General features: G+C 44.6%; 2 protein-coding genes and 6 non-coding genes across 11 annotated transcripts; 7 read left to right on the top strand and 1 right to left on the bottom strand.

Moving 5' to 3' along the window:
- Nucleotides 1-38,120: 38,120 nt before the first annotated feature.
- Nucleotides 38,121-38,192, top strand: TRNAA-CGC (transfer RNA alanine (anticodon CGC)). The gene has a single exon. It is a non-coding gene; the product is annotated as a tRNA-Ala (tRNA).
- A 269-nt stretch (nt 38,193-38,461) lies between these two features.
- TRNAS-GCU (transfer RNA serine (anticodon GCU)) lies at nt 38,462-38,543 on the top strand. Its single transcript has one exon. It is a non-coding gene; the product is annotated as a tRNA-Ser (tRNA).
- A 4,093-nt stretch (nt 38,544-42,636) lies between these two features.
- On the top strand, nt 42,637-42,708 carry TRNAW-CCA (transfer RNA tryptophan (anticodon CCA)). The gene has a single exon. It is a non-coding gene; the product is annotated as a tRNA-Trp (tRNA).
- Nucleotides 42,709-43,192: 484 nt separating this feature from the next.
- On the top strand, nt 43,193-43,264 carry TRNAQ-UUG (transfer RNA glutamine (anticodon UUG)). The gene has a single exon. It is a non-coding gene; the product is annotated as a tRNA-Gln (tRNA).
- Nucleotides 43,265-45,111: 1,847 nt separating this feature from the next.
- TRNAT-UGU (transfer RNA threonine (anticodon UGU)) lies at nt 45,112-45,184 on the top strand. Its single transcript has one exon. It is a non-coding gene; the product is annotated as a tRNA-Thr (tRNA).
- A 2,659-nt stretch (nt 45,185-47,843) lies between these two features.
- TRNAT-AGU (transfer RNA threonine (anticodon AGU)) lies at nt 47,844-47,917 on the bottom strand. The gene has a single exon. It is a non-coding gene; the product is annotated as a tRNA-Thr (tRNA).
- Nucleotides 47,918-48,581: 664 nt separating this feature from the next.
- LOC138788039 (synaptotagmin-1-like) lies at nt 48,582-104,508 on the top strand. 4 transcript variants are annotated; one of them, XM_069965495.1, is made up of 9 exons: nt 48,582-48,629; nt 80,339-80,430; nt 89,833-89,910; nt 91,423-91,590; nt 93,858-93,970; nt 94,897-95,286; nt 96,053-96,172; nt 103,019-103,130; nt 103,827-104,508. In XM_069965495.1, exons 3-9 carry the CDS (start codon nt 89,895-89,897, stop codon nt 104,126-104,128), a joined length of 1,221 nt encoding a protein of 406 aa, XP_069821596.1. In that variant the 5' UTR covers nt 48,582-48,629; nt 80,339-80,430; nt 89,833-89,894; the 3' UTR covers nt 104,129-104,508. The 4 variants fall into 4 exon arrangements, with proteins under 4 accessions (XP_069821596.1, XP_069821597.1, XP_069821598.1 ...); XM_069965496.1 differs by lacking the exon at nt 48,582-48,629 and adding an exon at nt 48,647-48,663; XM_069965497.1 differs by lacking the exon at nt 48,582-48,629 and adding an exon at nt 69,914-69,930.
- A 24,213-nt stretch (nt 104,509-128,721) lies between these two features.
- On the top strand, nt 128,722-135,634 carry LOC138789569 (4-galactosyl-N-acetylglucosaminide 3-alpha-L-fucosyltransferase FUT6-like). The gene is made up of 2 exons (XM_069968285.1): nt 128,722-128,765; nt 132,753-135,634. Exon 2 carries the CDS (start codon nt 132,847-132,849, stop codon nt 133,921-133,923), a length of 1,077 nt encoding a protein of 358 aa, XP_069824386.1. The 5' UTR covers nt 128,722-128,765; nt 132,753-132,846; the 3' UTR covers nt 133,924-135,634.
- The last annotated feature ends 6,812 nt before the right edge of the window (nt 135,635-142,446 follow it).

Genomic DNA, 142,446 nt, shown 5'->3' with positions numbered 1-142,446 from the left:
TACATGAGAGAAAGCAGTGGAACATGAGGGGAGGACAATAGTACAGTACATGAGGGGGAGACAGTGTAACAGTACAGTGGGGGACAGTGGCACAGTAAATGGGAAAACAGTGACACAGTACATGAGGGGCATTGGCATATTATATAAGAGGGAGATGGTGTCACAGTATATGAGGGAGAGACTGTGGCACAGGGGAGCAGTGGCACAATACATGAGGGGAGGGGAGTGGTACAATACATGAGGGGAGGGGAGTGGCACTATTAAATAATGTGAGGGGCACAGTTTCTTCAGTACACTATCCTCACCTGTTTTATCCTCACCATGTCCAGTGTTACCACCCTGGTCCTCCATGCCAACTTTGTTTACTTGCCTGCAGATTATCTGCCCAATCAGTGGTTTCAGGGATCTTGTGTCATCAGTAGACTATTCACTTTATCACTATATGAGTGAAGCAGTAGTTTTGTGTGCATACTTGTGTATGCATACCCTAAGGAGCACTCAGGACCCAAGATCAGTCGGGGTCACAGTGGTTAGACCCCTACCAATCACTTCAGAAAACAGGATTACCAACAGCATCCGCAGTGAAGGCCAGTAGGCCGAAACGTTGCATTTTTTTGTACCCTGATGTGTGAATAAAACACACGTACTTCACTGCGGATGCTGTTGGTAATCCTTTTTTCTGAAGTTGGAAGCTCACACCTAGGATTGTGAGCACACCTGCGTGCATCCTACACCCTCTACTATAGCCATCACTGGAGTATCTCCAAGGTGCTGTTGGACTTTTGTTTTTTGCCCTACCAATCACTTGTCCTGTGGAAATGTCAGAAATTGTAGCCTTGGAAAAAGTCTGTAAAAAAAACCCTAACTTTGATTTAGTGTCACCATACTCTGACAGCGATGGTTTTTATTGGTACCATTATGAGGCTATATTTTGATAATTTTTTTTATTTTTTTTTTATTACATTTTTTGGGCCTCATGAAAAACTAATAGTAATTCTGACATTGTTTTTATCTTTTGGCATTCGTGGTGAGTTATAATTGACAATTTTAGAGTTACGGTGATACCCAAGCTATTTAGTTATTTTTGTTGATATTTCTTTTTCCACTAGGCTGTATCCATGTTTTCCCAGACTTCCTAAGGCTACATCCAGCTACTTCAGCCACTGGTATTCAAATGCTGAGCGATCGGTTGTGCTCATCTCTACTTGAGAGCTCAACCTGTAAAGGCAAAGTATGCATGAAATCAGACTGGGAAGCCTATACAACCATGAAAAACAAAAACAAATGAAAGAAAGCTTTTCATGACATAAATCCTCTACTATGAATGGAACAACATGATCAATACAACACTCTCACCTTTGGTGGTTGTGCAACGCTAAAGGCACAACTCTCCACAGTGCGTAGGTGAGAGATGGGACACGTAGCCTCTCATATGGAATCCACACCGGGACTAGTATCAGACATAAAACCTCCCCTACAGGCCACAGAGGTCGTGAAGGGTCACTGGAAGGATGGTGTCATGTGACAGGTAAGTGTCAGATAATCAGTAGTGATGAGCAAATACTGTTCGATCGAATAGTAAGGTATTCGATAGTATCGAATATTATCGAATAGTACGCCGAGTATTCGATATATATTCGATAAGCGTTCAAATTCCCCTTCCCTGTTTTTTTTAGCCAATCAACATGCAGGGAGTCTGCCACAGCCCCTTGGTGTTTGTAGCATCGCAAGAAACGAGAATAACAATGATTGGATGGCATAGTCACATGACCCACTAACATATATACACAGCCCCTGTTGTTATGCCCTCAGATGCGATTTGGTAGTGAGGGAGAGAACTTAACCCCTTAAGGTCAAAGCCAATTTTCGTTTTTGCGCTTTTGCTTTTTCCATTTTATGTTTAAAAGTCCATAGCGCTTGCATTTTTTCACCTAGAGACTTATATGAGCACTTATTTTTTGCGAAACCAATTGTACTTTGCAATGACAGGCATTATTTTTCCATAAAATATGCTGCGAAACCGGAAAAAAAATCATTTGCGCTGTCAAATTGAAAAAAAAAACAAATTTGTTTTGATTTCGGGGAGTTTTGCATTTACGCCGTTCACCCTATGGTAAAACTGACTTATGCAGTGTTATGCATGTTCCTCAAGTTGTTACGTTTACAACGATATGTAACATGTATAACTGTTATATTATGTGATGGCCTGTAAAAAATTCAAACCATTGTTAACAAATATGTTTCTTAAAATTGCTCTATTCCCAGGCTTATAGCGCTTTTATCCTTGGGTCTATGGGGCTGTCTCAGGTGTCATTTTTTGCGCCATGATGTGTTCTTTCTACCGGTACCTTGATTGCGCAAATACGACTTTTTGATCGCTTTTTATTACATTTTTTCTGGATTTGATGCGACCAAAAATGTGCAATTTTGCACTTTGGAATTTTTTTGCGCTGACGCCGTTTACCGTACGAGTTCCGGAATGTGATTAATTAATAGTTCAGGCGATTACGTGCGCGGCGATACCAAATATGTTTATTTATTTGTTTATTTATTAATTTATATTTATAAAATGGGAAAAGGGGGGTGATTTGGACTTTTATTAGGGGAGGGGATTTTTTATTAATAAAAACACATTTTTACTTTTTTTTTTTTACATAAACTAGAAGCCTCCCTGGGGGACTTGTATATAGACAGCACTGATCTCTCATAGATATCAATGCTGTGTATATACACAGCAAAGGTCATTGTAATCGGTGATAGATTGCTATGGCCAGGGCCGGCGTTAGGGGGGGGCAAGCAGGGCAAATGCCCAGGGCCCCCATCCCCCAGGGGCCCCCTACCGCAGTTCCAGTGGAGAGGAGAGCACAGACAGCGTCCTCCAGCGTCTGGAGTGATCCCTGGCTGCTGCTATCAGGGGTCACGCAGAGGCTGCAGGACGCTGGGCTCGGTGTCTGCTCCCCCTCCCCCTCCCTCCAGCTCCTCTCACTGCACGTGACTTCCTGCTCTGGTGTGGAGCTGTCGGGACGATGGAGGAGAGGGCTGCCGGGTGAGGATGACAGCCTGCTGCAGGGAACATGAGGGAGATGCACCACTACACCCAGCATGCTAGAGGGAGTAAGTATTCTGTACATGTAGTGTGTAATGTGTATGAATGTAGGTGTATAATGCATGAATGTAGTGTGTGTTACATGTCCTGTGTATAGTGTGTGGACTGGATGGTTTGTATCTGTATAATGTGTTTTCATGGGTGTGTGAGTGTGTGTGTGTGTATATATATATATATATATATATATATATATATATATATAATTAGTGTGTGAGTTAGCACTGCTGACTCCAAGTGTTGAGGTGAATAGACTGTATATAGGAGCTGCAGCCATTCTCCGGCCTCATCAGTCCTATGTAATAGCTGCAGCTCCTATGTATAGTGTATGATGACATCACTAAGGCAATACGGTGTATTTTATTGAGAAAAAAATAAGGTGGTATTCAGTCACTGGTGGTGGTCACTGTATGGGGGTAATATTGGTCTGTATATAGTGTCATTATGCAGTGGTCACTCAATGGCGGTATTATTGGTCTGTATATAGTGTCATTATGCAGTGGTCACTCTTTGGCATTAATATTGGTCTGTATATAGCGTATATATATACACTCATTACTGCCATAGATTGACTACCACATAATGACACTATATACAGACCAATATTACCGCCATACAGTGACCGCCACATAATGACTCTATATACACACTATATACAGACCAATAGTACAACCATAGAGTGATCGCCCACATAATATTGGTCTGTATATAGTGTGTATATAGAGTCATTATACAGGGGTCAGTCTATGGCAGTAATTTTGGTCTGTATATAGAGTCATTATGCAGTGGTCACTCTATGGCGGTAATATTGGTCTGTATATAGAGTCATTATGCAGTGGTCACTCTATGGCGGTAATATTGGTCTGTATATAGTGTCATTATGCAGTGGTCACTCTTTGGCATTAATATTGGTCTGTATATAGCGTATATATAGAGTCATTTTTGCCATAGATTGACTACCACATAATGACACTATATACAGTACAGCCACAGTACAGTATATATAGTACAGCCATAGAGTGATCGCCAAATAATATTGGTCTGCATACAGTGTATATAGAGTCATTACTGCCATAGATTGACTGCCACATAATGACTCTATATATACACTATATACACCAATAGTACAGCCATAGGGTGACAGCCACACAATATTGGTCTGTATACAGTGTATATACAGTCATTTATTATACAGTGGTCAGTCTATAGCGGTAATATTGGTCTGTATATAGTGTATATAGAGTCATTATGCGGTGGTCACTCTATGGCGGTAATATTGGTCTGTATATAGTGTATATAGAGTCATTATGGGGCGGTCACTTTTATGGTGGTAATATTGGCCTATATATAGTGTGTTTTCTTCAATAACGGTATGGAGGTAATATTTGGTCCTGATTATAGTGATTTTTTTAAATTTATTTTTTTAAAGCAATTCATATAAATAGTTCTTGTATTTACACCACTACCGGCAGTCCTGACATTTAGCGGCAGTCCTGGCATGTAGGGGCAGTCCTGGCATTTAGCGGCATTCCTGGCATTTAGCGGCAGTCCTGGCATGTAGTGGCAGTCCCAGAATGTAGCGGCGGTCCTGACATGTAGTGGCAGTCCCATAATGTAGCGGCGGTCCTGACATGTAGGGGCAGTCCCAGATTGTAGCGGCGGTCCTGACATGTAGGGGCAGTCCCGACATGTAGGGGCGGTCCCGACATGTAGGGGCGGTCCCGACATGTAGGGGCGGTCCCGACATGTAGGGGCGGTCCCGACATGTAGGGGCGGTCCCGACATGTAGGGGCGGTCCCGACATGTAGGGGCGGTCCCGACATGTAGAGGCGGTCCCGACATGTAGGGGCGTTCCCGACATGTAGGGGCGGTCCCGACATGTAGGGGCGGTCCCGACATGTAGGGGCGGTCCCGACATGTAGAGGCGGTCCCGACATGTAGGGGCGGTCCCGACATGTAGGGGCGGTCCCGACATGTAGCGACATGTAGGGGCGGTCCCGACATGTAGCTGCGGTCCCGGCATGTAGCTGTAGTCCTGACATGTAGCGGCATGTAAACTTCTGAACTGAGTAAGGGCCCTAATACATGGAGCGAAAATTGTCCGAATCAGGACGCTATCGCTCTGTGAGGACACCGGGGAACATGATCAGGTAGTATATATCACAGACATGGCCTGAGGACACCGGGGAACATGATCAGGTAGTATATATCACAGACATGGCCTGAGGACACCGGGGAACGTGATCAGGTAGTATATATCACAGACATGGCCTGAGGACACCGGGGAACACGATCAGGTAGTATAAATCACAGACACGGCCTGAGGACACCGGGGAACGTGATCAGGTAGTATATATCTTTATTGTTTACTATATACAGCAAGGATTGCACACACATCACTAATGATATACTGTATATATACACATAGGGGGAGATTTATCAAACATGGTGTAAAGTGAAACTGGCTCAGTTGCCCCTAGCAACCAATCAGATTCCACCTTTCATTACTGAGATTCTAAGTAGGTGGAATCTGATTGGTTGCTAGGGGCAACTGAGCCAGTTCTTCTTTACACCAGTTTGATAAATCTCCTCCATAGCTTTTGCTGTAGGAGGCTCTCTAAGCGAGCTCCAGTCTACCAGATTGGCGCTCACTTCTGCAGAATATCAGGCCGTGTAATACGGCCTTAAAAGTGGCCGTATGCTTCCAATAACTGCTGGCTGAACATTCCTTCAGCTGACAATTATCTCTCCCATCTGGTCCCGTCCTCCCCATACACAGAAATTTGGCACATGTGAGCTTTCCTGTGTTTTCTATGAGAGGGTAAAGCCATAGCCATACAGATCTGATGGCGGCTTATCTCTCTTAGAACAAAGAGGTTGGGCATTGATTTTCCATCAAGCTTGATCCCCTATGTCCACTGATATCATCTGTCAGAGGACTGTCCAGAGAGCCCCATACACCTTACACTGATGGTTGAACCCACCAGGAGCAACAGGTACCACCAACAAAAGAGTAAAATGTATGGGGACCTTAAATTGTTGCTAAAATATTTCAGCATTTGGGGCCCCACCTTTAACTTTGCCCAGGGCCACATCTAGTCTAAAACCGGCCCTGGCTATGGCCTGCTGCAGGCCATAGCAATCTATTGCCGAGTCGGGATCAGCGTCATTCCGACGCTGAGGCCCGGCACGGGCAGAAGAATGGATCTCCCCCCGCGATCGCATCGTGGGGGGTAGATCCGACCCACTAGACACCAGGGACGTGCAGTACAAAGCACTTCAATGCAGCTGTCAGGTTTGACAGCTGCATTGAAGTGCTTAATTAGCCGACCCGGCAACGGGATCCGCGTCGGCTAATAGAGGCACTGCCCGGCTGCAGATTGCAACCGGGATCGGTGCCGCTCAGAGCGTGGTCCCCGCGGGACCCCGCTCTGAACAACCCCCGCGGCACCATGACGTACCAGGTACGTCATGGGACGCTAAGGGGTTAAAGAGATAGTGATTAGCTTTTGGTTAGGCAGGAGTTAATTAACCCACAACAGTCTTTTTCAGGGCTCATCAAACAGGTCAGTTCAGCAGTCTACTAAGGGCTAAAGGATTAATATTAAAGGGGTTATCCAGCACTACAAAAACATGGCCACTTTCCCCCTACTGTTGTCTCCAGATTGGGTGGGGTTTTGAAACTCAGTTCCATTAAAGTAAATGGAGCTTAATTGCAAACCACACCTGAACTGGAGACAACAGTAGGGGGAAAAGTGGCCATGTTTTTGTAAGGGCCCTATTCCACCTGACGATTATCGTTCAGATTATCGTTAAATCGTTCGAATCTAAACTATAATCGTTCAGTTGAAATGCAGTTAACGATTAACGAGTGAACGAGAAATTGTTGATCGCTTTATAAGACCTGGACCTATTTTTATCGTTGCTCGTTCGCAAAACATTCGCAAATCGTTCACATTGAATAAGACGTCATTCGGTCGCTCGCAGTAGATACGAACGCAATAGCGAAGAAATAGCGAAGAAAAAACTATCGCAAATACGATCATAAGTAACGATTATCGTTCCATGGAAATGAGTGAACGTTTTCAGGTCTTTGGCAATAGCGGTTGTTTGAGATCGTTAATCGTTAACGATTATGCGAACGATAATCGTCCGGTGGAATAGGGCCCTAACGCTGGATAACCCCTTTAAAGAGTAGTGCAGGCAGATTGCTGTGCTACTGTAAGGCACTCTGTACACCAAGTGCTTTGTGCTCCTGATATTTGCTAGAGTGCTAGATCTAAAAAAAAGAGAGTAGTACGTGTGTTCATCCAGTGCTATGTGCTGCTACATCATACATAAATACAAAGGGTAGTGCAAGCACTCTGCTCACCAAGTGTTTTGTGCTGCTAATACGTGCTAGACTGCTAGATCTAAAATAAAGAGTAGTACGTGTGTTCATCCAGTGCTGTGTGCTGCTACGTCATACATAAATACAATAGCAGGCTGCTGTGCTACTATAAGGCACTCTGCTCACCAAGTGCTTTGTGCTACTGATACGTGCTAAAGTGCTAGATCTAAAAAAAAGAGTAGTACGTGTGTTCCTCCAGTGCTACGTGCTGCTACATCATACATAAATACACTGGGTGGTACAAGCAGGCTTCTGTGCTTCTATAAGGCACTCTGTTTACCAAGTGGTACGTGCTACAAAATACAGCCATCCAGCTGTACCTATAAAATATTCATACACCCTTTAATAACCAGGTAATTCACCTGTATGCACCTACATGCAATTTTTTGGGGGGCTCACTGCGATTTTGGGGTGTTAGATGCTTCCTCTGCTCTCCCAGTTGCATTCCAGTGGTGTTGGCACCATTTCCTGAGGTGTCATTGTGGACTTGGTGACCTCCAAGTGGTCGAATAGATGTTTTTCAATAATCGAATACTAGTTCCCATAGACTTTAATGGGTCCGAATATTCGATCAAATAGTCGAATATCAGGGAGATATTTGTACGAATATCGAATATTCGAATATTTCACTATTCGCTCATCACTAATAATCAGATAAAAACTTCTTTTATTCTGTTTTTATTGGAATGATTACATAATGATAAAGTCATTGAACAAAAGCATACATAAAGAACAACCAAAGTTAGCAAGGGGCAGGGGCACAAGGGAAGGGAGGGAGCAACAGTCGTGATGTATGAAGGGGAAGGTGAGGAGAGGGAAAAAGGATAACGTGCGGCGTCTGGTATCATGCATAGTTTTGGAACGTCCAATTGAGTGTTGAATGAAGCAAAGTGTTGCAAAAGTCCTCTAAAAGCTCCAGCAGAGAGTTGAAAGTAGGGAGTTGGTAGCGCAACGAAGTTCAACACAGAGCTGCATGGCAGGCTAAGCATGTTCCTATGGCAGTGTCTTAAATGCGAACAGAGTACCACTCAGAGCTAAATAACTATGTCCAAGATGTAAGAAGTAAAGACCAGCATAAATGTTGGTATCAGGTAAGCCTATTGACCAATGAACCAACAGTGGGTGGCGTGAGGGTCAGAACAGGGGAGTAACAGCCTTATAGAAATAGTCATGTAAGAAGACCAAACCATCAAAAACACATTCAGACACATTTATCAAATGTGGCCCTGGTGTATGCCACAGAAAAGTTGCATTCCCAGTTGCATTCCAGACACCTTTCCTGTGGAGTACGTCCCCCTTGCCTAATGGCGTAGTGGCCTCCTCCCACACCTGGAAACAGATGGGGTGAATGAGGGCAGGGCCTAATTTAATTAGGGTATGTTCACACACGCATGCCTCAGTGTGACACTGTTTCTCTATGGGAGGGCTCACGCGCCTCCGCGGCTCTCTGAGCAGAGAGCGACGGAAGCAGAGCTGCACAAGCCCTCCCATAGGGAAACAGTGTCACACTGAGGCATTTGCTCAGTGTGAACATACCCTTAGGGTCCTATTACACGGGCTGATGGGAACCCGATCATAACTGTAAACGAGCGCCGATCTGCTAGATTGGCGCTCGTTTGCTGGGCCTATTACACGGCCCGATAATCATTTAACAAGGGCTGCAAGGACATAGTTACCAATGTACTTGCAGCCCTTGCTTAAACTCTATACATTACCTATCCACGCTCCAGGGCTCCTTTTGCAGTCTTCTTCTCCTTGGGTGCCGCACTGCTGCTTCAGAGCGGCCTGTAAGCTCAGAGGGATATGAAGACCGCAAAAGGAGCCCTGGAGCGTGGATAGGTAATGTATACACTTTGCAAATAATCAGCCGATTATAGGTCCAAACCGAAATCAAAGATCAGCTGATCAGCCGATCGTTGTCATCAGCTGATTGTTGTGTTTATTACAAGGAGTGATAATCGTCAGATAGGGCCAATTCGGATGATTATCGTTCCGTGTAATAGGGCCCTTAGTCTAAGTAAATGTCCACCATATAGTCTGCAGTCAGCGCAACTGGATAGATCTTCAAGTCTACATATCTGATTTAGCTTATCATACCATTGATGAATTTTGTGGCCAAAGACAGTTAAGAGGGTTTAAAATTTAAGGAAGGGAGAGCCAGCACAGTAATCTGCAGGGAAAGTGTAATTGGAGGCAGGTCCCCACACACTTTATACTTTTGTTGGCGGTACCCGTTGCTTGCGATGGGTTTGGCCATCCATATAAGGTGTATGGGGCTCTCCAGTCAGCCCTCTATAAATGATGTTGACAGAAATGAAGGTTGGACATAATGGAAATTCACTGCCTGACCTCTTTTTTCTCTGAGAGATCAGCCGCCATTAGATCTGTCTAGCTGCGGCTTATCCCCATAGACAGTGTCGGACTGGGGTACCTGGGGCCCACCCAGGGCCGCTTTAACCAGAGGGCACATGGTGCACGTGCAGCGGGCCCACTGGTTAAAGGGGCCCCCCCGAGCAGGCCGGCCGTTGCTATGTGCGACCAGTGCGGTCGCACAGGGCCCCGGCCACCAGCCTGTCCGGGGGGAGCGCCATGGATGGGTAATCTAGTTACCCCTCCATGGCGCCTCCTGCAGGGCCCCCCGTCCGCCGCTGCCCCCACCCGCACGCTGCTGCTGCGGCACTTCAGCGGCAGCGATACTGACAGAGAGAGAGAGCCATTGGCTCCCTCCCTGTCAGTCACTCTTGTGCCCGCACTTCCTGCGGTCACAAGAGGCCGCACTCTCCCTCTAGCGCCCGACGTCACTGGAGCGTCGGCGCGAGGGTAAGGGGAGTGCAGCCTCTTGTGACCGCAGGAAGGGAAGAGGGAAGAGAAGAGGAACGTGTGGACCTAGGTGAGTAAAAGTGTTTTTTTTTTTCAATGTTATATGGGAGGGGGAGCGCATATACTATTGGGGAGCACAGGGGGCTATATACTATGGGGGAGCACAGGGGGCTATATACTATGGGGGAGCACGGGAGCTATATACTATGGGGGAGCACAGGGGAGCTATATACTATGGGTTAGCACAGGGGGCTATATACTATGGGGGAGCACAGGGAAGCTATATACTATGGGGGAGCACAGGGGGCTATATACTATGGGGGAGCACAGGGGGGCTATATACTATGGGGGAACACAGGGGGCTATATACAATGGGGAAGCACAGGGGGCTATATACTATGGGGAAGCACAGGGGAGCTATATACTATGGGGAAGCACAGGGGGCTATATACTATGGGGGAGCACAGGGGAGCTATATACTATGGGGGAGCACAGGGGGCTATATACTATGGGGGAGCACAGGGGGCTATATACTATGGGGGAGCACAGGGGGCTATATACTATGGGGGAGCACAGGGGGGGCTACATACTATGGGGGAGCAGAGGGGGCTATATACTATGGGGGAGCACAGGGAAGCTATATACTATGGGGGAGCACAGGGGGGCTTTATACTATGGGGGAGCACAGGGGAGCTATATACTATGGGGGAGCACAGGGGGCTATATACTATGGGGGAGAACAGGGGAGCTATATACTATGGGGAAGCACAGGGGGCTATATACTATGGGGGAGCACAGGGGGCTATATACTATGGGGGAGCACAGGGGGGCTATATACTATCGGGGAGCACAGGGGAGCTATATACTATGGGGGAGCACAGGGGGCTATATACTATGGGGGAGCACAGGGGAGCTATATACTATGGGGGAGCACAGGGGGCTATATACTATGGGGGAGCACAGGGGGCTATATACTATGGGGGAGCACAGGGGGCTATATACTATGGGGGAGCACAGGGGAGCTATATACTACTGGGGAGCACAGGGGGCTATATACTATGGGGGAGCACAGGAGAGCTATATACTATGGGGAGCACAGGGGAGCTATATACTATGGGGGAGCACAGGGGAGCTATATACTATTAGGGAGCACAGGGGAGCTATATACTATGGGGGAGCACAGGGGGCCATATACTATGGGGGAGCACAGGGGGCTATATACTATGGGGGAGCACAGGGGGCTATACACTATGGGGGAGCACAGGGGAGCTATATACTATGGGGGAGCACAGGGGGCTATATACTATGGGGGAGCACAGGAGAGCTATATACTATGGGGAGCACAGGGGAGCTATATACTATGGGGGAGCACAGGGGGCTATATACTATTGGGGAGCACTGGGAGCTATATACTACTGGGGAGCACAGGGGGACATATACTATTGGGGAACACAGGGGGCTATATACTATGGGGGAGCACAGGGGAGCTATATACTATTGGGGAGCACAGAGAAGCCATATACTACTGGGGAGCACAGGGGGCTATATACTATGGGGGAGCACAGGGGGCTATATACTATGGGGGAGCACAGGGGAGCTATATACTATGGGGGAGCACAGGGGGCTATATACTATGGGGGAGCACAGGGGAGCTATATACTATGGGGGAGCACAGGGGAGCTATATACTATGGGGGAGCACAGGGGAGCTATATACTATGGGGGAGCACAGGGGAGCTATATACTATGGGGGCGCACAGGGGGCTATATACTATGGGGGAGCACAGGGGGCTATATACTATGGGGGAGCACAGGGGGGCTACATACTATGGGGGAGCTATATACTATGGGGGAGCCCAGGGGGCTATATACTATGGGGGAGCCCAGGGGGCTATATACTACTGGGGAGCACAGGGTAGCTATATACTATGGGTGAGCTATATACTACTGGGGAGCACAGGGGGCTATATACTATTGGCGAGCAGAGGGGGCTATATACTATGGGGGAGCACAGGGGGCTATATACTATGGGGGAGCACAGGGGAGCTATATACTACTGGGGAGCACAGGGGGCTATATACTATGGGGGAGCACAGGGGAGCTATAAACTACTGCAGAGCACAGGGGGCTATATACTATGGGGGAGCACAGGGGAGCTATATACTATGGGGGAGCACAGGGGAGCTATATACTATGGGGGAGCACAGGGGAGCTATATACTATGGAGAAGCACAGGGGGCACAGGGGGCTATATACCATGGAGAAGCACAGGGGCTATATACTATGGGGGAGCACAGGGGAGCTATATACTATGGGGAAGCACAGGGGGCTATATACTATGGGGGAGCACAGGGGAGCTATATACTATGGGGGAGCACAGGGGGCTATATACTATGGGGGAGCACAGGGGGCTATATACTATGGGGGAGCACAGGGGGCTATATACTATGGGGGAGCACAGGGGGGGCTACATACTATGGGGGAGCAGAGGGGGCTATATACTATGGGGGAGCACAGGGAAGCTATATACTATGGGGGAGCACAGGGGGGCTTTATACTATGGGGGAGCACAGGGGGCTATATACTATGGGGGAGAATAGGGGAGCTATATACTATGGGGGAGCACAGGGGGCTATATACTATGGGGAAGCACAGGGGGCTATATACTATGGGGGAGCACAGGGGGGCTATATACTATCGGGGAGCACAGGGGAGCTATATACTATGGGGGAGCACAGGGGGCTATATACTATGGGGGAGCACAGGGGAGCTATATACTATGGGGGAGCACAGGGGGCTATATACTATGGGGGAGCACAGGGGGCTATATACTATGGGGGAGCACAGGGGGCTATATACTATGGGGGAGCACAGGGGAGCTATATACTACTGGGGAGCACAGGGGGCTATATACTATGGGGGAGCACAGGAGAGCTATATACTATGGGGAGCACAGGGGAGCTATATACTATGGGGGAGCACAGGGGAGCTATATACTATTAGGGAGCACAGGGGAGCTATATACTATGGGGGAGCACAGGGGGCCATATACTATGGGGGAGCACAGGGGGCTATATACTATGGGGGAGCACAGGGGGCTATACACTATGGGGGAGCACAGGGGAGCTATATACTATGGGGGAGCACAGGGGGCTATATACTATGGGGGAGCACAGGAGAGCTATATACTATGGGGAGCACAGGGGAGCTATATACTATGGGGGAGCACAGGGGGCTATATACTATTGGGGAGCACAGGGGAGCTATATACTACTGGGGAGCACAGGGGGACATATACTATTGGGGAACACAGGGGGCTATATACTATGGGGGAGCACAGGGGAGCTATATACTATTGGGGAGCACAGAGAAGCCATATACTACTGGGGAGCACAGGGGGCTATATACTATGGGGGAGCACAGGGGCTATATACTATGGGGGAGCACAGGGGAGCTATATACTATGGGGGAGCACAGGGGGCTATATACTATGGGGGAGCACAGGGGAGCTATATACTATGGGGGAGCACAGGGGAGCTATATACTATGGGGGAGCACAGGGGAGCTATATACTATGGGGGAGCACAGGGGAGCTATATACTATGGGGGAGCACAGGGGAGCTATATACTATGGGGGAGCACAGGGGGCTATATACTATGGGGGAGCACAGGGGGCTATATACTATGGGGGAGCACAGGGGGGCTACATACTATGGGGGAGCTATATACTATGGGGGAGCCCAGGGGGCTATATACTATGGGGGAGCCCAGGGGACTATATACTACTGGGGAGCACAGGGTAACTATATACTATGTGTGAGCTATATACTACTGGGGAGCACAGGGGGCTATATACTATTGGGGAGCAGAGGGGGCTATATACTATGGGGGAGCACAGGGGGCTATATACTATTGGGGAGCATAGGGGGCTATATACTATGGGGGAGCACAGGGGAGCTATATACTACTGGGGAGCACAGGGGGCTAAATACTATTGGGGAGCACAGGGGGCTATGTACTATTGGGGAGCACAGGGGAGCTATATACTATTGGGGAGCACAGGTGAGCTATATATTATTGGGGAGCACAGGGGAGCTATATACTATTGGGAAGCACAAGGGAGCTATATACTATGGGGGAGCACAGGGGAGCTATATACTATTGGGGAGCTATATACTATTGGGGAGCACAGGGGAGCTATATACTTTTGGGGAGCACAGAGGTCTATATACTATTGGGGAGCACAGGGGGCTATTTTCTATTGGGGAGCACAGGGGTCTATATACTATGGGGGAGAGCACAGGGGGGCTATATACTATAGGGGAGAGCACAGGGGGGCTATATACTATTGTGGGAGAGCATAGGGGGGCTATATACTATTGTGGGAGAGCACAGGGGAGCTATATACTATTCTGGGAGAGCATAGGGGGCTATATACTATTGGAGAGCACAGGGGGCTATATACTATTGTGGGAGAGCACAGGGGGGCTATATACTACTGGGGAGAGTGCACAGGAGGGCTATATACTAATGGGGGAGCACACAGGAGGGCTGTATATAACTGCAGGAGCACATGAGGGTCTATATACTACAGGGAAACCTTAAAACTATGGAGGCACCCCTTATGCACTTGTCCTAAAGTTCTCACTCAGGTTAAACAAGTGGTGGATGAGGTATTTTAAATTTTCACACTAGGTGTCAGTATTTCTTATATGTATTACTACTATTGCATAGCTGACGGAAGGTAATGGGTTATGTGTACCATGTATGCTGATCTATCTAAGGCACTTCTTCTTTATACTTTCTATTGCCCATGCTTATCCCCACCACTCACAGGAGGGTGCATGAGCACCCCTATAGGAGGAGTTGCACTGGTGGAGAAAGTGAGTGAGTTCTTGTCAGGTTTTTAGTGAGAGAGGACACACAAAACCAAGTTCCTGCTGTAGTTAAGGGCCCTATTCCACCGGACGATTATCGTTCAGATTATCGTTAAATCGTTCGAATCTAAACGATAATCGTTCGGTTGAAATGCAGTTAACGATTAACGACCAAACGAGAAATCGTTGATCGCTTTATAAGACCTGGACCTATTTTTATCGTTGCTCGTTCGCAAATCGTTCACATTGAATAAGACATCGTTCGGTCGTTCGCAATAGATACGAACGCAATAGCGAATAAATACGGAAGAAGAAACGATCGCAATTACGATCATAAGTAACGATTATCGTTCCATGGAAATGAGTGAACGTTTTCAGGTCTTTCGCAATAGCGGTCGTTTGAGATCGTTAATCGTTAACAGTTATGCTAACGATAATCGTCCGGTGGAATAGGGCCCTTAACTCTGGGCCATCAAATCTGCTGCAGATCCTGTACGTGTGAACGCACCCTTAGAGCATATCCAAAGGGCCCTTAAAGTTAGACAAATTCCTAATGTACATTAATTATGGGAAATACACATATACTGCTATTTCCCTTCAAAAACAGTGACATCACGAATCAGCTGTAATTGTATATGCAACTGTATGTAATGTATCACAGGGACGCAGGACAGAGAGGGACCAGGCTCACACCGGCAAAGAGGGAGATAGATGGCACCGTGCAGGGAGGGAGAGAAGTGCCCGTATGTCTCCCACACACCCAGCAGGGAAGGAGGGGGTTAGGTAGTTAAGATGTACGGGCACCTCTCTCCCTCCCTGCTCGGTGCCATCTATCTCCCTCTCTCTCGGTGTGAGCCTGGTCCCTCTCTGTCCTGCGTCCTTGTAATACATTACATACAGTTGCATATACAATACAGTTCCATAGACATCTACATATAGAGTGCCACCTGCTGGACACTTTATAGGAATTACAACTGATTCATGATGTCATAGTTTTTTACAGAATCTGAACCCTGCCCGATCGACTAAATTAAGGCAAATAGTAGTATATGTGAATTCCCTATAATTAATGTACATTAGGAATTTGTCTAACTTTCCATAAGTAATAACATATTAAAAAATACTTTTGGCCGGACTTCTCCTTTAACAGTAGTGAAGAGCAGCCACCAAGGAATACCCTAGCCCACGCCAAGAACGTGTCTAAAAAGTTCAGGACAGACTCCTGAAACAAGAGGAGCAGATCCCAGTAGGAGAAAGCTTCAAAAGCCACCACATACAGACGTCTGCAGGACATGGGCTACAAGTGTTGCATTCCATGGGTCAAGCCACTCCTGACCAAGAAACAACCCCAGAAGCGTCTTATCTGGGCCAAGGAAAAGCAGAACTGGACTGTTGATCAGTGGTCCAAGGTGCTGTTTTCAGATGAAATAAAATTTAGCAATTCATTTGGAAATCAAGGTCCCAGAGTCTGGAGGAAGAGTGGAGAGGCACAATCCAAGCTGCTTGAGGTCTAGTGTGAAGTTTCCTCAATCAGTGATGGTTTGGGGAGCCATGTCATCTGCTGGTGTAGGTTCACTGTGTTTCATCAACACCAAAGTCATTGCTGCCGTCTACCAGGAAATTTTAGAGCTCTTCATGCTTCCCTGTGCTGAAAAGATTTTTGGAGATGTAATTTTCATCAGGATTTGGCACCTGTCCACACTGCCAAAAGTACCAATACCTGGTTTACTAACCACAGCATCTCTGTGCTTGATCGGCCAGCAAACTCACCAGACCTTAACCCCATAGTGAATTTATGGGGTATTGTCAAGAGGAAGATGAAAGACACCAGATCCAACAATGCAGACGAGCTGAAGGCCGCTATCATAGCAACCTGGGCTTCAATAACACCTCTGCAGTGCCATCAGCCGATCGCCTCCATGCCACATTGCCCCATTGTTGCCGTCATTTATGCAAAAGGTGCCCTGACCAAGTATTGAGGGCATTTACTGTACAGACTTTTCATTTGGTCGACATTTCTGTGTTAAAAACATTTTTTTTTTCAGTTGGTTTTATATAATATTGTAATTTTCTGAAATACTGTCTTTTGAGTTTTAATTGGCTGTAATCCATAATCATTAACTTTAACTGAAATAAACGCTTGAAAAAGTTCACTCTGTATGTAATGACTCTATAGAGTATATGAGGTCACTTTTTGAATTGAATTACTGGGGAAAAAAAAATTGTTGATATTCTATTTTATTGTAAATCACTGTATTACGTACACACAGTGTTACATGTCTCCACACTGTTACAGAAGAAATGCACTATACAAAGACCAATAATACCACTACGCCATGACCTTATGATTCCTGAATAAAATACTAAAATACTATCTAATATACAGAACAATATAACCACTGTAGTGTGACCATATAATGGTAGATACCAGAATTATGTAAGTAGCTCTGCAGTACAGTTCAGTTACATTCAGCGACTATAGCGGGCGGCTTTTCTGATCAATTCCTTTTTCCACGTTCTTTTGTCAGAAGTATACCCACCTTATCATTTGTGGGAACCAGGTACAGTGGTGCCTTGGATTACGAGCATAATTTGTTCCGGGACTGCGCTTGTAATCCAAATCCACTCTTAAACCAAAGCAAATTTTACCATAAGAAATCATAGAAATGCAGACAATTGGTTCCACACCCCAAAAATAATGATTTATTATTCTGAATAACATGTAAAACAGATGAAACAAACAGAAACAGAAGAATATGTGATATTATAAGTTACTGTGGAGTAATGGAGAGGATGGGAAACACAAGGGCGGACAGAGACTGCAGGAAGCATGAAGGAATGAGCAGGGCAGATGTGGGCACATACATGCAGCGCTCTCTGTCTAGGGAGAGAGGGGTTACAGCTATGGAGAGATTACCTCCACAGTTCTGTCCCCTGATGTAAGCCCCAGCCTGAAGTGGATCTGCTATGATTTGGAAGGTGAGGGTCAGAGTACAGGGCTGTAGACCCCGCTATGCAGACCATGCCCCTCCCCCACTTGCGCTCCCACCCAGCACAGGGAGCTCTTATACCCTTAGTGACCACCGCACGTATTTTAACAGCAGCCACTAATGGGCTTTATTCGCCTTTTAACGGCGGACGTATCGGGATAAATTACCGCCCGGCGGCGGCAGCAGAGCGGGGAATCAGCCATACAGAGGTATGGCCGAGCAGATGCCTATACATATTTGGTATCGCTACGTCCGTAACGACCCAATCTATAAAACTATATCAATAATTATACCGCACGTCATACGCTGTAAAAAATGTTTTTAAAAGCAGTACCAGAATAGCTGTATTTTATCAATCCACTTTAGAAAATACGTCATAAGGCTGGGTTCACACTACGTATATTTCAGTCAGTATTGTGGTCCTCATATTGCAACCAAAACCAGGCGTGGATTAAAAACACAGAAAGGATCTGTTCATACAGTGTTGAAATTGAGTGGATGGCCGCCATATAATGGCAAATATTTGCTGTTATTTTAAAACAACGGCCGTTATATTGAAATAATGGCCGTTATTAACTGTTATATGGCGGCCATCCACTTAATTTCAACATTGTGTGAACAGATCCTTTCTGTGTTTTTAATCCACTCCTGGTTTTGGTTGCAATATGAGGACAACAATACTGACTGAAATATACGTAGTGTGAACCCAGCCTTTAAAAGAGATCAAAAAGTCATATACATATAAAACTTGGTATCAATAGAAACTACAGATCTTCCCGCAAAACATAAGCCCAAAACCAGCTCTGTCGCGCAAAAGATAAGAACGCTATGGATCTTGCAATGTGGCGACAGTTTTTGTGGGTTTTTGCTAGGAAGATAGTTTCTATAGCGCTAAAGTGGTAATAGTTAAAAAAAAATCTATACAAATGTGGTATCGCCGTAACCGTAGTGACCCAGAGAATACATGTATTATGTTATTAGTGACCGCCGATACGGATTTTTACGGCTATCACTAATGGGCTCTATTCTGCTGCCATCAGCTCTTTATGGCGATGGTGCAGAATAGTGCAGCGGCGCTTGTAAGGTAGGTAGGTAGCTGAGGGGTTGGGGCAGAATGTGGGCTCAGTCCTTGCCAGTCCCCTCACTGGTGGTCGCCGTTATTACCAGTATAACGGCAGCCATTGGTAACGGGCATTGCCAGCGCAGCTGAACGCTTTCATCTCTTCTCACTGTGAATCCACGGTGAGAGGAGATGAAAACATGTCCCCCCTGTCCCCAGAATTAACCCTAGTGACCTGGTCACTGACCCTCCCCCTCCCTGGGCGGCCATCTGATCCAAGATGGCCGCCACCATCACTGTGAACAGACTCTGTTCACAGTGATGGATTCCTAAAAATAATCAAAGCTTCATTCTCTCCACCACCGGAGGTGGCGGAGAGCGTGGGGCAATGATCGGGGACCACCCGGTGTGGTCCCAGTACAAGCAATCAGTGGTATATACTATATACCGTTGATCGCTTGTTCCAAATGGTGCCAGCACTTTTTTACCGGTCACCAAAGTCAAGTGCCCCGGATTACCTGTAACCACCCCAAATTACTCATAACCACCCCAGATTACCTGTAACCACCCCAGTTTACCCATCAGCACCCCAGATTGCCCGTCACCACCCCAGATTGCCTGTCACTACCCCAGATTGGCCGTAATCTCCCCAAGTTGCCCATATTCTCCCCAAATTGCCCGTAACGACCCCAGATTGCCTGTAACCCCCCCAGATAGCCCGTAACCACCCCAGATATCCCGTAACCATCCCAGACAGCCCGTAACACCACAGATTGCCACAGACTGCCTGTAACCACCCCAAATTGCCTGTAACCACCCCAAATTGCTCGCAACCACCCCAGATTGCTGTCACCTTTTCCAGATTGCCCGTCACCTCCCCAGATTGTCCGTCTCATCCCCAGATTGTCCGTCTCATCCCCAGATTGCCAGTCACCACCCCAGATTGCCAGTCACCACCCCAGATTGTCCGTCACCACCCCAGATTGCCCGTCACCACCCCAGATTGCCCGTCACCACCCCAGATTGCCCATCACCTCCCCAGATTGCCCGTCACCTCCCCAGATTGCCCGTCACCTCCCCAGATTGCCCGTCACCTCCCCAGATTGCCCGTCACCTCCCCAGATTGCCCGTCACCTCCCCAGATTGCCAGGCACCACCCCAGATTGCCAGTCACCACCCCAGATTGCCCGTCACCACCCCAGATTGTCCGTTGCAACCCCAGATAGCCAGTGAACATCACCAGATTGCCCGTCACCACCCCAGATAGCCAGTGAACACCCCAAGGGGAGTAGGCCACTTATTGTCTTGGCTTATAGTGTAGCCCACACTAAGGTCCAGGTTCAGTAATAAAATGGGCCTGTAGTTTGAGCTAGATGAGGCATCCCAACCTTGTTTAGGAAGGACTACTATATGAGCTTCCAATGTGTGTAGGCAGAAAGCCTCCTTGTAAAAGCTACAGATTAGCGTTAAGTGGTAAAGAAGTAAGTCACAGAATTGCCTACAATAAGCTACGGAGAGTCCATCTGAACCTGGGCTCATCCCTTTGGGAAAGGAAAAAAGGATGTCCCTGACTTCTTGGGTTGAGCATGGGTATGGTAAGGTATCTGTGTCTCCCTCTGAGAGCTGAGGAAGAAGAAAAGCTTTGGGAAAGAAGATAATTTCAGATTAACTTGGTATATTGGAACTTAGGGGCAAGGAGACAATATAATGCTTTATAAAAATCTCAGAAAGCGTTTGCTGTATCTTTACACGAATGTATAGAAATGTATGTATAGAATGTATAGAAATGTTAAAGTATGATCTAGTCATAGAAATTTTCTCCCAGGACTGGATCTAGCTTTTCCCAGCACCCAGAGCGGAATGGCAGTGAGCTAAAAGGCAGCAGGCTGATGAGTGGATTGCAGAGATAAAACCGCAATTTACAGTATTATGCTATGTTTACAACAACGATGTGCAACAACAGCCGTGATTAATACACAACTTACGTGCACTGCATTCTAAAGGAATCCCGGCTGGATGCATACACATAGTATGGCTGGGATCGATAGCAGCCGTACAAAAAACTGACATGTCATTGAATAGTGGCCGCACATGCCTGACAGGTCACACAATGGAGTGTGCGGCTCCGGCCGCACTCTCAATTGTGTTCAATGTTTAACTGGGATGTGGCCGCACAGGGATGCATTCGCATGCCAATTCAGCACAAATGAAGATCATTTGACAGGTACTGCAGTATCAGTGGGGATAATCTTCAGTAACACCGGTCATTCTGTGACCCGGCTTGGTCACAGAACAGCAGATGTTTCACGATATGTGAACATGGCTTTCATTCACACATACATGGGTGCAGGGCCGCTTTAACCAGAGGGCACATGGTGCACGTGCATCGGGCCCACTGGTTAAAGGGGCCCCCCGAGCAGGCCGGCCGTTGCTATGTGCGACGTCACTGGAGCGTCGGCGCAAGGGTAAGGGGAGTACAGCCTCTTCTGACCGCAGGAAGTGCGGCCACAAGAGGGAAGAGAAGAGGAACGCGTGGACCTAGGTGAGTAACAGTGTTTGTTTTTTTCAATGTTATATAGCAGCTATATACTATTGGGGAGCACAGGGGGCTATATACTATGGGGGAGAACAGGGGGGCTATATACTATTGGGGAGAACAGGGGGGCTATATACTATTGGGGAGCACAGGGGGCTATATACTATTGGGGAGCACAGGGGGCTATATACTATTGGGGAGCACAGGGGGCTATATACTATTGGGGAGCACAGGGGGCTATATACTATGGGGGAGCACAGGGGGCTATATACTATGGGAGAACGGGGGCTATATACTATGGGGGAGCACAGGGGGCTATATACTATGGGGGAGAACGAGGGCTATATACTATTGGGGAGCACAGGGGGGCTATATACTATGGGGGAGAACGGGGGCTATATACTATTGGGGAGCACAGGGGGCTATATACTATGGGGGAGCACAGGGGGCTATATACTATGGGGGAGCACAGGGGAGCTATATACTATGGGGGAGCACAGGGGGCTATATACTATGGGGGAGCACAGGGGAGCTATATACTATTGGGGAGCACAGGGGAGCTATATACTATTGGGAAGCACAGGGGGCTATATACTATGGGGGAGCACAGGGGAGCTATATACTATGGGGGAGCACAGGGGGAGCTATATACTATGGGGGAGCACAGGGGAGCTATATACTATGGGGGAGCACAGGGGGCTATATACTATGGGGGAGCACAGGGGGCTATATACTATAGGGAACACAGGGGAGCTATATACTATGGGGGAGCACGGGGGGCTATATACAATGGGGGAGCACAGGGGAGCTATATACTATGGGGGAGCACAGGGGAGCTATATACTATGGGGGAGCACAGGGGAGCTATATACTATGGGGGAGCACAGGGGGCTATATACTATGGGGGAGCACAGGGGAGCTATATACTATGGGGGAGCACAGGGGAGCTATATACTATGGGGAGCACATGGGGCTATATACTACTGGGGAGCACAGGGGGCTATATACTATGGGGGAGCACAGGGGGCTATATACTATGGGGGAGCACAGGGGGTTATATACTATTGGGGAGCACAGGTTAGCTATATACTATTGGGGAGCACAGGGGGGCTATATACTATTGGGGAGCACAGGGGAGCTATATACTTTTGGGGAGCACAGGGGTCTATATACTATGGGGAAGAGCACAGGGGGCTATATATTATGGAGAGCACAGGGGGGCTATTTACTATTGGGGAGAGCACAGGGGGCCTATATACTATTGAGGGGGAGCACAGGGGGGCTATATACTATTGGGGGAGAGCACAGGGGGGCTATATACTATTGGGGGAGAGCACAGGGGGGCTATATACTATTGGGGGAGAGCACAGGGGGGCTATATACTATTGGGGGAGAGCACAGGGGGCTATATACTATTGTGGGAGAGCACAGGGGGGCTATATACTATTGTGGGAGAGCACAGGGGGGCTATATACTATTGTGGGAGAGCACAGGGGGGCTATATACTACTGGGGAGAGTGCACAGGGGGGGGCTATATACTAATGGGGGAGCGCACAGGAGGGCTGTATATAACTGGAGGAGCACATGAGGGTCTATATACTACAGGGACACCTTAAAACTATGGAGGCACAGAGGAGTGTAACTATGTAGGAGTACAGAGGGGTGTAACTACTGTATAGGGGTACAAGGGACCTAACTACTGTATGTGTTGGAGCCTAAAATATTTGTCTGGCAGATTCTGGAGAGAAGATTCACAGCCAGGAGAAGACTTCAAGGTGGCCCAGGCTGGATGGAGAGAAAAAGAAAAGGTGACAGACTCTGATCGGAGAAGATGCCCCCGGTGAGTCACTGGATGTAAGTGCACTCTGCAGGGCCGCCATAAGAAATTTCGGGGCCCCATACAGCCGGAGTGTCTGGGCCCCCCATTAACAAAAAAACATGGGACGTATTTTTGTGGTGGCTTTGGGATAATTCTGGAAAGCTGGGTCTCTTTGGATACATCCCACGCCAGCCAACTTCCGTGCACTATTAATTAAAATACAAACTATGGAACCCAAGGGCCAGGGCCGGTTTTAGGTCAAATGTGGCCCTGGGCACAATTTAAAAGTGGGGCCCCAAGTGCTTAGACATTAAGCCACTACACAGTCATAGTTAAATAAAGAAGGTGGTCTGAGAGGAGTGTTGCTAGGGTCTTAAAAGATCAGGGATCAGGGATGGGGGTTAGACAGGGTGCAGCGATCAGGGATGGGGGTTAGACAGGGTGCAGGGATCAGGGATGGGGGGGCAGACAGGGTGCAGGGATCAGGGATGGGGGGGCAGACAGGGTGCAGGGATCAGGGATGTGGGGTTAGACAGGGTGCAGGGATCAGGGATGTGGGGTTAGACAGGGTGCAGGGATCAGGGATGGGGGGTTAGACAGGGTGCAGGGATCAGGGATGGGGGGTTAGACAGGGTGCAGGGATCAGGGATGGGGAGTTAGACAGGGTGCAGGGATCAGGGATGGGGGGTTAGACAGGGTGCAGGGATCAGGGATGGGGGGTTAGACAGGGTGCAGGGATCAGGGATGGGGGGTTAGATAGGGTGCAGGGATCAGGGATGGGGGGGCTAAACAGGGTGCAGGGATCAGGGATGGGGGGTTAGACAGGGTGCAGGGATCAGGGATGGGGGGTTAGACAGGGTGCAGGGATCAGGGATGGGGGGGCTAGACAGGGTGCAGGGATCAGGGATGGGGGGTTAGACAGGGTGCAGGGATCAGGGATGGGGGGTTAGACAGGGTGCAGGGATCAGGGATGGGGGGGTTAGACAGGGTGCAGGGATCAGGGATGGGGGTTAGACAGGGTGCAGGGATCAGGGATGTGGGGGCAAACAGAGCGCTGACAGAGTGCAAGGAGGTTGGGGCTGACAGGGTGCAGGGATCAGGGATTGCATCCCCCCCAGCACACATCAACCCCCCCAGCACACATCATCCCCCCCAGCACACATGCACACATCATCCCCCCCAGCACACATCATCCCCCCCAGCACACATGCACACATCATCCCCCCCAGCACACATGCACACATCATCCCCCCCAGCACACATCATCCCCCCAGCACACATGCACACATCATCCCCCCCAGCACACATCATCCCTGCCAGCACACATGCACACGTCATCCCCCCCAGCACACATCATCCCCCCAGCACACATCATCCCCCCCAGCACACATCATCCCCCCCAGCACACATGCACACATCATCCCCCCCAGCACACATGCACACATCATCCCCCCCAGCACACATCATCCCCCCAGCACACATCATCCCCCCCAGCACACATGCACACATCATCCCCCCCAGCACACATCATCCCCCCCAGCACACATCATCCCCCCAGCACACATGCACACATCATCCCCCCCAGCACACATGCACACATCATCCCCCCCAGCACACATCATCCCCCCAGCACACATGCACACATCATCCCCCCCAGCACACATCATCCCTGCCAGCACACATGCACACTTCATCCCCCCCAGCACACATCATCCCCCCAGCACACATCATCCCCCCCAGCACACATCATCCCCCCCAGCACACATCATCCCCCCCAGCACACATCATCCCCCCCAGCACACATGCACACATCATCCCCCCAGCACACATCATCCCCCCAGCACACATCATCCCCCCAGCACACATCATCCCCCCCAGCACACATGCACACATCATCCCCCCCAGCACACATCATCCCCCCAGCACACATCATCCCACCCAGCACACATGCACACGTCATCCCCCCAGCACACATCATCCCCCCAGCACACATCATCCCCCCCAGCACACATGCACACGTCATCCCCCCCAGCACACATCATCCCCCCAGCACACATCATCCCCCAGCACACATCATCCCCCTCAGCACACATGCACACATCATCCCCCCCAGCACACATGCACACATCATCCCCCCAGCACACATCATCCCCCCAGCACACATCATCCCCCCCAGCACACATGCACACATCATCCCCCCAGCACACATCACCCCCCCCAGCACACATGCACACATCATCCCCCCCAGCACACATCACCCCCCCAGCACACATCATCCCCCCCAGCACACATGCACACATCATCCCCCCCAGCACACATCAACCTCCCCCCAGCACACATCATCCCCCCCCCCCAGCACACATCATCCCCCCCCCAGCACACATCATCCCCCCCCCCCAGCACACATCATCCCCCCCCCAGCACACATCATCCCCCCCCCCAGCACACATCATCCCCCCCCCCAGCACACATCATCCCCCCCCCAGCACACATCATCCCCCCCCCCCCAGCACACATCATCCCCCCCCCCCCAGCACACATCATCCCCCCCCCCCAGCACACATCATCCCCCCCCCCAGCACACATCATCCCCCCAGCACACATGCACACATCATCCCCCCCAGCACACATGCACACATCATCCCCCCCAGCACACATCATCCCCCCAGCACACATGCACACATCATCCCCCCCAGCACACATCATCCCTGCCAGCACACATGCACACGTCATCCCCCCCAGCACACATCATCCCCCAGCACACATCATCCCCCCCAGCACACATCATCCCCCCCAGCACACATCATCCCCCCCAGCACACATCATCCCCCCCAGCACACATGCACACATCATCCCCCCAGCACACATCATCCCCCCAGCACACATCATCCCCCCCAGCACACATGCACACATCATCCCCCCCAGCACACATCATCCCCCAGCACACATCATCCCCCCAGCACACATGCACACGTCATCCCCCCCAGCACACATCATCCCCCCAGCACACATCATCCCCCCCAGCACACATGCACACGTCATCCCCCCCAGCACACATCATCCCCCCAGCACACATCATCCCCCAGCACACATCATCCCCCTCAGCACACATGCACACATCATCCCCCCCAGCACACATGCACACATCATCCCCCCAGCACACATCATCCCCCCAGCACACATCATCCCCCCCAGCACACATGCACACATCATCCCCCCAGCACACATCACCCCCCCCAGCACACATGCACACATCATCCCCCCCAGCACACATCACCCCCCAGCACACATCATCCCCCCCAGCACACATGCACACATCATCCCCCCCAGCACACATCAACCTCCCCCCAGCACACATCATCCCCCCCCCCAGCACACATCATCCCCCCCCCCCCCAGCACACATCATCCCTCCCCCCAGCACACATCACCCCCCCCAGCACACATGCACACATCATCCCCCCCAGCACACATCATCCCCCCCCCAGCACACATCACCCCCCCCAGCACACATGCACACATCATCCCCCCCAGCACACATCACCCCCCCAGCACACATCATCCCCCCCAGCACACATGCACACATCATCCCCCCCAGCACACATCAACCTCCCCCCCAGCACACATCATCCCCTCCCCCAGCACACATCATCCCCCCCCTCCCCCAGCACACATCATCCCCCCCCCCCCCCAGCACACATCATCCCCCCCCCCCCCCAGCACACATCATCCCCCCCCCCCCCCCAGCACACATCATCCCCCCCCCCCCAGCACACATCATCCCCCCCCCCCCCCCCCAGCACACATCATCCCCCCCCAGCACACATCATCCCCCCCCCCCCCCCCAGCACACATCATCCCCCCCCCCCCCCCAGCACACATCATCCCCCCCCCCCCCCCCAGCACACATCATCCCCCCCCCCCCCCCAGCACACATCATCCCCCCCCCCCCCCCCCCCAGCACACATCATCCCCCCCCCCCCCCCAGCACACATCATCCCCCCCCCCCCCCCCCAGCACACATCATCCCCCCCCCCCCCCCCCAGCACACATCATCCCCCCCCCCCCCCCCCCCAGCACACATCATCCCCCCCAGCACACATCATCCCCCCCCCCCCCAGCACACATCATCCCCCCCCCCCCAGCACACATGATTACACACACATCTACACTTACTTGCTGGGAAGCTCCAGGACCCATGTGCTTCCTGTTTTCCTCCTGCTCCTCACACAGCGGCTCCCCCTTCTCCTCCGACATCGCAGCACAGGAGAAAGCTGCCAGAGAAGGTTGTGTGGGACGGGGGAGGGGCCCCCGGGGAGTGAGGAAGAGGAGGGGGCCCTGGGAGAGTGAGGAGGAGGCCCTGTGTCTTCCTGCCTGTGCGGTACAGCTGTCAGGAGCTTACACACAGGTAGGCTGGGCTGCCGGGCCCCCCTGGATGCTAGTTTTAGCCCGGGCCCCTGACAGCTGTACCACCAATACTGCCCTGATGGCGGCCCTGGCACTCTGTTATAGGCTTGTACTGATAGGGGTCATGGTGTGGCGGTATTATGTAATGGTATCAATGGTGATATCTTTCTGTTTTGTTTAGTGCAGTTTTTATGTAATATGTAATCACTGAATGGTGGAAATAGTGTTATAAGGTAACTACTTTATGTATTGGGGCTCTTGATACAGTGTGGGGGCAAATTCAGTACATTATACAATGTGCCGAAAGGTAAGGGGGGGCCCACTCTTGAGGCTGTGCACTGGGCCCACCAATGTATTAAAACAGCCCTGCATGGGTGCATTCACATACAGGATCCACAGAAGAGTTGATATCAGTGTAACTGAACACTGTAAATTTGCTCATCTCTACTTATGAACTGAGACATTTTTTATTTTACTTGCTGTAGTTTTATATATATATATTTCTGTAGATCTGCATTTTGATGTTGTAGTCAGCAGCAATAGATGGCCATTAGGCCCCAGCAAGATTTGAACACACGACCCCCTGGTTTACAAGACCAGTGCTCTAACCCCTGAGCTATGGAGCCTCTGTTGTGTAGTACCGAGTGGGCACATATCCTCCTGTTGGTACACATAGGCTCTTTTGACTTTACTCAAATTAAAATATCTGCACACAAAATGAAAAAAAATTTTCTTCAATTTAGGGTGCTTATACATGATCCAATATGGGGCTATTCAAGGATGCAGGAGAGCAGCAGCATTCAGCAAGACTGGCGTTCCTTTACAGTACCTTCAGAAGGTATGAGCAGTCACACTGCAGGGCCGCATGAATGATCCCTGAATCACTGTTTGTTAATCAGAGCAGTAAGATATTCCATTCTTCTGACCTCTACAGTTTTACGCAGTAAGGCTCCATAACTGGGGAAAGCCATGTTTTTTCAATTAGATGTTATGGAACACTTGGCAGGTCACCAAACATTTCAGGGGGGTAGAGCCAACCATAACCTAAAAGCAGGTGTGCTGAACCAGCACTAGCGTCACAACAGTACCATAACTGGCTGAGCTGTATCACAACCACCAGTACAACATCGTCCGGTGGTCACACCACACTCTCATCTAGACCTATATCCAAACTTAAGGAGTGGATTCTCGGGTAACCGAGATACAAGGTCGTAGATTGCCGTAATAAGGCAACTTGTAGAAACATTTAGCTATAACAGCCATTCAAAGGACAACGGTTTAGAAAACAGTTCATCTCTATAGAGGTCCACAGCATAGAGTTTAACTCTCAGAAAAATTATTGGGGAGATTTATCAAACTGGTGTAAAGTAGAATTGTCTAAGTTGCCCCTAGCAACCAATCAGATTCCACCTTTCATTTTTCAAAGAATCAGTGAGTAATGAAATCTGGAATCTGATTGGTTGCTAGGGGCAACTAAGACAATTCTACTTTACACCAGTTTGATAAATCTCCCCCTATGTGCCCTAGTGGGTAGTTTAAATCTCTCCTGCAGCTTTGCGAAAGGTAAAACAGTACTCTTAAAATGGTCTACCATATCCGCATAGTGAAATAACTTAGCTTGCAGCCAAGGAGCAGCCCCCCCACACCCACCCCATCAAAATCTCTGGTATTGAGGGGTTGTACAAAAATAAAGACAGAGGCGAATGGAGCAACTTAAATTGGGCATTATCCTGTGCCTCCAACCAAATTTTCCTAGTTAGCTTTATCGGTCCAAACTAATGTTCCTTCACATTATCCCTGTAGGGACAGATATCAAGGTGTTTGGGTGATATGGAGCCAGCCAGAGCCCATTTAGAGTATGACATAACTGATGTACGCAAAGGGACTCTCCAAAGATGGATGGCCAGACAGTACTTGTGGAGGTCCGGTACCCCCAAGTGGTTTTTGCCAGCATCACTTGGAGAAGAATCCGGTGCGTCCCCCTCCCTAAACAAACTTCATGAGGGTCTTTTGAGATGTTCTAAGAAAAGTCTTAGTAATAAGATTTGGTAACATTTCTAACTTCGGCAGTATAGACCTCATGAGAGCTGCCACTCGTCTCAGGAGGAAGAGGAAGAGTAGCCTATCTAGTAAAGAGAGCCATAGTCTCTTTGTGAAGAGGGGGGAAGTTGTTTTTAAATAAAGATACGAAAGCGTAATATTGGTTCCCAAGTATCTGATACGGGTCATTTTCCACTTGTGGGTAGGAGGGTAGGAGACCTTCAATGTGTCCACCAGGGAGGGTGACGATGGGAAGAGCCTCTGTCTTATTCATATTAATCTTATACCCAGAAATTGTGCCTTAGAGTCACTGTCGTTAATTTTTTTTTTGCAGAAATCAATAGTCCAGGCAATTTTAAGAAACTTTGTAATTGGGTTTATTAGCCAAATCTGCCATTATCTGCATGTAAAAAGCCTTTTCCCAGGTCCTGCCCTCCTCTCCTTTCTGTCATCCACTCAGAATCAGGAAATCTCGACAGTTTTTTCATCAGTCGGATCTGTCTGGTCTATGAAGAGGGGAGGGAGGAGGGAGCGAGATTAGTGGGCAGCTGAGAGATGAGAACAAAGGATTGCTCAGTGGGGGAGCTATTCAGAGCCCTAATTAGAAGTCAGAGAGGTCCATGGTGCCTGTCACAGGAGAGAGCCCAGGATGTGAATGTAAATTAACTCTTTGTTGTCCTGTTTTGCTGCTTTTACTTTCTCTCTCCATAGGAAAACCATGAAGACAGGGGGGAGAACTTCAAACAGCTTTTTCATGATAAAAATAAATTTTTCGGCTAATAAACCCAATTACAAAGTTTCTTAAAATCGCCTGGACTATTGATTTCTGCAATAAAAATTTTAACAACAGTGACACTTTAACCCTTTGAGGACCAGGCCCAAAATGACCCAGTGGACCGCGCAAATTTTGATCTTAGTGTTTTCGTTTTACCCTCCTCCCCTTCTAAGAGCTCTAGCACTTTCAGTTTTCTATCTACAAGCCATGTAAGTGCTTGTTTTTTTACAGGAATAGTTGTACTGTGTAATGGCGTCTTTCATTTTACCATAACATGTATGACGGAATCCCAAATATATTATTGATGAAGATATAAATAGGTGAAATCGCAAAAAAGAATGCAATATGGTAACGTTTGGGGGGTTCCCCAAATGCACTATATGGTAAAAGCAACATAATACCATTAATCTATAGGTCAGCCCGAACACAACCACATGCAGGTTTACACAGATTCTCTAATGTTATATATTTTTTTTTAAATGAAATCCTTTTTTTTGGCAATTAATTATAAATAAAATGGGCCTATTGTGACGCTTAAAACAGTTTTTTTTTTTCACCTACAGGGCTGTATGGGGTGTAATTTTTTCCGCCATCATCTCTAGTTTTTATTAATACCTTATTTGTGAAGATCGGAAGTTTTGATCACTTTTTTATTAATTTTTTTAATATATAATGTAACATAAAATCGGTAATCTGCGCACTTTTTTCCCTCTTTTCGTCTACGGTGTTTACCGTTCGCAATGACGCTTGTTATATTTTAATAGATTGGACAATTACGCACACTACGGTATATAATATGTTTATTTGTTTATTTATTTTTATATGTTTTATTTATATAATGGGAAAGGGGGGTGATTTCAACTTTTATTGGGGGAGGGGTTTTGGGGTAGTGTGTTAGTGTTTTTAACTTTTTTTTTTTTTTACACATTTGAAGTCCCTTTTACATCCAGTACTTTGATTTTTACACTGATCATTGCTATGCCATAGGCATAGCATTGATCAGTGTTATCGGCGATCTGCTCATTGAGCCTGCCTGGGCAGGCTCAGTGTAGCAGATCGCCGATCGGACCGCAGGGAGACAGGTAAGAGACCTCCGGCGGTCCGTTTTACCGATCGGGACCCCCGGAGTCACACTGCGGGGGTCCCGATCGGTAAGTGACAGGGGACTTAAGGAGTTAATGACACGCGGCAGCGCGATCGCTGCAGCGTGTCATTACCGGTGAGGTCCCGGCTGCTGATTGCAGTCGGCCCCCACCTGCTATGAAGTGCGCTCCGCTCCGGAGCACGCTTCATAGCCGGAGAAACACCCAGGGCGTACAGTTACGCCCTAGGTCATCTGGGGACAGACTTCCATGGCGTAACTATACGCCCTGGGTCGTCTAAGGGTTAATGGTATGTTTACACTGAGCAAATTAAGCAAATTCGAATTGACATGACGGAGGAGGAGGAGACACGCAAGCCCTACCATCGAGACACCGTTTGACACAGAGGCAGGTGGGACTCCGCGGTGGAGAGGTCCACCACAGAATTCTATTTAATCTGCTCAGTGGGAACATACCCTAAGGGTCCAAGAGGACAACCCTGGGGACAACCCTGCCGAGTCCCATTTCAGATCAGATATTGAAGTTGCAGCTCCGCGGAGGGTGTAGAGTACAGCAACATTATGGCCTGAAAGAAGGGTCCCTCTATCCTTAACGCTGACAGCGTGGCTTTCAAAAAAGGGCAGCTCAGCCTATCAAAGGCCTTCTCAGCATCTAAGCTGGCAAACGAGTCTTATTATTATTCAATTAAATCTATTGTTCTCCTTGTGTTATCACCCACGTGTCTATTTAGTACAAAACCCACTTGATTCCTGTCTAGTCAGCATCTGTGGGGATAGTATGTCTATAAAGGTTTTATAGTATAAATAGGGCAGGCTGTGTGGTCCCGGGGACTGACCATTAGGAAACTTCTACTTCTGTCAGTTCTTTCAGAGAGAATGGCTCATTATAGTTATTGAGGTCCGCTACTTGGGTTAGGGCAGCTTACAAGAGTCCAAATAGGTCTGCAGAATACAGGTACTCTCCAGCGGATGGTTCGGGAGTTGGGAAGGGAGGTAGTATAATTTGGAATAATAGTCTGCAAATAGCCTAGCTATACTGTCTGGGACGTGCGTCAGACCCCCTTCCCCCTTCCTTAAAGGAGAAGTCTGGCGAAAATTATTTTTTTATATGTTATTACTTATGGAAAGTTATACAATTTTCTAATGTACATTAATTATGGGAAATGCTCATATACTGCTATTTCCCTTAATTTAGTGTATCAGGAAGTGTTAGAATTATCTCTGAAGCAGTGACGTCACGACGAAAGGTGTAATTCCTATGGAGTGTCCAGCAGGGGGCGCTCTATATATAGAAGTCAATGAGTACCATTGACTTCTATATATAGTGCGCCCCTGCTGGACACTCCATAGGAATTACAGTGTATGTAATGTAATGTAATGTAATGCACTGTACTGTTGTGACTTTATGAATACATTTATGGAATACTTTGGGGAGCAAGTGTCCTTGCTCCCCAAAGTATCCCATAAATGTATTCAATGAAAACATTTGCAGGGCACCGAGCAGGGAGGGAGAGAGGTGCTATCTACCTCCCTCCTCCTTGCTCGGTGCTGGGAACATATACAAAGCACTACTCCCCCATTATCTGCAGATAATGGGGGAGTAGTACCTTTTGCTATCCCTATCACCGCCCGCGCCGCCGCCCACACAGGGGCTGCTATTCATCGCACCGCTGATTCCCCGCCGCCCGCGCCGCTCCTAACTACCCGCCCGCTCGCTCGCCCCCCCCCCCCGTTCCTGGCCGCCGCTCTCTGCTCATGCCGGCCGCGTCAGCCCGCCCCCATCCCGGCCGGGGACACCAGGTAGCGCCGTGCTCCCGGCCGGGATGGGGGTGGGCTGACACGGCCGGCATGAGCAGAGAGCGGCGGCCAGGAACAGGGGGGGGGGGGGGCGATCGAGCGGGCGGGTAGTTAGGAGCGGCGCGGGCGGCAGGGAATCAGCGGCGCGATCGTAAGTTTGATGCCGGGAGGAGGGGGAGCGGCGGGGGGCATGAATAGCAGCCCCTGTGTGAGCGGCGGCGGCGCGGGCGGTGATAGGGATAGCACAGGTACTACTCCCCCATTATCTGTAGAAAATGGGGGAGTAGTACTTTGTATATGTTCCCAGCACCGAGCAGGGAGGGGGGGAGGTAGATAGCACCTCTCTCCCTCCCTGCTCGGTGCCCTGCAAATGTTTTCATTGAATACATTTATGGGATACTTTGGGGAGCAAGGACCCTTGCTCCCCAAAGTATTCCATAAATGTATTCATAAAGTCACAACAGTACAGTGCATTACATTACATTACATTACATACACTGTAATTCCTATGGAGTGTCCAGCAGGGGCGCACTATATATAGAAGTCAATGGTACTCATTGACTTCTATATATAGAGCGCCCCCTGTTGGACACTCCATAGGAATTACACCTTTCGTCGTGACGTCACTGCTTCAGAGATAATTCTAACACTTCCTGATACACTAAATTAAGGGAAATAGCAGTATATGAGCATTTCCCATAATTAATGTACATTAGAAAATTGTATAACTTTCCATAAGTAATAACATATAAAAAAATAATTTTCGCCGGACTTCTCCTTTAATTGCAAAAGGAGTTGTCGCTGCCGCATTGTTCCATATTTGTGTAGCCAGAGGAGAGTGAGCCCTGTTGGCCTTTTCATAGTAGGTGAAATTGAAAGACACGGCCTGATTTCTGGGACATCCTGTCCACTGGAGGGGAAAAGGGAATGTTAAAATCTCCTATAAACAGAAGGGCTGCATTTGCATCAAAGTAGAGATATTATTAAATACCTAGAAACCTAGTGGGGATATTCTGCACATATTTGCTTAGAGGGTGATCAAGAGGCCCTTCAGTTTCATCCATTTCTGAGCCTAAGGATTGTGTTACCCATATGGCTGGTGACTGCTGTGGGGCCAGTTTAGCATGTTTCTCCATGTAAGGACCATCCCCAGAGTCAATAACCCCTTCCCTCAAAAGTCAGTAAATGTACTGACCTGCTTCAGATGTTCACTGTTTACACATACAGTGACCGGGAGCTGCAACTAAACTTTCAGCTGATAGCTGAGAGTTTAGTGTAATTGCCACTGGACTCCCAAAGGGGGTCCAGCATTGCCAATTGCCGGCATTGGTGGATCAGTAACGGTAATTGGTGTTGTAAAAAAAACACATAGGATTACATTGGAATCTCTGGAAAGCAAATTTTAACTTTTCACTCTTACTTTGCAGTTATTCCTATGAAATGCCCAAAGGGTTAAATAACTGCATGAATGTAAATTTAAATATTTGAAAGGGTGAAGATTTCAAAATGGGTTGAATTCTGGGGGGGTTTAGTATACAGGCCTCTAAAATATACTCCAAAACTCCAAAACTGAACTGGTGCCTAAAGAATTTCTGAGTTTGAAATTTTCACAAACATTTTGAAAATTGCTACTAAACATTTACTGCCTCTAACATCCTAAATAAGTAAAATCATGTTCACCAAATGCTTCTAAAATATAGTAAACATGTTATAGATATGAATTAATAAATAATGAATGTAGTATTACTATTTTCCTTCAAATGTAGAGAAATGCACTTTTTTTACATTTTTAACATTATTTTGGAGTTATTGACAAAAAAATTCTAAAGCTATCAACTCAAATTTATCACTAACATAAAGTAGAATATGTCACAAAAAACAATCTTGGAATCAGAAGGATTGGTAAAAGCATTCCCAAATTACTGATGAATAAAGTGACACAGGTTATAATTATAAAATTTGCCTTGGTCCTTAAAGCGACTCCGTACCCACAATCTGACGCCCCCAAACCACTTGTACCTTCAGATAGCTGCTTTTAATCCAAGATCTGTCCTGGGGTCCGTTCGGGAGGTGATGCAGTTATTGTCCTAAAAAACAACTTTTAATCCGGCAGCGCTGTATCTAACGTCCAGGGCTTACATTTGTATATGCATTATGCTACATTTACACGGGCAATAATTGGGCCGATCGCATGATTAATGATGTCAGAGTAACATTTTTTTTTAAATAATGATCAGCGTTTAGACGGTACGATACATCGGCCCCCGCCCACAGCCTGGCCCCCTGCTCATCAGCCGCCCGGCCCCCCGCGCCGGCTCGATCACCACCCCTGCCGGCCCGATCGCCACCCCGCCGCTCCGATCGCCCCCACCGCCGCTCCGATCGCCCCCACCGCCGCTCCGATCGCTGCCGCCGCGGTGGCCAGTGCTGCCGTGCATTGATTGGCTGAAGAGGGTAGCCGGGAATTTCAAAAGGCTCCTCTTCAGCCAATCAGTGCTGCCGTGCATTGATTGGCTGAAGAGGGGAGCCGGGAATTTCAAACGGCTCCTCTTCAGCCAATCGGTGCTGAAGAGGAGCACTGATTGGCTGAAAAGGAGCCGTTTGAAATTCCCGACTCCCCTCTTCAGCCACTCAATGCACTGAAGAGGGGATCCGGGAATTTCGAACACCCACTTTGCCGAGCAGGTAAGGTATGCTCGTGACCGCGACGGCGGGGGCGATCGGAGCGGCGGCGGGGGCGATCGGAGCGGTGGCGGGGACAAATGGAGCGGTGGGGGTGGCGATCGGGGCGGCGGGGGTGGCGATCGAGCTGACGCAGGGGGCAGGCTGCGGGCGGGGGGCCGGGCAGATATTCGCGACGACCATTTACACGGAAGATGGGGGATTTTTTTGTGAACGATCAAAATGAACGATTTCTCGTTCGTCGTTTGATCGTTCGCTGCGTTTACACGTCCGATTATCGTTCGAATTCGCACGATAATCGTTTCGTGTAAACGCACCATTAGGCTGGCACAACCTCTCTGTCCTTCCTCCCCACCCTCCTGTGGCAGCCCGACACATGGGCTGGATCGTTAATACATTTGTGCAAAGCTCAAACAGCAGTAAATGTTCCTGGATCATTCCTAATAATGAGGAGGGTGGGGAGGAAGGACAGAGAGGGTGTGCCAGCCTAATGCATATACAAATGTAAGCCCCGGCCGTTAGACACAGCGCTGCCGGATTGAAAGTTGTTTTTATGACAATAACTGCATCCCCTGCTGAACGGACCCCAGGACAGATCTTGGATTAAAAGCAGCTATCCGAAGGTACAAGTGGTTTGGGGGGGTCAGATTGTGGGTACGGAGTCGCTTTAAGGGTTAAGGAACCAGGCAGGGAGATGGATAGGGGTCTGGCTGGATGAAGTACCAGGGGCTTTTTCCCCTGTTTAGCTTGCCTAGGCGGCAGGGTTGCAGGTGTTAGTGTGCCCAAATCTCAGTACCTGTGGCTCCTGGGGTGTCTGTGGCTGTGGGCAGTGAAGACCATTCAAAGATGGTGGACGCCATGTGTGTGGTGCAGCAAGAGGCCTCTGTGCGCTTTCCTCTTGCGCGCACTAAAAATGCCTAGGGCAGCATAAAATACAGCTCTTCCCCTTGGGGGCCAGTAGAGAAAGAACACTTGACAAGTGACTTCATTAGGTGTGTAGTCAGCATTTTGACCCCACACCCACAGGAAGCACCGGTTTTGCCTGCTCATTATTAGGCCCTGTACAGATCACATGGCCTCCCTCGTCTCCTTTACTGAAGGCCTGAAGCAGGAGGCCTCCTCCAAGTCACCAGGAGCACTTGGGACAGAGGAAACAGTAGAACAGTGAGGGAGTAAGACGCTGGGGGAGTGTGTATGTGCTGCCAGCAGTGTATGTATGTCTGGTGTCAGGCAGCATAGTGAGTGCAGAAAGGTAGTGTGTTTTTTTTGTGTACCTAAAAAAAATTAATGTTTTTATCTGTGTTTATATTTTTCAGTGTTAGTCAGTGGGAAATGGATTCAGCAAAATGATATACAGCAGCATCCATTTTTGCATCTGTTTTCCCTTTTAACGTGTATGCATGTTACCATGTGTTGTAAATTAGTGTGAAAAAAAGAGAAGGACACACTTATTATTTAAATTTATTTTTATCTGTAGAAAAGACTAGTTTGATAACCTATAAAACATTATAGTCTTTTAGCAGACACGATTTCTGGTTATACAATACTGCCACCTTGTGTATGAAACATGTATTTAAGGTTGTCTCATATTGCAAATGTTACTGTATCTACTATCTACTGTGTGTGTCCTTGTAGCAGAAAGTGCAATATACTGTTTGGAAAATGCATAAATTGCCCTGATGGAGTATGCATTTTTTTTCTGAAAAGAGCCAATGGAACATATGGGGATGTAGCTCAGTGGTAGAGCGCACGCTTCGCATGTGTGAGGCCCCGGGTTCAATCCCCGGCATCTCCACTTTTTAGTTTGTAAAAAAAAAAAAATTAGTTTGTACAAAAGAATCTTGTTTCATTTGCTGTGCTACAAAGTAGTACTGCAGATGGTGATATATGAAAAAAATTACTGTCTATGAGATGGTACTTTATTTGGTGCAGAAAAACCCAGTTGAAAATTGATAGCGCTAAATGGATTGCAAAAAAAGTATACAAATGATGTAGGTAATTTCTTGTGCAGAACTGTCTACCTGGAGTTACACGAGAACGCACATTCAGGTGGGCCCCTACTTAGACGAGGTGGCCGAGTGGTTAAGGCGATGGACTGCTAATCCATTGTGCTCTGCACGCGTGGGTTCGAATCCCATCCTCGTCGGTGGATAGTTTAATTTTGTAGAGTCACTCCATTTTGTTGAGAGGTAAGGGTAGTTTTACACTGCGCTTTTGCATCCGTATCACTGTACCCATTTTTAAATATTTCATTTTAATGTACGGAAAGCTGTAGTCAACCACGTTTTTGTGTATGCAAAAATAAAAAATGGCATTTAACTGCATCTGTTTTTACTATCTGTTTTGGCATCCCTTTTTTTTCCATATAATGGAAATGTTACACGGACATTAAAAAGACTATGTGAACCTAGCTTAAAGGACAACTCCGGACAAAAGTATTTTTAAATATGTTATTAATTATGGAAAGTTAGACATAAGCAGATGATGGGGGAGTAGTATCAGGGCCATGCCCATCACCAATCTGGCCCACCCGCTGCCGCCACATATGCTCTGTACTACTTCCCCATCATCTGCTCATACTATGAGCAGATGATGGGGAAGTAGTACCAGGGCTATCCCCATCACCGCCGCCGCCGCCGATGCCGAGCCTGCTACTGATCCTGAGCAGCATTCCGGAGCTCCAGATCACTATTCCCGGGGCCTACTTCTTTCCTGAGACCGGGGCCTCAATTACAGCAGCGGACCCGTTCGGCACGCTGGAGCTGCGACCTGGGGAGGTATGCAGCGTGAGTGACAGCAGGGGCAGGCATCAGCGGCGGCGCGGGGGGTCTGGGCAGATCCGGTGCTGTAATTGAGGCCCCGGTCTAATGGAGGAAGTAGGCCCCGGGAATAGTGATGCGGAGCTCCGGAGTGCTGCTCCAGGATCATTGGCAGGCTCGGCATCGGCGGTGATGGGCATAGCCTTGGTACTACTTCCCCATCATCTGCTCATAGTATGAGCAGATGATGGGGAAGTAGTACAGAGCATATGTGGCGGCAGCGGGGGGGGGCAAATTGGTGATGGGCATGGCCCTGGTACTACTCCCCCATTATCTGCTACTCCCCCATCATTGATTTAATAGAGTGTCTATCAGGGGCGCAGTATATATATAGAAGTCAATAGTACTCATTGAATTCTATATATAGTGCGCCGCCGGCTGGACACTCCATTGGAATTACACCTGATTCGTGACGTCACGGTATTTCAGAGAATTTGAAGTCTCCATGATCTACTAAATTAAGGTAAATTGCAGTATATGTGCATTTCCCATAATTAATGTACATTAGGAATTTGTCTAACTTTCTATAAGTAATAACATATTAAAATACTTTTGCCAAACTTCTCCTTTAAAGTGAAAAAACTCTATTTCTTAACGTGGCCATACACCTTTAATAAAAGATGGCCAAACAGTTCAGTTATCTCTCCCATCTTTCCTGCACACAAGAACTTTGGCCATAGTAAAGTGATCCTCTGTTCTCTATGTGGAGGCAGTGGCGTAGCTATAGGGGTCGCTGGGGTCGCCATGGCGACCGGGCCCCTACGCTAGGGGGGCCCGCACGGCCCCCCTTGCCACTTGTGACACCTCTGAGGGCACTATTAGCTCATGGGGGCACCTCTGGGGGCATTATTATTGTATGGGGGCACCTCTGGGGGCATTATTAGTTCATGGGGGCACCTCTGGGGGCATTATTAGTTCTTTGGGGGCACCTCTGGGGGCACTATTAGCTCATGGGGGCACCTCTGGGGGCATCATTATTGTATGGGGGCACCTCTGGGGGCATTATTAGTTCATGGGGGCACCTCTGGGGGCATTATTAGTTCATAGGGGGCAACTCTGTGGGCGTTATTAGTTCATGGGGGCCACCTCTGGGGCATTATTAACTCATGGGGGCACCTCTAGGGGCATTATTAGCTCATGGGGGCCACCTCTGGGGCATTATTAACTCATGGGGGCACCTCTAGGGGCATTATTAGCTCATGGGGGCCACCTCTGGGGGCATTATTAGCTCATCGGGGCACCTCTGGGGGCATTATTAGTTGATGGGGGCAACTCTGGGGGCATTATTAGCTCATGGGGGCACCTCTGGGGGCATTAGTTCATGGGGACACCTCTGGGGGCACTATTAGCTCATGGGGGCACCTCTGGGGGCACTATTAGCTCATGGGGGCACCTCTGGGGGCATTATTAGTTCATAGGGGGCAACTCTGGGGGCGTTATTAGTTCATGGCGGCACCTCTGAAGGCATTATTAGCTCATGGGGGCACTTCTGGGGGCATTATTAGTTGATGGGGGCAACTCTGGGGGCATTATTAGCTCATGGGGGCACCTCTGGAGGCATTATTAGCTCATGGGGGCACCTCTGGGGGCATTATTAGTTGATGGGGGCAACTCTGGGGGGATTATTAGCTCATGGGGGCACCTCTGGGGGCATTATTAGTTCATGGGGGCACCTCTGGGGGCACTATTAGCTCATGGGGGCACCTCTGGGGGCACTATTAGCTCATGGGGGCACCTCTGGGGGCATTATTAGTTCATAGGGGGCAACTCTGGGGGCGTTATTAGTTCATGGGGGCACCTCTGGAGGCATTATTAGTTCATGGGGGCACCTCTGGAGGCATTATTAGTTCATGGGGGCACCTCTGGGGGCATTATTAGCTCATGGGGGCCACCTCTGGGGGCATTATTAGCTCATGGGGGCACCTCTGGGGGCATTATTAGTTCATGGGGGCACCTCTGGGGGCATTATTATTGTATGGGGGCACCTCTGGGGCCATTATTAGCTCATGGGGGCACAGCAGGGAATCCTACATACAGGGGGCATCCCACATTCCTACTCACTTTACTGCACATTACACCAAACAGCGCAGTTACTATGGGAGCCTACAGAAGGGGGAGGAAGGGAAGGAAGTTGCTAGAAATGTGCGGAGCCTAAATTGTTTGTCTCGCAGGTTCTAAGGGGATGAAACGTATCTGGAAGGAATCATCATGGAGGACTGGGCCGGGTGGAGAGGAAAAGGGAAAGTGACGCCTCAGATCAAAGAAGACGTCACCTGTGAGTCACTGTATGACGGTTTTCTTATTTTGTAGAACATCATTTAGTAGGGGTGCCCCGAGGTGGAAAAGGTTGGGAAGCACTGCGCTAATCTGTCCCGCTGCGCCCGCGTCATCTGATTGGGCCTCTTACCTAATCAGATGACAGCAAGTACCAGCGCCCCCTCCTCCAGACATCTGCCTTGGCGGCCCAAGCTGTGTCCTATGGCCGTATCTTTACCGCGTTGAGCTCCAGCTTGTGCTGCATCTACATTATCTGTACTCAGAGATATCACTGTGTTATCTGTGCTGTTACATAGGACTGCAGGGGACATCTACTACATGATCTGTACTCAGAGATATCACTGTGTTATCTGTGGTGTTACATAGGACTGCAGGTGACATCTACTACATTATCTGTACTCAGAGATATCACTGTGTTATCTGTAGTGTTACATAGGACTGCAGGAGACATCTACTACATTATCTGTACTCAGAGATATCACTGCATTATCTGTGGTGTTACATAGGACTGCAGATGACTACTACATTATCTGTACTCAGAGAGATATCACTGTTATCTGTGGTGTTACATAGGACTGCAGGTGACTACTACATTATCTGTACTCAGAGGGATATCACTGTTATCTGTGGTTTTACATAGGACTGCAGGTGATATCAGGTGACTTCTCCAGGTTGCAGAAGTTCAAACTTCATCGTGCCCTGCTGACAGTTTATAATGGGAGTTGTAGTTTTGCAGCATATGGCTCTTCAGGTTGCAGCACTACAACCCCCATCGTTTCCAACTGGCAGTTCATGATGAGAGTTGTAGTTTTTCAGCTGTAGAGTCAAAGATTGGAATACAATGATTAGACAATGACACAGTACAGTCCATTATCTATAGGGGGCAGTAGTGCAGTACATGAGGTGGAGGCAGTGACAGGGCATTAGAACATGGTGGCACATTAGAGTAATTGGATATAACGTTAGATATGACTTTGCCTGATCGGGGGGAGATGGGGGGGCCCCAAGCTAAAATTTTGCACCAGGGCCCATCAGCCTTTAGCTACGCCCCTGTGTGGAGGGGATGGTTAAGCAGCTGCCAGAGAAATCTGGCTGTGACTTCTCTCTCCCGGAGATAATATTAATGCACTTACTGTAACAGCTGACCTCGTGGCGCAACGGTAGCGCGTCTGACTCCAGATCAGAAGGTTGCGTGTTCAAATCACGTCGGGGTCAATCTTTTGCCACCCTCAGTAGTTGTTTTTTTTTTTACTATATATTTTAAAATACATTTTTTGAATGTCTTTTAATAATTTTTTTTTAAATATGTGTATGTTTTTTGAAAGATAATTACTTTAAAGATTTAGCGTCTGTGTATCCCTCTGGGGACATCAGTGGTGGTAGTGGTGGTTACAGCTTTGTAGAAACCGCTTGATTAGAATTTTAAATGTATAATTTGCACTTAAAGGAATTCGGATGAATAATGCATTTTAATGTAAATTTGTATTTACAAAGGAAAAAGCTGTTGAATTTCTTAAGCCTCTTTTTGAAAATTTTAAATCTAAAAAGGCAGTGGTTAATATATATATTTTTTTTGTTTTATAATTTATGTAGATCAATTTATGACAATGCATACTGAACTGAAATGGACTGGGAAAACTAGATTGTGTGATAGACTATGAATTTTATCTACAAGCCAGTCAGGATACAGTAAGCCAGGGGTTCCATGGTGTAATGGTTAGCACTCTGGACTTTGAATCCAGCGATCCGAGTTCAAATCTCGGTGGAACCTAAGGCTTCTTATTATTTTGTCTCCTGTTCTAGTGCTAAAACGCTCAAATGCTTTTGTTTTGTCAATTAAAAAATCATCATCTTCAATATAAAGCCATATCTCTTTACTCAATGCAGTTAAGGGAAGCATTACTAATCTACGAAAAGTGTGATGTCTTCATGTCTATTCATTCCTTGAACACCACATGACATAACAAATTATTTTAGCTCTGAACGATATTAGGGGGGGAGGGGGGTTTGGGCAGGGGTGTCGGCGGTGGAGTGAGCACCGACCTTTCAGGGCTCATTTCCCCCTTGTTCCCCACTCACTGCCTGTGCTATTGCGCAGAGCGTGAGCGGGGAGCGGTGGGAGAGGTCTGCTGCCGCTTCTATTGCTCAGAGCGACAAGCAACAGACTGTCGCTGACATCATCGTGTAATATCAACATGTTCAAAGACCACAATCAGCTGACATTGTACATGTCCTATTACACCAAACGATTATCTGCCGGAACGATTATTGGGCCAAGTATAGCCGATAATTTTCGTGTAATAGGACCTTTAAGGTGCGATCACGCATAATGGATCCGCAGCGGATTTCGTGTTGAGAAAGATAGTGGGAAAACTAAGACTAGAGATGTTGAAAAAAAATTCAAAAAACAAATGCTAGGAGCCAGGTAACCCATAGATCTTGAGTTATGGTGCTAACATCTTGTTTTTTTTCTTTTGAGGTCTATGGAATTTTTTTATTGTCTAATACAGCATTTCCCAACCCTTTTCCCTCATGACACCCCTTGGAAAAAGGGTATATGCTTACATTGCTTTTATTTCAACACTATGGGTGGCTTCATACTGAGGAATTCTGGCGGATAATGTCGGCGAATTCCGCTGTCTGTCCGCGCGCACGGCCGCACGCATTTCTGCCGGCTCCATAAACACAATTCTATGGGCCGGCGTACTCCTTTCAGGCAATCAGCACAAGTGATGTGCAACTTAGCCAGAATCCTTCTCAGCCAGCAGGATAAAACCAGACAATGTAACATATCAAAAATAAAAAATGATTTTTGTTTAAATGAAAAGTTTCGGCCTCTCAATAATATGAAGCTTTTCTCAAGCATACAATCATCTAATACACCAGTAGCTTTTAAATGTAAGGGTCCTACCCCCTTCTGGGCCCACCCACTGATTAACATAATGCACACGTAAATAAATAAATGATTGTATTATTAAGCATCTTTTAAAACAATAAAAGATGATGTAAAACAGATTATCAAAAGAATATAAAAAGCCTACTTATAGCCAGTACAATCATACTTGCCAAATGCCATCAGATAACATACACCAGCTTACTCTTTTATTGCTGTCTGTGATGGGCCAAAGCCAAAGGCTGGATTCAAAGGTCTGTGGTTTATACTGGTTGTATATCACAAACTGAACACTATTTCTAATGGAACTCCCTGCATCATAATTCATTATGATGCAGTGAGCTCCTGAATGCCTACAGCAGTACACTACTAAACTGACACGGCTTTGCTAGTTTCGTAGCGTAGAGCTTTGGCTGTTCCAGAGTAGAGCTTTGGCAGCTCACTGAACCATAATGGATTATGATGCAGGGAGTCCTGTTAAAGTGTTCAGTCCATTGTATACAATGTCTTTTTCCATAGTTTTCATGTCTTCAATATGAATCTATGATGTAGAAAAAAAAATCTATCTCACTATAACTTGAACTGCATAATAAAGTCTTTGCGGTAGTGGTCCCTGGTCCCATTATTATGTCTTTTGTGTGTTTGGGTTTTGACTAGAGGCAGATTCTTGCACTGTTTTAATTGAATGCAAAAGTAAAAAGTACTACCTGGAAAGCAGTATATATGGCTCCATAGCTCAGGGGTTAGAGCACTGGTCTTGTAAACCAGGGGTCGCGAGTTCAAATCTCGCTGGGGCCTTCCCAAATTTTGGGTACATTTTCACATCTTCAGGCGGCACTGTAGGTCGGTATGTGCTATATGAACGTAGGTCACACTTATAAACTCCAGTTTGGAGCACTGTTTGATATATGCAATGCAAATATAATCTCAGTCTCTTTAAAACAAACATTCTGATACTGGAATTCTCACCTTATTATGGGCAAATTCTGAACCTTTTTGGTGTTCAGGATAGTCAAATAGCTATAGGAGTCACAGAGGGTGCAGCTGCAACTGGGCCCATAAATCAGGGGGGCCCCCTTCACCTCTTTAAGGTTGACCGCTTATGTCTGACCTGCTAAAATTCAGCCCTGAGGCAGTGTAGAGGTCTGTGTGGTCTGACAGAAGTAAGACAGGAGGTGCCACACAGGTTAGAGGCCAAAGAAGTCATAAAACAAGAAACTGCACTGACAGGAGCAGTGGAGTTAAGAAAGGTGTGTTAACCCCTTCCTCTCAATTAGTTATCTGTCTTTGCTGTTCACCAACAAGGGTTAAAACTGAAGGATTTTTAACTTATTATTAGAGATAAGCGAACCTCGAGCATGCTCAAGTCCATCCGAACCCGATCGTTCAGCATTAGAGATGAGCGAACCGGGTTCGGGTTCGAGTCGATCTGAACCCGAACGTTCGGTATTTGATTAGCGGTGGCTGCTGAAGTTGGATAAAGCCCTAAGGCTATGTAGAAAACATGGATATAGTCATTGGCTGTATCCATGTTTTCAAGACAACCTTAGAGCTTTATCCAACTTCAGCAGCCACCACTAATCAAATGCCGAACGATCGGGTTCGGATCAACTCGAGCATGCTCGAGGTTCGCTCATCTCTACTTATTATATAGATTGCTTTTGCTAATCATAGCTATGGCCAGGGCGAGCTACACAGTTACATACGTCTACAGGGGCTTGCACCTCTTACCTCTTGTGGCAGCTTATCTTACCATAAGCAAAAGTATTAGAGATGAGCGAACCTGGAGCATAGTTAATAGTTACATAGTTACATAGTTAATACGGTTGAAAAAAGACACATGTCCATCAAGTTCAACCAAGGAGGGGATGGATACAGGGAAGGGGGAGGGGCGATAGGTTCTATACATATGCATTTATATTATTTTGCTCTAAGAACTTGTCTAGGCCGGTTTTGAAGCCCTCTACTGTTTTTGCTTTGACCAGATCCTGTGGTAGACTGTTCCACAGATTCACAGTTCTCATGGTAAAGAAGACTTGTCGCCTCCGGAGATTGAACCTTTTTTTCTCCAGGCGGAGGCAGTGCCCCCTTGTCCTTTGAGGGGGTTTTACCTGGAACATCTTTTCCCCATATCTCTTGTAGGGGCCATTTATATATTAAAATAAGTTAATCATATCTCCCCTTAAACGTCTCTTCTCCAGACTAAACAAATGTAATTCTTTTAATCTCTCCTCATAACTAAGATGCTCCATTCCCCTTATTAGTTTAGTTGCCCGTCTTTGTACCCTCTCCAGCTCTAGAACATCCTTTTTATGAATCGGGTTCCAAAACTGGACAGCATACTCCAGATGGGGCCGCACCAAAGCTTTATAAAGCGGTAATATTATATCCCTGTCCCGAGAGTCCATGCCTGTTTTAATGCATGACAATATCCTGCTGGCCTTAGAAGCAGCTGACTGACATTGTGTGCTGTTCTGTAGTCTATTATCTACAAGTACACCCAGATCCTTCTCCATCAGCGACTCTCCCAGAGTAACTCCCCCTAGGACATATGATGCATGCGGGTTATTAGTACCCAGGTGCATAACTTTACATTTATCCACATTGAACCTCATTTGCCAAGTGGACGCCCAAACACTCAGTGTGTCTAAGTCATCCTGTAACATCTGCACATCCTCCATAGACTGTACTGTACTACAAAGCTCGGTGTCATCTGCAAAGATAGAAACATTGCTGTTAATTCCATTCTCAATATCATTAATAAACAAGTTAAACAGAAGAGGGCCCAGTACTGACCCTTGGGGTACACCACTTATTACCGGGGACCATTCGGAGTAGGAATCATTGACCACCACTCTCTGGGTACGATTATGCTCGAGTCCATCCGAACCCGATTGTTCGGCATTTGACTAGTGGTGGCTGCTGAAGTTGGATAAAGCCCTAAGGTTGTCTGGAAAACATGGATACAGCCAATGACTATATCCATGTTTTCTACATAGCCTTAGGGCTTTATCCAAGTTCAGCAGCCACCGCTAATCAAATACTGAATGTTCGGGTTCGGATGGACTCGAGCATGCTAGAGGTTCGCTCATCTCTAAAAATGATCTGTCTGTCTATATTGAAGACAGCATATTTATAAGACCATAGATGAAGAGAGGGCTCAAGTCAAGCATTTGCATAGGGACCATTAACCTTCAGTTATGCCCCTATCTAGGGTATGACCACGCAACACAAATATTGCAGCTTTTCTGTAGCAGAAATTAACTTTTTAACCAAAGCCATTGAATGCAGCAGGAAGAGTTACAGCATCTTCCTTTATACTTCCTGCTCCTTTTGAATGCTAATGGCATTGGCACATTTACTGCTGCAAAGATCTGCAGGGGGTGGCTGTTGTGAGTACATTTTTATTTACGTAGCAGAGTCCTTAGCATTGGAGACTGGAGGGGTTAAAACTAGAAGGCACTGCTGAGATTCGAACTCAGGATCTCCTGTTTACTAGACAGGCGCTTTAACCAACTAAGCCACAGCGCCTCACATGCAAAGGTGCTTAAAAATATTTTATTTCATGAAAGGCAGTTACTTTAAAAATTAAAAAAAGTCATTTAGGTAGTTGCACCTCAAAATGTGAGAACATGATTGTAGCTCACTGTGGTCATAATCACATATGCACAGGTCTGTGACTTCAGGAGCCTGGAGTGAGAGTGTCACTACACTTACAGGGCTCTATTACACGGCCCTGGTTTCCAAAGACTGCGTTCTGAATACCATGATAACCACACCACCAGTTCTCTCCCAATAGCCACACAACGTTACCGACAACTTCTTGTGGCTACTGGTAATGGAACGTAAAACTCTTTTGGAAAAAAAACTGCAGTAAAAAAAAAAATAATATCACAAAATGAATAGCTGCAGGTTTTTTGTTTCAGACTTAAAATAATAAAGAATGTGCAAAGAAAGGCTTAGAACTTTCATTGTTTTAGGATTTATTCGCATGGTGCATTTTTTTTTACCATGATTGTCCTGTATAAATTTGTGATTTGACTGCACTGTCTGAATAAACCTTTAAATAAAGCATAGCGATTTACCTCAAGTGTGCCTTACAGGGAAAAGAGTTAAGTAACTCAGGTGTGTTTTAAGTAAGTAGGGCAGGTTAAACTTGTTGATCTAGCACTGTGTGCCAGAAACTCTGAGCATATGCCGTGTGCTGCTGAGATGAGAACACATTGCTGGCTGCATGGACACAGTAAGCTCTGCTCTTCTGTATTATGTATATTATGGTAATTTTCTAATTGCTATTTATGCTATTCCTACTATAGATTATTGTCCATATTAAAATAATATATTGTAGAGCAAATAGCACTGTGATTGTATGTTGAGGCTTTAGTATTCTGAGCTATAGCTCCTGCAGAAAATTTTCACTATGGGGATTACTAAATTCTTTGAGATCTAAAAAAAACTAAATTGTGGATTGTATAAATAAAATTTATTAAATAAAAACTCTTTACAGCAGAATAAATGTGTATAGTTTCCATGCTGTTAGGGTCTTTTTAGATGTGACAATTTGTCGGACACGGGGGCCCCAAACTGCCAATTACCGAGATTGGCACTTGTTTGCAGTGCCTTTACACGGCACAACAAATCGAGGGGCCTGAGTTCACACATATGATCCTTGTATCGTTAGTGCAGCCTGGGAAACTGACAGCACAGATATGTATATAGGATATGTATGTACCTGAGCTGTCAGTTTAAAGGGACTGTACCATCAGGCCTGGGCTGAAGCACTGGAGGCGGGCACTCCCAATGGGAGGAAACCCCCGTAATGGAGCAGTGTCATAGAGGGACGAAGGTTTTCTCCCACTAGGGGTGGGTCAGCCCGCCTCCAGTGCTTCAGCCCAGGCCTGATGGTACAGTCCCTTTAAAGTATCCCTGTCATTATAACTTTCAATATCTAACATGAAATAAAGTAAGTTTGCAAATTACATTAATTTATTTATTTATTTTTGTTATTATGCTGTAAACCAAATCTATACTTACCAGAACTCCAGGTCCAGTCTTCTGAAGACTCTCTTACCAAGACTGTGCCCAACAGCAAATAGCTATGTGGCAGATCTGTGCTGTTCTCTTCCTGGATGCTGTGTGTTTGAGAGAGAGAGAGAGAGGCAGCAATTAAAGGGGTATTCTGAGCAACAGTGAAAAATCAAGGGGGGAGCAGATGGTGACAGGATCATCTCGCAGTGCAGCGTCATCGCTCATCCACTGCCGGGCTGCCGATAATGTGATGTCATGGGCCCACTCAACCAATCAGTGACTGAGGCAGGACACAGCTGTAGTCACTGTCTAGCTGAGCATATAGTCATTATAAGGCCGCCGATTCAAGAGCGCAGACGCTGACTGAGAGCTGATAAATCTGGGCCTATGTGTGACCTCTATATCACAGGTATATGACATTATTAGCAATTTCTCTTTGTGTATGGTGAATATTTAGTTAGAAACAGAAAAGACCACCTTGTCCATTTAGTCTAGTTCTGAGTAGTGTTGAGCTGATCTGTCAAAATGTTCAAGTTTGGCAACTGGAACACATTTGATTACCGGTGGCTGCAGAAATTGGATGCTGCCCTAGGGCTGCCAGGAAAACATGGATACAACCTATGGTCATGTCCATGTTTTCCTGGCAGCAATAGGGTGGCATCAAATTTCTGCAGAGTGCAGAGTGGCAAACATGCAAAGTGGCAAACATTTTGACAGATCATCTCAACACTAGTTCTGAGTTTTTCAGGACATGATGGCCGGAGACTAGCTGCATCAACTGCGTGCGCACACAAACACACCTACACGAGAATCTTCTTGCCTTTTTCACTCAGAAGTCGCCCCAGGGTCATGTGGGACATTACACTGATGCTGCTGAGCTAGATCTACTGTACACCTGTGTGATAAATAACTCCCCTGGTGTCTGACCACCCATGTATGAAGGAGCTGTAGCCGGAGTTAGGAGTCAGTGCCTGATAAAATTCAAGAGTCGAAGCTGCGGCTCACCGACTCCACAGCCCTACTTAAAATTATCTTAAAGGGGAACTCCACATAAGGAAAACTTGTTTCTATTAAAAGTACATTAAAAGTTTTATAGATGTGTCTATACAATGTATTACCACTTCTCTGCGGTTTTGCCACACTGGTAGCTGATTAAAATCAAGGAAGTGAAGTGGCTCTTCCAACACTGGAGCCAGTAACAGCAATCTCTGCAAGCTAAGTGCTTTTTATATTGTATTTGTGAGCGAGTTTTGGAGCGTGCGAGTTTTTTTTATCTAAAGTGTGTTTTTGTCTCAAGTGTGGGACTTTAATATTATGGGACTTTAGATTCGGGGAGTTTTAGAGGAAAACAAATTGTTTACTTGCTTCTGAATACATTGTTTGCTTTTGTTGCTTGTTGTTTTTGTTTTGTTTAGTTATACATAATATCCCCATAAAAATGAGCGCCATGTTTGACAATGCGGCCCAATGTACATCTTGTGCGATGTATGCAATCCTTGATCAACCGATCGAGGGTGCATACCATTTACACGGCACAACAAATCGAGGGGCCTGAGTTCACACATATGATCCTTGTATCGTTAGTGCAGCCTGGGAAACTGACAGCACAGATATGTATATAGGATATGTATGTACCTGAGCTGTCAGTTTAAAGGGACTGTACCATCAGGCCTGGGCTGAAGCACTGGAGGCGGGCACTCCCAATGGGAGGAAACCCCCGTAATGGAGCAGTGTCATAGAGGGACGAAGGTTTTCTCCCACTAGGGGTGGGTCAGCCCGCCTCCAGTGCTTCAGCCCAGGCCTGATGGTACAGTCCCTTTAAAGTATCCCTGTCATTATAACTTTCAATATCTAACATGAAATAAAGTAAGTTTGCAAATTACATTAATTTATTTATTTATTTTTGTTATTATGCTGTAAACCAAATCTATACTTACCAGAACTCCAGGTCCAGTCTTCTGAAGACTCTCTTACCAAGACTGTGCCCAACAGCAAATAGCTATGTGGCAGATCTGTGCTGTTCTCTTCCTGGATGCTGTGTGTTTGAGAGAGAGAGAGAGAGGCAGCAATTAAAGGGGTATTCTGAGCAACAGTGAAAAATCAAGGGGGGAGCAGATGGTGACAGGATCATCTCGCAGTGCAGCGTCATCGCTCATCCACTGCCGGGCTGCCGATAATGTGATGTCATGGGCCCACTCAACCAATCAGTGACTGAGGCAGGACACAGCTGTAGTCACTGTCTAGCTGAGCATATAGTCATTATAAGGCCGCCGATTCAAGAGCGCAGACGCTGACTGAGAGCTGATAAATCTGGGCCTATGTGTGACCTCTATATCACAGGTATATGACATTATTAGCAATTTCTCTTTGTGTATGGTGAATATTTAGTTAGAAACAGAAAAGACCACCTTGTCCATTTAGTCTAGTTCTGAGTAGTGTTGAGCTGATCTGTCAAAATGTTCAAGTTTGGCAACTGGAACACATTTGATTACCGGTGGCTGCAGAAATTGGATGCTGCCCTAGGGCTGCCAGGAAAACATGGATACAACCTATGGTCATGTCCATGTTTTCCTGGCAGCAATAGGGTGGCATCAAATTTCTGCAGAGTGCAGAGTGGCAAACATGCAAAGTGGCAAACATTTTGACAGATCATCTCAACACTAGTTCTGAGTTTTTCAGGACATGATGGCCGGAGACTAGCTGCATCAACTGCGTGCGCACACAAACACACCTACACGAGAATCTTCTTGCCTTTTTCACTCAGAAGTCGCCCCAGGGTCATGTGGGACATTACACTGATGCTGCTGAGCTAGATCTACTGTACACCTGTGTGATAAATAACTCCCCTGGTGTCTGACCACCCATGTATGAAGGAGCTGTAGCCGGAGTTAGGAGTCAGTGCCTGATAAAATTCAAGAGTCGAAGCTGCGGCTCACCGACTCCACAGCCCTACTTAAAATTATCTTAAAGGGGAACTCCACATAAGGAAAACTTGTTTCTATTAAAAGTACATTAAAAGTTTTATAGATGTGTCTATACAATGTATTACCACTTCTCTGCGGTTTTGCCACACTGGTAGCTGATTAAAATCAAGGAAGTGAAGTGGCTCTTCCAACACTGGAGCCAGTAACAGCAATCTCTGCAAGCTAAGTGCTTTTTATATTGTATTTGTGAGCGAGTTTTGGAGCGTGCGAGTTTTTTTTATCTAAAGTGTGTTTTTGTCTCAAGTGTGGGACTTTAATATTATGGGACTTTAGATTCGGGGAGTTTTAGAGGAAAACAAATTGTTTACTTGCTTCTGAATACATTGTTTGCTTTTGTTGCTTGTTGTTTTTGTTTTGTTTAGTTATACATAATATCCCCATAAAAATGAGCGCCATGTTTGACAATGCGGCCCAATGTACATCTTGTGCGATGTATGCAATCCTTGATCAACCGATCGAGGGTGCATACCATTTACACGGCACAACAAATCGAGGGGCCTGAGTTCACACATATGATCCTTGTATCGTTAGTGCAGCCTGGGAAACTGACAGCACAGATATGTATATAGGATATGTATGTACCTGAGCTGTCAGTTTAAAGGGACTGTACCATCAGGCCTGGGCTGAAGCACTGGAGGCGGGCACTCCCAATGGGAGGAAACCCCCGTAATGGAGCAGTGTCATAGAGGGACGAAGGTTTTCTCCCACTAGGGGTGGGTCAGCCCGCCTCCAGTGCTTCAGCCCAGGCCTGATGGTACAGTCCCTTTAAAGTATCCCTGTCATTATAACTTTCAATATCTAACATGAAATAAAGTAAGTTTGCAAATTACATTAATTTATTTATTTATTTTTGTTATTATGCTGTAAACCAAATCTATACTTACCAGAACTCCAGGTCCAGTCTTCTGAAGACTCTCTTACCAAGACTGTGCCCAACAGCAAATAGCTATGTGGCAGATCTGTGCTGTTCTCTTCCTGGATGCTGTGTGTTTGAGAGAGAGAGAGAGAGGCAGCAATTAAAGGGGTATTCTGAGCAACAGTGAAAAATCAAGGGGGGAGCAGATGGTGACAGGATCATCTCGCAGTGCAGCGTCATCGCTCATCCACTGCCGGGCTGCCGATAATGTGATGTCATGGGCCCACTCAACCAATCAGTGACTGAGGCAGGACACAGCTGTAGTCACTGTCTAGCTGAGCATATAGTCATTATAAGGCCGCCGATTCAAGAGCGCAGACGCTGACTGAGAGCTGATAAATCTGGGCCTATGTGTGACCTCTATATCACAGGTATATGACATTATTAGCAATTTCTCTTTGTGTATGGTGAATATTTAGTTAGAAACAGAAAAGACCACCTTGTCCATTTAGTCTAGTTCTGAGTAGTGTTGAGCTGATCTGTCAAAATGTTCAAGTTTGGCAACTGGAACACATTTGATTACCGGTGGCTGCAGAAATTGGATGCTGCCCTAGGGCTGCCAGGAAAACATGGATACAACCTATGGTCATGTCCATGTTTTCCTGGCAGCAATAGGGTGGCATCAAATTTCTGCAGAGTGCAGAGTGGCAAACATGCAAAGTGGCAAACATTTTGACAGATCATCTCAACACTAGTTCTGAGTTTTTCAGGACATGATGGCCGGAGACTAGCTGCATCAACTGCGTGCGCACACAAACACACCTACACGAGAATCTTCTTGCCTTTTTCACTCAGAAGTCGCCCCAGGGTCATGTGGGACATTACACTGATGCTGCTGAGCTAGATCTACTGTACACCTGTGTGATAAATAACTCCCCTGGTGTCTGACCACCCATGTATGAAGGAGCTGTAGCCGGAGTTAGGAGTCAGTGCCTGATAAAATTCAAGAGTCGAAGCTGCGGCTCACCGACTCCACAGCCCTACTTAAAATTATCTTAAAGGGGAACTCCACATAAGGAAAACTTGTTTCTATTAAAAGTACATTAAAAGTTTTATAGATGTGTCTATACAATGTATTACCACTTCTCTGCGGTTTTGCCACACTGGTAGCTGATTAAAATCAAGGAAGTGAAGTGGCTCTTCCAACACTGGAGCCAGTAACAGCAATCTCTGCAAGCTAAGTGCTTTTTATATTGTATTTGTGAGCGAGTTTTGGAGCGTGCGAGTTTTTTTTATCTAAAGTGTGTTTTTGTCTCAAGTGTGGGACTTTAATATTATGGGACTTTAGATTCGGGGAGTTTTAGAGGAAAACAAATTGTTTACTTGCTTCTGAATACATTGTTTGCTTTTGTTGCTTGTTGTTTTTGTTTTGTTTAGTTATACATAATATCCCCATAAAAATGAGCGCCATGTTTGACAATGCGGCCCAATGTACATCTTGTGCGATGTATGCAATCCTTGATCAACCGATCGAGGGTGCATACCATTGTGGGAGATGTGTGCATGTTGCTGGTTTGGAAGCCCAGATCCTGGATCTAAATGAGCAGCTGCGACGTTTGAGATACATTGGCAAACTGGAAAGGGGTCTGCTGCTCACTGAGCAAGCGCTCCAAGGGGTAGATGGGGGAGAGAGTGATAGCATGGAAGTACAGGAGGAAGAGGCAGCTAGTTGGGTCACAGTTAGAAAAAGGGGTAGAGGGAAGAGTGTGAGGGAGGCCAGTCCTGATCTGGCACACCCCAACAAGTTTGCCAAATTGGCGGATGAGGGGGATGTTAATTCAGGGGTGGCATTGCTGCAGCAGGACACTGCCTCTGAAAGCCAGGGGGGTGTCTGCTCCAGTAAGGTGGGAAACAGGAGTTCAGGGCAGGCCAGGCAGGTACTGGTAGTGGGGGACTCAATTATTAGGGGGACAGACAGGGCAATCTGTCACAAAGACCGGGATCGTCGAACGGTGTGTTGCCTTCCTGGCGCTCAAGTTCGTCACATCGCGGATCGGGCTGACAGATTACTGGGAGGGGCTGGCGATGACCCAGCAGTCATGGTGCACATTGGCACCAATGATAAAGTTAGAGGTAGGTGGCGGGTCCTTAAAAACGATTTCAGGGACTTAGGCAGGAAGCTTAAAACTAGGACCTCCAAGGTGATATTCTCCGAAATATTACCTGTACCACAAGCCACACCTGAGAGACAGCGGGAGATTAGGGAGGTAAATAAGTGGCTCAAGAGCTGGTGTAGGATAGAGGGGTTTGGGTTCATGGAGAACTGGGCCGACTTCTCGGTCGGTTACAGGCTGTACGGTAGGGATGGGCTGCATCTCAATTGGGAGGGTGCAGCCGTGCTGGGGGAGAAGATGGCTAAGAGGTTGGAGGAGTGTTTAAACTAGGGACCGGGGGGGAGGGCAACTACAATATAGTAAGTGAAGACAGAGTAGATGGAGAGCTGGTCCTAGATTATGGAACTGGGGGTGGAGCGGCGGGCGGGGTTAGAACAGTCACTAGTGACAAGAGGAAAGGGAATATGGACAAACATATTAAATGTATGTATACTAATGCTCGAAGCCTCACTAATAAAGCTGAGGAATTAGAACTCATAAAGGTTGAAGAGAAATATGATATAGTGGGGATAAGCGAGACATGGCTGGATGAGAGTTATGACTGGGCTGTTAATATCCAGGGTTATAGTCTATTCAGAAATGACCGTAAAAATAAGAAAGGGGGAGGGGGTCTGTCTATATGTTAAATCATGCCTTAAGCCCATTCTGCGGGAGGATATAAGTGATGATAATGTGGAATCTCTTTGGGTAGAAATAAGGGAAGGGACGAAGAATAATAAAATTCTTATAGGAGTGAGTTATAAACCTCCAAGTATAGTAGAAGAGTCAGAAAATCTTCTTATAAGACAAATAGATGTGGCAGCGAAGCAGGGGGAAGTCATTATTATGGGGGACTTTAACTACCCAAATATAAACTGGAAAGCAGAAACCTGCAGCTCCAGGAAGGGAAGCGTGTTTTTGGAAATAGTAAAAGATAATTACCTTTCCCAACTAGTGCAGGAACCAACAAGAGGGGGGCACTCCTGGACTTAATCTTAACCGATAGGCCAGACAGAATATCAAAAATAGAGGTGGGGGGTCACCTAGGTAATAGTGACCATAACATAGTAAGTTTTCAATTATCCTTTAATAAAATAATTAGCAGAGGGGCTACAAAAACATTAAATTTCAGGAAGGCTAATTTCCAAAAACTAAGAGAGGACCTTGGGAACATAGACTGGGACAATGCCTTCAGAAATAAAAGTACACAAGAGAAATGGGACATATTTAAGAGCATCCTGGGTAAATCATGTGAACGACACATACCATATGGGAATAAAAGTAGTAGAAATAAGAGAAATCCAATGTGGTTAACTTCAGCTGTAAGGGGTGCAATAAATGATAAGAAACAAGCATTCAGACTACTAAAACAAGAAGTTAGTGGGGAAGTATTGAGCAACTATAGACAGAAGAATAGAATGTGTAAAAAGCAAATAAAAGAAGCAAAAATAGCAACAGAAAGAAGGATAGCCACAGAAAGTAAAACGAATCCCAAAATGTTCTTCACTTATATAAACAACAAAAGACTTAAAACTGAAAATGTTGGTCCCCTCAAAAATAATCTGGGTGTAATGGTGGTGGGGGAAGGGGAAAAGGCCAATCTACTAAATACATACTTCTCTAGTGTATTCACAGAGGAGAATCCCATAACAGACGACATGACTAGGGATAATATAAATCCTCCCATAAATCTCACCTGCCTAACACAACAAGAAGTGGGGAGACGCCTTAAAAACATTAAAATCCATAAGTCACCGGGCCCAGAAGGTATCCATCCTAGAGTTTTGCAAGAATTAAATACTGTGTTAGACAGACCGTTATTCCTAATATTTAAAGATTCTATTATGACAGGGATTGTTCCACAGGACTGGCGCATAGCTAATGTGGTACCAATATTTAAGAAGGGGTCAAAGAGTGATCCTGGAAACTACAGGCCCGTAAGTCTAACATCTATAGTAGGTAAAGTATTTGAGGGGTTTGTAAGAGATGCTATACTGGAGTATCTTAATGAAAATAATCTTATGACGCAGCACCAGCATGGATTTATGAGGGATCGATCCTGTCAGACTAATCTGATCGGCTTCTATGAAGAGGTAAGTTATAGACTGGACCTGGGGGAGGCTGTGGACGTTGTGTATCTGGACTTTTCAAAGGCATTTGATACTGTGCCGCATGAAAGGTTGGTCTACAAAATGAGGATGCTGGGACTCAGGGAAAACGTATGCAAATGGGTAAGTAACTGGTTGTGTGATAGAAATCAGAGGGTGGTCATTAATGGAACATATTCAGATTGGGTTTTAGTTACTAGTGGGGTACCACAGGGGTTAGTGTTGGGTCCACTTCTTTTTAATATTTTTATTAATGATCTTGTTGAGGGGCTACAGAGCAGAATCTCCATTTTTGCAAATGATACTAAACTGGGTAAAGTAATCACCACAGAGGATGATAATATCATATTACAGAGGGATTTGGAGAAGCTAGAGGCTTGGGTGGTGAAATGACAAGTGAAGTTTAATGTGGATAAATGTAAGGTTATGCACTTGGGCCGTAGAAATAATAAATACAGTTATGTGCTAAATAATAAAACACTGGGTAAAACTACTTCCGAAAAGGACCTGGGGGTATTGGTGGACAGTAAACTCAACTTTAGTGATCAGTGCCAGGTAGCAGCTGCCAAGGCTAATAAAATAATGGGATGCATCAAAAGAGGTATAGATGCTAAAGATGAGAACATAGTTTTGCCTCTTTATAAATCACTGGTCAGACCACACATGGAATACTGTGTACAGTTTTAGGCACCGGTATATAAGAAGGACACAGCTGAACTGGAGCGGGTGCAGAGGAGGGCAACAAAGGTCATTAAGGGAATGGGTGGGTTACAGTACCAGGACAGGTTATCAAGCTTTGGGTTATTTACACTAGAAAAAAGACGTCTTAGGGGCGATCTGATCACAATGTACAAATATATGAATGGACAGTACAGAGATCTTTGTAGTGTTTTTTTACTCCTAGGTCTGTAACCATGACAAGGGGGCATCCTCTACGTCTAGAGGAAAGAAGATTTTATCATCAGCATCGACGCGGGTTCTTTACTGTACGAGCGGTAAGACTGTGGAACTCTCTGCCACATGATGTTGTCATGGCCGATTCATTAATTAAGTTCAAGGGAGGCCTGGATGCTTTTCTTGAACAATATAATATTACAAGTTATGGGCATTAGATTTCCGGTGATACGTTGATCCAGGGATTGTTCTGGTTGCTATTGGAGTCGGGGGGGAGTTTTCTCCCTGTGGTGGGGTGGTTGTCGTCTGCCTCGTGGGGGTTTTTGCCTTCCCTGGATCAACACAGTAGGGTTTCGCTAGGTTGAATCTGATGGACTCTTGTCTTCTTTCAACCTTATTTACTATGTTACATTGTTACTATGTAAAAATGGCCTATGTGCCAATCCTCATTGTCTCCTGCTCCCTCTGCTTTCCACCCTTAGGCTGGGTTCAGTTCCGGCTCCATAGACCCCATTCTATGGCCGGGCCAATTCCGCTGTCCGCCGAAAGAATAGATATGTCAGTTCTGTCGGCAGAAGGCGGAATCCGGAATCCACCTGGTCATAGAAGGGTGTCTATTGCAGGGGTGGATAGGCGGGCCGCCGTGAACGGGTATGAGCGATGGAATCTGCCAGGGCTTATCCACACGGATTCCGTAGTGTGAACCTAACCTTAGGAGACAAAAATTCCATGCCTCTGTCTCACTTTGTGTGTGTTTGCTGAGCACAGGCTGATGATGCAGAGGGGGTAGGGCGTGATGTCACAGGAGGCTTGGCTGGATCCCCCAATCCCCTGATTTACCATCTCTGACCAGCCAGAAGCAGGTACAGCAACTTCACTGATTGTGCAGAACTCTGCAGTGAAATATGGGCTATGTTCACACATATTGGAGTGTCATTGCAGTACTGCAGCTTAGAATGATGCAGTAACACAATTAAATGATGCTAAACCGCACAAAGGATTAGAGCCGGCACTGCCAATCCCACCTGGAGAAAAAACGAGGCATACACTGTATATCCCATGTTAGATGATATCGGATAAAGTCCTTATTGTGGGGCTCAACTTCAAAGATAAGAGGTCTGATCGTGGAAATGAAAAGGAAAAAAAATAAATTCAAAAAGTTCTTTACTTTATTCCATTATCTGCGTTACAGATAGAGAATACAGTGTGCTGTGTGGGTGGGACGACAATTAAATGTTAAAGTACTGCAAATAATTCAGTAACACAATGAAACTGCAATGTGTGAACACAGCCTAGATGTTCTGCAATAGATTTGGGCAGGTAAAGGGCAGGGTGGGGGACTATGATGAACAGCTGAGTGAAGCAATGCATTCTGGAACCTGTAGTACTGTGTACAACTGCTCAACCAGGAGGTACAGAAACACAGTACAGAAAAATAGCCCCAAAGCAAATAGAGTTATGGTAGTTTCAAAACTGGGATAGATAGGTAAGTAGTGCTATATGCTTCTGCAAAAGGTTCTTTTTTTTTTATTTTTTTTTACCTCTACCTGGAGTTTCCCTTTTAATAAATGTGGCACAAGCCATGTAATGTTTGTTGTTTTTTGGAAGTTCAGGTCTCCATTGCTATGAACACGCCATGAGACTGTAATGCGTGTGACCTCATGGATCTATTGTGTAGGCCGTTCCAAGACTCCACTGAAGATAATGTCAGTGGAGATAGGGTTGGGTGTGATGGAAAGTCACTGTGACCCCTCTGTTCTTAGAAAAATAAAGTGCTGCCAGAGCTGTCTGGCTATGGCTTTCCTGCCCCCTCCCTATAGAGAACACAGGAATATTTGTCTGTGCCAAATGTTTATGTGTATAGGAAGGGTGGAAGAAATTGGTAGTATGCACCAGATTTTGAGAATATAGAGAAATAATGTTTATTACTTCCTGCTGGTGCCACTTCTGACTTTGGCTGAAAAGACTTAATCAAAGGCTTAAAGGGGTACTCCGGCTCTGATAAAAAAATTTACCATCCCTCTGGAGTCTGTCTCCATTTGAATTTCCAGCGGTTTGCAGGTCCCTAAAGCTCCAGTTGGAGGCTTCATTTTTTCTTTACTTCCTGGTTTGGGCTTTCCCATGATGCACTTTGTCTCCTGTGATGTCTAACTAACTCTATAAAACTGTTAGATGGCTTACAGCTTGTTCTGCCAATCAGAGCTGAGCAACCTTTGTCATCTGACAAAAAGGGAAGCTGGCCTAACAGGGTTTAGACCCACCTCCTTGTTGATGATGTCAGCGTCACAAAATGGCTGCCACAGAACAGCCTAGGATCAACAGTCATTAGCTAAGAATGATTTTACTTCACTTCCTGGTGGGGGATTGAGGGGGAAAAGATAGGGAAGGGGAAGAGGGGCAGATAGGTGATTGAAGCACATTACAAAGTTATATACCTGTGTAATGTGTTTCAATTACTGGGAAAAAGCTTTTAACTGGAGTACCACTTTATTCATATACACACCCTTTTTGTGGCTCTTCTAGGGCCGCTTTACTCTGGCTTATTATCAGCAATGAGCATTCCTAGAAACGCTCATTTAGCCGATGATCGGCTGATAAGTGGGAAAACACCCGCTTGTCAGCTGATGACATCTTTTGTTTGGGAATAAAATTTGTTATTGGCCACACATCTCTATATGTAAACAGGAGACTTACGCCTGTTAACAATAAATGTTAATGATTGGACGAACAATACAGTGATTGATTGTGTGGCCCGGACAAACTTTTAATCACACCTTGTAAAGACACAGCAAATGAAAGCGATCATGCTTAATGGCTCTTGTTTATTGCCACATACAGTCGAAGATTGCCTTATGTAAAAGGACCCTTAGCCTCTGTAAATGACCCCCCCCCCCCAAAAAAAAAAAATAAAATAAAAATTGCTTTGTGTAACACTAGCCTGGTAGGTAACAGTAAGGAACCCACATCATACAAATGACACAATAAAGACCCACGTGGCCAAGTTGCAGCCACAATGTGGGGCCATACCTAACTATCCACAACAATTGTAAACCCCTAAACCTGCATATTGCTTATAATGGAAATTACCAAAGCTTGTTACCATTGCTTTACAAAGACTTCATAGTCTGTTTTAATATTTCGGCTTGGGGAAGACAAAGATTACATGTGACTTGTTCAAATACACTGTTCTTTGTTATTTAAAGCAGTGTGGCATTTAAAAATTCTCTTTATAAATAGACTTATCCTGCTTAACCCCATGTAAAGGTTTGAAGGGGTATTCTGGGATTTTAATTTTTTTTAAATGTTTTGCTGGGGAGGCTGCTAATACAAAGTAAACAATATTTACCTATGCAAGACATGGGTTCTTAGCCGAGATGGGAATAGCAGTCAAATTTTTAACAACCATTTCCCTGTATTTTGACAGGGGCTGGAACTACGAGGAGGAGATACTATAGTAATATTCTATCTCATCCTCTCAATGATTTAGTTCTGAAAATAGGCTAAAGAGTCAGGCCAGATTCACAAGTACGTGATAGACGGTTCATAAGCTGGCTGTATATCAAGGACTGAAAGGACAACTCCCACGAAAACTTTTTTTGGCTTATTTAACACACATTACAAAGTTATATAACTTTGTAATGTGGTTAAATAACGGTCTGGCCCCCTTCCCCCACTTTCCAACCCCCGACTCGCCCCGGAAGTTAAAGAATGTATACATTACCGATTATGGTCGTCACGGTCCTCTTCTCCCGGGCGCCATTTGGTGACGACGACGTCAGAGTCGGGGGGCGGTCCGGGTCTTCTTCCTCCTCGGCGTCTTCTTGGAAAGTGAAGGGGAGAGAAAAGGCTGCTGGTGCACATGCCTTTTCATTGTCTGGAGCGCATCACACTGGCAGCCTTTTCTCTCCCATGGACCCGGAAGTGAGAGACTTGGACGGTGGACGGAGGTGACGGTGAGGCGGACGGCGGGCAAATCGAGTGGCGATTATCACCGGACGGATGGTAAGTATGGTGTCTGTGTTTTTTTTTCGGGGGGCCCGTGGGAGTTGTCCTTTAACTCTTCATTACTGTCTATCCATAATCAAACTCATTATAATGCAGTGAGCTCACGAAAGGCTACTAAACTAACACGAATGTGTCAATTCTATAGTGTAGTGTTTAACCTCTTAGGGTCATATGTCCGGAAGAGGTGTTCAGAGCAGGGCCATGCGGCGACCCCACTCTGAACCGCTGCGATCCCGGGTGCCGTGTGTAGCCCGGGACCGCGGCTATTAGCGAGCACGGTCTGATCGCTGTGCCCGCTAATTCAGTAATCGGAGGCAGCTGTCAAAGTTGACAGCTGCATCCGATTACCGTATGCAGCCGTTCACTGGTGTCTAGTGGCGGAGATCGCTCCTCCGGGACGTTGTTCCGGAGGAGCGATCTCCGTGTCTATTACCTGCCGGGGTCTCCACCAAAATGGCGCTGACCCCAGCTCGGCACTTGGTTGTTTTCGGCTGCAGCAGCCGTAAGCATTTAAGTGCTGATCTCATCGATCTATGCTGTATAACTATATACAGCATAGATCAATGAGAGATGAGAGTGCATATAATAGAAGTACCCTAGGGGGGCTTCTAGTATATGTGTAAAAAAAAAAGTGTTGTCAATAAAAAGCCCCCTCCCCTAATAAAAGTTTGAATCCCCCCCCTTTCCCCTTATTTTTATAAAAATAAATAAACATGTTTGGTATCGCTGTATGCGTAATCACCCGAACTATTAATTAATCACATTCCGGAACTCGCACGGTAAACAGCGTAAGTGCAAAAAAATCCCAAAGTGCAAAATTGCGCATTTTTGGTCGCATCAAATCCAGAAAAAATGTAATAAAAAGTGATCAAAAAGTGGTATATGCGCAATCAAGGTACCGATAGAAAGAACACATCATGGCGCAAAAAAATGACACCTCAAACAGCCCCATAGACCAAAGTTTTAAAGCGCTATTAGCATGGGATTGGAGCAATTTTAAGGAACATATATTTGTTAACAATGGTTTGAATTTTTTACAAGCCATCAGATAAAAGAAAAGTTATACATGTTACATATCGTTGTAATCGTAACAACTTGAGGAACATATATAACAAGTCAGTTTTACCCCAGGGCGAATGGTGTAATAACAAACACCCCCAAAATGAAAGAAATGCGTTTTTTTGTTCAATTTCACCACACATTGAATCAGCCTGTCATTGCAAAGTACAATAAGTGACGCAAAAAATAAGGGCTCATGTGGGTTTCTAGAAAAAATGAAAGTGCTATGGTCTTTTAAACACAAGAAGGAAAAAACAAAAATGCAAAAACGAAAATTGGCCCCGTCCTTAAGGGGTTAAAGGGGTAGTTCAGCAAGAAAAATTTTCTTGCAGTTCCAACAGGTGCCAGAAAGCACCAGAGATTTGTAATTTACTTCTATTAAAAAAAAAAATCTTCCAGTACTTATCAGCTGATGTATGTCCTGCAGGTAGTGGTGTATTCTTTCCAGTCTGAGGGCGGGTTCAGACTACAGAACTCACACGGATAAAATCCGGCGGATTCTGCTGCCTGTACGCGCTCACGGCCGCGCGCCTCTCCACCCGTGCCATAGACACCATTCTATGCACGGGCGGATTCCGCATTCCGCCAAAAGAATTGACAATTCTTTCGGTGGATAGCGGAATCGGACGGTTCATAGAATGGTGTCTATGGAGCTGGCGGAAAGGTGCGCGGCCGTGGGCGTGTACTGGCAACGGAATCCGCTGGATTTTATCCGCGAAAATTCCGTAGTCTGAACCCGCCCTGACACAGTACTCTCTGCTGCAACCTCTATCCGTGTCTGAAATTGTCCAGAGCAGCAGCAAATTCACACAGAAAAACTCTCCTGCTCTCCAGACTGGAAAGAATACACTAATTTGTGCAGGGCATACAGCAGCTGATTAGTATTGGAAGACTTGAGATTTTTTAATAGAAGTAAATTACAAATCTCTGGGCTTTGGCTGTCCAGGCATGATGGTAATTGTAGTTTTGCAACAGCTGGATTGTCGAAGGTTCCCCATCCCTGATTTTAGAGGCTCATTTTTAGTTAAAAGCCAAGCTTCTTTTTAAGCCTCAAAATATGTGTCTATAAGACCTCTGTACAAGCAGAATTGTCAGTGGGAAGGTGAATCATGCTACCAGAAGTAAAGTATAGTGTGAGATCTATTGCAAAAGACTTGTCATACAAGGTCAATCTGCATAGGCTCCTATACCCCAGGAAATATGAACAAAATATGTAAAAAGAGAAGGTAACAGGCTCTCAAGAGAGACAAATCAATGTATGTAGTAGTATCAAGTCATATAATGAAGGTGGAGTATCTACGACTGCAAAAAGATATTTTAAAATTATAACAGGGATAAAAGCATTAAATCAACATAAGCATTTGTAAAAAGTCACCATAAAATATCAAAGGGCATGAAATTAACATTAACATTGACATAGAATAAAATAAAATAGATGATCACCGGGCAACATTGGATGTACAGTGGTACCTTGGTTTAACAGTAACTTGGATTAAGAGCGTTTTGCAAGAAGAGCTCACAGTTTTTTTTAAATTGTAACTTGGTTTAAGAGCATTGCTTTGGTTTAAGGGGTCCCTGTACTGGGTAGGAGGGAAATGGTCTACAGCACTGTACTCTGACCCAGTAAGTCTCCCTAACTTTCCAAATCATAGCAGATCCACTTCAGGCTGGGGCTTGCATCAGGGGACAGGACTGTGGAGGTTATGTCTTTATAGCTGTAATCCCTCTCTCCTGGTCAGAGAGTGCTGCATGTATGTGCCCACATATGTCCTGCTTATTCCTTCATGCTCTCTGCAGTCTGTCAGCCCTTGTGTTTACCATCCTCTCCATTCCCGGTATAATTTGCCTGCACTCACACTCAGCTACACGCACTGCTGCTATAATCTGCCTGCACTTACACTCAGCCATTCACACTGCTGTATATAATGTCTCTGTCTCTGTCCTCCTGCACAGCTCTGTGATTCTTACTTTCTGATTGGTTCTGTACACACACACCTTCCCCAATGCTGTCATGTGACCACACAGACCGCTGACAGCACTGCTTCTCTATTCTAGCCTGTTGTACTACGCTACTGCATTATGGGGATCTGCAGTTTCATTCTGTATCTACAAACTGCTGCTGTTTTTTCAGGTTTATGCACTTACTATACATTATATTCCACATGCTGATACGATACTGTACAGTAACTTATAATATCACACATTCAGCTGTTTTTCATTGTTTGTTTCATCTGTTCTACATGTTACTCAAAATAAAAAAAATCATTTTTGGGGTGTGGAACCAATTGTCTGCATATCAGTGATTTCTGATGGGAAAATCTGCTTTGGTTTAAGAGTGATTTGGATTACAAGCACAGTCCTGTAACCAAATATGCTTGTAATCCAAGGCACCACTGTATACCCAAACCATCGATATGAAGATGAATATGAATAATCAACAATACAAAGCACTTCAAATAGACATCCATTTACCTTGGACTTGCGTTTACACAGAGAGATTTATCTGACAGATCTTTGAAGCCAAAGCCAGGAACAGACTATCCTCTTTTCAAATCCATTCCTGGCTTTGGCTTAAAAAAAATCTGGCAGATAAATTTCTCTGTGTAAACACACCATTACATTTTTAATTACCATCATGTTACCACCCTCTCAGATGTGAGACCCTGATGGAGCAAAACCTTTGACGGGTGCACTTTACCTTGACATGTCTGTGCAGCTATGCAGGAGCGTGCTCACACAATTACACATGGATTGTTATGCTCAGGAACTTTCTAGACTGTCATGACCTATAAAAGCAAATAAACAATAAAGGCATAGCGTACAACTAAAAAATGTGACCATATGGTACACATAATGCAAAACAGTGATGAAAGAGTAACTCCACAAGAAAGCCAATTAATAGTCCTTTATGGCCAAAATAATTCTGCCATAAAGTGTATATCAAATAATACAATCAGAAAGTCATGGCATTCAGGTATACATACCAGTACCAGTACAATGAATGGTACTGGCAGACATTGACGTAGTGGCTGGACATTTGGATTTGTCTGCCTGCTGCATTCTGAAAACATTGTATAGGGGAGAGTTTACAGAAGGGAACACCAATTGGTAATGAGCTAGGGTCTGTTCACACTAAGGGCCCTATTCCACAGGAGCGACAATCGGCCGAATCGGCCCCATTCGGCCTGATTCGGACGATTATCGCTCCGTGGGATAGAGAGAACGATCAGCCGATGATTGTGTCATCGGCTGATCGTTCATTTAGGTTCAGACACCAGTGCATCGCTATGGTTGATTTCAGCAGAACCATACATTACCTGTCCGGGCTGCAGGTCTTCTTCTCCCAGTCCCACGCGGCAGCATCGGCTTCGGAGTGGGGCTGTTTGAACTTACAGACCGCTCAGCCAATCACTGGCCGGAAACGCAGCGGCCACTGATTGGCTGAGCGGTCTGTCAGTTCAGACAGCTCCGCTCCGAAGCCGGTGCTGCAGCGCGCGACCGGGAGAAGAAGACCTGCGGCCCGGACAGGTAATGTATGAAACAAGGGCTGCAAGGACATCGGTAATGATGTCCTTGCAGCCCTTGTTTCACGATCATCGGGGCCATGGAATAGGGCCAGTAAACGAGCGCCGATCTAGCAAATCGTTTACATCGTTGCTCGGCCTGTGTAATAGGGCCCTAAGTAAAAGTGGTCGAATTCCTGCCGCCCCACCGCAGATTCCGCTCAGAATCCAGCCTGCCCCAGTGAGTTAATGCGATGCTTCATGCGCCTCCGCTCTCCACTCAAAGAATTGACTTGTCAATTCTTTGAGCAGAGGCGCGTGGGGCATCGCATTAACTCACTGGGGCAGGCTGGATTCTGAGCGGAGTCTGCGGCGGGGCGGCAGGAATTCGTCCGGTTTTACTTAGTGTGAACAGACCCTAACAATAGACAAGACGAGAATGAAGCCACTGCCAATAGAGAACATGTGCTTGCAACAAAGAACAATGTTTAGGTACAGAGGCATAACTAGAAAATGCTGCCTCAAATGCTAAATGTCCCCACCCAACATTTACCATTTGTGAGACATTTGCATCATGCACATTAGCGTCACATGTAGAAAATGCAGGATGTTGCATTGGAGACATCCGCTTCCATACCAGTCCCAGATAAAATTCAGATGTCCAGATTCTTAAAGGGGTTGGCCACTTTATAGTAAAATAGTATACAGTATTAGTAAGTGTACTTACTGACAGCAGCTCCGTGTGTACCTCATAGAACTTATATCAAACTCCCCTCCTCCAGGCCGTCCTGCTCTGTGGTGAGTCTGTCCATAAGATGGCCGACATGGAGGAGCATGTGACAATGCTTTATTTCCCCCACTGAGCCTATATATGCCTATGGTTGACACTAGAGGGGCATGCCATGATCACATGCTCCCCCATGTCGGCCATCTTACACCACAGAGCAGCCCAGCCTGGAGGATGGGAGTCTGATATTAGTATATTAGTTCTGTGAGACACACAGGGAGCTGCTGTCAGTAAGGGCACTTACTAATACTGTACACTAAACTATTTTACTATAAAGTGGGCAAGCCCTTTAAGTGATTGAAAACCCAATTCCTGATTTCAAACCATAAATTAATTCATACTTCAGACCTATGATGACATCTGCACTTGTATAACTGTAGCCAGGGGTCTAGCTAAAGGGTCAAGGGCCCTGATGCAAAAATATAGCTTGAGCCCTGCCCAATCTATAGTCTTATAGATATTCTGTCTCCAGTAAATACACACACCTCCCTCTATCTCTTTTTCTTCCCGGTGAGATAAAAACCCGCAAGAGGTATAACTCAGTAGGGAGCTAAGTGGGTACCTGTAGACTTATGTACTTCTGCTGGCTTGGAGCTGGGGCTCCAGGAGCTGTAATACTGATTTTGTCCTGGACATAGCTATAATTTTCTAAGACCAGTCTATATAATGTTTAACAAGTAACAAGTGTGGTCAGCGCCCAGCGTGATGAGTTTGTGCTTTCTCACATATCCTTGCACAGTTTGAGCACGAAGGTACTAAGGGCCAAGTTGGCTTGAAACGCATCGGCAAATTCTTTTAAGAGTTTCCACAATAAATTTGAATTTTACATAAGCTGAAAGATTCCAGTTTCTTCTTTGGTATATAATGTTTAAAATTATGTATTACTAATCCTGATAGGCAGAGACTGAATTGAGAGCAATAGGTTAACACACATTTTGTATCTTCTCCGCCCCTTTCATTGCTGTTTCTTGTTTTATGACTTTGTTTCTGTGACCTCTAACCTGCGTAACACCTTTGCATGTCACTGCTTCTGCACTGACCTTTGTATACTGCTAAGCATTGGAGCTGAATTTTAGCAGGTCAGGCATAAGCAACTTGGGTCTTGGGTCCCAGCTACACCCCCTTTGACCCCTAAAACACAGAAAAATGCAACAGCTCACTGCAATAGCAAGATGTAGACCCACTACAGACAAATAGTTAAAAGCAGCCCCCCCAACTGCTAAAAAAAATTCCCACAAATAATGAGGCTCTCATGCTTGGGACAGACCTTACACTGTACAATGGTCTCTCCATGGCATGTAATACGCCTATGCTCTGGGCATGCAAGATCAGTCTTATACCTGCAAAAGTAATTACACCACCTACAGCTACGCCACTCATCTTTTACTGTGTCCTGTATAGTGTATTGATTAACGCAGCTTGAATTATATTAGTAGACTGTAACTCCTATGTGAGTTTATTACATTTTTATATATATATATTTTTAGTATTATGCACTAGAAATACATGTTCTACTTTTCGAGACAGATCAAGCAAAAAAACCCCTAAAATCGGACAGTTCACTAGGCTGGCACAGGATGGTTCACGAGTGGATGAGCTGGTTATTCCCTGAAAGTGCTGCCGATTCCTGTAGTGATGTAATAACTAGGAATAGTGGCTACTTTACATGTGCATTTGACATCTAGCCCTGAAAAACTTGTTCACAGGTTACTAACTATATACATATTGACATTTTAAATGGGGATCATATAATCATATTGAAGAATAGGGAATACAAAAAAAAAACATCCTGGAACATATGGATTAGATCACGAGAAGACCTCATAAGTCACTATATACAATTCCATAAAGCCTGATAGACCACCATATAATAGTTTAACAAGCTTCTTATACAAAGTTGATGGATAAAATCTCTGTTGGAGATGAAGTATGTCTATATTTTTTGAACGCTCCTGAACAGTTAAGACGTACAATGCGAGCAGTCTTTAGAATAGGTTTGTGTACTTGATGGGCGTACTTGTCTTTTCTCTGATTAAGCCATCCTAAATAAACATCGTTGTTGGAGATAAAGTCCTCAGACATATGGTATGTGGCACTACTAACCTGGAAATAGTGTGCTGTTTTATCTTCGTAAGGCACTGACATTTCCTGGAATCAGGTTTTGCAGGTAATATGACACATTGTACAACTCTAGAGACAATGAGCTGAGAACCTGCAAAAAAAGCTTACTCCTCAGAGTGGAAGTGTTGTTGCTGGTGGAAAGTCACAAAATCTTCTATATTTTCTATACCTGACACACTGCACTTGATTCTGGGATAGGTGTCTTCATCTGTAGCCTATTACTCTACAACTTGTAGCGTAAATACTTTACCTGTCCGAGTGAGCGCTGTGCGCACAGCATGCCAGTGTGAAATGATAGAGTTCCGCAGCCTCCAGACTTGTAAGTAAACCAATCCATTTGTAATTATGGTAAATTGCATTTGTTGTATGCACTATATTTTGCAACTCCCAATTGTTCATTATTATTGTTATTTTTTAGTACACTGTACAGACGTAGGGAATACAAGCATAGGAACAAGTGGTTGGGTTCTATGAGACCTCTATGATAGACAGGGGTTTAGCTACAGGCTCTTGGGCCCTGGTGCAGAAGTTGGATTTGGGGCTCTTCCCATGCAACTATAGTCACGTGTAATTTTGAGCTGAATTGGTATAAATTAGTAATATAACTTCAAGGAAAATGCCGGATCTACAAAGTAAAGACGCATTTTTACTGCAGTTGAATATACAGGAATGATTAGCACCTAGAGACCCAGGCCACATAGTGTGAACATCAATAGTGGTTACATCAATAAATTTTACAACAATTTTGAGACCTCTACCTACATTTAGATTTTACCATCGGCATCCAGATGTTCTAGCTCTTACAAATGGATATTAAAAGGAATAGATGATTCCAGAGTCCAAATGCAAGACCTAGAAAAAGGCTTTTTATTAATCAAGTCATTAGAAATTCCACTGACCAGCACTACAACCCCCAGCAGAGTCTGTGGCTCCATGTGGTCACAACCATCCACAGTGGTGGTCAAACAGTCCACTTGGTTAAAGGAGAAGTTCAGCGAAAATTATGATTAAAGTATTGCATTCCCCCCAAAACTTTAAAAAATTAATTATCAATATACACTTATTACGGAAAATGTTTATAAAGTGCTTTTTTCCCTGCACTTACTACTGCATCAAGGCTTCACTTCCTGGATAAAATGGTGATGTCACGACCCGACTCCCAGAGCTGTGCGGGCTTTGGCTGCTGGAGAGGATGATGGCAGAGGGATGCTCAGGGTCCCTCCTGTGCCCTGTGTCCCTCAGTGTCCCCTTGCCATCATCCTCTCCAGCAGCCACAGCCCGCACAGCTCTGGGAGTCGGGTCGTGACATCACTATTTTATCCAGGAAGTGAAGCCTTGATGCAGTAGTAAGTGCAGGGAAAAAAGCACTTTATGTGTATTTCCCGTAATAAGTGTATATTGGTATTTTCTATAACTTTTTTTGGGGTGGGGAGGGCAATACAATAGTTTAATAAAAATTTTTGCCTGACTTTAATGTAGTAAAAGAATGGATTTTCAGGGGCACTCACCATTAAAAGGTGTATCTTTATTGTGTCATTCACAAACAGTGTATCACAGCAGTACACAGAGACATACTAACTCCAAGCCTATGGCTCTTTCACGTCGCTTCCTTGAGGCCTTTTTAATAATTGTAATGGTGAGTGCCACTGGAAATCCTTTCTTTTTATTAAAAACCTCTTTTAATGTAAGCACTTTATGGTGAACACTCTGTGGGCAAGGACAAGTCAAGTTTAAAAATAAAGAGCTGTAAGTAATGAGCTCCAGGACAAAATACCATGTAAGGGCTAGTTGACACTGGGGAATCAGCGCTGAATCCTTACTAAAATTTCACACAAAAATATAGTGCAGAGCCAAATTCTATTGAGTTCAATGAAATTTGTGCTGTGCAGTTTATACAGCTGAATAACCGTGCAGAACTTTGTGCGTCAGATCCGCTTTCCGCCAGAAGAATTGACATGTCAATTCTCCTGGCTGATTCTGTTGGCGGAATCCCATTGAAATGAATTGAGCACTGAGTTTCTGCTCTGAAATTTTTTGTGCGGAATCAGTGCAGAATGCTCGTGGAAATTCAGTGCGGAATTAGAAAAATGAATGAATTTGATTCTGGGCAGAATTCTGCTAGATCACTTTCCTCGCTGTGTTCACTCATACTGCGTTTGCAGCGGATTTCACACTATCCTGCCACAACACACTGATTGGCTGAGCGGGAAATCAGTGATCCGGGAGCCGGAGAATGAGAGAGGAGGGCGGGCAGGTAGGTAATGTGTTAGCTTGTTTAAAGGCCCGGCAGAGGATTAATTAAGTAGGTCATTGGTGTGAGAATGCAGAGCCATTGGGCAAAATTGTACTGCATTTCACAGCGGATTTCCGTGCAAGACTCGCAGCATGAAATCCGCTGGGAATGCGGTACGTGTGAGTGCAACCTTAAAAAAAAAGTTGGTTGTAATTTTCTAGAAATGTCTCAAGCTATGTTCAAACAGTAAAATAAAAGTAAAATAGATATAAAATGCAGCTGTATTTCTGATATATGTACAGTGGTGCCTTGTATTACGAGTATAATTTGTTCCTGGACTGTGCTTGTAATCCAAATCCACCCTTATAACAAAGCAAATTTTTAGAAATGTAGACAAATGGTTGCACACCCCAAAAATAATGATTTTATTTTTCTGAATAACATGTAAAACAAATGAAACAAACATTCAGAAACAGCAGAATATGTCATATTATAAGTTACTGTACAGTAATGGAGAGGATGGGAAACACAAGGGCGGACAGAGACTGCAGGGAGCATGAAGGAATGAGCAGGACAGATGTGGGTACAGTATAACAGCACTCTCTGTCCGGAGAGAGGGGTTAAAACTATGAAGAGATTACCTCCACTGTCCTGCCCCCTGATGTAAGCCCCAGCCTGAAGTGGATCTGCTATGATTTGGAAGGTAAGGGAGACTTCCTGAGTCAGTGTACAGTGCTGTAGACCCCACTATGCAGACCATGCCCCTCCCCCACTTGTGCTCCCACCCAGTACAGGGAGCTCTTAAACCAAAGCAATGCTCTTAAACCAAGTCCCAATTTTGAAAAACTGTGAGCTCTTAAAGCAAAACGCTCATCAAAAAGTTACTCTTAACCCCTTAACGACGCATGGCGGGTATACCCGTCATGCTGCCGTTAAGGGGAAGCAGAGAGGGCTCCCGGCGTGAGCCCTCTCTGCAGCCCACGGTCCCTGGTTGCTATGTGCAGCCAGGGACCGCAGGTATTAGCTGCCACGGCCGGCTAATTAACTAGTCAAATGCAGCTGTCAAAGCTGACCACTGCATTTGGATAATGACTGTGCCCCCTCTCCCTGGTGTCTAGTGGGGGATCTACCCTCCGCGATACGATAGCGGAGGGGAGATCCATTCTAATGAGCCGGTAGGGGCTCAGTGTCGGAAGGACGCTGATCTTGGCTCGGCAATCTATTTAGATGGTCTGCAGCAGACCATTATAATAGAGCACCGATCTGATGGATCGGTGCTCTATTATATACACAGCATTGATCTCAATGGGAGATCAGTGCTGTGTATATGGAAGTCCCCCTGAGGGCTTCTAATTACTGTATGAGAAAAAAGAATAAAGTGTTTTTATTAATAAATAACCCCCTCCCCTAATAAAAGTCCAAATCACCCCCCTTTTCCCATGTTATAAATAAAAATAAATAAATAAACATGTTTGGTATCACCGCGTGCGTAATCACCCGAAATATTAATTTATTTAATTCATGATCCCTCACGGTAAACGGCGAAAGCGGCAAAAAATTCCAAAGTGCAAAATTGCGCATTTTTGGTTGCATCAAATTCAGAAAAATTGTAATAAAAAGTGATCAAAAAGTCTCATATGCGCACTCAAGGTACCAATAGAAAGAACAGATCATGGCGCAAAAAATTACACATCACACAGCCCCATAGACCAAAGCATGGGAATAGAGCGATTTTAAGGAACGTTTATTTTCTGTAAAAGGTTTTAATTTTTTTACGAGCCATCAATTAATATAAAGGTTAAACAAGTTGCAAATCGTTTCAATCGTACCGACTTGAGGAACATATATAATAAGTCAATTTTTCCATAGGTCAATCGGCGTAAGAACAAAGCTCTCCCAAAGAAAAATAATTCAGTTTTTTTTTTCAATTGCACTGTGCATATAATTTTTTTCTGGTTTCGCAGCATATTTTATGCAAAAATTCAGCCTGTAATTGCAAAGTACAATTAGTGACGCAAAAAATTAGGGCGTATGTGGGTCTGTAGGTGTAAAAATGCAACTGCTATAGCCTTATGTACACAAGGAGGAAAAAATGAAAACGCAAAAACGAAAATTAGCCAGTCCTTAAGGGGTTAAACCAAGGTACCACTGTATTACGGTCTACAGAAAAATCTCTGCACACCATTTTAAAATACAAACATTTATTTACAATGTGTGCACAGGATTGTTTTTCCATACGGAGAGAAGCACAGGAGAGAAGTATGGGGGAGAGAAGCACAGGAGAGAAGCAGAGGGGAGAATTATGGTGGAGAGAAGCATGGGGGAGAGAAGCAGGGGGGAGAAGTATGGTGGAGAGAAGCAGGGGGGAGAAGTATGGTGGAGAGAAGCACGGGAGAGAAGCATGGGGGAGAAGTATGGGGGAGAGAAGCACAGGAGAGAAGCAGGGGGGAGAAGTATGGTGGAGAGAAGCACAGGAGAGAAGCAGGGGAGAGAAGTATGGTGGAGAGAAGCACAGGAGAGAAGCATGGGCGAGAGAAGCACAGGAGAGAAGCAGGGGGGAGAAGTATGGTGAAGAGAAGCACAGGAGAGAAGCATGGGGGAGAGAAGCACAGGAGAGAAGCAGGGGGAGAAGTATGGTGAAGAGAAGCATGGGGGAGAGAAGCACAGGAAAGAAGCAGGGGGCGGAGAAGTATGGTGGAGAGAAGCACAGGAGAGAAGCAGGGGGAGAAGTATGGTGGAGAGAAGCACAGGAGAGAAGCAGGGGGGAGAAGTATGGTGGAGAGAAGCACAGGAGAGAAGCAGAGGGGAGAAGTATGGTGGAGAGAAGCACAGGAGAGAAGCAGGGGGGAGAAGTATGGTGGAGAGAAGCACAGGAGAGAAGTAGGGGGGAGAAGTATGGTGGAGAGAAGCACAGGGGAGAGAAGCACAGGAGAGAAGCAGGGGGGAGAAGTATGGTGGAGAGAAGCACAGGAGAGAAGCAAGGGGGAGAGAAGCACAGGAGAGAAGCATGGGGGAGAGAAGCACAGGAGAGAAGCAGGGGGGAGAAGTATGGTGGAGAGAAGCACAGGAGAGAAGCAGGGGCGAGAAGTATGGTGGAGAGAAGCACAGGAGAGAAGTAGGGGGGAGAAGTATGGTGGAGAGAAGCACAGGAGAGAAGCACAGGGGGGAGAAGAAAACAGGCCCAGGTTTCACACTGAGTGAGTATAAATACATTTAGAATATATATTATTAACTATATGTATAATATGTACTGTTTTAGTGTCATTTTGTGCCATTTTGGTTGGTGGTGTGCCCCAGGATTTTTTAAGTATAAAAAGTGTGCCACGGTTCAAAAAGGTTGAAAATCACTGCTCCACACCATCCACAAGCTTAGGTACTGCCCATTTGGTATATAACTGCATAAAACTTATCTGTCGTCTTTTGCTCTAAAATAGCTTCATTTTATCAGTGGACAGTGTCAGCCAGGCGGGGCTTCACGGCAGTTAGGACCCCTCTCCCCAGCAGGGATGGAGCCCAACTGTTGTGAAGCTCCGCCTAGGTGACACTGTCCACTGATGAAATAAAGTGAGCGTAAGGCAGGTGAAAGTATCACTTTGGAGCACATTATTACATTATAGCTTCAGCCACATTTTATACCTAGTTTGCCTATTATTTTACTGAGTGTATCCTAACACTCAATTATTGTTAATGTTATGCTGCCACTGATCACTGTGAGTATGTACAATAGATCCAAACCTAGCTGGGAGACACTAGTAATTACTATAAATCCACCTGAGGGATCAATCCCTCAAAAATGCCTCATTTACCCCAGTGGCTAAAACTTAGTGTCACTGTCGCCATAAGTTCGGTTGAAAAATTGGATTGGTTGCTATTTGCAACAAGGAGAATTTGCATTTTTCACCTATAATAAATTGAGGCACATTCATAAGAACTCTACTTGTTACTATTAGCAACCAATCACTGCGCAGCTTTCTTGTTGTATTTGGTTCTTGGTTGCTTTGGGAAACAAGGAGAGTTCTGCTTTTCAATAGTTTCTTAAATGTCGGCACAATCTGTCATTGAGGAGGCTGCAGACATCCCCATATTACTCTATGGGCCAGATAAGAGAGCTATATAGGATCTGAATGGCGGCCATATAACATTGCAGGTTACCGGCTGCTGTGTCTTGGAGATGACAGTTTTTTCTTACAGATGTCTATGGCCACCATTACTAATGTCATCTGTGTCCTGTACAGATCGGTCCTATAAATGTACATCATACTACATGTTAATAATAATATAGTTACTAAAGGCCCTATTCCACAGAACGATTATCGGCCGTATTTGGCCGTTACGGACGATAATCGTCCCGTGGAATAGACTGCAACGATCAGCCGACATTGTTCATGTCGACTAATCGTTGCGTTTTTTGTCTTTCAAACATGTTGAGAGACAAACTACTTGTACAGCAACGACCTGCTGCTGTCGCTCCGCCAGACTATATGCTATGGGCTGCCCGGATGATCTAGCGATCACCGCCGCGGCCTGTGATTGGCTGAGCGGCCTGTCAGCTGAGATGCAGAGCGCAAGACTGAGCCCTGCAGCATGGATAGGTAATGTATACAGTTTAAGCGAGGGCATCGGTAACGATGTCCATGCAGTCCTTGTTAAACAACGATTATTGGGCTGTGTAATAGGTACACATCTTTTTTTGTGGCGTTTTTTTTTACTTTAGGTATGATTAGAGAGAAAAAAGCCACCAAAAAAATAATAATAATTGTTTTTACGATCACATACTAGGGTAAATCTGTGAAAGACTGTTTAGACGAAGCGATCTGTGAATGATCAGCGGGCAGCCAGGGATGATTTGAGAACATGTTGAAAAACATACATTTATACTGCATTCTTCTCTGTCGGGCAATACCGCTAGGAATTGCTTTTTTTTTTTTTTGCTTATACAGTTCTTTAGCCTTCCATTGCTATACACCAGGGGTACTCAACAACTTTTAGTGAAGGTCCACTTACCGGGGTCTATTGTCAGGTGAAGGTCCGAGCTGAACGTCAGTAAGAAACGTGTTTTGTTACTTTTCACAAATGTTCAACTATTTACATACAGAATTGTTGCTTATTAGCGGAAAAACTGGCATTTTTTCTCTCTCACCAGTACTTTGATATTAGGTACAAAGGGGGTGACTGCCCTGGTAGTATATAGCCCCCCCTGTTGCTCCCCCAGTAGTATATAGCCCTCCTGTGCGCTCCCCCAGTAGTATATAGCCCCCTGTTGCTCCCCCTGTAGTATATAGCCCCCTGTGCACTGTCCCCCAGTAGTATATAGCCCCCTGTGAGCTCCCCCAGTAGTATATAGCCCCCCTGTGTGCTCCCCCAGTAGTATATAGCCCTCCTGTGCTCTCCCCCTGTAGTATATATCCACCCCTATGCGCTCTCCCCCTGTAGTATATAGCCCCCTGTGAGCTCTCCCCAGTAGTATATAGTCCCCCTGTAGTATATAGCCCCCCCGTGAGGTCCCCCCTGTAGTATATAGCCCCCCTGTGCGCTCTCCCCTTATAGATGGCCCCAAGACAAAAAACAATAAAAAACAAACCACAACTCACCTAGCACCTTGCTCCCCGCTGCCTTCTTCTTTTCTCCTGTCGGTCCGGCACCGGCTGATACGCGCTCTCTGGGGACGTCACGGGGATTCCGGGGAATCCCCGGGACGTCCCCAGAGAGCGTGTATCAGCCGGGGGCCGGACCGACACTGCCCCCAGCCCTACAGGCATACTGAAATATAAGGACAGTACGCCTATGGGGCGGGAGGCGGGAGGAACCGGATCCGGGGCGGTTAGGAGGTCTGACCAGGGGTCCGGACAGCTGGCCTCCGCGGTCCGGGTTCGGACCGCGGTCCGCCAGTTGAGCACCCCTGCTATACACTGTGAAGAACACCTGTTATGGCTCTGAAAAATGCAGTATTCAGATGTTTGCAGAAACCTATGGGTGTGTTATAGAATAAACCTTTTGCCCCTTTTTTTTTTTTTTTTGCATTCAAATGTACATGCTTAACATTGTGAGGGAAGGTGGGGTAAACCTATATAATAACAAACTTCAGAGCTGCATTCACAACTTGTTGATGAAAAGCATCCACAAGCTTACTGCATATTAGACATAAAAAAGTAAAAGAGTAAAAGTTCTTTTTGACTTTCTTAGGCTGCATTCACACGTCATTACAGTGCTGCGGAGATTCAAACTGTTTCCCGGCATGATATTGTTACATCATGCCGTTTGGGGAAACTGTTCCAGACAGGCATTTACCATCCGTGTCGTCCATGACTCACAGAGCTAACGCTAAATGTGTGAATGCAGCCTTAGACATGTAGAACATCATAACAGCAAGAACAAGGGGGCACAATCTTAAGGTTAGTCGGGAAAAGTTTGGCAGCAACACAGGAAAATATTTTGCTAAAAGAGTATTAGATACTTCTAGCAGATGTGGTAGGTAAATCTACAGAAAATGAATTAAGATAAACCTATATCTAAACCTATATCTTAAGATAATAATAGAGGAAATGATATAAGACTAGATGGATCTGCTTGTTTTTTTTTCCCGACAACTTTTATGTTTCTATTGATGGCCACATAAAAATCTGCTTGCAGCTCCTGTTTGTCTACTTCTGGCCCCTTGTCGCTCTTAAAGAGGTACTCCGGTGAAAATCTTTTTCTTTCAAATCAACTGTGTCAGAAAGTTATATTGATTTGTAATTTACTTCTATTTAAAAATCTTAAGTCTTTCAGTACTTATCAGCTGCTGTGTGTCCTGCAGAAAGTGGTGTTTTCCAATCTGACACAGTGCTCTCTACTGACACCTCTGTCCATGACAAGAACTGTCCAGAGCAGCAGTAAATCCCCATAGAAAACCTCTCCTGCTCTGGAGAGTTCCTGCCATGGACAGAGGTGTCCGTAGAGAGCACTGAGTCAGATTGCAAAAAAAACACCACTTCCTGCAGGACATACAGCAGCTGATAAGTACTGGAAGACTTGATATTTTTAAATAGAAGTAAATTACAAAATCAATATACATTTCTGAAACCTGTTAATTTGAAAGAAAAAGTTTTTTGCTGGAGTACCCCGTTAAACAGGCAAAAGACCCAGTGTTAGGGGAACTTAAGTAGCTAAACAAGAGCTGCAGGGGGCTGAGGGTAGATTAAAATAGCTTTTTTCCTGTTTTATGCAACCTTAGCAATCTATGAATAAAAAATATGCCACTGTCTGAAATTCACCTCCTCTGATAAAGAGAGAAAAAAACTATTCTAAAGAAATGTGTGGATAGAAATTAGTGCCTGGCTCTTTGCAGAGAGCAGGAAGGGCTGCATTTTTATTTAGTTTTCTCCTAAGGCTTTTGTGTAGAAGAGAAATGTAAGATTTACAGAATGACAGCACAATGAGCTTCCAGAGAACTGGCAGGGTTTACCTTCAGGTATTATTCAGTGTCCAGCACTATATGCATAAAAGAGAACGCTAATGGGAGAAGAAAGTTCATGAGCTCTGATCTCACTTGTGGTAATCACAGGCACCAGATACTACGGACAAGTAATGTCAGGTTTAGCTGAGGTATGAACACAGCCTAAGGGCTGCATTATATGGTCTGATATTCCCGATAAGTGTGCGGTGATCTGCTAGATCGGCGCTTACTTATAGAGCCTATTACACAGCTTGATTATCATGCAGCAAGGGCTGCACGGATATCGTTAGCCCTTGTTGTATGTAGAAAATAAAGGTTTTTGGTTTACATAAGTAGGTTCACACTGTGTTTTTGCAGTCCTTTTTTATCATCGGTTTTATGCAAAAAAAGGATTCATTTTTGTGCATCCGTTTTGATCTGTTTTTCAAATGACTTACATTTAAATGTAATTTAGTGTATTGCGGCCATTTAATGGCAAATACTTACCGTTATTTTAAAACAACAGCCATTGTTTTAAAATAACAGCAATTATTTGCCGTTAAATGATGGCCATCCGCTCAATTACAACAGTGTGTGAACAGAGCCTTTCTTTGATTTCAATCCACTACTGATTTGGTTTAAAAATACTGAGCAAAAATACTGTGTGAGAACATAGCCTTAACCAATGGGCAAGCCAGGCCCTTATTTGGTAAGCAGCATGTTTTGGTTAAAAAATACTGACCAAAATACTGTTACCTACTTTTCTATTGCACAATTGCTAATAAATATTTATTGATTTGATCACAGGAACCAGAACGCCTATTCTGAACAGTATAAGAGAATCAGAAGTTAACCTCTTCTTTATCAAGAAGCTGAAATGTGTCTTCCTCAGAACTCAGGTCTGAATTAACTCAAGATTGCAGCATATTTAATGTTATATTTTTTTTAATCTTGTATCTTGACCATGGAAACTAAGGGCCTTATTACACGGGACGATTATCATTTGAAAAATCGTTAGATCATTCGAATTTGAACGATATAATTTCTTGTAATAGCAGACAACGATTAAACAACCAGTGTTAAATTGTTAGTTGTTTGCTAGAAATTAGACCTTTTTTCATGGAATAAGACGTCGTTAGAACGTTCACAGTAGCAACGAACGCAATAGCGACGTCAAGACAACCGCAAGAACGATCATAAGTAATGATCATCGTTCCGTGTAATTGTGTGAACGATTTCAGGTTGTTCACCATAGCGGTCGTTTGAGATTGTTTATCGTTAATAGTTGATCGTCATAAAAGTGCTTCGTGTAATAGTACCCTAAGAGTTGGTCTGTCTTGAGCACATTGAATTAAACAGAGTACTTTACTGTAATTACTCTGTAGGAGTAAGGGTCCTTTTACACAAGCTGATTATCAGCAAAGAGTGTACCTAGAAACACTCATTTCACCAATAATCAGCCCGTGTAGAAGTGCCAGCAATCAGCCGATGGGCGTGAAAATAACGGCTCTTCGGCTCATTGCATCTTTTTGTGTAACGCTAATATTTATCATTATCGCCCGCACATCTCTGTCTGTAAACAGGAGATGTGCGGCTGATAGCAATGAGTATTAATGGATGCGTGAACGATGCAGCGAAAGACACTGCAAATGAGCGCCGATCTCACCTGTTTATGGCACAGATGGCTGAAGATCATTTATTGCTAAAAGACCTTAATTCTCTGACTATTTTATATATGCAAGAAATAAGCCTAGTAATAGCAGGAAGGGCAATAAGAGAAAAGATGGGGGGTACTCTCATCTGAGTATACCCTATTTGTAGTATGAACAGGAGAAGCCATGAGTCAGAGATTGAAGGGGTCGAACTGCTGGCCCCCACAAAGTATGGGAACCTTGAAATCACCACTAAATGGACTGCATGTGCGTGCCACAGCTTCATTGATTATATATGGAACCTCCGAAAATAGCAGAATTCTCCATGGAGGATAAAAAGAGCTCCAGATAGCTGACTACTATCCCTAACCCTGGCACTACTTGTTACTTTCAATAGGCATAGGGTGATAATCCACTTCAAGAGATCATCCTTGGAAAACAAAGGATCAGGCATGTAAAAATACAACATGCTCCTCCTTATTTTGGCTGAGCATGCATATGTTTGGGAGGATAATAACTACATTTACCATTATTCTTTTTTTTGATGCCCTGTGCATCACCCTGTCGCATATTGACTCCTAAATGCAGTGTCTTCATCTCTGGTGACCCTGATAAGTATTAAAAATTGCCGATATGACAGTCAGGGATGGATAAAGGGTATCCTGGGCCCTGGGCTTTCTTAGAAAGTGTTGACTCCTTGAGCCGTGAGTAAAGGCAGTTCTTCACTTGAAACAAATGAGCACTATTTTGAGGACCGAGTCTATAGACCGTGTGCCTCAGTTTTCATGGAATAACAAATAAAACTCATTGGTATTTTATTGGGTTTGTGCCACGGAGATTGTGGTGTTGCATACTGCAGATGGGCTGCCATGTTTCTGAGTACTTCTGACTTGTCACAGAACTCTGGCAGACACTCAAGTACCTACTTGGGTGAGTGTTTTTGCTTGCTTATACTTTTTTACACCAGTATATATTAAATATGCAGGACACAATAGAAAAGCACCCTCCTTTAAATAATGCTGACAACACTAATACTGCTACTGAACAAAATGCTCTATAAATAGTAAAATGTCAGCAATGCTACCTTAAGGCTATGTTCACACTGCGTATGAATCCGTCCGTAGTGCGAACCGCGAATATACGCACGAGTTTTGAGGTTGATGCGTTCGCTTGAAAGTATACGATATACGCCCGCACAGTGCACACTACGTATGAGCTTACGGCCGGATCGTATGCGGCGCAGGGAAAAATGAACAAGACCATTGTTTGAGGACGGAAATGTTGAAACTCACGGCCGTGGATTTCCATGCGGTCCCGTACGAAGTACTTATTTGAGCCAAATTGAACTTGATTTTTCGATCCAAAAAGTTCTGTGTGGTTTACGGGGCTGGGCGAAGATTTCCAAGTAAATGACCTGCCTCAGATCGCTTCGAAACAAGCTAGGGAAGCATAACTGTACTACGGACGTATGTTCGCGGTTCGTATGCATCCGGCCGCATGTCGATTTTTCCCACGGATTCATACACAGTGTGAACATAATAATACTGCCACACTATGATCACTATAAGCTACATGTAGTGATTACAGTTCAATTCACAGGTGAATTCTCTGATTGGAGTCCCACACTAGAAAGAAAAACAACAAAAAACTGTCTCTCAGCTCCTGGCTCCTCAGTAGTCACTAGCGTCTTCTCTTCTTCCCTTCTTTTAAGAGATTGAGGCTTTTTGTTTCTTTATAGATCGGTCATAAAATTAGCAAACTACTGTTTTTCCCCCACATCCAATGACTACAGTATAATAAAAAAAGATATGGTACAGTTAGTGAGTGCCAGGGTGCAACCCCTTTGTATTTGGATTATGTGTTACTAAGATTCTGCTGTATACCCACTGAGTACCACTAAAGTGATTCCTCCCAAGGGAAGTAGAGTACTACTACTTGGTTTCTGGTCTTTTTGATAGTTGTTACTCTTAATAGAAGCTGACCCAGTGTTAAAGGGATTGTCCTATATAGCTGCGGTCATATGGAAAATAATAAACATCCCATGCTTACCTGTCCGTGCTCCCCCGATGTCCTTCTGGCGAATTCTCTGGTATCCCCTGCTGACTGCAGACGCTTCACTTCCGAGACTGACTTATCTCAGGAGTAAAATGAGACAGGACAGCACAGTGGACATGTAAAATGTTTATTATTTTCTATATGTCAGCAAATATTTCCTATACAGCTGAAAACGCCTCACCCGTAAGCAGTTAGAATTGCCTAAATCCTTTTATTTCCTCCACTCCTTTTCAGTGGAACAGACCTGCTATTTGCAGATAAATATGATCTGATAGATTTATTAGCTTTTCAGCATTGACTGTTGTTTACCCTGCAAATATTTTAAATTCCCCTCCAGAAACCAGAGATGGCAAATGTTCTGGGCAGAAGCATGCCCTGTTATTATGCAAATCTTTCGATCAGAATAAAATGTAATATTGGATTGTCATGCCTTATATATCAGGCAGCCCTTACAAGGATTAGACTATGTACACCTCTTAAAGCAAACACTTAAAAACCAACAGATTTAGTTGGTGCTCCCATGACTCGCCTCCTAATCCTTGTTAAGGCCGGGTTCACACTACGTAAAAAACATGGCCATATTTTGCGCAAATACGGCCGTTCTTATGAAATATGGCCATGTTTTTTACGTAGTGTGAACATAGCCTAAAGGTGTATATATGCAGCGCAAATATTATGATCAGGAAAAAGAACTTACAGTTTTGCGTTCACTTTTTTTCTGTAGTATAGAGCTAGACATTATGCAGTCAATTCATGCAACTTTGTTTACCCACAGGGAATAATGAAGGTTGCATAGTGACTTCATTATTTATACAACATTTGATGAAGACAAATTACTCTTTCCTACGAACACATTAGATTTGTCCAGGAACTTTCTGCATTATGAAAATGTAAATCACCTTTTTGTGTGTATAAACACGGGAACAGAATCTCTCTGCATCTGAGCAACACTGCAGAGACATCAACTTTTAGGCTGGGTTTACACTACGTATATTTCAGTCAGTATTGTGGTCCTCATATTGCAACCAAAACCAGGAGTGGATTAAAAACACAGAAAGGCTCTGTTCACACAATGTTGAAATTGAGTGGATGGCCACCATATAACAGTAAGTAACTGCCATTGTTTCAATACAACAGCCGTTGTTCTAAAATAACAGTGAATATTTGCCATTAAATGGCGGCCATCCACTCAATTTCAACATTGTGTGAACAGATCCTTTCTGTGTTTTCAATCCACTCCTGGTTTTGGTTGCAATATGAGGACCACAATACTGGCTGAAATATATGTAGTGTGAATCCAGCCTTAACAGGTAACCTTTAAAGGGTACCTGTCATTTAAAGAAAACTTTTGACATGTCATAGAGACCTCATAGAGACATGTCTGAGTGTTCAGATTCATATCGATCAGTAGAAGACCACTGCAGCTCATCCTCTCCTCACTCTCTGTAAGAAAAAAAGAGACACCATAGATGTACATTGTGAGCCTGACTCTTGTTTTTCAAGCACAGAGCACGACTGGATCATGCTGCAACCCGGTCCTCTCCGTTTGTTCTCCTGATCGGCACAGGTTTGAGTGTTCTAAACAATCAAAACTTTTGACATGTCTCTATGATGTCTATTATTCCGAACATATACTTGATCGCTATCGGCTTCACTCATGGCCCCTGAAAATACAATTTAAAAAATTTCCTGCGGCATATGTAAATTACCCCTATGTAGTGATGTGGGCAGTCATTAGTGGCAAAGTAGTCATGGCTCACACAAAATAATCTTCTCTATTCATGCCTGTTATTTGCCGAGTGCCAACATCATCGCTGGGTAAACTAACAGACTGACAAAATATCCTGGCTTACTATGAAGAGATGACCCCATTAATATAACACACATACATTGTATACACACAAAACACACACACACAGTATATATTACATACAGCATATACACACAACACACACACTGTATATATTAGAGCATATACACACAACACACACACTGTAAATATTACATACCTCATATACACACAACACACATGGTATATATTACATCATATAAACACAACACACACACTGTATATATTACATACATTATATACACACAACCCACACACACTGTATATATTACATGCCTCATATACACACAACACACACTGTATATATTACATCATATACATACAACACACACACTGTATATATTACATACATTATATACACACTATAAATTACATACATCATATACACACAACCCACACACACTGTATATATTACATGCATCCTTTACACACAACACACACACACTGTATATACTACATACATCATATAATCACAATACCCACACTGTATATATTACATACATCATATACACACAACATGTAGAATTACCACCACAGTCATGTCCCCTGATGCAAGCCCCAGCCTGAAGTTGATCTTCCTGGGTCAGAGTACAGGGCTGTAGACCCCGCCATGCAGAACATGCCCCTCCTCCACTTGCCCTCCCACCAAGTACAGGGAGCTCTTAAACCAAAGCAATACTCTCCCTCCAAGTACAGGGAGCTCTTAAACCAAAGCAATGCTTTTTTACAATTTTGATAAACTCTTCTTGCAAAACGCTCTTAAACCAAGGTACCACTGTATATATTACATACATCATATACACTCAGCACACACTGTATACGTTACATACATCATATACAGACAACGCACACACACTATATATTACACACATCATATACATGCAACTTACACTGTATATATTACATACATCATATATACACACAACACACACACTGTTTATATTACATACATCATATACACACAACATACACTGTATATATTACATACAGTCACACTTAACAGATATAGACATGTATGTACATTATATATTTACATCCATACTGCTAACACACAAGGTCAATTCTTTTCTTTTGCCTGAGATGAAAATTAAAATAATATTCTGCTAGGTAGCTGAGGGGTGCAGAACAGGTGTGTGTGGTGTAGGTGCATCATACTTACCTGATATGGGCATACTGAGTGAAGATCGGCGGTCCTGCGGCATCCTCTTCTTCCGTCGTCTGACTTCGGCTCCCGTCGGCTCTTCGGGCTCCCTCGTCGTCTGACTTCGGCAATCTTCGGCAGCTTCGCTCTACTGCCCCCTAGCGGCTGATCACTGTATATTATACACTGATCAGTTACTTTGGGGTAAAAAGAGTGTTTTTTTTCTTTATTTTACGCACCCTAATGCCGCAGAGCGCTGATCAGCATCGCACGTAAGTGCCAGGCATAAGGGCCCTTACAGCTGTACTGCCAATACTGCCCTGATGGTGGTACTCCCAGATCGCTACCCTCAGGGCAGGACCTCAGTGATCACCGATTGAAGACCTGGAGTGCTGGAGTCTGGGACTAGGTGCTCTTCCTCTGTGGTACAAGTGCAGGATGCAGCATTAGAACGTAGTTCAGACTGGAGCTGAGGTGAAACTAGGAATGGATGAATAGCTAAATAGCAAGAAGATTGCTAGGAAGTGGCGGAACACATATGTGGTTGTTGACTGAGCTACAACTGAGCAAAGATGTGAGAAGGTGGAGACTATACTGTATATATCCTCAGGAGAACATGCCAGAAGACTCCAGAGCATGTGGGCTGAGCTTATAAATACATGTTTGCCACTAGGGGGAGCCCAATCCTCCAGGAAGCCAGCTCAGAGCAAGAGAAACTGCCCTAGAGGACAAGCAGGCTGAGAGAAGGGGAGAGGATCACAGCACAGTGCAACCCAGAGCAGGTAGAGAAAAACGGACACGAGCGCGCGTGGTTATAGACAAGAGTTGTGCTGTTTCTTGAAAGAGACTGTTTTTTTAAAATCCTATAATCCTTTAACAGTAGCTTCACACATACCAGATCTGCAGCGGATTTCACGCTGCGAGTTTGCAGCGAAATTCGCCCACCGCTGGTTCCACCGGTTCGCCTTTTTCCCCATCAGCCAATCGGTGCACGGCAGCACTGATTGGCTGATGGGGACCGCCGGGAGTCTCACACACAGCCGCGGCGCTGAGCAGATGTATGCTCCGGGACGGGGGCTGCAGAAGGTTAAAGGGGCCGGGTTACATATCCGCAGTGGAATGAAAATTTCGCTGCCGGTATGTGACCCATTCAACTTTACACTACCAGGATCCGCATCGTGAAATCCGCTGCGGATCCGGTATGTATGAAGCTACCCTGAAGGGGTATTCCCACTCAGACCACCTTTGAAGTTGTGACTCTCAAAGATTTTATTTAAGGAAGACAATACCTCTGGGCAACATTTAGATCTGCCACCTTTTTTCTATCTTCCAGGAAACAATAGTGTGTTCTACTAAAGGAAATGTCAAAGCAAATTGTGTGGTTGATTGCTATACGGAACATTTCAAGATACCAACTGACACTGACTTATCAAATGCCATTTGTGATCTCACAGACCAGAAGTATGACATGTCAATTCTTTGAGCAGACAGTGGCAGAGAGCAGAGGCACGCAAAACCCATTATATTGAGACACTGAGGCAGGCAGGATTCTGAGCGTAGTCCATGGCGGGCAGAATTCCGAGCATAGTCCACGGCAGGGGTTCCGCTGAGAATTTCCACCTGTTTTACTCAGTGTGCCCTTATAAGCCACATCCATGGCTGAGAGATGGTAATGAGCCACATTTAGCACAACAAGATCGTAGAAGCATATAGCTGATATAAAGTATAAAACAACTGGATAGATTAACCAACCTTAAGAAAGGTTGCATATATTTAAAGGGGGACAAATCTAACCTGCTGATAGCTCCCTATTGGGCACAGGGACCTAAGGATAAAGTTATGTCTCTTATACTTATCTTCAGCACTGTTCCTGTGCCGTTATTTGTTCCCGTTAAGGCGTTAGGAGCACTGGCGGCGTGGCTACCACCCCTTTAAGCACCAATCTGGCCAGTCGGGGACAGTAGCTCTGCCCTCCACACGCCCCCCTAATTATTATCAATGGAGAGGGCTCGGCCAAAACGGTGCTCGGAGGGGTGGCAGAAACATTTCTAGTGCTTCTAATGGCTTGTCGGGCACAACTAACAGCACAATAACGGCGCGGAGGATCAAAGTAAGAGACATACCTTCATCCTCAGCACTCTGTTCCCACTAGGGAGCTATCAGCAAGTTAGATTCATCTTTTTCCTTACATGCAGCTTCCCTGCAGGCAGTTGTCTAACCTGCCCATAGCTTTCCTTTAAGCAATGCCACATGCTTCTGCAGCATGTTTAATTTTTTTTTAACCTGATGTCGAAGTACTCCTATACTATATATTACTCCTACTATATATTGCTTTATTGGAGTGATATTACTCTGTAATATAACTTTTATTAAAATAATATAGTGTTTTATGTACATACTTTTGTAGATTGCCAGCTGTACGGGGTGACACGGCCCCCTCTGCTGTTGCCGTTTGTGTTGGGAACTGCAGGGCTAGAAGCAGAGTGAGCATTGATAGCAGGCACACAGTGATTGTGTGAGCCAGCCCCCCCCCCCGAAACTGTATATAAGTAAATACAGCACACAGAGGGGGACAGGACCCTGCCCTGTCGTTCTGTTCTCTCCTCCCCCATCCCCCCACCGGCACGTAAGTGACTTCGCTCAGGCGTCAGGGGTCTGGGAGAATGGAACACTGCAATGGTGCCGTGTTATGTGCATCGTGGGGAAGTGGGGGCTCCGCAGAGGGAGTGGTGACTGCTATCACTCTGCTTCTAGGCCTACAGTTCCTAACACAAACTTTGGTGCCAGCATTTAAAAAAGGAGTTGTGGCTAGCAGGGGTGTGAAAGCAGGGATTTTTATGCAAATCATAGCAGAACTGTAGCCTGGAGACAGTACACCACTGAAAGTATAAGTCTGTTTGGGGGGCCAAGGGCCCCCTAGGAACTTAGGGCCCTGGGCTACTGCCCGAAACGGACCTATTATAATCCACTACTGGTGGCTAGCATAAAAATGCAAAAAGTTGCAAACTGGGGGTATGTGCCAAACATTTGTGACTTCTACATGCCTTAAAGCAGGTGTACCTTCTTCATAAATTCCCATCATATTGCTTCTCAGTAAATTATATACCTGTCTCCTCCGTACATTTCTGACCTGATATCCCGCTAATGTCCCTCACGCAACCTTCGATCCTCCAGTGACCTCCGTCTGCACTCCCCCCTTGTTCGTACCTCGCACAACCGCCTTCAAGACTTTGCCCGAGCCTCCCCCATACTCTGGAAGTCACTACCCCGACACATCCGGCTCTCATCCACCATCAAGTCCTTTAAAAGTAACCTGAAAACCCATCTCTTCAAACTACTACAACCTATAATTCTGCATCACACTTGACTGGCTGCACTTTACCTCCTGTTTCTCTCCCAGTACCTTATAGATTGTAAGCCCTCGCGGGCAGGGTCCTCTTCCCCCATGTGCCTTCATGTAATGTGTCCTGATCTTGTACTGTTCCTGCTTGTTACCCCTATCTATTGTATAGTGCTGTGGAATTAAGGGCGCTTAATTAATAATAATAATAATAATAATAATAATAATAATAATAATAATAAAAAATCTATTTTCTATTCACAGGCATAAGTGAGCATGGTGGCAAATTTCAATCCTGAACAGAAAGTTTCAACCTTGTGTCCAGAATGTGCAGTGCATTTGGTAATATACATTTGACTCCTTAGTTTATCTCCACAGTCTTTGTCATATTACAGATATATCTTGAAGCTATCATATACTTCATCCACCACCACAACACTTAATGGTGATTTTGCCACCCAATAGATGATAACAATTACACTCTGAATGCAAATACAATAAAAACACAGACAGCTATACTTCTTAACTCCCCAGGTGCCATTTTTTTTTTTTTTAATGCATCCCCTTATTTTATTAGCCTTGGCAGCAGATGCCTTGCACTGGTTGCAAATGTTGAGTTTATAGTACCAGTACCCACAAGTAATTTTTTTGGTAGCAGTTTTGCCCAGTATTTTATTATTTAGCACATAATGGTATATTTTGTTGCCCAGCTCAAGTGCATAAACTTACATGTGGCTGGGTTTACACACAGTATATTTCAGGCAGTATTTGGTCCTCATATCAAGTCCTCATAGCAACCAAAACCAGGAGTGGATTGAAAACACAGAAAGGCTGTGTTCACACAATGTTGTAATTAAGTGGATGGCCGTCGTTTAATGGCAAATATTTGCTGTTATTTGAAAACGACGGCTGTTGTATTGAAATAATGGTAGTTATTTACCATTATATGGCGACCATCCACTCAGTTTCACCATTATGTGGACAGAGCCTTTCTGTGTTTTCAATCCACTCCTGGTTTTGGTTGCTATGAGGACCTGACATGAGGACCAAATACTGCCTGAAATACTATCATTGAAAATGAACTATCATTTAAAAAAACTTCTGACATGTCATAGCAACATGCAATGCTTTTACATAGTTCACAAAGAAGGGGTGTTGTAGCGTTCTGATGCCCTATAGCAGTGTACGCCACTTTGGTGGCAGTGTGGACCCAGCCGTAGCGATCTTCTGCCCACCATTCAGCTATAAGAATGTCTTTTGTTAGCAACTGAATTGTATCTTCTGTATAACTACATATTGGGAAGTGCAATTTTTCTTATTGTACTGTATGATTGTAGATCTTGTTCATCTTAATGAGATAGAAGCCGGTTGTGTGACACCTCTAGTGATACTAATAACATGCGTTTACATGGCCTCCGTCCTGGTGCGGATACAGCGGTGTCTCCCCATCTGCAGGACTACAACTTCCTTCACCATGGTAGCTGTAGTTGTGTAACCAGTGGAGAAAACACTGTGATCCGGTGTGATCGGAGAATGTCGGACGCGTCTGTCGTTGTTTAATGTGCCTTGATCTGTTCCTGATTGTAGTATTTTTATGACGTGTTTTCGGATCTTTTTGCTGTAATATATGCATCATGTATTTTATTTTTGTACAAGTTGATGTAAATAAACATATGATCATACAAAAAACAAAAAACAAAAAAAAACAAAAAACTATCATTTAAAAAAACTTCTGACATGTCATAGCAACATGTCAGACGTTTGTATTGGTTGGGGTCCGGGTACTTATCGCTTTTGTAAATGATGGTTACACTTTAAACTTCATGTGACTTCATTGTTTCTTTTCTCTTCTAGAGAACACAAGCTTCCGATACTTATCCCTCCAGATTTATCTGCCCTTTTCTGATACTTTGAAATACTGCCTTCTGGCTCTAGCAATTGCTTTGTTTCTGGCTGCTCTCATTATTTTAGCATGCAAAATGCACCAATATTATTCATATAAATCAGCATCAACTTTAAAAGGTGAGTACTATATTTACACCAGAATTTTGTATAGTCACATTACTGTTTAAAGCGTAACTGTCATTTCAGGGTCATTTTTCTGAAAACATTAAATATCTATAGTACAAGTGATTTTAAGAAACTCTGTAATAGGTTTTATGTACTAAAAGAGTTTTCTTCTGTAGTGAAAAAGCAATCTCCCAGCCTCCCCCCTCACATCAAATGAAGCAGGATTTCTGTGTCCATTATGTGGCTATGGAGAGGGGAGGGGCTGTTAGGAGTGACTGAGCACGGAGCAGTCCTGCACAGCACAACACCCTGCAATCTTCTCTCAGTAAGTTCATAGGTAAGCACTGACCTTTCTGACACCTGAATTTAGCGGTTTAGGTGCCCAGACAGTCTACAAACAGCTGACCTTCATGTCACCTCTTCCTGCTCCCTCATCTCCCTCAGCCCCTCCCCCCTTCATAGGCTTACAATGGAGAGAGCAGAGCCCGTCTTCACTGGCTTCTCTGTAATGAAGACGTGTTTGCCTGATAATGCACAGATAAGAAGTCAGGGGGGGAGGTTGGGAGATTGCTTCTTGAGTACAGAAAGAGGCTTTTTTGGCTGATGAAACCTATTACAGAGTTTCTTAAAATCGCTTATACTACTGATTTCTGCAATAAAAAAAACATGACAGTTACTCTTTAACAGCTGGTAAAAGTAAAAAAACAAAAAACAAAAAAAGACCGTATAATCTGAATAATACGTACAGAATAATCGCTTAAGCGCTTCTTTAGCAAACGACAAGCCGTGATTTTTTTTTTTTAAACAATAGGTGAAGATAAATTGCTATGAAAAGTTGGTAATGCGATTGTAATTATCATTGTAAATATAGTTATAATTGCATTTGTATATATACTATTAATATTTGTTATTGCCTTCGTATCTATATACTGTAAATGATGAGTTTTTACACTGAAAGACTTAAAACAGATTAACAATGATTTTCAAGTCATCTCAAAAGATGCGGTCAATGACATACAAACAATTTTTGTTCGTAATTTGATCCTTGCCATATTTACACCAGAAGTGTATTGCTTAAAGTGGTACTTGGGATTGGGGTCATTATCAGTGTACGGCCGGGGAGGGGGCGGATACAGAAGCCTCTATATCCGCCTCTCCCCAGCCATACAATAAAAATAACCCCATCCCGGAGAACCTCTTTAAATTCAAATGATTTAATGATTTTTTGCACAATAATCGGTCTGTGTAAAAGGCCCTTAACTTGTATGTTGAGCTTTACTATCTCTCTGATCTCCACTCATATACATGCACACTTGTCTTGGTGAATTGAACGCCTACTGTCAACACTACACAGTAGGCATCAGAGGGCTTCCAGCATAGTTCATAGTTCAGTGTATAGGTGCTGATGCCATCCATCACACCAAACGACTGATTGGCTGGGGTGCTTGGTGACAACACATTGCCAATCATCGCAGGAGCCTGTGCAACTTCAGAGACTCTCTCTGAAGTGACAAGCTGCTCAGCCAATCACTGGCCAGGATGGGACCGCTGTGGCCAGTGATTGGCTGAGCGGCCTGTCACTTCAGAGACCATCTCTGAAGTTCCACTGAAGGCTGTGGGGAGCATGGAGAAGATGGGAAGACACTGGGGAGCGTGGAGAGGAAATGTATAAACTTTACCATTACACTTTTAAAGCAACGTCTGCACGATACAATATCCATGCAGCTCTTGCTGCATGATAATCGAGTCATATAATAGGCAGCGATCTAGCAGATCATTTACTATATTGATTAGGCCATCTAATAAGGCCCTTAGACCCAGCACCTTACAGCTATCAGGCACAGCTCTCTGACACTCACTGCAGTGATTTAGAGCCCCATGATTCCTTAGCAATTCTGCATCATTCTAATAAGGGAGGCTGTTCCTGTTCCATGCTTATGAATTTCCACCCCACCGCAGTGATTTTAAGCCCTGTGATTACTTAGCAATACTGCATCATTGTAATAAGGGATTCCGTTCCTGTTCCATGCCAGTGGGGTGGAAATTCATAGGCATGGAACAAGAACAGGCTCCCTTATTACAATGATGCAGTATTGCTAAGTAATCATGGGGCTCTAAATCACTGTGGTGATCCCTGGTGGCTTCTTTCTGTCCAAACAGTATTGATTGATTATTTGCATATAGGGAGAGATCTATTAATGAAAGCCGATTATTGAGCATATATCAGTGAATACAACCCTTGTAATGCCTTTTTCTCACATGTAACTCTTTGCTCTTAGATAAAAAGCTCATCGGTGGTTCAAATGCCGAAAAGAAAACAGAAGGAAACATTCTTGTGAAAAGTTTATCTCCTGACTTTTTAGAGGTGGCAAGAAGGGAACAAGACTCAAAGGCAAGTTCAGCTACTAACTATTGCTCAAGGATCTTTCTTTAAAAAACATTTGGGGGGTTCAGGGGGAAGATTTTTGTCCCCTCCTGGTATTTACATGGTGAGGGTGACCAACCACCCTGCTCCACTTCTTAATGGGCACCTCTATCCCCCGATAGAGTGTTGATTCCAGTCCCACTGTTTTCCTAAGTAGCTAGCCAATTGGCATAGATAAGCCCCATTGACATAGGCAGCAATAAGACATGAATGGGAAAGGTTATTGGGTAAACTCTGTGATATTTGCATATCACAGGGAGAGAAAGGCTGATCGGTGAGCTTCATCCATTTTTTTTTAATCTACTGGTCAACTCACCTTTCACTGTAATGTTGTAGACATCACTTTCCAGCAGAACTGGAAGTCTTTGCTAAATTTTAGGTTTAGCACTGGGAATGTATTTTTATTTTTACATGCACTTGTTGTTGTGGGACAGTACCTCCCTGCCCCTTAATTTAACTTAAAGGAGAAGTCCCATAAAATAAAAAAAGCAGAAAAGCAGGAACATAATAAACAAACTATACTACTTACCTTTTCTTGTAGCCTCCTGCAGCTCTTCCAGCTGCAACATTATGTACTTGGCTCAGCGATTGCGCGCTCTGCCAATCATTGACTGGGGTGGGACACTGGCCCTTTCATTGACTGGCTGAGCGCGCAATCGCTCCGCTGGGTTGTAATGTTGCGTCTGGAAGAGCTGGGTAAATGGCACACCCGGTTTTCAGCCAAAAATGACAGCCAGTAGCCGTCCACAAGGCACGGGAGCAAGATCACCAAGATTGATGATCAGCTATTTTGTCTGAATCAGTCAAAGTATACCAAAATATCAACAACTAATGCTTTGCTGAAAACTGTTTTAAAGTGATCTTATTCGTAGTGATCTGCTTTTTTGCACTAGATTCAACACATGCAGAAGGAAATGGAGAAACTGGAAGTACATTTGAAGCCTTCACCTCCTAGTACAGAAAGCTTAGATGACCTGGGCAGTGACTCTGATCGTCCTCAAGGGCCAAGGGGAAAGCTTAAGTTTAATCTTTATTATAATAGAAAGGCAGCCACTTTAATGCTCAATGTCATTGAAGCCACAGATCTTCCAGAATACAGCAGAGACCCTTTTGTAAGGGTTCGAGTCTTCTCCAAAGCTGACGAACCACAATCTGAAGTCCAATCTGTCATACATGAATGTGAAACCAGGGTAGTAAAAAACAGCAGAAATCCTATATTTGATGAAGACTTTTCATTTTCTCTAAGGGACTACCCATTATCCAATTCAAGTCTAAAGCTTGAGGTACAGTTTCTAAAGTTATTTCAGCTAAATATTGCAAAAAATGTGTATTTCATATCTATTCTGTGTATTTTAAAGGGTTGTCTTATTATTATGGCTTGACGTCATCCTGTAATAGCAAGTGTACCTATTATGTGTTCAGCCATTCCCTTGAATAGCCTTCATGTAATGTTACAATCTCCTCGCAGTGACTACAACTTTCAGACACTGGGGCAACACAGTTTGCCTCACAAAATAACTATTATACCAAACAATTAAGGCCATATTTGGCCATCCCGGCTGCAAACCATTTAGTGTAATAGGTCATGCTAAAAGGCAATGATCAGCCTCCCTGCTCCTCATCTGTGCGTGTAATAGCACAGACAGCGAGCAGTGAACAAGGAGTAAAGACCCTATTACAAGGGGCGACGGAGAGGAGTAAACGAGAGCTGTCAGCGGTTAAGAGCTGGGGGGGGGGGGGAGGGGCGCGGGGACGTTGCCCGGGTGATCGCTGGATTGTCCGAGCAGCCCATAGTAGATAGCAGAAGTCTGCTGCCGCCGCTCCTGTTCCACGATCAGCCTACATCGTTCATGTCTACAGATTGTTGTATTCTATTAGACGAGAATTACGGCCGACTAATCATTTCGTGTAATAGGGCCTTAAGCGAGCACTGACCTGATGGGTTTTTGTGGGTTTTCTTTGTTTGCAGCCATGGCAGCATGCCCCCAAGCATGTATTTATTTTCTTTGAAAGGGCTGGTAAATAATTTTCTCTTATTTCCCAATAAAGGTAAAAGATTTTGACAAATATTCCAGGCATACTCTAATTGGTGAGATAAGGATTACACTGAAAGATCTAAAAGTTTCTGAAAGTTTGGAATTCAATGAAGACTTGCAGGATAAAACAAAGGTACACTATGTAATACGGTATATACTAAACTTTGTGTGATGACCCAGGGGGTGCTAGATGGTATTTGCTAGGGCAGGTGTTGCGATCCCGCTGTCTCAGGGCTTGGAGATAGAAATGCTCTCCATGGATCCCAAAACATGTCTGCTGAAAAACAGTGTAGGTGTAGCGCAGAGACACCACAGATTTTTTGTACAGTACTGAACTTAGAAAATGGTGAGCTACCGTAAGGGGGAACCTATTTAGATACTTGGAACTCTAGAGGGGCTCTAACCAATTGAGAAATACCTGTATCCACGGCTATGAAGTTCCGTCTATTGCTGGTGAAAGGCCCAGAGTGACATGAATCCAGGAAAACCGGACCCACCTTGTGGGTAAAGCTAGCTGTCAGGATTAGGCTGCATTCACACTTCCTGAGAATTGTCCATGGTTGCAGATCTGCGGCCACAGACAATTTTAGGTATCATTTTTACTCCTTCATGTACATGTACGTGGAATTGTGCTAACGGGCCTCAACTTCAGATGTACGTACATGTGAATTTGCGGGAAGGGGTTAAAATGCACCTATAGTTTTTTTTAAAAACGTAAAGACATATATAATGGAAAAGGAAACCAAAAACATAAGTTCTACGTTTCAACCCCCTATGAGTCTTATGGGTCCTTTGCAGTCGAAATGTAGCACTGATGTGTTTGGATTCCTAAATAAACCTTGAAGATTATTCTACCTTTGGATGCCAACTTGGAAACCTTTACCATTATATATGTACTTCTGAAGCCTTTATTTGGGAAAATTGGTGTTCTGGGGGAAAATTTCATGCCTGCTCCTGTGTCTTGAAAATCCACATTAAGTGCTTTCAACACAGCTGTGTAAACAAACAAAAAAATACACATATATGTTTGTAATCTGTGCTTATTGAAAAAGAATGTAGTGCCAAACTGCTTGGGCTCATGTTTGAAATGGCCCACTGAACTAAACATATAGGGCCACATGTATCATCCGTCGAACGAATGATTTTCGGTGGAAAGTGCCGATTTGCGTATTTTTTTATACGCAAATGGCCAATCTACAAATAAACTATTTGCAAATCGGCACTTTCCGCCGAGTACGCCAGGGGGGCGGAAAGGGGGCGTGTAGTGGGCGGAACGGAGGGCGTGGACTCAGAGTCCGCGCGATTTACCATCCGTTCCGCCCAAATGTACGCCGAAAACCTACTCCAGTCCTCAGCTGGCGTAGGTTTTCGGCGGTGCGCACCGGCGCGCACGGGATTTATGTAGAGGCAGTCCGCCTCTACATAAATCTCCGTAGTGCCGGAGCTGCGGGGGCATTTATAAGTCCGGCGTAAAAAACGCCGGACTTAATAAATGCCCCCCATAGCCTTTATTATTGCTGGTCTGAAATGACATTTAAGTTGCAGCTCTAGGACTCTTGAATCTTTCAAGACATTAATGAATAACTTTTTGTACTTTTGATCTTGGGTTAAACCTGGATTCTTATACTTGTTATCTAGAGATATGAATAAGAACAGAGCTCGATTGTAAGAGAGCTGCATGTGGCCAGCTGTGCCAGTGCATTATCCAGAAGTGGCAGACTTGTAAATTTAGACTTTAGTTCTTTCATTTCATCTTGTTTAGTTGTCTATGGTCCAACTGATTAAATACTTTTTTAAATATATTATCTTTCTATTTAGCCTATTAAGTAAGACATTTTTCTTTTCTAGTTTCGGATCTTAAAAGCTACAATGGGGAGAGTTATCAAACATGTCCTATGATGTACAACTATGACAGTTTACATGGCATGTTATATTTAGTGAAACTTGCTCATGTGAGAAGTTTATATACACCAATAATTTGGACCAAAATATGGTACACATCCTTAGGCCATGTTCATACAGTGTATAACAACGGCCGTTGCTTGATACAGCCGTCGTTGGCAGTGTCAGACAACGGCCCCTGTTTTACAGGTTCATCCAACCAATACTGCATTATTAGGTGGAAGAACATTATTTTAAAATCATTGAAATCCGTTCGCCGTATGAGTGTGTCTGAAAATCAATTAACCATTGATTTCCAGGCATTCTACGGCCATCATGACAGCCACACAGTGTGTGAACTGTCAGTTACTTGCGGCGCTGTTTCCAAACAATGGCCGCAAATAATGTCAGTGGCCGTTATTTAATACACTAACAACGGCCGCTGTTTGCATTGATTTCAATAACGCTCATTATTTTATGACAAGAATAGCCATTTATTTTATTTGCTAACAACGGCTGTTCTTGTGATAAAAAAATTGTGATTAAAAAATACGTAGTGTGAACTTAGCCTTAAGAGGTATATCCATCTTGACAAGTTATAAGATAGCAGACTAGAGTACAGGAATCCAAGCATCAGGTTGTGCATGCCCTGTATTCATTATCTGCAAAGCAGCAAAGAAAAAAAGTCTTAGGGTGGTATTACATGGGCTGAGCAGGGCCCGATAATACCTGTAAACGAGCGCCGATCTGCTAGATTGTCGCTCGTTTACTGGGCCTATTACACAGCCCGATAATCGTTTAGCAAGAGCTGCAAGGACATCGTTACCGATGTCCTTACAGCCCTTGCTAAACTGGCATACATTACCCATCCACGTTCCAGGGCTGCTCCTGCCGTCCGCTTCTCCCGGGGTCCCGCGCGCGCTCTAGCTTCACATCGGCCGATAGGCCGCTCAGCCAATCACAGGCCAGGACCGCCGTGGTTGCCGTTAGTCGCCGCTCGTGCACCGCTATTATACACAGCGGTGCACGGTCGGCGCCCGACAAAAATAGGTTCTAACCTATATCAACGATCAGCCGATGATCGTTGTCATCGGCTGATCGTTGCATTTATTACACGGAGCGATAATCGGCCAAATCGGGCCAATTCGGCCGATTATCGTTCCGTGTAATAGGGCCCTTACACTCAAGGTCAGAGGGGGCAAAGCCGTCACTGCTATCCACCACCCTATAAAAAAACATGTAGTCCAGATATGCGAATGACTATGTCCAATAAATGATATGGTGTAGGCAAAAATGATGTCTGTAGGTGGTGCTCAACTAGTAACTTGCTCATGCCAAAGAAAATAAATATCATCTGCTAACTAAATTTATACAAAAGGTGTATTTTGGGAAACCACTGTTATAATCTTAAAACAGCAACAGATTTTTTTTTTTACACATTTGCCAAGGCTGGGTTCACACTACGTATATTTCAGTCAGTATTGTGGTCCTCATATTGCAACCAAAACCAGGAGTGGATTAAAAACACAGAAAGGCTCTGTTCACACAATGGTGAAATTGAGTGGATGGCCGCCATATAACAGTAAATAACTGCCATTATTTCAATATAACAGCTGTTGTTTTAAAATAACAGCAAATATTTGCCATTAAATGACGGCCATCCACTCAATTTCAACATTGTGTATTCAATCCACTCCCGGTTTTGGTTGCAATATGAGGACCACAATACTGACTGAAATATACGTAGTGTGAACCCAGCCTTGGATTGTGCTACCTTCTGGAGTGTCGTTTATTTTTTCTTAACTGCTAGGTTCCCATAATGAATCTTGCAGGGTTACAGTCTTACAGCATGATTATCTTCTCATGATCCACCACCTGATTCTGATCCCACTAAAGTACATAAGCATGACTGATGTCATTTATCTTTATTATGCCTTTCCTAGTGTGTGTGTATATACAGAAGCAGTGAAAAGTCATAAGTTGCAAATGGCTTTTTATGCTTCATGAAAAGCAGGTCCAGATCTGGACATTTATTCCCAGAGAGGTGGGTGGTAGAGTTGCCAACTGTTAGTAACTTCCTTGGCAGCCTGTAAAATAGGGGAATTCTATCAATCAAATAATGTTAGAAGCTAGAAGTCTTTGTACAAACTTTATTGTGACTATCCCATTTTATCGTAAGTGCTCTTAAAGGGGTTATCCAGTACTACAAAAACATGGCCACTTACTTCCAGAGACAGCCCCGCTCTTGTCTCCAGCTTGGGCAGGGTTTTGCTGCTCAGTTCAATTGAAGTGAATGGAGCTTAATTGCAAACCGCACCTGAACTGGAGACAAGAGTTGTGTTGTCTCTGAAAGAAAGTGGCCATGTTTTTGTAGCACTGGATAACCCCTTTAAAAGGGTACTCGGATGAATAAAAAAATACTTTTTTTGTATATTTCTTTCATAAACTTCTTTAGTATATATTTAAGTTATATTGCAAAGTAATATATGTTTATGAAAAAAATATACCAAACAATACCCTCACACATCTTTTTTAAGGACAAAGAAGAAGAAGAAGAAGAAGAAAAAAAGAGGGATCTTGTATGCACTACTCCAGAGAATAAAAGAAAACATTTATTCTCTGGAGTAGTGCCTGATACAAGATCCCTCTTTTTTTTTTCTTCTTTGTCCTATATATCATTACCGGTTGTTTCTTATCCAGTTGGGATCAGTGGCAGCAACTCCAGGAGATCATCCATTGTTTTTTTTTTTCTTTAACATTTATACTGTCAGCAGTGAGGGACAACATGATCCCTTCTGCTGCCTCCAATGGCAACGTTAGGAACTGCAGGGAATCTCAAACCCTGGTCCCAGCACAGTTTCATATCCCTAGTGATACTAAGGGCCCTATTCCTTGGGCCTATCAATAATGTTAACAAGCGCCAATCTGCTAGATTGGCGCTTGTTTACTGGGCCTATTCCACGGGCCGATGATCTTTTAGCGAGGGCTGCATGGACATCGTTACCAATGTCCTTGCAGCCCTTGCAGCATACATTACCTAGCAGGGCTTCTCCTCCGCTCCGTCTTTATCCCGATCCCCCTCGCAGCATCAACTCCGGAACAGTCTGACTGAGCTGTCAGACTGCTCAGCCAATCACTGGTCACCGAAGCTGCTGCTGTGCGTGGGACCGGGATGAAGATGGAGCGGAGGAGAAACCCTGCAGGTAATGTATGCTGCTTGAATCGTCGGTCGCCTGCCACGCATCGCTATTCCACGCAGCGATGCGGAGTGGGTGACCAATGATTTTAGGTTTGGGCCTAAATATACGATCAGCCGATGACACGATCATCGGCTGATTGTTTTCTCTTTTCCACCGAGCGATTATTGCTCCGTGGAATATCCCTTAATGTCTATCATAATGTTTGTTATTCATCGACCGAACCATTGTTGGCAACGCTTATAGTTGTTAGAGTTCTGGTGGACAATGAAGATGATACCTTCTAGATGTTTCCAAAGACGCTGGATCCTGCAAGAAACACAGTAAAGCAGATATGTGACTCTTGAATATGCCTTCTGTAGTATGCTGTGGGCATTTCACATCACTGCTAAGAAAATAAAAAAAGATCTCACCTTCAGACACAATAAAACATTAGTTTAGCTAGTGGTAAATTTACAGACCCACTCAACATATAGCAATACCTTCATTAATAAAAGTCAAGAGTATATTAGTGCTTATTGATCACATAAATATTTAGTAAAAATGAAGCACTTAGGTGTGAAACACATGTCGGGCGGTCCCAGGGATCCCTGTGATACTGGTGAAGTACTGCTTTATATAAGTTGTCTTTAATTTAGTTATTATTCATTCTTACTTTTCTGCTCTGGTCAAGTACGCTTCTTTTGTGTCTCTTTCTGGTGACTACACTACCCCTGAGTCTCAGAATGTGCATTTACCTATTTTGACCAGTAGATGGAGCCTAAGTATTACGAATGACTCCACTAAACTCAACATAGTACTATTACACATTCTTAAAGGGGAACTATCAGCAGGTTAGATGAATCTAACCTGCTGTTAGCCCCCTATAGTGCCCGGGATGCTGAGGAGGAAGGTATGTGTCTTACCTGTTAAGAGCACTGCCCTGCCCCCACCGCATCATCCGGCCTGCCCGGTCAATGTAACAAAAAAAAAAATAAATAAATTGGTCCCACATAAAAGGTGAGTCATAATAATAATTTTTATAATAATAATAATTTTTATTTGTATAGCGCCAACAGATTCCGCAGCACTTTGCAATTCTGGGGGTACATACATAGACAAAAATAGACATTACAGAGATATGCATATAATTATCTATACATGAGGAGTGAGGGCCCTGCTCACATGCCTGAGCTTACAGACTATTAATCAATAATCATTCTTTATAGCATTTAAACCATTTGGAAATGGACGTTTTATGGAAACTGAAATAGATACTAGGTTATTTTTCTTGCCCATTTCATCCAGATTGAAAAATACATGTGGTATATGGTGGTCCATATGGTGGTTGTTGGCAACACTGGTGGAGGCAAATTAAGAAGACCCTAGATCTCTTACACAGCACCACCCTGTAATATATAGACTCAGGGGGAGATTTATCAAACATGGTGTAAAGTAAAACTGGCTGAGTTGCCTAGCAACCAATCAGATTCCACCTTTCATTTTCCAAAGAGTCTGCGAAGAATGGAATGATGGAATCTGATTGGTTGCTAGGGGCAACTGAGCCAGTTTCACTTTACACCATGTTTAATAAATTTCCCCCATAGTCAGGAATTTAAAAAAAAACGACAAGAATTTACTATAAGATACTTCATTAAGGTAAATATATTCAGTGACTACTTCTGGCTTCTCCAGGCAAATGCAGTTTTTTGGCCCCTTGATTTTCAAGTCTTATTACGCCTCCAATAACACAAATAAATTTAGACCTTATAACTAAATGATCATTTAGCCTGACCCCACAGACCATAAGTAAGTTTATATTCCAAACCACTTAATAAAGACCCCAGACCAGATGCCAAAATGAATCCACACCTTCAAACAACATCTATTGTTCTATCATATATATGTTTTTTCATTTGAAGGACATTATTGGAGAGGTGCTGATATCACTGAAATGTCTCCCTACTGCACAGAAAATAGAAGTTGGGATACTAAAGTTCAAAACAAGTTCCTCCAGCATTATTAAGGATAGAGGTATGTATTTACAAAGAAGACGATTTCCAAGATGTATAAAAGTGGGAAACTACAAACTAAAGAATAACTATACTTTTTAATGTATAAATCTAGTTTTTTGCTCACATTGCAGGAACACACAATAAAGTATAATATACGGGGAAAAAACTAATTACACATAAACTTTTTTATCTATACAAGCATCTCCTGGGCTTAAAGGGGTATTCCAGCACCCAAAAACTTGAGTTATCTACATCGTTGGGCATATGAACTTTGGGTCCTCAGCGATCTTCCCAACAGACCTAACTCCTCTGACTGAACAGAACAGTGGAACCAGCATGTGCATCAACACTCCATTCATTGTTTATTGATCCGCTAGAACAAGTGACTACGTTTTGTACATTTCCTCCATATATGTGTTTGCTTTATAGGGCAAAGAAGTGAGGTCTGCTGTACTATTGAGCACCACAAAGTAAATGTATGTGTGGGAAATGAATTGGATGTAGTTGCTACATGCAATTGCTGCGCTTTACACCTACATTCTTTTTATGACAGGATGCTGACTCATAACCCGAACATATTGTCAAATAGTCATGTGATTATGAGCCCTTTAGAAAACCTTCTATTATAATATCATGTCCTAATATTTTATGTGTGATTGTGTACAAATGCAACTTTTTTTTATATCCTTGTAATATTTTTCATTCTTCATTTCAGATGTATATGCCAGAATAGATGTATTCAGTAATCAACACAAGCAAAAGCATCAGAAATCAAGTCTACGAGCAAAATCCAAAGTGACAGTGTTCAATGAGACGTTTCTATTTAGTCTTCCTGACCCAGGAAAAACTCATTGCCTTATTCTTATCTCACTCTATGAAACGTTGTCCACTGGAAAGAAGCTTATTGGGCAAACTACGCTGGGCAACCAGAAGGCACAGTTCAAAGATAGTCATTGGGATTTGATGATGCAGACATTACGTCAGCCAGTAGCTGATTGGCATCCATTGTATATATAAAGAAATGACTCAGAGAACTGCTAAGTATATATGTGACGGTCACCTAGATTGTTAGCTGTGTGGACAATTGTACTTTTCTTGATTCTTTGAAGTCCAAATCACAACCAGAAGAACAAGAGGCTTCCTAAAGTTAAAAGAATTAACATGCACTTGCCACCAGTTGTGTCATATGAAGTGGCCATACAAAATGAATGAACTGATGCTGGAATTGCAAACCGTGGATAAGATGTCTGCAGAAAATGCATTTTGTTGTGTAATATAAATGAGCACCTGCCATTATTCTCATAAACCCTAGTGGATCTATAAAGCATAACTAATTTGAGTAGCTAAAATATGAAATTACTCAAATAAAAAGTCCACATGTTACCATTTAAAAAAAAGGCCTAAATTGTGTTAATAGCTTGTGTGTTTGCTGAGATATTTCCAGTTCTTTCGCTAAAAAAAAAAGAAAAGAAATTTTCTCATGGCTGTCTGCAAGTAGGTGTGGCCTCCCCTCCCCCTCATGAATGTGCACACCACAGCCATGTCCAGGCATGATGGGAATGAGTGAAAAGCCCATTATACACAATGGAAAATAGAAATATTCATATTTTACAAGCAGAATTTCAAGCGCATTCCGCATGCATTTTGACGCAGAATCCACTTGGAATTTCACGCCAATTCCTCAGTGTGAACCATGCCTAACTGCTCCTTACTATCCCCCACCATACCAGCATACCAGAACCTGCTTGGGACTCCAGGTGTCAATCAAGTCTTTAGGGGGAAGAAAGGAGGCATTACAGCTTGCATCTATTCAGGAGCTTGGAAAAGCTTAACTCCTCGTAACAGAGAATAAAAGCAGTTTTCTGCTTCCTGGAAGCACAGACAGATCTATGAAAGATCACATGTGTCTCCTTGATCTAACAATTATCTAACAGCAGTTTAGAGCATTAATACTGAATACTTTTAGGTCCGCTGCGGATCCCTTACCTGTTAGTTCCTACGACAATACATACTCGCAGCAAGTATCCCGCTGCGAGTATGTAAGTGACACATAGCAGTTAACCCCTGGAAGACTTCAGCTGTGCATAAAATAAGTTACACAGAACCACAGTAGTGACACTTAGTGGCAAAAACGCTAGGTACAGTGGCAAAAACGCTAGGTACAGCGGACACCTCATCCCACTTCTGTAAGCCTAAGAGAGTTACAGTACCTTACTTGGTACCGGGTCACTACACAATGTCACGACTCCGGCTGAGTGATTGCTCGCCCAGCCAATCAATGTGGTGGGACACTGTTCAGCTAGGCCACAACAATGCTGCTGCAGGAGCTGGTTACATAACGTACCTGGTTTCCTGCAAAGGATGACAGCTGATAGCGATGAATGGGACCCCTGAACTTTGCAACGGAGGCACGGGGGCTGGTGAGTTCACTTGTTTGGTTTTTTTCTCACCCACCCCTTTCTGCCGTTTTAACAGTTTGTGGGACTTCCTCTTTGGTGGTGCATGCCCTATGCAAACCTGAACGTTTTTTCACAGAGACAAAACTAAAATCTGACCATTTTGCCACACTAGAAGTGGTTATTTTTTAAAATAGAAAGCCCGTCAAAAAATTGATGGTTTGCTTAAAGTAGAAGTCCGTGCAGGGATATTTTTTCAAAAGTGCCGGGGAGAATAAAAAAAATTACATGCATTAACCTCTGCGGCGCCAGTGCTGGTGCCCATATACTGATGCTTCGGACCCTGGCTGCTTCCTGGGTTATGATGGGAGCTGGGATGGGTCTGAAATCCCAGGTCCCCTCTTAAACCATGAAGCGGCTGGAGCACCGGAGCGAAGTTATTCAGCCCCCAGCGTTGGAGGTAAGTGCATGTTATTTTTTTCATCCTTACCCTCCCTGGCACTTTTGAAGTCTCTGCCCGGAATTCTCCTTTAATAAATCTGCCGATTGTGCTGTTTTTTAAGGACACACTGATAACACGCCCATTTAGTGGGTTTTGGACACAAATTATGGGTTTTATTGCACACCTTTAGTTATGTCAGAACACTAAACCAAAAATGGACAAAAACACAACGATTTGTTGCTGGGAATACGTTAGCAATCAGCCCCACTGTGTTTGCCTCTAATGACTTTAAAGTGCACCTGTCATTATAGCTTTCAAAATCAAAAGTGGAATGTGATGTAAAGCAAGTTTGCAATATACTGTACATTCATTATTATTGTTTATTATAGTTTTGGGGGGAGACTTATCAAAGGGTGTAAAATTTAGACTGGTGCAAACTGGCCACAGCAACCAGCCACTGCTCCTCTTTCCTTTCACCAGATTTGGAAGCTGAGCTGTGATTGGTTGCTGTGGCCAGTTTGCACCAGTCTAAATTTTACACCCTTTGATAAATCTCCCCCTTTGTGTTCAGTTTGACTATTGATTAGAGATGAGCGAACCTCGAGCATGCTCAAGTCGATCCGAACCCGAACTTTCGGCATTTGATTAGCGGTGGCCCCCGCTAATCAAATGCCGATCGTTCGGATCGACCAGAACCCGGTTTGCTCATCTCTACTATTGATCTACCTTGAGGGGTATGCACCATTGTATTTGCTTATAGGATTGTTTCCACTAGTAGTTGGTGTTCAGTTGTTGTAAAACAAAGCTATTAAGAAGATGCCCTCGGTAGGTAAACCACACCCCCAATTAAGTAGATGCCCCATGTCTCCAGTACTCTAGTTAATCCCCCCCCCACTTGGATGCCCCTAGTGCTGTAGTTAACCTTCTTACCCAGGATCCCCCTAGTGCTGAAGTAGCATATATTCAAGAAAGCTAACAATAGAAAATGCAGATCATGGTGCAAAAAAGACACCTCTTACAGCCCCATAGGCAAAAAAATAAAATAAAAGCATTATAAGGAACGTAATAGAGCAATTTTAAACACATTTAGTTTTTTTTAAAAGGTTTTAAAAGCAGTCAAGTAAAATAAAAGTTATATAAGTCGTTGCATATTTTAAGGAAAAATTACATCTGTCAATGCTAAGTACAATTGGTGTCGCAAAAAGTAAGGGATTACGTAGGTGAAAAAATGCAAGTGCTATGGCCTTTAAAACATGAGAAGGAAAAAACGAAAGTGCAAAAATGTAAGTTGGCCTGGTCATCAAATAATTTTATAATTTTAATAATTTTTTAATACAAACCACAATGAATGTGGCAATACCAATTATGTATGTTTTTTTTTTCTTCACTTTGTAGGCATGAAGTGTTGTGATTTTTCTAAACCACTTTTTTCTTTCTGGTAAACCTTTTTTTTTTGTCCCCTTTTGTCAGAGAAGATGCCTTCCCTGATTGCAATTATACTACACAGAAGTACTTCTGTACTGCGGGGGCGTGGCCTGACTGGTGAAGAGAGCGGACGCATGTAAGCGCAGCTCCGTTAGGCGACCGCTACACACATCATCCTGAGCTGATCCTGAGCCCCCAAACCGGCCACTTACCGGCAGAATATCTGGCCCCAGCAGCCGCCCGCATGATGAGCCCGACTAGGGCGCAGGTTGCCGCCGCAGAGTGGCTGAAGGAATACGCCCGCCTGGAGAGCCAAGATGGCGCCTGTGGCTCTCAGCAGCAGCACCAGCGAGGTGGGGAACCCAGCCATGCATCGGCACAGTCACAGCAGGACACAGAAGATGTCCCTGAGCCTACTCTGAAGGTGGTATCACACCAACTGGCCTCGGTCCTGGCGGCAAGTACATCTTCCCTGACGGGAAAGATAGAAGAAGTTAAAATAGATGTGGGCCTTATCAGGCAAGATATGCAGGCGCTGAGGGAGAGGGTGCGTCACATGGAAGACAGAGTGTCAGGCCTGGAGGATCAAATACACCCGATCCCGGAGGCCATAACAGCACTTGAAAAACAAGCAGAGAAATGGTGCCAAAAAGCTGACGATTTAGAAAACCACCTCAGGAGGAACAACCTGCGCATCCTGGGCCTACCAGAGAGAGCAGAAGGACAGGATCCGGTTGCTTTTACTACACAATGGCTGAGAGAGCTTCTGCCAGACGTTGCCTTTTCAGCGGCTTTCGTGGTGAAACGCGCACACCGAGTTCCTGCCAGACCGCTGGCCCCAGGAGCACCTCCCCGACCCTTCTTGGCACGTCTTCTCAACAGCACTGATAGAGACCTAGTCTTGCGCTACGCCAGAAGATTACCTGAAATCAAGTTCAACGGCACACCAATTTCTATTTTTCCTGATTTTTCAGCCAAACTTCAAAAGAGGCGCGCCACCTATATCTCAGTGAAACGCAGGCTGAAGGAAAAGAATATCCCATACTCTATGGCTTATCCTGCCCACCTCCGTGTGGTAGATGGGGATAGAGCACTGTTCTTTGGGACTCCACAAGAGGCGGAGGAATGGCTTTACCGCCAGAACAGGCGCTCTCCCCGTCTATGATAACCTATACGGGGTGCATGGCTGCGTGACACAAGCGGCTGTACTTGATTCAAGGTCACGACTGACTTTTTCGGGTGGTAATGTATGCCCGGATAGTATCATACGTTGACAAGTTCTGTGTTCATCTAAGTTCATTTTCTTGGGCAGCACCACAAGATGCTTTCTCTCTTATTACACTATGTTTAGTTAATCTCCCCTGTATATGCACCTGTTTTTATTACCAATGCTTATAGACTCTGTCTTTCTACAATGACACCAGCAGGGGGCGGTGAAGCTCCTCTATTTCCTGATGTTATTATTTAGTATGAGATACCTTGCTTATAAGCCTCAACCTAGTCGCACAGCACCTGCAGGTTTATAACAAGGGGGTGGTGGGGACGAATATAAGGGGGGATGCATTGTTGGATTGTTTCTGTGCAGTTCTTGGTGTGTTGCAGCAGCATTCTCCCTCCGTACTATGACTTCAGTTATATCTGTTAGTGCAGTAGAGAGCACTATCTCTCTCATTTCTACTGTTTACTGTTGTGTTAGTTCTACCGCCACAGTTTGGCGGTTCAGTTATTTAGCACTGGTACATCAGATCGCTATAATATATGTTTTTTTCCCGGTCCAAGATCACGTCAGTATGTTACTTTCCTTCCTATCAGTTGTCTGTGCTTCTCGGGGGGGGGGGGGGGGGGATAGTGCTTATCATGTTAGACTTTAAAGGGTAATGGCGCATATATCGATAATGTCGTGGAACATTAGAGGCATGGGTACCCCTAGGAAAAGAATGCTGGTTTTCTCACAAATACGCAGATCTAACCCACATATCATATGTCTGCAGGAGACCCGGCCTCTCATAGATTAAAGAGACAATGGATTCAATGGGCTGAACATTCTTATCACACCTCGTATTCTAGAGGAGTATCTCTATTAGTTAATAAATCATTAAAATGGGACCCTGTAACAGTTAAGAGGGATAGAGAGGGCCGTTATATCTTTGTTTTTGCATATGTTGATGGCACCCCTTATGTTATCTTAGGGATCTATAATCCTCCTCCGGCATCTCTGCATGTAATACATCAAGCAGCAATATTTGCCGCTACCTATCCCCAAGCTAGATTGTTATGTATTGGTGACCTGAATATGACAATCAACCCTCTGCTGGATAGGCATGCACCGACTCATCAACCATTGGGTACACACACCTCAGCACTTGGAGCTCTGATATCGGAACTTGGTTGGGTTGATATATATAGGCATTACCATCCCACGGGGAGATCATACTCCTGTTACTCCCCTGGTAGATCCTCTTTGTCTATAATTGATCATGCGCTGGGCAACCCCCCTTTGGTGTCGGCCACTACTAGAATAACCTACCTGCAAAGAAGAGTATCAGACAACTCGGCCTTAGTGCTCCACGTTAGAACATCATCCTCCCCCAGAGCCAGAAATCACCGAATACACCCCTTCTGGCTCTCTCTAATAGGCCCACACGATAGAATACCAGACCAACTATCTCAGTTTACTCAGGCTAACGACCTCCATGTGAATAAAAACATCTTATGGGAGACATTCAAGGCATACCTCAGAGGTTGCGTTCAATCTACAATATCGTATTTGAAAAGGGAATCCACTCGATTAGAGGTTGAATTAGCCACGCAGTGTACCCAGTTGGAATCCCAGTTTATACATGACCCTACTGATGTTAATAAACAGGCTTGGTTAGCGGCGGGGCGCCACTATATGTTACACCCAAAGGAAAAGGCCAATAGGAAGTTATTCTTTACCAAACAAACGTTCTTCGAACTCGGTAATCAATCGAGCAAATTGTTAGCCCACCTTATACACCAGAACTCAGCCTCTCCCGCTATCCTAAAGATTTGTGACTCCCAGGGGATTATACACACATCTGATGAGGCTATAGCAACACAATTCACTACCTTCTATATGGATTTATACTCGTCCAGAGTGAACTATAGCCCCCAGGAACTGAGCATTTACTTGCAGGATATCTCCTTCCCTCAGCTTTCCCCAGACAGTAGATCCAGCTTAGAAGCTGCCTTTTCAGATGAGGAGTTCAGGGATGCGGTGGCAGATATAAAGGCAGGGAAGGCATCCGGCCCAGATGGAATTCCTATAGAGGTCTTTAAGGCATATTTGGATCAGGTATCTCCCCTTATGTTGACTATGTTTAATTACGCATTTGAGGTCGGTAGTCTACCTGACTCTATAAATGAAGCTACCATTATAGTTTTATTGAAGCCCGACAAAGACCCCTTAGAGTGCGGATCCTATAGACCCATATCCCTTCTTAATCTAGACTACAAAATTCTAACTAAAATGTTGGCCAATAGATTGAATAATTATATCACAGAATTGATCCACAGTGACCAGTCGGGATTCATTCCGGGCTGTTCCACTTCAGAAAATATCAGGAGGGTGCAGGCCGTTGTGCAGGTGGGGAGGGCGGGGGGGGGGGGGGGAGGAGTGGGCCTTGGCCTCGCTGGATGCGGCCAATGCCTTCGACTCCGTTGAATGGGGGTACTTGCTGGAGATTCTCCGGCGGTTTGGGTTTGGACCGAACTTTATTAGATGGGTTTCCCTTATATATCGATCTCCTAAAGCCCGTTTAATGGTGAATGGAATTTTTTCCTCCTACTTTCCTCTAGCAAGGGGCACAAGGCAGGGCTGCCCCCTGTCGCCCCTACTATTTGCCCTTGCTATAGAGCCCATGGCGTTAAAGCTGAGACGGCACCCAAGGTATAAGGGGGTAGTGATTAGGGATAGAGAAGACAGGGTTGGCTTATATGCTGACGATACGGTCCTTTTTATGTCATCACCCAAGGACACTCTACCGCTAGCTATATCACTTATTAATACTTTTGGGAGTTTTTCAGGCCTACACATCAACTGGTCAAAGTCAGTCTTCATGCCGTTGTGCCCAGAGGGTTGGTCAGATAATGAACAGGGTCTCCCTGTGGTGGCTCAATTTAAATATCTGGGTATAGTGATCTGCCGACAGTACTCGCAGGACCTGCAGAGGAATGTTTTTCCTTTATTGAATCATATTAAACAAAAATTCAAGATATGGGCGACTTTACCTCTGGCAGTCCCCGGACGCATAAATCTTATCAAAATGGTAATCCTACCATTCGCTCCCGTCCCCATGAGTTTCTTTCGGCAGCTTCACTCACTATTCCCTTCCTTTATCTGGGGGGCAGCTAGATCAAAAGTTAGCCTACTAACACTACAGAGGCCTAAACACTCTGGGGGTATGTCTTTACCTGATATATACTTATACTATCTGGCTCGCCAGGTACGATATCTTCATAAATGGGCAGAAGCTGGACTCCTCCCCAATAGGGAGCAACATTTAGCACATTTTCTAGAGTTAAAACACCTTTGGCCTATTCTTGAGGGGGGACACATTGGCCCGGTTAAACTATTGCCACTGCATAAGTTAGCTCACCAGGTGTGGGAGGCGATTAAGAAGCTGACACGGTACAGTGATACAATGTTAGAGACTCCCATATGGTACCACCCATGTCTCTCTCACTTTTCTGAAAAATTGAGAACCACGATTCTGGATACGATTAGGTGTCTGTAAGTTGGGTTATGTGTGTGATGCCCGGGCGTTTTTCTCCTTCCAGCAATTTCAAGATAGGTATGACCTTCCTAGGGGTTCCATGTACCGTTATTTACAACTTAGACATGCATTCCATGCTCAGTTCCCAGGACCTAACTTACCCTTTTCTAACTATCCTCTTATAGGAGTATTTAAATCCCAGGGGCCTAGATGATTAATTTCGGCACTGTACTCATTTCTGATACATTCCAGACTGAAATATAATCCTGCTCCAGCTGAGGAGAAGTGGAGACAATGCTTAGGCAATTTAGATGAAGAAGAATGGTCTGATGCTCTGTCCTCTCATCTCTATGTATCACCGGCCGTTAACAATAGGCTGACCCAGCTTTTTATTTTACATCAAAGCTATCTTACTCCAGTCAGGATGTTCAGGATGGGCAGATATCCCTCAGACGCCATAGATGCAGGCACGAGAGGTCGGATTTTTGGCATATGATATGGAATTGCCCTGTCATCCTAGATTTTTGGCAAGCTGTGGTAGACCATCTGACCCAAATGTTGGGTATAACCGTACCTTGTACACCAAAAATTTGCCTCCTGGGCCTTCTTGATGAGGAATCTTGGTCGCATTATCACAGAATTTTCCTGAGAGAGTCTCTATTCATGGCGCGGAAAGTCATAGCGATGAGATGGATGGACGTCAGGCCACCCACAATTGGTAAATGGATCAAACTCACGAATTCAATATTGTCGTATGAATATATAGTTTTTAAACACAGAGGTTGTGCCGGTAAATTTAGGAAAGTTTGGGGTTGGTGGTGGGATTCACCATTAACCGCCTTCCAGCCGAACAGATTTGCTAGGCTTGATAACCACAACCTACCCTCCCCGAGAGGAAATGACTAGGACACTTGTTTTTGTTTTTATATGTATGTATTATGGGACCTTGGACAAACTCTAGCAATTAAGACCATGTTTAAGTGTCTAGTGCTGTTTCCTAGTTATTTGATGTACCGCATCTTTTTGTTTATTGCATACCCTTGGCTCACATGAGCTTATTTCCGCATCTCTTGTGATTGTATGCCTCCACTGTCGGTTTATACATCCTAAGTTCGAATTTTCTTGCCCTTTTATTTGATACTTCTTTGCAATGACATTGTATGAAGCTTGTGTGATTATTGCATATCCTTCAATAAAAAGAGTTTAAAAAAAGAAGTACTTCTGTACTGCAGTATAGTATGACTGTATAGTATTAGTATAGTATTTTTACTCAGTATTTTGGTCCTCATATTGCAACCATAACCAGGAGTGGATTGAAAACACAGGTAGGCTATGCTCACACACTGTTGAAATTTAGTGGATGGCAGTTATTTATTGGGAAATAATTGGCGGTTTTTTTTTTTTTTTTAAATTGGCCGTTGTTATGAAATAACGGACATTATTTGTCATAAAATGACGGCCATCCACAAAATTTTAACAGTATGTAAACATATCCTTTCTGGGTTTTCAATCCACTCTTGGTTTTGGTTGCAATATGAGGACCAAACTACTGTGCAAAAATACTGTGTGTGTGAATCTAGCCATAGTCTGTGAGACACTGCCTGTGGCTGATCCTCACAGGCTTCCATACATGCAACACCCAGAGGTAATGATTTGGCCTCTGCCTGTCATGACAGCTGTCGAATGATTTTGAAAGGTTAATGATGGGCTACAGGGAGAGTACCCTTCCCTTTTCAGTTTTTTCTATGTCGGGGCACCCATTGGAAAAAAAAACTTTACCTCGGGGCACTTCTAACAATGTTCTACAAAATAAAATAAAAATGTAATTCAGTGACTCACAAGTGACGCCTTCTTTGATCTGAGGTCTTCACCGTCCTTTCCCTCTCCATCTGGCCTAGACTGCCCTGATGATTTCTTCCACCTACAATTCATCTCTTCAGAACCTGCCAAACATCTTAGGTTCTGCACTTTTCCAGCAATTTCCTTCCCTTTTTCACAACTATAGGGTCCCAAGCAGTAGTAATTCTGCTGATGTCATATTTAGTCAAGTAGGTAGGTATGTGGATTGCCCCCTGTATGTAGGATCCCCTGCAGTGTCCCCATATACCAATAATCCCCCTGCTTTGCCCGCCATATAGTAATAACACCCCCTGCTGTAGCCCTTCATATAGTAATAATGCCCCCACTGTGCCCCATATAGTAATAATGTACCCTGCTGTGGTCCTTATAGTAATAATGCCCCAGCCCTGCTTTGCCCCATGATAATAATGCCCCCTGACCTGCTGTGCTCCCATAGTAAATGTCTCATCAATTTTGTGCAAGAAAACACTCTCAAAACAAAACCTCATACTTACCTAATGCGGGCAGGGCGGATTAACAGCTGCTGCCCTAGGCACTAAACCTGTAGACACCCCATCTTGGTGAGTGTGTGGGGGGGAACATGGTTTTGGCCACATGCATTTCTCTACTTGTAGAAACATTGAATCGCCCGCATTCAGGGCCGTATTTAGCACTAGGCACCCTTCCCCCCAAAAAGACACCAGATTTACTGGCAAGTCTGAACGGGAGGTGAGAGACTAAAAAAAACAACAAAAAAAGTTGTTTCTTTCCCCCTGCTCCCTGGTGCTGCCCCCCTGCAAGGTGCTGCCCTAGGCACCGTACCACGGGTGCCTAGTGGTAAATATGGCCCTAAATTCGGGCATGAATAGGGTCTTCCTCTCTTCTGGCCTCCAGCCTGTGAGCCACAGGGACAGATCTTCCAGCAATCATGATGACACATCATTGCACCTGCTGGAGAGCTCACGTCCCGGCTTCTTATAGGCTGTCGGCAAAAAGTGCCTGGAGCCAATGACAATAAATGGAGGATAGGGATGCTGACTGTTCCCAATCCTGCATTCTCTGTACTTTAATGTTCAGTCAATTGGTGTTACAGTGAGCTGGCTGAACATTAAAGGGAGCGCAAAATCCCTAGAAGCTGCACTGTCACAGTTTCTATGGATGGGAACATGCCCACCGAAATTCTGCGGCACCCCTGACGGGTTCAAAACCACTGTTAGTGCTGCAGTGACTGTGGCCTCTACAGGGATAAACTGCTGCTTTCTGCTGCTGATCAGGTGGGTTCTACTTCTAAGCCTACCCGATCATCAAGGCATACCAACATGCCCTGGAGAGTTGACTAGGATGTACATCGCTGCCAGGATGTACTGATATGCAGTAAAGCAGGAAGGGGCTAAAAATGAAACATGACTTCAGTGTTCTATGACGTAAACTTTGGGCTTTAGTTAAAGAAAATGTCATTTTTTTGACATTCTAATTGTAAATGGATAACTTTACTAACTATATTCTTGTATGTCGTGTAATAAAGTTGTAGAGACATTTTTAAAGGGGTATCCAATTTCATTAAAGGGGTATTCCCTTCTCAACTAACATAGGTAAACTTACTCCACAAGTTAAATATTTTTGCAAATACATTAAAGCAAATGTGCCACTAGTACATCGCCACTAGTACATTTTTGTGCTGTGGTCCTTTTGTGAACTGTCACCCAGTTCCTGATGCTCTATTACCGAACACTGGCTAGGCATGAAGCACTGAAGGTGGGTTTGCTGGCCCCCACTGTGACGATATTCCCTCCCCTCTATATGTGGGTGAAGAGATGGGGGCAGCGGCACTAGGGGTGTATGCTAGTGAAGGGATGTGGGGCCATGGGAAGTGGGGGTGAATGCTGGTGAAGGGATTGGGACTGGGGGTGTATGCTAGTGAAGGGATGAAGGGCTATGGGAACTGAGGGTGTATGCTGCTCAAGGGATGAGGGGACAGGGGCACTGGGGGTGTATGCTAGTGAAGGGATGAGGGTCCATGGGAACTGGAGGTGTATGCTGGTGAAGGGATTGGGACTGGGGGTGTATGCTAGTGAAGTGATAAGGGGCCATGGGAACTGGGGGTGCATGCTGGTCAAGGGATGAGGGGGACTGGGGGTGTATGCTGATGAAGGGATGGGGACTGGGGGTGTATGCTGATGAAGGGATGGGGACTGGGGGTGTATGCTGATGAAGGGATGGGGACTGGGGGTGTGTGCTGGTGAAGGGATGGGGGCAGGGGGACTGGGGGTTTATGCTGGTGAAGAGATAAAGGCAGGGGGACTGGGGGTGTATGCTGGTGAAGAGATGGGGGCAGGGGGACTGTGGGTGTATGCTGGTGAAGGGATTGGGACTGGGGGTGTATGCTAGTAAAGTGATAAGGGGCCGTGGGAACTGGGGGTGCATGCTGGTCAAGAGATGAGGGGGACTGGGGGTGTATGCTGATGAAGGGATGGGGAATGGGGGTGTGTGCTATTGAAGGGATGGGGGCAGGGGGACTGGGGGGGTGTGCTATTGAAGGGATGGGGGCAGGGGGACTGGGGGTGTCTGCTGGTAAAGAGATGGGGGCAGGGGGACTGGGGGACTGGGGGTGTATGCTGGTGAAGAGATGGGGGGAGGGGGACTGGGGGTGTATGCTGGTGAAGGTTTAAGGTCTTAATAAAATAGAAACATAAAAACATAAAATATGTATGGGCTGGAAGATGGCATAAAGATATCCCTAAAACTTAATAAAAATAATGTTAAAAAAAAGATACCAAAATGACAATAAATAAGTACATAGAGAAGAGCTTATTAGGATCGAACTCGAACCTAGACCTTCTGCATTTGATTGCTGAAGCCTTCACAGTCCTTGTGGAAGGAGGAGACATCCCGGGGACTGCCTGGAATTCTGGGATACAGCCTATTACCTAGGCTGAATCCCGGAGTTGCAGGCGGTCTCTGGGATGTCTCCTGCTTCTGCACGGACCGTAAAGGCATCAGCAATCAAATGCGGAAGGTCTAGGTTCGAGTTCGATCGAACCTAGCTTTTTCTGATGTTCGATCAAGCCTAAAGCTTATACAGTAAAAAATATGGTACCATCTAATATAATGCAAATAATGTCCAAAATGCAAAAAAATATGGCCCTGCACTACACGGAAAGTTTAAAGCAGCTAGATTGGTGAGCAGTGCTCGCAGCACCATCCATCCATCTATTATCATTGGCAAAATTGTTATTAACATTATTTTCAAATAGCAACCACCAGCCTGCTAAAAACCTACACTGTTTACAAACTGTTACAGCTTTTTTGAAACAGATTTGTGTCAATTGTCCCTGATGGTCTGCCTCGATAACCAATACATATGCTGTACATGCCGGCCTGTCTTGTTGTTGAAGCGCTATCGATACAGAATTGCTTTTAAACTAACTAAATAATTTGGGAAAAACTATTATTCATATCTATATCCACTTGGATTTTAAACAACCCTGGGACTGATCACCCCCGATATGTGTAATTGTTTAATTGATTAATTATTTTATGCATTTTTTGCACCTAACCGCATTTTTTTGCATTTTGGACATTAATATCATTGGGGTATCTTTATGCCATCTTATAGTCTTGCATATTTTATGTTTTTATGTTTCTATTTTTATTTAGATATTAAACCATCTGTACTATTTTTGATATCATAACATCTTACTATTAGTCTCTCTTGAGGACCTGTTACTGTTTTTATCATACCAGAGGGCCAAGACGATAGATGAAACTTTCACAAGTACTGCAGTATATTCACAATCTCCTAATTGGCTAAACACAATACTCCCTAAAGGGAATCATAAATACCGGTTTTGTGCTCAGAATGCAAATGTCAGTTTCATCTGTCTGGGAGGCATAAGTTGTAGTATTAGGCAATTCAGTGTAAAACTGAATATGTTGTTTATGTAATTTTCTGTCCCTGTGGTTGCTACTACTTGGGAAAGACTATCCATTCCATGTATGTGTAATTCAGGGAACATTGTGTATTAATTCCCACAGGGGTGGGTTCCCCGAGGCTCATTGATCATATAAAGCAAGTTCACAATAGTGATCCTGCTGTTTTGTGTTTTGCAGGGTTGCAAATGGTTAACTTACCCAAGCGGGGAGGTGATAGACAGCGTATATTACTGCAACAGGAATCTCGTTGGATATGGCGCATGGACACACTCGGCCCATTGGGATTAAATGATCGGATTGAATTAAATGCATTTTATAATTTAAGTCTGCACAATGCAACTTTGTATTAATTTGTAACATCTTCATTATGTGTTTAACTATATTGGTATACTGTCAACCTAACTTTTATGTGGGTGCTGGTTTTGGTACTATTGTCATATGTGTATATAAAGTGCAAGTTTGTACATTATGAAGTTACCACTCGGCCAGAGGAAGGAGGGCTGCGCGAAAACGGTCGTTTGCTAGTTATTCATGGTTCCTGTTGTTTGACTGTCGGTGAAAGTTTGTTTCAATAAATGACCATAATCAGCATCGGCCGTCACTTTCCTTCTGCTTATGCATTACAAAAAGTGCCACTCCTTCCCCAGCCTTAGGTATGCAATATACTCCACTTTTTGTTACGTCTGGAATCGTGGATGCACTGTACCCCCATTAGCTATGGCATAAGCCACACCAGGGAGTAGAGTCTAAAGGGGCCGCTGGTCTTCACCAGCACCCACTGCTAGGTGGGATGGTCTTGCTGTGGCAGGCAACCCCCGGGTTGCTACCCCTTGTTTGGCTTGCTAGACTCATAGGCAGGCAGGGACACAGCAGGATTCATGGCTGGAACCACAAGCAGCAGGAGCACAGCAAGACTCACGGCTGGAAACCACAAGCAGCAGGCACCACAGGCAGGAACCATGAGCAGGAATCACAGGAGAGCTGGGACCACACGCTAGGAAGCATGCAGAGGCTCTAACACTTGGGGCAGGGCAAGAATTTATAGGGAGGTGTTTGGCATATTAACAAATTAGGGACGCACTGTCCCTTTGGATCCCAGAGAGTCCCTCCGCGCCCTAGGAGGCAGGGACACGTGCACTGGGCAGAACGGGAGCAAGCAGGAGCGCGCAGTGGTAAGGCAGGAGGCCCTGACACATGGGAGCATGGGACACCGCCACAGCCGTTACTTTTTATGACACTTTTTGCACCTTCAACGAACAATGAGAAAATATTCTTTCTATATCAAGACTTCTATATTGTCAGGCGTAGACAAGACACTAGACAGTGGGCCCTGAATCTGACCCCACCCACTGTCACCTGCCTACTTGCCTCGGTCGACCCTAGGCGGTCGCGGACAACCACGAAGACAATCCCTATGCTGAATACGTGCAAAACATAAAACGCAGACAGACAGACAAACACAATGCGGAAAGGTCAACTAGCCGAGTCAGAAACCGAACGAGCAACGCAGTACCAAATCAGGAAGAAGCGGGTAGTCAGAGGGCAGGCAAAAGGTCAGAATCCAGGTAAGACAAAATAGAAGAATAGAGCAGAATACAGGGAACTGGGGAGCTGGGATCAGAACAACTAATAACCAACAGGGAAATGAGGAGCTGACTGCTTTTTATCCAGGATCAGAGCTTAGGTCCAGCAGCTGATTGGAGCAGCCCTGATCCCAGCACCAAGCTCAGCTGAACAGACCTAGCAGTGCAGTAACCCCTGCACTGCCAGAAGTCTAACAGGCAAGGCAGGTGTGGCTGAAAAGTAAAACACAGTTCAGACACAATTCATATGCAAACACAGACAGAAATTTAGCGCTTCCTCGGCCACCCGGCACAGACCGAGGAGCGCAAAGTCACATTCCTAACATATATCTTTCACAATGCAGGAGACTCATTTTAAAATAATCTTTAGATGGTACGGAACTCCTTTTCTGCTTTATACTTTATAGCCTGACTCCCCAGATGTGTGTTGGAGGTATGGTGCAGTTCAATGCACCATCATACGCATTTAGTGGACATACCCACCTACAAAAGTGTTTTGGTCCCAAGTCTTAGACATTATCCACACAATTATGGGTATGCGCCTAACTAATAAACCATCCAATGGGCTCTTATCTGTTCTCCCAGGCAAACTAAAAGACCTTAATAAATCTGCAGCAATAACCATTATACAATGGAAATGGAAATTGACTAGCCCTTAGATTGAATCCAAGACGTTCTTCATATTTCTGCCATGGAGGAGTGTCTAGCTGAATGTAAATCCACGCCAGAATTTTTCCATAACCTTTGGTATAACTTTAACGTCTTTCCTCCCCCACATACATACTTTATATTCTAATGCTTACTATCCTCTCACTATATGTAATGACATATAAGACATTGTTCATGATAATAATGAGAATTGAACTGTACAGGAACAGGTATGCCACTTCTAGGTTACTCTATTTTATCAGTCAGCCCTGAGGTATTTTGCTAAATGTCCAATGAGGAATACAGTACGGTATGTTTATGTTGTTTATTGGTGCATCATAGTCGATTGACAGCCATGTCCCACTGTCCTGGCCTACCAGAGGCTTCTTCTAGTCTGCCCGCCCCCACATAAAACATCAAGTTGCCTTACAATTCCTCCACCAGTAGGGGACTGGTCCAGTTCTAGCCCTTACATATCGATGGTAGAGTTTAGTTCTGTAGCTGGGTGTGTATTCTGTGTTCCTGACTAGACTGCACTCGTGGCCAGGTGCCTGCTTCTGCAAAGGACTATTCCTTCTTAAAGTATCCTCAATAGATTATGCACTGCTAAAATCCTAAAGAGAGGTAACTACTATCAAAGGGGCTTCCACTGCCTTGTCTACGTCTAGGGTGACTGAACATTCTCTACGAGCATATTTTCTCAGGAAGTTCTTCAGCTGACCAGAACCGCCCCCGTCCAGGCCTCCCTCTGCCACCTCACGCTGATTGCATCCATGGGTCACACAGACCTATAGAGGCAATTGCTGCAAACAGTGCAGAGCAGAGTGCGGGTCCCTGGCCCAGGCTCGGACTGGGCCATCGGGGAGCCGGGGGATTCCCCGGTGGGCCCCGATTCCTCCCCCTTGCTGGGCTCTGCCCCTGAACCAGAGGTGGTCCTGGACCCCAGCTTTGCGTCTTGTGGCAGGCCAGTCCTTGTTTGTGCTTTGTGCACAGCGGCATTAGGGAATGGGCAGGGAGGGGGTGTCAAACAGGGCAACACCTCCAAGGTGGCCCCCTGCAGCTACAGACACTCTGTCAATGTCTGCATATATCCCCTGCCCTTACTTTTGGTCTGTGCAGCAAACGGAACTTCTCTGAGGTAAGGAGATGGGGGGGATTTTTTTAAAGGTGGAACAGGCATGACATGGTTAACATTTACTGCTCGGCAAAGTTCAGGCTGCCTGTTCTACCTTAAAAAGCCTCCTCTGCTTCCTGGTCTGCAGCTTCTGTCGGGACAGAGGGGATGGGGATGGGTGCAGACACCACCACCACCACATCCAGCCTCCACAGACCTGCACACTGCTCTTCAGGAGAGATATTTATATATGTGTAAGGTGTGTGTACATGTGTGTGTCATGTGAACACTACACATATGTGATATGTATATATTGTGTGAACTGTATGTTATAAATGTGTGTGTGTCAGCAGATTGCCCTAACCAGATATATCCATAAGTAGTCTGCAGCACTCCCAAGTAGTAAGAAAAAAACTGTGGGAAAAACTGAGGATTTATTGCATCAAATGTAGCAAGCAAACAGCATTCATCTTAGTGCGGCATAAGAAAAAGTTAATTTGAATGCTGTTTGCTTACCACGTTTGATGCAATAAATCCACAGGTTTTTTATAACTACTTGGGAGTGCTGCAGACTATTTTTGTATGAATAGATATAGATATGTGTATGTGTGTGCATATTATAATATATTATGTCTTTTTTTTTGTTTTTGTTTTTTTAAGAAGGAACGAATGGGAACTACGGAGCCTGGTATGATTTTTTCAAAATATATTACAAATGAGGGATACTTCCAGTGGGGAGGAGGAATACCCACATGAGGAGGAATACCCACAGGGTGGGGCTGGATCTCTACAGGGCAGGATGCTTAATACAGTGGGTTTGTAGGTTTGCTATACAGTATTACTATATGGGGAAGGATCACCTACAGTTATTGCTGTTCAAGTGTGGGTGGGGGGGCACAATTACCTTTGGGATTGCCTACATAGGGATACAGTTTATTGAGGAGGGAGGGGGGTATCTACCAGGGGGACTACCTTCATGCTTATGCACAGAGGGGATCTGCCTACTATATGGGGAACAGAGAGACATGTAACTGCTATATGGGACACAGTTATATGGATACACAGAGAGGGCCTAACTACTATCTTGGGCTGACTTAAATTATATGGGGGCACAGAAAAGACCTGTGCTTTATGGCAGCACAGAGGGGCCTTATACTATATGGAGGCCCCAAGGGGGCTTGCCTACTATTTAGAGGCATATATTGACCATAACTGCTTATATGGTGGAACAGAGAGTGTTCTGTTACTGTGTGAGGCAATAAACATAGGATTTTTTTTATACAGATGAGGCTGAGGCTTGAACAAGGAGCCTAAAATGTTTGTCTGGCAGATCCTGCAAAGATGAGGCATCACCAGGAGAAATCTTCATGATGGCCGGGCAAGATGGTGAAGAACTTTGATCAGCAAAAACATGAGCAGTAATCCATGCAGAGAAGACACCTCCTGTGAGTTACTGGATGCTCTCAAACACAGGAGCCAGAAGCAACAAACTCTGCAAGCTAAGTACTTCTATATTGTATTGTGAGCGAGTTTTGGAGTGTGCGAGTTTTTGATCTAAAGTGTGTTTTTGTCTCAAGTGTGGGACTTTAATATTCTGGGACTTTAGATTCGGGGAGTTTTAGAGGAAAACAAATTGTTTATTTGCTTTTAAACACATTGTTTGCTTTTGTTGCTTGTTTGTTTTTTCTTTCTTTATACATAATATCCCCATATAAATGAGCGCCATGTTTGACAATGCGGCCCAATGTACATCTTGTGCGATGTATGCAATCCTTGATCAACCGATCGAGGGTGCATACCATTGTGGGAGATGTGTGCATGTTGCTGGTTTGGAAGCCCAGATCCTGGATCTAAATGAGCAGCTGCAACGATTGAGATGCATTGGCAAACTGGAAAGGGGTCTGCTTCTCACTGAGCAAGCACTCCAAGGGGTAGATGGGGGAGAGTGTGATAGCATGGAAGTACAGGAGGAAGAGGCAAGTAGTTGGGTCACAGTTAGAAAAAGGGGTAGAGGGAAGAGTGTGAGGGAGGCCAGTCCTGATCTGGCACACCCCAACAAGTTTGCCAAATTGGCGGATGAGGGGGATGTTGATTCAGGGGTGGCATTGCTGCAGCAGGACACTGCCTCTGAAAGCCAGGGGGGTGTCTGCTCCAGTAAGGTGGGAAACAGGAGTTCAGGGCAGGCCAGGCAGGTACTGGTAGTGGGGGACTCAATTATTAGGGGGGACAGACAGGGCAATCTGTCACAAAGACCGGGATCGTCGAACAATGTGTTGCCTTCCTGGCACTCGAGTTCGTCACATCGTGGATCGGGCTGACAGATTACTGGGAGGGGCTGGCGATGACCCAGCAGTCATGGTGCACATTGGCGCCAATGATAAAGTTAGAGGTAGGTGGCGGGTCCTTAAAAATGATTTCAGGGACTTAGGCAGGAAGCTTAAAACTAGGACCTCCAAGGTGATTTTTTCCGAAATATTACCTGTACCACGAGCCACACCTGAGAGACAGCGGGAGATTAGGGAGGTAAATAAGTGGCTCAAGAGCTGGTGTAGGATAGAGGGGTTTGGGTTCATGGAGAACTGGGCCGACTTCTCGGTCGGTTACAGGCTCTACGGTAGGGACGGGCTGCATCTCAATGGGGAGGGTGCAGCCGTGCTGGGGGAGAAGATGGCTAAGAGGTTGGAGGAGTGTTTAAACTAGGGACCGGGGGGGAGGGCAACTACAATATAGTAAGTAAAGACAGAGTAGATGGAGAGCTGGGCCTAGATTATGGAACTGGGGGTAGAGCAGCGGGAGGGGTTAGAATAGTCACTAGTGATAAAAGGAAAGGGAATATGGACAAATATATTAAATGTATGTATACTAATGCTCGAAGCCTCACTAATAAAGCTGAGGAATTAGAACTCATAATGGTTGAAGAGAAATATGATATAGTGGGGATAAGCGAGACATGGCTGGAGGAGACCTATGACTGGGCCGTTAATATCCAGGGTTATAGTCTATTCAGAAATGACCGTAAAAATAAGAAAGGGGGAGGGGTCTGTCTATATGTTAAATCATGCCTTAAGCCTATTCTGCGGGAGGATATATGTGATGATAATGTGGAGTCTCTTTGGGTAGAAATAAGGGGAGGGACGAAGAATAATAAAATTCTTATAGGAGTGAGTTATAAACCTCCAAGTATAGTGGAAGAATCAGAAAATCTTCTTATAAGACAAATAGATGCGGCAGCGAAGCAGGGGGAAGTCATTATTATGGGGGACTTTAACTACCCAAATATCAACTGGAAAGCAGAAACCTGCAGCTCCAGGAAGGGAAGCGTGTTTTTGGAAATAGTAAAAGATAATTACCTTTCCCAACTAGTAGAGGAACCAACAAGAGGGGGGGCCCTTCTGGACCTGATCTTAACCAATAGGCCAGACAGAATATGAAAAATAGAGGTGGGGGGTCACCTAGGTAATAGTGACCATAACATAGTAAGTTTTCAATTATCCTTCAATAAAATGATTAGCAGAGGGGCTACAAAAACATTAAATTTCAGGAAGGCTAATTTCCAAAAACTAAGAGAGGACCTTGGGAACATAGACTGGGACAATGCCTTCAGAAATAAAAGTACACAAGAGAAATGGGACATATTTAAGAGCATCCTGGGTAAATCGTGTGAACGACACATACCATATGGGAATAAACGTAGTAGAAATAAGAGAAATCCAATGTGGTTAACTACAGCTGTAAGGGGTGCAATAAATGATAAGAAACAAGCATTCAGACGACTAAAACAAGAAGGTAGTGGGGAAGCATTGAGCAACTATAGACAGAAGAATAGAATGTGTAAAACGCAAATAAAAGAAGCAAAAATAACAACAGAAAGAAGGATAGCCACAGAAAGTAAAACAAATCCCAAAATGTTCTTCACCTATATAAATAACAAAAGACTTAAAACCGAAAATGTTGGTCCCCTCAAAAATAATCTGGGTGTAATGGTGGAGGGGAAGAGGAAAAGGCCAATCTACTAAATACATTCTTCTCTACTGTATTCACAGAGGAGAATCCCATAACAGACGATATGACTAGGGATAATGTTAATCCTCCCATAAATCTCACCTGCCTAACACAACAAGAAGTGGGGAAACGCCTTAAAAACATTAAAATCCATAAGTCACCGGGCCCAGAAGGTATCCATCCTAGAGTTTTGCAAGAATTAAATACTGTGTTGGACAGACCGTTATTCCTATTATTTAAAGATTCTATTACGACAGGGATTCTTCCACAGGACTGGCGCATAGCTAATGTGGTACCAATATTCAAGAAGGGGTCAAGGAGTGATCCTGGAAACTACAGGCCTGTAAGTCTAACATCTATAGTAGGTAAAGTATTTGAGGGGATTGTAAGAGATGCTATACTGGAGTATCTTAATGAAAATAATCTTATGACGCAGCACCAGCATGGATTTATGAGGGATCGGTCCTGTCAGACTAATCTGAACGGCTTCTATGAAGAGGTAAGTTATAGACTGGACCTGGGGGAGGCTGTGGATGTTGTGTATCTGGACTTTTCAAAGGCATTTGATACTGTGCCGCATGAAAGGTTGGTCTACAAAATGAGGATACTGGGACTCGGGGAAAACGTATGCAAATGGGTAAGTAACTGGTTGTGTGATAGAAAACAGAGGGTGGTCATTGATGGAACATATTCAGATTGGGTTTTAGTTACTAGTGGGGTACCACAGGGGTCAGTGTTGGGTCCACTTCTTTTTAATATTTTTATTAATGATCTTGTAGAGGGGCTACAGAGTAGAATCTCCATTTTTGCAGATGATACTAAACTGGGTAAAGTAATCAGTACAGAGGAGGATAATATCATATTACAGAGGGATTTGGAGAAGCTAGAGGCTTGGGCGGAGAAATGGCAAATGAAGTTTAATGTGGATAAATGTAAGGTTATGCATTTGGGCCATAGAAATAATAAGTACAGTTATGTGCTAAATAATAAAACACTGGGTAAAACTACTTCCGAAAAGGACCTGGGGATATTGGTGGACAGTAAACTCAACTTTAGTGATCAGTGCCAGGCAGCAGCTGCCAAGGCTAATAAAATAATGGGGTGCATCAAAAGAGGTATAGATGCTAAAGATGAGAACATAGTTTTGCCTCTTTATAAATCACTGGTCAGACCACACATGGAATACTGTGTACAGTTTTGGGCACCGGTATATAAGTAGGGACACAGCTGAACTAGAGCGGGTGCAGAGGAGGGCAACAAAGGTCATTAAGGGAATGGGTGGGTTACAGTACCAGGACAGGTTATCACGCTTGGGGTTATTTACGCTAGAAAAAAGACGTCTTAGGGGCGATCTGATCACAATGTACAAATATATGAATGGACAGTACAGAGATAGTTGTAGTGGTCTTTTTACTCCTAGGTCTGTAACAATGACAAGGGGGCATCCTCTACGTCTAGAGGAAAGAAGATTTCATCATCAGCATCGACGCGGGTTCTTTACTGTACGAGCGGTAAGACTGTGGAACTCTCTGCCACATGATGTTGTCATGGCTGATTCATTAAATAAGTTCAAGGGAGGCCTGGATGATTTTCTTGAAAAATATAATATTACAAGTTATGGGCATTAGATTTCTGGTGATACGTTGATCCGGGGATTGTTCTGGTTGCCATTGCAGTCGGGGGAGGGGGGGGGGGGAGTTTCTCCCTGTGGTGGGGCGTTTGTCTTCTGCCCCATAGGGGTTTTTCGCCTTCCTGGATCAACACAGTAGGATTTTCCTAGGTTGAACCTGATGGACTCTTGTCTTCTTTCAACCTTATTTACTATGTTACTATGTTACTATCTGTACTGCAATAACTTTAAAAAGTCTAGTCAGTGGGTTTTTGCACCCTGGTCACATATTGATATCCTATACCAAGGATAGGCTATCAATATGCAAAATTAGAACTACTATATACTATGTGAAATTAGAACTACTAGGCTTCTGGCTGCCACAACAAGCATGTTGCAATAGGAAAACAGGGGGGCAGAACACAGAGGGAGCCCCCCTGTTACCTTATCACCATGTGTTTATCATGGCAGCAAGCTGTCTGTACCAATATACCGATAGCGTCACTTGGTGGGGGGCCCAAGTTAACCTCTTGCAGCGGGGCCCAAGAAACATTAGCTACGCCCCTGGTCCCCAGCATGTTGGTTGAATGCACTTAAAGCGACTCTGTACCCACAATCTGTCCCCCCAAAACCACTTGTACCTTCGGATAGCTGCTTTTAATCCAAGATCTGTCCTGGGGTCTGTTCGGCAGGTGATGCAGTTATTGTCCTAAAAAATTACTTTTAAACTTGCAGCCCTGTGTCAAACTGCCGTAGCCTAGATTGTGTATGCATTAGGCTGGAACACTCTCTTCATCCCTCCTCCCCACCCTCTTCATCATTAGGAATGCCCCTAGAACATTTTCTCCTGTCTGAACATTGCACAGGTGCCTTAACGATCCAGCCCATGTGCTGTGCCTACACAGGTGATGAATAGGAGAATACCTGCCTGGAGCATTCCTAATGATGAGGAGGGCGGGGAGGAGGGACAGAGAGGTTGTGCCAGCCTAATGCGTACACAATCTAGGCCATGGCTGTTGGGCACAGGACTGCAAGTTTAAAAGTTGTTTTTTTTGGACAATAACTGCATCACCTGCCGATCGGACCCCAGGACAGATCTAGGATTAAAAGCAGCTATCTGAAGGTACAAGCGGTTTGGGGAGGTCAGATTGTGGGTACGAAGTCGCTTTAAAGCTGACGTACCCCACTGATACTGCTTGATTGCCTTGGGTAATCACAAGGGATTAGCTTCTCCCAGTTGTACAGGGGCCGTATTCCTGGATCTGGTGCTACGTGATCTTTTCCGGCAATAGGCGGTGTTCGTCAAACTGTGAATATGGGTATTCTTCTATCAAGTCTCAAGCCTGAAGGTCACCCTGACAGTGTTCTGAACTGCCTAGATAGATCCCCCTGGTAGCCCCTATCTATTCTGCAAATATCAGACTTAAAACCTACTTAAGAGATTCTTACAAGTCAAGCAAATCCTATTTAAAACTATCATGAAGTATTCCAAATGGCAATCATATTCAAGCAGAAGCTGCTGTATTCAAATTTGCGCAAAGTTATTTTGTACTGTCTCTTTAAGAACTACACCTACAACCCTTTAAAGAGCGAATGTTTGGGAAGGCATGTACCACTTAGACTCCGTTACCAGTGCTTAGTGGTACACCAACACCAACACCAACAAATCTGCATAACTCCTGTTCATCAGCCCTACTAATTCATTATATTTGTATGTAATAACTACTCTACTCAGTAACCAATTGTAACAAATTACCTTTTACAGCAGCGATAATATACAGTAACTTAGCAAATGTTCTTTATTGCTTTTCCCTACCTTTGCTTTTGTTCCTTGTAAATCTGAAATGAATTCCTTATGACTCCTCCTCAATTACTTGATTTATGACACGTTTTACAGTTCTTCACATATCAAGTCAGTCATTCAAAGGTAAGGACAAGCTTACCACCACATCGGGTGTCTATAGACTTATAAGCTTTTACCATGTGTCTTACACAGATTTATAAGTAACATAGCATTAATAATACGAGATAATATTACTGTGTTGCAGACTTTTTTTTTTAATGTATTTTCTTCATTCTTCTCCATATTATGCTCATGTTAAAATAAGTTACAGGACAAGATTTAATTTCTTATAACACCAATATCGGTGGTAGAATTAGTTTAGAAATGTTAAATTATTATAATATTTTTTCTATAGTTTTGTATTTGCTTTTATATGTCCAGTATATATACAATCATATACAATGTCTAGAAACAGCAATAAATATATACAGAATAACGTGCAGAAAATACGTGCAATAAAATAAAAAGAGATACAATGATATAAATATAATGCTTGAATCCTCTTCAATGTTTTAGTGCTGACACCTTACAAGGAGGTATTTATTACACTTTCTTAATAACTTTATTAATGGCCTCAATAACACAGTGGTTTATTGAGAAGTGTAGTGATTATGGTTGAAAGACACGATTCTTTCTCCATCTCTCCTCTGTGCTGCTCTATAAACTTTCTATAGAATCTGTTCCCTATATTATTACCGTATTGTATAAGCGGACCCTCTTTGATCTAATATATATAACTGGTCTTTTATAGTTTTAGGTTATAGTTTTTATTACATTATGCAAGACTATTATACACAGACTCGTGGTTTTAAGCAAAAAATGCACCCTCTAAGAATCTTGTCTGTATACTGTAGGTCCCTATACTTTGCTCTCTATTAAATTTTTGCGTAATACACTATTCTTGATTAGTTTATTTATTGCACAATATATGCTAATATCTTATCATATATAAGGCGCGATTCTATTTTTTTTTTTAAATGTATAATTATAAGTTGGGACCGACCAGCCATATTATTCATACAAGGATTAGTAATAGTATTGGGAAAAATTGCATCCCCTATTCATATTGTGTGAATTAAAGCAAATTAAAGTGGTTCAAGCATTTCCAGTTACATTGTAAAAAACAAGGGAGAGATATAGACTTGGGCGATAGGGATATGCCTATACGTAGGCATCTGCTAGAATTAGCAAGAGGAGTGGAGATAGAGGAGGAACAGGGACCGTTTACGAGTTTAAGGGCTAAAAGTGTTAAAACTCAGCTCTTATCAGAATATAACTGCATCAATATATTTGTATATGTGGTTACCGAAGAGCTAAAAAGGTTGGAAGAAAAAAGTGTGGTGCCAAAAATAAAACTCAAGCCCTCTGTGCCTTAGAATTGGACTCCTCTCTGGTCATAAAACACTCAGATAAGGGTGGTAATATTATTGTTATGAACAGGGAAAAGTACGAGACAATGTGCTTAGCTATCTTAAATGACGCACATGTTATAAACAATTACGAACAGACCCAATTCAACATAATTAGATAATATAATCAACGTAAATATGTGGCTAAGGTTCATAGACAACATATTTATCATCTGGTTCTCCACCAGGGAGGAATTCCAAAAATCTGTGGCAGCTCTAAATAAAAAATAATGAGGGGATAAAGCACAATTAGCCCAAAAGAAATTATATTCTTGGATTTAAGAAGTCCTCAGAGAACAAAATTATGACTACTGTTTATCGCAAGCGGACAGCGACGAATACATTGTTAAGATGGGAGAGCTGGCATCCCAAGCCTCTGATAGCAGGCATACCAACCGGGCAGTACTTGTGACTGCGCTGGAACTGCATGTCCATAGAGGACTTAAATGGAGGCAGGTGAACTTATAAATCATCTGTTGAGATGGGGGCAGGTGAACTTATAAATCATCTGTTGAGATGGAGGCAGGTGAACTTATAAATCATCTGTTGATGGCAAATAGGGAAGAACTGCTTGAACCTAGGAAAAAGGAAGCTGTTACACAGTCCATAAATAATTGGTACTTTTTGATGAAAGATCAGGGGAAGTTAGATAGATTCTAACAAAATCTTGGCGCATACTAAGATCTGATGAGACATTGGCAGAAATGCTTCCGAAGTTCCCACTAGTGACTTACCTTAGGGAAAAATGTGAAAGGTCGCCTTACTAAGAGCTACCTCCCAGCAGTATCAACACCGACATGACAGGGAGTGGCAGCAAAAGCAATACACACGTAAAAGATGCACCACATGTGACTTCATACAATGAAGCAATATGATAACAAGCAAAAGCACAGGTTAAAGCTTTGAGATAAGAGACTAGGCAAACTGTAATACCAAGAAAGTCGTTTATGTGCTTACATGACGGCAAAACTTTTACAGCTTCGGGCTGGGTTCACACTATGTATATTTGAGGCTGTATTTGGTCCGCATGTCAGGTCCTCATAGCAACCAAAACCAGGAGTGGATTGAAAACACAGAAAGGATCTGTTCACACAATGTTGAAATTGAGTGGATGGCCGCCATATAACAGTAAATAACGGCCATTATTTCAATACCACAGCCGTTGTTTTAAAATAACAGCAAATATTTGCCATTAAATGATGGCCATCCACTCAATTACAACATTATGTGAACAGAGCCTTTCTGTGTTTTCAATCCACTCCTGGTTTTGGTTGCTATACAGCCTCACAAATACAGCCTCAAATATACATAGTGTGAACCCAGCTTAGAAATGGGTATAAGAGAACATGTGGCTCGAGAGAGAAATTCCAGTAGCCCAGCTACCATCATGACAACTAATTGCTAGGTCTGAGGTTTTTGAGGCCAAGGGAAAAAGCAAGGAGACTGGAATAAGAGCTGCAAAGAGAGGCACAGTGGAATTTTAGGTTGGACCTTAAAGTGGTTCTAATTTATTTAGATGCACTTGTATGTATAATAGTCTTGCATATTGTAATAAAAACTATAGCTATAAAATACCTGTTATATATTTAGATAATAAAGGTTTAGTTTATACACTGTGCATAGTATGTGGTTGTTAGAGTAATAAAGTAGGGAAAAGAACCTTAATATAAAATAAAGGGGTAAGAAAGCAGGTAATGTGTAACCAGGTAGGTAGTGTATCAATCTTTACAAATACACACTCCATACTTACCAGCCAAGATGAATGAATGTGAGAGTGAGGCCAAACACGTAAAAGGCGCCAATGTGTATCAAACACTGACGCTAAGAAAAGAATCCCCGAGACCGCCCTAATGGGCAGACCATTAAAAGTGTGAGCCAGGCTAGTCCTCATATTGATAGATTTGGAAGGGAGGCTGATAAAGTAGAGGGAAGGAATTAAAGCATTTACAGACTGAGGAGGTAGCCCTGCTAAAGGGCTGAACGTAGAGCTCCTGATGACTGCTAACGAATAGGAGTAGTCGCAGACAAGTTACACAAGATGTTTTGGTCATGTGATGTGGATGGAACTTGGTGTGGTGCAACCAAAGTTATTGTGTAGCCCACACTATAGTAGTGTTGAGTGGATGTCAAAATATTTGATTTTGGCAATGTTATCCAAACTGCTATAGGCTGGGTTTACACACAGTATTTTGGTCCTCATGTGGCAAGCAAAACCAGGAGTGGATTAAAAACACAGAAAGGCTATGTTCACACACTGTTGAAATGTAGTGGATGGACGTCATTTTATGACAAATAATGGCCTTTATTTCATAACAACGGCCCATGTTTTTAAAATAACGCCAATTATTTGCCATTAAATGGCAACCATCCGCTAAATTTCAACATTGTGTGAACAGAGCCTTTCTGTGTTTTCAATCCACTCCTGGTTTTGGTTGCAATATGAGGACCAAAATAGTGTGTGTGAACATAGCCATAGGCTGTATCCATGTTTTCCTGAAACTAGTCACTGTCACTAGATCATCACTGTAATGCTTGGAAACGAAACATGGGTGTGAATAAAGCAATGTTCAGTATATGGTTTAGGAGTATATGTAATTTATGTAGCTTTATTATATTTAATAGTAATATACCATGCTGTATTCTTCTTGTATTTTACTCCTAGCTACTACAATAACTGTTTAACCCAATGAATACAACAGGAATTGTGAAACAATTTGCACCCTAGAGGTTCCAAGCCATATACAGTCCATCTATAAATGTCTCCCACAAATCATCCACCCAAACTGAGCAAGATGTTTTTCTTTTTTCTTTTGCAAATATTCATCTCCTTTACTCTTTTTTCGACATTGTTCAACAAAAGAAAAGCTCCCGGTTTGAATAATAATGGTTCACAAGAGAATGTGGCAAAGTCACATGTTGCTCCCAAAGAACCTGAGCTAGTAATATTGCTTTGGAGCTATCCCTTTCAACATAATTTTACTCTTAATCAATGTCCACAAAAGTTTGATGGTTCTGGTTGTTTTTATACAGCAGATCGTGACATGTACTCACAAGCACATGCTGTTGTACTCCATCATAGAGATGTGTGTGGTTCTAAGGAACAACTACCCCAAGCACCAAGACCATCTAACCAGTACTGGATATGGTTTAGCCTTGAATCTCCAAGTCATTGTCCAAATCCTGCATTTATGAACAATGTTATAAACCTCACAATGTCCTACAGAGCTGACTCTGACATATTTACTCCATATGGTTGGATAGAGAAGCATAATGGGTCAGTAAATTTCGCAATTCCTAAGAAGACAAGGTTGGTGGCCTGGGCAGTAAGTAACTGGAACCCAAGTTCTAAACGAGTTTGGTATTATCAACGGTTAAAGAAGTATTTGCATGTAGATGTTTACGGAATGCATCACCTCGATCTTCCAAGACATAACAATACACAATCACAAACATTTTCAACTTACAAATTCTACTTTGCTTTTGAGAATTCTATCCATGAGGACTATATAACAGAAAAACTCTGGATCAATGCACTTTTCTCAGGATGTGTTCCAGTTGTATTGGGTCCACCACGTGCAAACTATGAGCGGTTCATCCCTGGGGATGCTTTTATTCATGTTGATGACTTTTCAAGTCCTCAAGAATTAGCTTCTTATCTTCTTAGTCTGGATGCAGATGAAGAGAAGTACAAAAAATATTTCAGCTGGAGATTGAAATATCAGTTGCCAGAACAAGAACCACCTTGGGTAGTGCCATACTGTAAAATCTGTAAGGCTTTGAAAGAGGCTCCATCTTTTAGGACCATACCAAGCATTGAAGCATGGTTCAAATAATCATTTTTGACGACATAAGTTGTCCCAGGAAATGGCCTGTCAGCATAGAGTCTAAACAGCATAGAGTCTGTTTTTTCCCACATTTTCCATGCCACTATCTTTATGAAAACGAAAATCCAAACATATTGCATTTTGTACACAGGCTGCTAAGCTTCATTAAGGCCTGGTTAACACTACAGAATCGGTGCGGAGATTCCAGGCGGAACTCCCCCGGAAATGTCAATTCCTTGAGTGGAGAACGGAGGCGCGCCCCCCCTCCCATTGTAACTGATAGAAGGCAGGATGAGACGCCAAGTCAGCGTGGAGGAGTTCCGCCGGGAATCTGGACACCGAATCCGTAGTGTGAACAGGGCCTTAAACAATACATTTTCCATAACTGTCGTCTGTGCAATATGTGTATCAACAGCTACCTCCTCCGGCCTCCCCATGTACACAAACATTTGGTAACATAGTAACATAGTTAATAAGGTTGAAAAAAGACAAGAGTCCATCAAGTTAGACCTACAGAAACCCTACTGTGCTGGCCCAGAGGAAGGCAAAAATACTTATGAGGCAGATGCCAATTGCCCCATCACAGGACAAGAATTCCTTCCTGGCTCCAAAATGGCAATCAGAATAATCCCTGGATGATCGTCCTATGACATGAAATCTAGTGCCCATAACTTGTAATATTATATTTATCAAGAAAAGCTTCCAGACCTCCCTTGATTCTGTTTAATGAATTAGCCATGACAACAGCATGTCTCACTGCTCTTACAGTAAAGAATCCGTATCTGTGCTGGTGGGGAAACCTTCTTTCCTCTAGACAAAGAGCAGTGCTTCTCAAACTTTTTCTACTGGAGCCTCACCCAACAGACCACGGCAATGCCTGGGCCTCGCCAGACTGACCAAGAGGATGCCAGGACCTCACCATTGTGGTGAAAGTCCATTTAAAAGCTGAAAATAATGCTAGGACTACCTTTCACCCATCTCCCAAGCTCTATATACTAATAAAGCAAGTACAAAATAAATCAATAATGTTGCTAAAATTGAGATTGGAGAAAATTGGAGGACCGTGCAGATCATAGTTACTTTTATAAAAATAACTGGCTCCCCAGCTGGGCCTCACCAACAACTAGGGGGCGCCTCACTGGTGAGACCCGCCTCACAGCTTAAAGGGGTTGGCCTCTTTATAGTAAAATTGCTCAGTGTACAGTATAAGTAAGTGTACTCACTGTTTATACTGACAGCAGCTCCCTGTGTACCTCATAGAGCTAATATCAGACTCCCCTCTTCCAGGCTGAGCTGCCCTGCTCTGTTTTGTTTTGGTCCATAAGATCAGGGCCGTTTTAATACATTGGTGGGCCCAGTGCACAGCCTTCAAGAGTGGGCCCCCCTTCCCTTTCGGCACATTGTATAATGTACTGAATTTGCCCCCACACTGTATCAAGAGCCCATATACATACAGTAGTTACCTTATAACACTCCTACCACCATACAGTGATTACATATTACATAAAAACTGCACTAAACAAAACAGAAAGATATCACCAATGATACCATTACATAATACCGCCACATCATGACCCCTAACACTACAACCCTATAACAGAGTGCAGTTACATCCAGTGACTCACCGGGGGCGTCTTTTCCAATCAGAGTCATGAATGATAGAGGCTGCAGGGGCATGTGACGCAAGCAGTGTCTGTTTACTATGCTGCCTGCTGGGAGACCGCGCTGCTGGGAACGGGTGACAGGTGAGGTTTTGTTTTTGTTTTTTCTGGTGGGGAAGTGCGGGGGCCGGGCTGGTGTCACTAGAAGGGCACTGCACAGAGGGGAGGGGCTGCATTGGTGATATGGGGCACTATTGGGGGGGGGATATTGGATACTATATGGGGCCCTATGGGGGTATTGGACACTATATGGGGCATTGTGGGGGTATTGGATACTATTTGGGGCACTAGATACTATGTGAGGAACTATTGGGGTTGTTAAAAAATATGGGGCACCATTGGGGGGTATTGGCTACTAAATGGGGCACTATTGGGGGGTACTGGATACTAAATGGGCTCTATGGGGGTATTGGCTACTATATGGGGCACTATTGGGGCGATTGGCTACTATATGGGGCCCTATTGGGGGGTATTGGATACTATGTTGGGCACTATTGGGGGCATTAGATACTATATGAGGCACTATTGGAGGCATTAGATACTATATGAGGCACTATTGGGGGTATTAGAAACTATATGGGGCACTATTGGGGGGTATTGGCTACTAAATGGGGCAGAGTTGCGGGGGTACTGGATACTATATGGGCACTATGGGGGTACTGGCTACTATATGGGGCACTATTGGGGCGATTGGCTACTATATGTGGCACTATTGGAGGGTATTGTATACTATATGGGGCACTATGGGGGGGTTGGCTACTATATGGGGCACTATTTAGGGGTATTGGATACTATATGGGGCACTATGGGTGGGTATTGGATACTACATGGGGCACTATTGGGGTTTTTTGGCTACTATATGGAGCACTATTGGGGGGTATTGGATACTATATGGGGCACTATTGGGGGGTATTGGATACTATATGCGGCACTATTGGGGAAATTGAATACTATATGGGGCACTATTGAGGGTTATTGGATACTATATGGGGCACTATTGGGGGGATTAGATACTATACCGGCACTATGGGGGGTATAAGATACTATATGGGGCACTATGGGGGTATTGGCTACTATATGGGGCGCTATTGGGGGGTATTGGCTACGATATGGGGCACCATTGGGGGTATTGGATACTATATGGGGCACTAATGGGGGGTATTGGATACTATATGGGACACTATTGGGGGGATTAGATACTATACCGGGCACTATGGGGGGATTAGATACTATACCAGGCACTTTAGGGTATTGGATACTATATGGGACACTTTTGGGGGGATTGGATACTATATGGGCCACTATGGGGGTATTGGATACTAAATGGGGCACTATGGGGGTATTGGATACTATATGGGGCACTATTGGGGGATTGGATAATATATGGGGCACTGTGGGGGTATTGGCTACTATATGGGGTACTGTGGGGGCATTAGCTACCATATGACCAGAAGAAGTCATCATGACAGCCTGGGCCAAGTGGGAGAGACAACAGAAGAGGAAGACTCGAATCAGCGAAGAGGTCACTTGTGAGTCACTGGGTGTATAGTATCTGTGCTATAATATGCTCACTGTATGGGGGTATAGATGGTCTGTATATATTGTATTGTATACAGTATGGTGGTATTAGTCATTATGTGGCAGTGATATGTGATCATGGTATAGCAGTATCATTCGCCCCCCCCCCTGTATAGTGCACAGGGGGCAAATATACCCTTGTGATTGGCCGTAACTCATGGGCCAGTGCTGTGTGCTTGCCCCCCAGCCTAAATTCGCCAGCCAGCTCCTGTGTGGTGGGATCAGGTGGATTAGTGTGTGTGTGTGTGTGTGTGGGGGGGGGGGGGGTGTCAGGTGGGGTGGTGTGTGTGTGGGGGACACATGGCATAGTGTGTGTGTGGGTGGAGGGGGTCAGGGGGGTAGTGTGTGTGGGTGGAGGGGGGTCAGGTGGGGTAGTGTGTGGGTGGAGGGGGTAAGGTGGGGTAGTGTGTGGGTTGAGGGGGTCAGGTGGGGTAGTGTGTGGGTTGAGGGGGTCAGGTGGGGTAGTGTGTGGGTTGAGGGGGTCAAGTGGGGTAGTGTGTGGGTGGAGGGGGTCAGGTGGGGTAGTGTGTGTGGGGATGGCGGTCGAGTTAACTGCAGGCAGGAGGGGAGCTTTATTACTATGGTATGTACAGCAGGCGCATTATTACTATATAGGAGGTACGGCAGAGGGGGCATTATTACTATATAGGAGGCACAGCAGAGGGGGCATTATTACTATATAGAAGGCACAGCAGAGGGGGCATTATTACTATATGGAGGGCACAGCAGGGGGCATTATTACTATATGGGGACATTATTTCTATATGGGGCAAAGCAGGAGGACATTATTACTATATGGGGGCACAGCAGGGGGCATTATTACTATCCACTTATGACTGCACTCATGCCCCGGATGTTTTAGGAACCTAGCAACACCCCTGCCCCCAGGTCTTTTTCAGAAGCAGCTTTACCCAGTGTTTTATTATTTAGTACGTAACTGTACTTATTACTCATATGGTCCAAGTGCATAAAATGACATTTATCCCCATTAAACCTCAATTGGTTATGATAAGTCTTAAGCCACCAGCTTCCCTAAATCCCACTGTAATATTATATTTTATTATATTGGTATGGCCAAATGTTCACATATTCTCTATAGAAAGTGGAACTGTAAGCTGTAGCAAACTGGCAAAAAATCTGGCACACCCGACCCTTCTTTCCACCAACATTATCTGTTTTGAGGATGCCATGAACATTACTACTGTTTTTTAGTGAATAACATCCATATCACAAGATGATTTTATATTTATTTTTACACCTCGCTAAGAGCTTAGTTGGGTCAACAACATCTGATCTATTTGTAGCTTATCATCTTCTCCAATAAATGGCACACTCTGCTATACTGACAATATGTTCATGTAAAGTCACACTACCATTTAGATTCATTAAAATGTATTGATGAAAGAAAAGAATCAATTTTTAAATCTTCTAATCTATAATTTTCTACATTTATTTGCCAGAGCAGAAAAAGTTTGATTCTAATGCGATCTGTGTAATATAATCAATAGACTCAATAGAAATCCTTAGCGTTTTCTTTTACATTTATGTTAATATAAATTCTCATTAGCTTGTTCATTCACTGATTTCCAAGGTGACACTAAAAAGATTATCACAACCAGAAATAATCTTTTTCCAATTAAAGGAATATTCCTTCAGGTAAAAAACATGCTACATAAGCATTTCTTACCTGTCTGGCTCAGTTCTAAAAATCACCAAAAATCTATTTGGGGTCTTAGTTCTATACCTTCTGGCTGTGCTTCCTCATTATGTAGTTGCTCAATAATACAATTCCCAGAATGCACTGCATCATAACAGGGTACTGTTAATGTGATTTTAGTGGTCTTACTGCTGCTGATTTCAAGCTCTTAAGAGCCCCCTCCATGGTGCACAGCTATTTCACCTTCACTTAAAGGGGTTGTCCGGCGAAAAAAAATTATTCACAGAATAACACACATTACAAAGTTATACAACTTTGTAATGTATGTTATGTCTGTGAATGGCCCCCTTCCCCGTGTTTCCCCCCACCCACGCTAGACCCGGAAGTGTGGTGCATTATACTCACCGCATGTCGTGTCGTCCACGGTCTCCGATCGTCAGCAGTGACGTCTTCTTCGGGAGCTTGGCGGATCTTCCCGAGTGCCGGCCACCCTCTGCAGCGTCATCCGAAGCTCAGCCGCGATTGGCTGAGCATAACTGTGCTCAGCCAATCGCGGCTGAGCGGCTGATGACGCGGCCACGTCATCAGCTGCTCAGCCGCGATTGGCTGAGCACAGTTATGCTCAGCCAATCGCGGCTGAGCTTCGGATGACGCTGCAGAGGGCGGCCGGCACTCGGGAAGATCCGCCAAGCTCCCGAAGAAGACGTCACTGCTGACGATCGGAGACCGTGGTCGGCACGCGACAGGTAATGTATAGCGCACCACACTTCCGGGTACACGGGTGGGGGTGGTGGGACACGGGGAAGGGGGCCATTCACAGACATAACATACATTACAAAGTTGTATAACTTTGTAATGTGTGTTATTCTGTGAATAATTTTTTTTCGCCAGACAACCCCTTTAATTCCAGGTGGTGGGACCAGACCTGGGCTGTTTGTCAATACATACAGTACACACACAGATACTGTATTCCTTCTTTACTTCTCTAGCAAATTACGGCACAACCTACTCATTTCTGCTATGCCACAACTTAGTGCTAGGGAAGGTACAGTTGATTGAACAGGTTGCCACTGTGCGGGGATGATGATTTACAAAGTACAGTAGTAGATGGCATGTGGGGGGTGAACGCTCACACCATTCCTGCCCTGCCAGTCTCTCTTGTGGCCAGAGGCAGCATTACACCTTCGGCCAAAGGAGGGCCCCCCCATACATATATTAACCGGCCCTTTGCAGTGCCCCCGCAATCATTCTCCCAGCTCCCCGACACACAAATGACACTACTCATGCAGCAGGGAGAATGAAGGAATCCTGGGTGACTGCGTCGGGCCTGGGGGGCGCACAGGATTCATAGGACCCTGTGCAGTATTTTGGTATAGGGCCCCATGAATCCAAACTACGACTCTACCTGCAACACTCTGCAACACCACAGCTGTTATTTACATAAGAAACAGCTGTATAGAGCTTTTTAGCTAATTTGAAATGAGAAGGAAGCCTTGATTTACCTTTGAAAAACAATGCAAATCATGTTCAGCAGGGGGACAGTGCTTACCAACAGATGACAATCACCAGGCACTGCAAATGGATTTCTGCTGGTACAGCTTTCAGAGTATAGGAAATAGGAGCAACAAAGTTAAAACAAGTGGGTTGTGCTCAGCGACAGTGTGTCCACCAAGATTGATCCAAATGATGCAGTTTATAGACATAGATCACGGCACTCCCATGCGCTCTAGTGTTCTTACTTTATTGAAGTGTTATACTAACAACATAGCAGGAAGGGGAGTAAGGGACGCCATCAGGGATCTTTAGCAATGGCCATTTCGTAAGTGCTTGTATGTGCTTTTACGAGCTGGATGAAGCACAAACGTACAAAACGTCCGTTGCTGAATTGCCCTGATGACATTCCCTACTTCCTGCTATGTTGTTTCTCAACTGTCACAGATTGTAGATACACAGCCAAGGCTCTTTGCTCCCCACCCTGTCCTTAAAAGAGCACATGGTAATCACCACCCTGCTTCCTGTAATTTGTCATGCTCTGTCTGTTGATAAGGACAAATTTCCACTAACAACAGACTGTAGACAACAGGCAGTAGATTGCTGAGAAGTGCAAATAGCCAAGAGTGGCCCAGAATTTGGGGCTGTTTTTAATGGGCAAGGAGTTATTTTTGGTTAAAGTGATTTACCAATATATTAGGAATCTCATTGACTATCAAATAGATGTGAGGTGCTTGGAACATTAAGAGCACACAGAAATGAGGATAGGTTCACGATAACAAAGTCCAAGGTTAATAGTAGTTGTTATCTTCCTGCTTTTATAGTCACATTATAAATGTCATATAAAATATTGATTAACATCACATTAAAAGCTGAATTTATACAAATGTCATATGTAAAAAAAGATATATACAACATGTAAAAGTCCCTATTACATTTGGAATTTTTTTGCGCTTACGCCGTTTACCGTGCGAAATCAGGAATGTGATTTGTATTTGTGTGAATGTAATTTAATAGTTCGGGCGATTACGTGCGCGGCGATACTAAATATGTTTATTTATTTGTTTATTTATTTATATTTATAAAATGGGAAAAGGGGGGTGATTTGGACTTTTATTATGGGAGGGGATTTTTTATTAATAAAAACACTTTTTTTACATTTTTTTTTACTGTAACTAGAAGTCCCCCTGGGGGACTTGTACATACACAGCAAAGATCTATCAGATCTGTGATCCATTGCACTGGCCTGCTGCAGGCCAGTGCAATGTATTGCCGAGCCGGGATCAGCGTCATTGCGACGCTGAGGCCTGGGCCGGCCAAAAGAACGGATCTCCCCCCGGCGATCGCATCGCGGGGGGGAGATCCGTCCCACTAGACACCAGGGACGTGAGGTCTGAAGCACTTCAATGCAGCTGTCAGGTTTGACAGCTGCATTGAAGTGCTTAATTAGCCGGCGCGGCAACGGGACCCGTGCCGGCTAATAGAGGCGCTCCCCGGCTGCAGATTACAGCCGGGAGCAGCGCCGTTCAGAGAGGGGGTCTCGGTGGGACCCCTCTCTGAACTCCCCCCGTGGCACCATGACATACCAGGTATGTCATGGGTCGCTAAGGGGTTAAAGGGGTACTCCGGCCCGGGGGTATTTTTGAGCTATGGCCGGGATGGGGGTGGTTATAGACGGCGGCGGTCACCTACCTCCCCGATTCCAGCGTTGGGTCCCGGATCGCGCCGCCCCGTACACCAGTCCCGTGGCCGCTTCCTGGTGTGAGCTGCGGCATGAGACTTGACGTCTCAAGGCAGCTCAGACATTCAGCGGCTGAGGCGGGACTCCGCTACGACCGCTGAATGGCTGAGCTGCCTTGAGATGTCATGTCTCATGCCGCAGCTCACACAAGGAAGCGGTCGCGGGACGGGTGTATGAGACGGCATGATCCGGGACCCGGCGCTGGTATCGGGGAGGTAAGTGACCACCACCGTCTATAACCACCCCCTCCCAGGCCATAGCTCAAAAATACCCCGGGCCGGAGTACCCCTTTAAGGGGTTGCAGTAAAGGCCTGCAGGAACAATCTAGCCAATAATCTAAGATTAAAAGGATCTGAAGGCCACGTTGAAATCTTGAACTCTTTTGGCAGAGCAACTGGTTTTGC

Source organism: Dendropsophus ebraccatus, chromosome 4 (genome assembly GCF_027789765.1).
Source record: "Dendropsophus ebraccatus isolate aDenEbr1 chromosome 4, aDenEbr1.pat, whole genome shotgun sequence".
Classification (NCBI taxonomy): Eukaryota; Metazoa; Chordata; class Amphibia; order Anura; family Hylidae; genus Dendropsophus; species Dendropsophus ebraccatus.
This window is presented reverse-complemented; position numbering and strand designations above follow the sequence as displayed.

Excerpts from the sequence above, each read along its gene's own strand:
- LOC138788039 (XM_069965495.1), top strand. Across the intron at positions 93,971-94,896 it reads GAAGGGAACAAGACTCAAAG|ATTCAACACATGCAGAAGGA; the intron begins GCAAGTTCAGCT and ends TTTTTGCACTAG. Across the intron at positions 95,287-96,052 it reads ATTCAAGTCTAAAGCTTGAG|GTAAAAGATTTTGACAAATA; the intron begins GTACAGTTTCTA and ends TTCCCAATAAAG.
- LOC138789569 (XM_069968285.1), top strand. The coding sequence starts at position 132,847 with ATGTCTCCCACAAATCATCCACCCAAACTGAGCAAGATGTTTTTCTTT.